The following is a 121,315-nucleotide window of genomic DNA, read 5'->3' as shown; positions in this document are numbered from 1 at the left end:
ACAGTGATTTTATTCTGCCTTGAGTGTTTTGTCACTTGAGTGCAAAGCAAGGTCTAAAGTAGCTTCAGAACTTCAGAATAAAGGCAGGGCACAAACATATTTTAATTGGCATCTATTTACTGTTGCTTCATTTTTGGAAAAAATAAAGAGTGTTTAGAGTGTTGCATGTTTTGATTTTTGGAGTGTCTATTGACCCTGATAGACTATGCCTGGCAAGCTGCATCAGGCAAGAGAGACAGAAGAAGTTTACACTGTCAAGCAAAATACTTTAATCGGAGTCATGATGGGAAATAGGAAGAAATGTAGTCCAGGTCATGTTTGTCCCAAAGTTCGCTGACCATTCATGACAGTGAAGGATCGATTACAATATCTGGTTGTTATCTGCTGGTTTGTGCAACAGCTGCGATAGTGTGATTTAGAAGATACTTGTGTTTTAATAGGGTTATAAGAGAATGGAGGAGAACACACTGTGAGACCATAAATAATGTCTGAAACAGGTAATTTATTGGATTTTATATAGGAAACCTGCAGGCTGTGTGTGTCTCTCCACGCTGCTGGTTTCCGAGTCTGAGCGCTAACAAGGTAAAACAGAACAAAGTGGATTGCAGCCATGCAACAACAAACCTGTATGAATACAAGTTGTGGGATTAAATTTTAATATCTATTTCGTTCTCATTACACTTAGATGGTGCATCTTTGATATACAAACGGCCGTGTTACAGGCGCTGCTTCAGATGTTCGTCTTGGCCATTTCCTCGCCAATTTCCAAAGCAGTTGGCACCCATCAACATTCTAACAATGTGCCTTGGCACCGAAAAGCCATTTGCAACTATTTCAGAGCTGGGAAGGAAAAAAAAAAAAACAAGCGTCTGCTGTTTTTAGTTTCATTCTGTTCTCAGACTGAGCATCTGGAGTTTCTTTTTGAGAAGATTCAAAAACAAATAGACTGTAGGGGCTCCAGAGTTTCAGCAGGTCTCTGAGAGAGCCGTCTCGCTCTCTCTTGTTCTTTCCCTGTCGCTCTTTCCCCACCATACCATGCTGTTTATGAAGATTACACTGCATACAATGTACTTTATAATCAGTATTTTCCTGCTTTCTTCATATATTAGTGCAGTGCCAATTCAGATCGTGCCCGTTCGGAGCGCGCCGATTGCTTGGCTGCTTGCAGCGTTCTCGAGGTCGTGTTAAGAAGGTAACCTGCAAATGACGAAATCTGATCTGAGAAAAAACTTGCAAAAACTGTTGCGAGACTCGCTACCCGATGACCTATCCTAAACTTAACTATTCTGGATCAATGCCTAACCTCAACAATCTCACAAGAGTTTCCCCAGTTTGATGGTTCCCCTTTAGACACGACCCGTTCTCAAGGACCGCTCATCGCTCGTTGAGTCCAGGGAAGTGAAGAAGAGTTTGGTTGTAACGTTAGTATACAACTGCAGTCAATGAGCCGCGGCCTGTAAAGGCAACCCGATTGCACTAAATGGCGTATGAATGACACGATAATTTGCAAGGCATTTAGTGTGCAATAAGAACGCTGTTCTTGCTTTTGGCATGTCATTTGTACGCCTTGTAGTCTGTATTGACTGCAATGTAAACGCAGCCGCTCAGAGCTAGTGACGTAGAATAAAAAGTGAGAGACTGCTTATGGTGGGCGGGACGGGAGGTGGATGGGTTCAACAAACGCAGGACTTTCAACCAGGAAAACCAGTGTTGGAAACCGGAGTTTGTTTCGCAAAGTGTTGTTGAGTTATTTTTAAGTTACATTTGTGACGCATTTTCCGAACTTCTGTTACGTTGTTTTTGTACGTATTTTACTTAGTCTGCTTACTTATTGTAAACCCAACCATGATGTTTTTTTCCTAAATCTAAGTGGTGTTGCCTAAACCTAACTGTAGCCATTACCATAGTTACGTAGTATGGCGTAGAAATGACACACAAAAAGAGGCGTACAAGTTTAGTAATATTGAGCGTGTCGTGTGTCCAAATTGCACCAAATTTGACACTGCACGTCATTAGGTCCCTAGCAATACACCTGGCAAGTTTGAAGTAGGTTGGATGAATGGTTCTCAAGATATACGAAGGAAACATGCACAGACAGAGATTCCTACCTTCATAGGTTTATTTTATCAAAAGCATTGCCACACGCATCCTGCAGAAAAAAATACACTCTGTAAAAAAGTCTCTTACTCATGGTAGAAATAGAGAAAAACATATCCCCCATCTACCTGCTTTTTTAACATTTTGCCTTTGAATCATTAAGACATAGCAGGCTTGCAACATCCCCTTTAAACCATCACTTATTAGCAATGCTAATGTGACCCTGAGTGATGTCTAAGTGAAAGGGAATCGCTTGAATAATGCACCTGTGCTCACATCCTCCCACCTAGCTCCACCAAATTTCCACAAAAAGAGCAGTTATGCATAAATGTGCCCCCGTGGGAGTGGTTGCTACCACACAGACGCTGCCTCTGGAACCCGCTCGTCTTGGATCTTTCAGAGGGATAATCAGCGAGGTGATTGCCATGAAAAGTGAGCAAACTTCAGAAAAGAGTTTTTTGTTTTTTTCCTTTTTTAAAAGTCGACAACCTCTGTTTCAACTAAGTTCCACGAGAAAAATCTTTGCACTGGAAATATTTTGCAAAGATTAATAAAAAATACAAGTTCCTGGAAGACAAAGGGAGTAGCTGATTGCCATGCCACACCTTGTCACCTTGCAGTAATGCTCACGTAACATTTCGAAATCGACTTCAACTTCCCATTTTACTCCCCGGTGAGATAACAAGAAAGCAGTTTTCTCCCTCTAATTCTCAACTTTACGATTGCTTGTTTTTTTCATTGTGACTCCCTGCTTATCACCTAAAACCAATCACAGGGTGGCCTGATAAACGGATATAATTAGAAAGTGGAAAAATAACACTCCTGCTCAGAGTGTAAAATGACTTTTTGGGACGACGGCGGCATGTCGTCTGTTTTTGTCTCTTGTCTCTGTAACCAAAGTGGGCCAAAAAAGACACACCTTGGAGCAATAGTGGCGCTGTGTGGAGCCAGATGGTCCCTTTTTGTGCCATATTTAGTTGAAAAATGTGTCTGGTTTTTAGTGCTTTTAATAGGAAATGCACTCAGTTCATTGTTTTGCATGAGGTATATAGATAGGTACTGTAGATAGATACACAATGGTGGTACTGTAAATGTAAATGGTAAACACTGCCGTTTGCCACTCAGGTGTTGCGGACCTTTCGGTAAAGATTGTTTCCACTATCTTGAAAACTGAAACCTGCAACGGCATTCAAATGACAGTAGTGTTAATTCTAGTCAGATGATCCACCATCATTTTCAGTGTGTAAAAAGTAGGGCAAGTAAACCAAGAACTGAGGAGGAGAATGATGGTTCTATTTTTCACTTTAACATAGTTAAATTATGTTAGAAATAGGCTTAGCCTACCACTAGTCTTCAGTTTAATGTTCAGCCTATTCGAACACAATTTAATTTAAAATATAAATATATATCAGCTTACCTTGTTTTTTTACAATGTTTTACTGTTACTGGAGCATTATGGTCAGATTTAATTCTTATTTTACCTTTTTTTTTAAATAAAAACAAGATTTGATCTTCAGATCTTTTTCAAAAAAGGGTTTGTTTCACAATCAACATCAATATGATAGCTATATTATAAGCAGGTTAAGAGGCTATGTCAATCCTGTATGCTCAAAAATAATGCTGTTTAAGAACCTGCAGGGTTGTGCTTTGCGAGCGCATGCCAAAAGAGGTAGGGGGCACCAGCTAAAATCTTGCCTCGAGCACCAAATTGGTCAGGGCTGGCACTGCTTCTTCCACCACTGTTTGTATGCCAATATAAATGCAGGAAAGAGCTCCCTTATGTAAAAATCCCATGTATCCCTGTGACCTTCTGACCATTTCTCCAAACACCTCAACCTTATGAATAAGTCACATCCATAGATTTGAGTATGAAAATAGGGGAGCAGAGGGTGACGGTGGCTGGCTGCCAAGTGAAATAGGCTGTGCAGTGCTTAAGCGTGATGGATTGGTGGCACTAGCTGGGCATAATAGCCCTGTAGTGGACCAGACCCCTGTTCAAAGAATAAGCTTATACATCATGATACTGCAGACATCCAGCTAATACTCAGCCCCCACATGCTACAAAGGTACCGGTTTCTACATCCACAAACTTGATGGATTAAGACAAACAGGTTATTTATGGACCGAGCCAAAGCTTCAGGAGCTTGTTTGTGCCTTGCCCACACATCTGTTTGCTGAAGGGGAAAGAGGCTGGACAGTGAGGTACCGCTGAATCTAACATTACCCTTCGAGCAGCTGGCATGAAACAAATCCAAATCAAACACACAAACTGAAGTTATGTAAAGCAAGTTGATTGAGCTTTTTGTCCTTTTTTAAACTTAAAAATATCTTTTATTTCTCTTTGTAGAGAGTGTGTGGGCTAGATGAAACAAGCTCGCTTGTTTGAGCTTCAAAAGCTAAAGGGAAAAATAAGTATTTTTACTTTTCCACAAAAATGCCCATAACATTAATACGTACTGTACGCTGATGATCACTGTATTGCCCTTTTTGTGTGAGAGACTGTGTTTGTACCTTTTGACCTTTCTGACTGTGTTTTTGCTCTGTGCCAGAAAGTACAAACGCTCAGAATCAGAATAAGGTTTATTGCCAAGTAGGATTTCACTTTCAAGGAATTTGCCTTGTTGTTTGGTGCATACAATACACCTATAATGATGAAATACAAATACTGGCACAGTACTACGAAAGTGAAGAACATAAATATAGAATAGAAATATTACAATAAACATATGAAGATACTATAAAAAAAAATACTAGAACGATTTTTTTCATTCCCCACAGAACATATGTATGAGTACAAAGTATTATTAGTTGATTTACTTGCCTTTAATGCCTTAAAGCTGTTCATTTCTTCTATAACCTGCAACAAACGACAATAAAAACATTACAATAAAAATCGCTAGCAAACATTTATCGCTAGCTTAAGTTAAATGCTGAGTGGTTGTTGACACAGAATATTGAGTTGTAAATTGATTGTTTTTCACGGTTTTTATCTATGTAAGTGTTTGAATGTACTCTTTATTTTTGTATTGCATTTATATAACTCCTTTCCGTGAAAAGCCCAAACTGGAAAACCTGCTTTGTGGGTGTTTATCGGCACCCGATTCGACTGTTATCAGGTCATTGAACGTGTTGTTATCAGTTATCATAAGCCCCATAGATGTGGGTCAGTAGGGGCCTGCTACACCTACTTTGTTGTGAAAGTGAAACTTTAATGCAACACGTTTTAACACGTCATACGGAATGAAACAATACGTTTTGAACACAAACAAAACAGCTTGCTTAGGTTTAGGCATCAAAACCACTTTGTTAAGTTTAGGGAAAAATGTGTTTTGGCTTAAAATAACTACCCATCCATCGCCCCAACCTCCACCCAATATGGCGTTTCACATCGTCTATACTACAGCGCCTGACACACGTTTTTGCTCCTGTCATAATAACTATGATCGCTAGAGGTCGCTATCGTCTTCTTTTATTCCTTTTTCCGGTGATCAACCATGTGAATAGATGATAAAACTTACTAGTGTGTAGTAGGCACCTTCTGACCCACATCTTTGGGGCTTATAACATCTGATGGCGCCCATTTAATAGCCTGATAACAGTCTAACCGGCTGTTATTGGATGAAACTGTTATCTGTCAAGCTAGAAGCCACACACCACACTAGCTCATTAGGTAGGGTAATGAAAAGTCTGCCTTTTTTGTCACATTCCACTGCCTATTGGTATTTCTAATGTATGAAGAGCTTCAAAAAGGTAAACAGTAGTCAATCCAGTAATTTAAAGTTGGGATGGAGTTGAGCTGAGAGAAGAGGGAGTAGCTATACATACAAAACTTTGGAGATGATAATGGTAATACCTTACTAATAATTAATGCAGACCCAGATTCATAATGAAAATTAAGTAAATATGACTTGGGTAGAGTTATTGTTAATTTAAATGCACCATCTGACCTCTATTGCTGCAGCATTACTTTTCTCCACCACGTTTGGTAGGATAGATCCATGGAGTCATGCTGTTTACGTCCAATTCTTCCTTCGTAATATTCATTGGACCAGTCGGTGTTATTTACGTGTTCAATGTGGTAATCATGTGCTCCTTAAAGCTTCATATTTTTGCTAACTGACTGGGGTGGAACTTGGTCTTATGTGGCAGTAGCTAATCAACTTCTAGGTTTGACAAATTGTGTTGCACCTTTGCACTGTTATACTTTCCCGCACATTGCGTCTGTAACGTGAGGGTTCGATACGTGGTGGTTGGATCACTCTTATTGTAGTACTTGTCGTAGCACTTAACTGTTCTCCACACTTGATCAGAATCGTGTCTAGAAGGTAACCCACAATATGGGAAATTATTGCAAGATGGTTAAGGTTAGGCATTGACCTTGAATGGTTAAGGTTAGGCATTGGCCTCGGATGGTTAAGGTTATGCATTGACCTCGAATGGTTAAGGTTATGCATTGACCTCGAATGGTTAAGGTTAGGCATTGATCTCGAATGGTTAAGGTTTGGCATTGACCTCGAATGGTTAAGGTTAGGCATTGGCCTCGGATGGTTAAAGTTAGGCATTGGCCTCAAATGGTTAAGGTTAGGCATTGACCTTGAATGATTAAGGTTAGGCATTGGCCTCGAATGGTGAAGGTTAGGCATTGGCCTTGAATGGTTAAGGTTAGGCATTGGCGTCGGATGGTTAAGTTTAGGCATTGGCCTTGAATGGTTAAGGTGAGGCATTGACCTCGAATGGTTAAGGTCAGGATAGGTCGTCTTGCAAGAGATTGGCGAATGTTAGCATGCTAACACGCTACTCTAAAACGGTGAACATGGTAAACATAACACCTGCTAAACATCAGCATGTTTACATTGTCATTTGAGCATGTTATCCTTGTGGCATTAGCATTTAGCTCAAAGCACCGTTTTGCCTGCCAGCATGGCTGTAGACTCTTAGTAGTGTTGAAGACTGACACTGCCAGGATGAGTCTTATTCGTGGCACTCTTCTTGTTACACTCTGAATGTTTTTGCAGGGAGCAAAAAATCCCAGGACACAGGTGTTTGAGATGCTGCATGCCTTATCACACGTTCCATCGCTCATGCTTTACACTCATGCATTATTTACATCTACCTCTTCAGACATGTAACAATCTGAATACATGTCTCCGTCTGAAGGAACAAGCTGTTTACACAAACAGAGATGTGCTTTATCAAGCACAGGTACATCTCCAAAGCTCGCCCTTTGGCTGATTTGTTAAGCTAATGAGAGTCTACTAATATATCAGCGGAAGCCTGATTAATAAAATTGATGGGTCACGCTTGACATTTCCTCATCGTGACAGCTGTGAGTTGTATGAGATGATGCATTCAGTGGGTGTAATCTTGGATCACAGATCTAGGATCATTTGTGTCATATTTGGAGCACATTACTTTCTTGCGCTTCTCTTGGAAATCGGGATTGCCTCAATAAGCATCCCAGACGCCTCACCATGATATTCTCATTATTGATTGTTTTTGTCAAATTATCCAAGGCTCCAAATCGCATATAACCATAACAGTAAAATGCGGAGCTTACAGGGGGAAAGACTCAACCTCAAGTATTTTCGGAGGTGCATTCTGTTTTCCCCCCAGAGTCCCACATTTGATTAAAAGTGAGACTGCATTACTAATTTGCAGCGCACACCTTTCAATGGCATTACGTTTGAAGCAAGGAGGAAAATCTCCAGTTCACTTTAAATCTCTCCGCTTGGTAAACCTTTTGTTTTCTAATAATTTCCACACCAGAGAAGGTGGGCTGAATACTCTAATCTCATAAGCGGCTTAATTCAGATACTGTGACTTCATTACATTCTCTGCTGTTTGTAAACTATTCTCCTGAAAACTGCAAGTTGCTAAGGTTGACTGGAAGACAGGGCGAATAAAAAAAAAAAAAACTGGAGAGAAAGCCTTTGTTTCGTAGACAAAGCCAGGTGTGCGGGTACACCATACTCCAGAGGCTGAAGGTATATTAAAAGTTTGACCGGAGCACGTAATAAAAAAACCTCTGGCTCCCACTGTGCAATTAAGCGGTGGCTGAAACTATTGATTTGATCTTTTGTTTTGTCCATCCACCCACCTGTTACATTGCTCGCAGGGGAATCATCACCAACCACAAACACAGATGCCCAGAGAGAAAAGCGGTAGTTGTGTACTGCAAAAAATGCCTTTCTTATCTCTCTCTTTTTGTTTTTAAACATACTATTTTGTCCACACCATTTACATCGTGAGGATAGACTAAATATTAGAGGCACATTTCAGTACATTGCATTGCAACAGCACCTCAAACTATGTTTTCCAAAAATGACCATAAAGTTCAATCAACTCTAAAATAATCTGAGCAAAACATTGTAACCTTCATAAAGGTAGGGTATAATGTAGGGCTGTTATATTAGGTTGCATTAGTTTAACCAATAAACTGGGAAATCAGTGTGTATATTCGTATGTATAATATATATATGTATATTAATATATTTAACACAAATCAGCAAGACGACAATCTGCATTTGATTGCTTTAGATTTTTGATGTGGTTCTTATTTAAAACTATACATATTTAAATTGTTATTATGACTGGGTAAATATGACATTATACCTTAACAAATTCAAGCGGAGTCATTTTAATAATTGAGTATTTGATTTCATTTCTATGGATTTGTTTTTCCATGTCGTGTTTCCTCGTTTACCCCTTGTCATTACGGGTAGAAATTGTGTTATAGTTAAACCAACAATTCACAGTAGTGAATATGGGATTTCAATAAGCAGCTGCCAAGGTGCGATACTTAATTCATTGTTAATTTATACAGTTGCTAGTTTCTTTATGAGCTTGTCTGTGTTTTGATTATAACATTCCATATTTTGACATTGTAGATACAGAAATACCCATCATTCTTAAAGTACAAGTACTAATAAAATGGGGTATTGTATCGTTATAAACAGCAGGGTATTGCAATACCTTACTATTAACGATATACCATGCAACACTAGCCAAGTAGTAAGACTAACAAAACAGAACCAGGCCTCTGAGGCCCCTCATGGTTGTTGTTTGAAGTTTGAATTGAGAAGACGAATTAGAAATCCTACTGCTTACAAGATGTATTGTATTAACTTTCACCTGCTGCGATGTGAACGTGTTGTTTTCTCAAAGCCCACCAGCGCAACACCCAAGGCTTTTTATCCACCAAGAATTATATCAGCTAAAGAGACTGCTGTATAACAAACCGCGCGCTCCAATATAAAATATGAAAGTGGAAACAAGTGTCTGCAAAAGCAACCAAACAATCATGAGACAGTCTCGGAGCAGCTGTGCCTGATGAGGACAGATGTCTGCGTCAGGTTGTAAACGGCTTCTTTACTGTTTACAGCGTTGAGCCTGCTGCCTCCTCGCCTGCCCCAGACATGCATTTTGATTAACTCCGAATATGAATTGAGTCCTGCCAGGATCGTTGCGACGACCCCGGCGAAAGACCTCAAAGACCTCATGAAAGAGCAAATTGACAGCACTCCACCAATCACCGCGCTTTAATTTGTCGCGACGGCAAAGGTCATCACTCAGACAAATATAGCCCGTGCCACCGAGGCTCATCTCTGGCCAGGCCTCCCACACACGCCGGTCCCACGGAGCTAGCGAGGCTACTAAAACATGATATAAGGAGATTCCAAGATGCATAATTGAACAGTTTGCACCCAGCTTGATAGCTGGAAATCTGCTTCATTAATCAACTCCCACAGAGTTATGAAGGCATGAGGAGGAGAGGTTTATGCTGGCACAGTCTGAGCAAACATAACGGGATGGCACTGGATGCTCCTGAGCCCACAGACTAAATGCAGTTGAAGCAGTTGGAATATGTTGAAGCTTATAAATAATATATATTCTATGTTTTGGCAATGCAGCAAAAATAATGCACATGACCAAAATGTCTTCTAACTTGATTTATGTCTCTAAAAAGCATGTGATGGTTTCATTCATCGCGTTAATCAATCACGACAACTCCGATCTCCAAACATGTTGTTAATTGCGTGGCAGGTTGGCATTCAAATTGATATTTCAATATGGAGTCGTTCCTGTGATTCTACTCAATGTAATTAAATGTCTCCAGCTCCATTGGGTCAAAAATTAAATGCTAAATCACTCATGTGTAAGTGTGTACAAAACCCGCGCCGGTGTCCAACGAAGCCAATTAAGCCAGGTCATCTGGTGCATTAATGCTTGTCTGCCAGGAAAAAGTCGACTTTTATGGGATGCACTCTTGCTCTATAAGGAGTTTTGATCCCTCTCCTTTAAACATTTGGCTCCCGTTCGCGTCTTGGCACTTATGGATTGATATGAAGTCAGCAAAATGGTTGACCTGGCCGCTAAAGCCAGAGCATATATTTCGGTTGGCTGCTTGTAGCCAGTCACTATTTCAGAGAGGCGTTATGAATAGGGAAGGTGCTCCTGTTTGCCAAGTGTTAATAGAGGTCAGGGAAGAAACAAACAAGCATAAACTGATTTTTAAACAAGAGCAGTGACACTATGAGAGGAAAATAAAACAACTCGGAGCGCTACCCAAGGCTGAATATGTGAGTCACTCGTGGTGGAACGTGGTGAAAGCCAGGAGAAACAGGTTTGAATTTGGCTCATTGTCTTCTTGTCAAGGCTGGAAAAAAGTACCAGTAATTGATCTAACATGCTTTAACCACAGATTTTAAAGTTTCTTAACCCAAGAAATAAGTATACATCCTTGATGTACGTCTGACTTGCATACTTACTTACTTTGAAGAAATTTCATTCATAGTTTTGCATTCTCCAACTGACAATCTCGTATTTTATTCAGCATTTTATTGGTGCAAGCACTAAAAAATAGTTCATCACTTCAATTCCAACGCGGCCAGCCCTATGTTCCCTCAGCTCTATGTTCCCTCAGCCCCATGTTCCCTCAGCATCATCCCTGGCCCAAGTTAAAATCTGTTTGGATAACGGGTTGTCGGACAAATGGGGTTTCGGTTCAATGGGACATTTTCAGACTATTGGGGTTTCAAAATAATGGGCCGTCGGAACAATGGCATTGCACCTGTGGAGTTACTGATCTGAGGGAACACAGGGCTGAGGGAACACAGGGTTGAAGGAACAAAGGGTTTAGAGAACATGGGAATGAGGGAACTATGATTGAGGGAACAAAGTGTTGAAGGAACATAGGGCTGAGGGAACATAGGGGTGTGTGAAATGTGATTGAGGGAGCATAGGGCTGAGGGAACTATGATTGTAGGAACATAGGGGTGAGGGAGCATAGAGTTGAGTGAACATAGGATTCAGGGAACATAGGGTTGAGGGAACGTAGGGTGTGGAAAATATAGGGGTGAGGGAACTATGATTGAGGGAACAAAGGGTTGAGGGGACATAGGGCTGAGGGAACTATGATTGAGGGAACATAGGGATGAGGGAATTATGATTGAGGGAACGTAGGGGCTGAAAGAACTATGATTGATGGAACTTAGGGTTAAGGGAACATAGAGTTGAGAAAACATAGACACGCTCCCACTCCAATAGCCACAGATATTTAACCCAGTGTGCGCCGACATTGTTAGCCGTTAATAGAGTCTCCACTACGAAACTGATACTATGAAACTGTATTCCAACCACGGGTAACACACAGGGTGCTGAGGTTACAGGATCACCCGATGTTGTGAGTTTTGACACCCGGGTCAGTTTTCGTAACCAAACCTGGAACCAACTCAAACTGCACAATGCTCCTCAAATGGTATAAAGGGGCGGTTTAAATCGCTAACAATTGGTAGCCATGGACATGGATGGACTAAAACAGTTTTTTTTATCAACATTTGTCAGTAGCACGGTTGGCTCTCAAACCGCCGCCATGGGAACTTTCCACCAAGAGACCTGAAGTTTAAATGCTAGCTCCACAAGTATGCTAAAAAAAACATTTTTATCCTCTTGTGAGAAATGGAAAAATATGCATAACAGCTTCAGTATCGTTTTAGATTTTATTTCCTCCCACAGAAAGTGAGAAGAGAGTTCCAGGTCTTTTTTAAATTTTTTTTTTTTTTTTATATAAAAGAGGAGTGTCTTTCACAGTACAATAATTCCATGTAGCGAGTAAAACATAAGTGTGGACATCGTGTTATGACTGCAGCAATGTGTTTCTTTGTCATGTGCAGCGCTGAGGTTAACAAGGCCAGGCCTCGGTTCCTGTGAGCCTATACGCCTGTTGCCATGGAAGCCAATCTGTGCCTGTGGAGAAATGTCCCCCGAAATCCGACCATTAGGAGGAGGTAATGATAGGTGGTGCGGCTTCTGAGTTTGTGGAAAAAAAAAATAAAGAAGCACACTCATTTTTGAAAGTGGGCCAGTATTCACCATGAAATCCATAATAATATTATAAAAATGGAAAATAACAGGTGGCGAAGTACAATTGTTGAAGAATACAATGTTTGGCTCTGATGAAATTGATGAATGTACGATTTAGCCACACTTGTCTGTCAATTGCAACTTGCTACAACTATCCTTTTACACTGTGGCCATGGTACTAAAGAAGAGACAGACGTTATTATGTACTTCATGTGAGGGAAAACTATAGTGTAGTTTGGTAGTTAAACAGTCATCTCCGTGTTGTGTCTTCCCCTATTGCACCAACGACCACATACCGCTCCCTCTTCTTTACATAAAGTCTGTTTTCCTGTGGGAACTTTTTTATCTTTCACCCTCCTCTTGAGATTCATAATTTGGATCACAGAACAGGGAGATGTCGAGAGGAAGAAGAGAGAAATAGAGGAAGGAGTGTGGGTGTTTAAAGACAGATAATCCATTTCAAGGATTCCCCATAGGGAGGTTCTGTTGTGTTGTGCTGCTTATTTGTTTTTAGAGGAAAGAAGTTGCTTCACACCTCATGCAGGTTCCCGCTATAGGCTCGTAGTGAAAATGACACTGACGCAGACGGCTTTTGATTCGGGAGAGGATGGAGGGTATAAATTCTACAGGAGAACTGGAGTGTTTTCTAAGTGAATGTCCCCGTGTTGAAATGGCCTCGCTGGCCCCCCGCAGAGTAGGCAATCTATCATTCAGGTCACTCTCATTGACAGCCGTTCTCTTTGGCTCCCATCAAGGAGAAAATGACCACTACTACTCAGACGCTTCTCACACATGTGCACGGATGCATAGAAGTGTGTTGGTGTTCACATGTGTGCTTGAAGACTTGAAAACAATGGTCAAAACTGTTTCAAATGAGATCCTAGATGAGTACGGCTCAGAGTGACTTCATTGCTATGGATTTGTGTAATTCTATCTCATGTCGAGGTTTCAGATTGATCTCTCTCTGCATAAAAAAAACCCTCTTAATCTTATATATACCATCAATATTTCCAACTAAAAATTTTGCACATTTACATAACTCTGCGAAAGAGTCTCGCCTATAACCTGTAATATCTGAGCAAATGCATAATAACCTCAAGAGAAGACGAGGAGGGGTTTCGCATGCAGCGCTCTTGCAAATGCATGAGATCAGCCTTCTCCGGGGGTCATGCTAGTTGCATGCTGCTCGACCAGATGAATCATATTATAGATCATATTATAGATAGCAATTTATGTAGTGTTTAAACCACTTTCTGAAATATGCACTTTCATCTACAGCATTAAAGTTTGATGGTTTTAGTGGATAAGTGGACATACTGGGAGGAAAAAGTGGAATGGATGCCCCTTTGACTGGAATTATTGTAGACTTTCATCACATCAAACCCAATTTTTGATGCTATTTATAGATTATATTTATTCTGCTGTAGTTAATAAATGTATTTATTAGGGCTGTCGCAAATTCGTTTTAACGCCACTAATTTCTATTTTTTGGGTTTAGTTTTAAAGCTTGAGTAAAGATACTGACATCATATGAAACTGTAAAACCTAAGGAATCCATTGGTACCAACCATGTCATACTAGCTTGTCGGAAAGGAGGTTAAATAACGCTCCAAACTTGTGCTACATTTTGGCGAGAAGAAACTAGAATGGCCATTTTCAGAGGGGTCCATTGATGTCTGACATCAAGATATGTGAATGAAAATGGGTTCTATGGGTACCCACGAGTCTCCCCTTTACTGACATGCCCACTTTATGATAATCACATGCAGTTTGGGGCAAGTCATAGTAACGTCAACACACTGACAGCTGTTGTTTTTGCCATGTTATGATTTTAGCATATTTATTATGCTAAATGCAGTACCTGTGAGGGCTTCTGGACAAATTTGTCATTGTTTTGTGTTGTTAATTGATTTCCAATAATAAATCTATATTACATTTGCATAAAGCAGCATATTCATTCACTTCCATGTTGATAAGAGTATTAAATCCTTGATGAATTTCTCTTTAAGGTATATGTTGAACAGATAAGAAATGTGTGATTAATTTGCGATCGATCGATTGACAGCCCTAGTATTCACACTGATCAGTCATCGCTCTATATAGTAGTTTGCATTGTTAGTGGCGGAGTCCGCCATTCCCGCTTTGGATTTAAAGAGCATGCTCATGATCCAGTACGTGCATGAATGTACTGGACCAAATTTTTTATGGACAAGAACCACCGTAACCACAGGTGTCGCCATATCAACCAGAACTTAAAGCCCCCTAAACACTTGGTTTAAAATCTCAAGTATTTCTCTATTAAATATTAAATATTCATGCCTAAATAAGCAACAATCAAATTTAAAGTTTGGGGAATGTTTTTTATTAACATTCAGAAACTCAATTCACTGGGCGCCTTGGTAGCTGCATGTCGTCCCTTCTCTCTCCCCCTTTAATAACTAAAACATCATTTAGACAGAGACAGAGAAAAAAAACACATACAGAAATATGTGAAATAACCAAAACTGTTTTAAAGTTGGCAGAATATTGTGTTCATGTGGAACCAAATTGCTCATAGAAAAAAGGGCTAATTAAGAAATTAGGTTTGAGGGCGTTTAAGAGTTATAATTTTTCTAAAGTGTTGTATTGGTACTGATCTGAATACTTCTTCCTCCATTAGACAACACAGTGTTCATGCTTGTATTTGATTGCTTCTCCTGTGTAAAAAACATTGTGTTTGTTTTATCCATTTCCAATATCACAAGAGAGCGTTTTGACAGTCCAATTACAGGCAATCAATAATCATCGAAAGTGCGCCAATGTGGCAGCGAGCCTCTCTGAACCGATTTATAGAGTGCAATTATGCGGCCATATATTTGTTTGCTCTTTCAGATTTTCTTCATTTTCCGTGTACCACTGGAGGAGCCCTCCGAAACGTGACCGGCGGCAAATGAATCGAGAGCGGAATGATTGCAGAGCTGTCACTTGATTTGGATTTGTAAATTGTCTCCTCACACCTGTCATGTCAGGTTCACTTGCCTGTTCAGAAAACCCAATCAATGGTTTCGCTATACCGTAATTTGTCAACAAAGAATACCGGCTTTGCTTTGACACCAGAGGCCATTCTGATTGTTCAGCTTGACCAAAACCGGCAATTTCATAAACAAATACATAAGTATAAGCTTCTCGGCGTGATGTTTTTATTATGTGAGTGCTACCTACTGTTTATGTTTTCATGAAAATTTATAACGCTTTTTAAAATTCACAATACAATAAAAGAGCGAATAGCCAGAAAAGGTTATGATAGTGATATTTTATTCACAGTAAACTGTGCTGGCCTACATATCTTGTAAGAAAAGAACTGCGTGAACCCTTCAGGGTGTTAAACTCACAATAGCCTCAGAAAAAGTTCCAACAAATCTCAGGGGAAGATTGACACTCCCCGGCGTCTGCCTCAGTGCACCGCCCACATGGCACATTTTGCAGGACAACAAATCAAGTGGCTCACTCGCAAGGACAAGCGCTGTGAAAATGAAAGGGACACATAAAGCCCCGTTCTACCAGATCTGTCAGAATCCACCAACAGAGGGTCTCTTCTTCATAAGCCTCCCTGAGATAAAGTTATTACTTTCTGGAAGGGAATTACAGTAACAACAAAAAAAACACAAAAAAAAAACACAGAGCCCTCGGGCAGTTAGAAGTTGTTTGTCTCACCTGCACATTTGTCTAAATTCCCCCCATTTGTTTCATCTAAATTTGGTCCTGAGGCGATAGCATGCGGTGACGGGCGCCCTGCGGACGGCTTCAGATAAAAAAGGCTGAGGAGGAGTGAGCGGAGAAATAGCACAGGGGTGATTGACTCGGGATTACCGAGTCAACTCAGGTGAAATTCATGTCAGGAGAAGGTAGATAAGCTAATAGGCTGGCGAAGGAGGGAAATCTTTTTGGGCAATTTCTTAAAAAACGAATTAAATAGCATTAATGTGTTAGACTTTCTGGTGCCTGTCCTGTCTACCAGTAGCCCAGTCTTACAATATGAAAAGTTTAAGAAAGAAAAGTCACCCCTTATGAAAGAAGACAAATAATAAAGAAGCATAGTGTTGCAATAAGATTATATAGATGTGTTATTGTCTTTTCATCTCCAGAGTAGGACTGCAACTATCGATCATTTTCAGTAAACCTGCAGTTTGTTTTTGGCATCATTGGGCAATAAATTCCATAATAACCCTTTCAGCATATTGTAATTCAAGTGTTCTGAGAGACTTCTGCACCTCCTCTTGGCTCTGTTTTCAGGCTTTAAAAAAAATCTAGCCCGAGACGGGAGACTTTGGCCAATCACAGGTCATTTCAGAGAGAGAGCGTTGCTATTGGCTGTGCTCCGGCTGGTGACGATGCGTTGAGAGAGATAACTACCGAATGTGGTTGGTGCTAGCAAATTATTTTCAGTTGATTCATCAATTAACCGTCTTACTCTGGAGACCCGTGTTTATTTCCTAACTTGTGACTCATGAGGGGGAATGGCGGACTCCGCCACCAACTCTGAAAACTGTCATTGATAGGTAACTAATCCAGAGACTCGCATTTTTTTCCTAACACGTGACCAAAATCACCAAGTTTTACCGTAAAATATGGAAACATGCCTGCACACTGCTATCTTAATTGGTTTCTGTTCGTGTAGAATAAATAAAGGTATGGAATTACTATATTTATGGGGATTTTTTTAAGCATGTCATGCAGATTATTGTTACCCAGCACCAAAATTGTTTTAGCTGATGAAACAAAAATGGTTGTCCTAGGCTAATGAAATAGTTGAAGTCGTCTATTTCCTCAATTGACTTTCATGTTGCCTTCAGTTCATTATCTGCTAATGCACTTCACCAGCTTAGAGTGGCCGTGATGGATAAAAAAAAAAAGTACATGATCAATAATGTGAGCAAGTTTTGAACAAACTGTTGTAAGAAAAACAAAGCCATTACACCAAAGGTTGGTCATTAGTTACCATCACATCCTTTATATCTTTAAGCTTACAGGCAGAGTGATAATCATTGCAGAAGGAAGCCAAGCCATATCAGCAGTACTTTAATGCAGGAAAAAAGAACTACTTAAAGTGAGATGAATATCCTCCTTGTGATATTCAGTATTTTCTCTCCAGCCTTGTTCCAACTGGAAAGTGGTTGAAAACTTTTTTTCTCCATCCCTTATCTTCCCAGGAGCGATTTTACACTCAGACATTGAGAAAGCCTGTCCGGGGCCCGGAGGCACACGCTACCTGGTAACTAATGAAAATGAAACATTTGTTCTTTAGGGCACCTCACAAGCACACAGCCCAGCCCGCTGTTAGGCTCACACTAAAGACTGCACACCCTTTGATAGATTGGCGGGAGGGGGGTGTGAGAGCTAACTTTAGCCCTTAATGGTTTGAAATATGCTTGCGCTACAGTTTTTTTTCGCTGTGAGGCCAAATGATATCCCCTTTCTTGATGATTTATCAAGCCCATTCAGAGCCTTCCACGTCGGGGATAAATTGGCTCCTGCCTCGTAATGCCCTTGATGGATAATTGTCTCATTTTTCTTGATTATTCTATCTATATGGCTGTTGCTTAAAAATCAAAATGAATATCACAAACATAATGCCTCGGCCATTCTCGCCTCATATATCTTACATTATGTGACGGAGCTAATAATGGTCAGTGATTACGGGCACTCCAGATTCCAAATTAAGTGACGGCTTATAGAGGTTTGCGAGTGCAATTTGACCTTTGACCTCACGGGCTTTGCTCCGATCAAATTTAGCCGCTAGATTTATAGTGACGGCCATGAATGTGATCACCGCTCAAATTCCATTTTTATACGGCTGGTTTAGGACTCAGCAGCGTTAAAACTGCAGTCTCATGTCATGTCTCTGAACTTTCTTGTCATTTATTTTTCCTAAACCGACACCTACCTAAAGGTGCCAACTCAATACTAGGTATATAGAATTATAGTATCAAATAGTACACTCTGTGTCCACTTTATTAGGTACACCTAATGCAATATATAACTGCCATAAAGCCTACTTTCATGATGCCTGTCATCTTTTTGTTAATTTAATTGTATGTTTTAGCACTGAGGTCATAGTCAGTGATGGTGTTGTACAGGACGGCATTATATTCAGATGTGTTTTTAATATTCTGCACCCCTCATGTATGTAAATGAGGAGGACAAAAACACCCCTCAATGTAATATAGTCCAGTACAGGAATATAATACACATACAATGTAATTGAATTTATATATTTCTGTCACCAAAAACTGAACATTATGAGCTTCTTAGAGATTCATGTTGTTGTATTGGATTGCGTTCTGTGATTAGAGTTATAGTATGCAGTTTTGATAAGTTACAGTCCAGGTAAAACACAGTATACATTATTAGGACTGTCTCGAATACCATTTTTTTGGGCTACGACGTTTCGGTGAGAAACATTCGAAGCTTCGTAGCGTGGCGCGGTGAAGCAGACTGACATGTTCTTCTGTCTGTCCATCTCCCCCCGTTTCAGAGCCTGGACAGTGCCGCTGCACTACTGTATACACAAACACCTCTACGCACAACAAACAGTGATATCCGTATGTGTGAATAACTAATAATAATTCATGTTGAATATGAATAATGTGGTATTATGTCTTATTGGGCTATTTGGGGATTTATACATAATTTTTACATACTTATATAAAAAAAACAAAGCCTTCAGATACTGATTTGGAAGTTGATTACCATGGCAAATCTGGGTCAGCCTTATACATTTTTAGAAAACAATGCTGAAAACATGAGAAAATACTGTATAGTACTGAATTGCAGAGTTAGACCGTTAAAAAACATTTTTTCACTGTTTTTGTGTTCAGGATTTTTTTGGACAGGCCTGAAATCATGGCTCGATGACACACTGGTGCCATCCTTAGCGTAACCCTCCCTTAACATTATATTAAAATCTGGGGTGCGCATAAGAGCGTGCTGCATGCTGTGGGATTTCCTGGATTGGACCCACTGGCCAATCACAACCAAGTTATTTAAACTTGTGCTTACGTCACAGGCTCCGTAGCCTACTCCGTTGCTACTGTTGCAGCTGTAAAACTGGTGGATAAATTGTTTTGAGCGTAACAACCCCCACGAAATGACTGGTTTCACTATCAGGATTTGATCAATTCAGTCCAACAACATTTGCAGCTTTTTATAATCATTAAAATTTGGCTAGGTGGTTAATATTCTTAAAACTAATATTGTTAATATTCTGTGGTGACACAAACTCATTTATTTTTGCTTTACCCTGACTTTAAAATCTTTCTACAAAAGCAGACAAACCAAAGCTCTTCATAAAATAAGGTGCCTAAGTTTTTTTTTATTTGTTTACAATAGTAAATATAGTTACCTTATGAGCACTTGATACCGTTGCACTTACATGGTCTCTGCAGGAAATAATATTCATGTTCATCTTGCTTTTCCAAGAGGCCAACCTTTTATTGACCTCTATCAAAACACCGCGGTGACCTCTCACAATGAAAAATATCATTATGCTCCACAATGGGAGGCATCCAGGAACAAAATATCAAAACTAATAATAACATTTATATTAAAAAAAAGTGATGAAAGTGACACGAGTTTACTTTATTTGCAAAGTCATAACGCAATGTATTTCAATTTAGAACACATTAATATCTTATTTCATGCTCTCTCTGTCTGTTCCACTGGGCTGCTTTGTCCTTTCATATATTTGTGTTTTCGTCCCAGGCATACTCTTATTCAAAATAGGCAATTTTATTTTGACAGCTATTTGTATGTAAAGTGTGGAGGGGTGGGGTGGGGTGGGGGCCTTGTCATTGCCATTGCTCCTGTACTTTGCTACTTGCTGAAGCAGCCTTTTTTCTCCTGGAATAGTCTAAGACATCCTCCCAGTGGATTAGCCGTTATTCCTCACAATACTTTCTCAGCAAGGTACAGTTCAGAAATAGAAAAAGAGAAGGGAAAGCAGTTTCTGGCAGCTGACTCACTTTCCGACTACTATTTTTCTCTCTGGCGTTATGTCATTTCAATTTTTTCAATGCTTTGCATTCTATGCGTGTAATTGGAAGCACAAGGAAACTGTCCAACGAGTCAACCAACCACTTAATGAAAAGATAGTAATTGTCAATTCTACAGCTCAACTTGTACTTCCAGTGGAAACCATAACATATATATTCTACATACTACCTTCAATCTTTTTTACATCATGATGGGCACAGTATAAATGTCCACCCTCAGACTCAAGTCATACCCCTTGAGAATTGACTTGGGTTTGATTGAAATAACCTAAAGGTGTCAGTATATTCCAACTACTTATCAGATGCCCAAGAGCTTTGGAAACAATCCGACATTCACGACCACTTCACGCAGTGATTGGCCAGCTATGTGGAGGTGAGAAAGTAAGAAACTTCTCTCTCAAGCTTTCTTTTTTTATACTTCACACGACTATTTCTGTCCCTTTTTGTGTGTACAAACAAGTACAACACCATGAATGCCTTCCAGAAGAGATTGTCAGAAAGAGTTCGAGCATACTTGGACTTTACTTAAAGCAGTTTCCAACTTATTTAAAAAGCATACATTTAAGGTTGCAACCTATCCTACTTTTTGTCCCAATTAATCCATTGAAAATAAGTAGTTAGCACTGTCGCCTCAAGGCAAATCCACTGGCCGGCTCATGGGGCCTTTGTGTGTGGAGTTCTGCCCTGGATATCCAAAGCCATGCAGAGTGGATGAATTGGAAACTGGGCGACCTCTACAGGGGTTGTGGGATTGGTTCTAGCCCCCAGTCTTAAACAGAAGGAACCATAGAAAAATTAATGGATGCATATTTTGGATAGAGATTGGATATATACAACCAGAACTTGACTCTTACTTGTTCTGAATTGTCTTGTTTTGTATCTAGATTTGGGACCGGAAACCAATGACATAAGCCCCTTTTTCCATTCGCATGTGCTGGCTTGGCTTGACTCGGTTTGACTTGGTGCATCAGCCCAGCACGGCAGGGATTTGCATCTCCATTACAACAGGGCTACCGGCTTGAAGGAGTGTGTAACCATGGCTGTGACTAGTAGTCAAAGGAGCGGCTGTAAACCGGTCAATAAACACATTTCATTTCCTATATTCTTCACAATAAAAGTCCCATTATTTTGGTATTTGACCAGACTCCGGAGATGGTCCATCTCGGGTGCGATTTGTCACAACTCAGTGCCCCAAAACTGGTAATGGAAACGCAAATCAGCGCTGCATGTTTTGACTCGGCGCGGCCAAAAGTGCCAATGGAAAAGCCCTAATAGACTTCACTTAGTACAGTATTAGTACATTTACACTTAAACCTGTTGTGAACCTGTAAATACCTGTACCTGTAAATAGATTTTTTTCTCTACAATACTTATTCTTCCAATAAATGACTAGTAATGTATTGATTATTGCAGCTTTAGGACTACAGAATGGCTTAGGCAAAGCTGAATTAGACTCATAAGACATTCAATCTGTTTTCATTCAAAAGCACGACAAAAAAAGCTGTAAGCATTGTTGAAACAAGTATTAAAATACTGTTTGAAATAGGTGAAGAGTTAAATATTGTCTCATTATATTCTCTAATAAAGTAATCCATCATTATATCCTGTCAACTATGTTGGTAAGCAGGCGGACGCCCTCAGCGGATCCTCAACAGATGGCAGCCATCTTAAGGTGCAAACAACCTGCCGCTGAGGAGGGACAAATCCGTGGGAGCGGCACAACAAAAAAGAGAGTGGTGGCCAATATAAACAGGATTAGACAGTCTGTGGAATATTGTTTAGTCGTGACCATGATTTCACCACAGCAATTACATTTTCATTAATATTGCAAAGGAACAAACAGAGGAGCTGTAAGAGCAGATCAGTAGCAAAGTGAACCTCACTAGTCTTCAGTGCCAATCAATTATTCTATCTATCTTCGATTTAAATGTCCCAAATGGATTTAGGCATTTTAGTTTAAAGATAATTTTTACATCTTTCTGTCTCACTGGATTTAATCTTAAATGACAGTTATTACTGATTGCTCAACTTTGAAGGCTTTGGTAAATGTAAAGATGAAGAAAGTTACACATTTTGGGAAATGTACTATTTGTTTTTCTTGCAACTCTCACAGTTGTACGGTAAATATAATATAAAACTAGAATGGCACTCGGAGATTGTTGTTTATGTTGAGATCAGCTGTACGCAGCAGAGCATCGTAAAACACTTCATTGAAACTGGACAGAAACAAAGTAAAACTCACCTAAACCGTCGTCGTTACTCTTTTCCAACAATCACCAAGTGTACTTTGGTAGAACTCAACTGTAATTTCACAGAGTTTAATGTGAAAAAACGCCGAATCTACAGGTGCCCTCCCCTCCCCCATGCTCTCTCTCTGCCCCTCTCTCTGCAGACAGAAGGAAAGAGGCAGGGTTACACAACATGAACGTGTCATCAGTTACACTGCACATGTCTTAAAGCCTGTGGTGTTAATGCACAGGCTGAGCGGAGTTATTAAAAAAAAAATCCCAAAGCTGGATCATGATCCGGATCGACACCAACATCTAATGGATTGTTCATTGTGCCACACCCCACCCCTCCAAAAAAATTCATTAAAATCCATCGCAGACTTTTGGAGTAATCCTGCAAACGGACAAACCAACAAACAAACCAACACCGGTGAAAACATAACCTCCTTCCTGGGCCTTCAGCCTTGGCGGAGGTAACTATTGATTATTGAGCTGTAGCTCTGCTGGTAGCTTCGTGCTCACCATTGTCACACACATACGGTCTGTCAGCGCGGCGTAACTTCAGCAAGCTTCCGACAGACCGTGTGTGTGTGTGTTGTCGGTGGCTTTATAGCTGTGAATGTAGCTGTAGCAGACAGTGTGTCTACAGTTTATTTGTAAGTGAATAAATGCTACGAGGCTACCACTCCTCAGCTCAAGTGAGCTATAGACTGGAGCCAACTTTCTGTATCTGTGACGCCGGCTCAGACTCTCTTAAGGTGGACCAGCTTTTCTCCTTAAAGTGACAAGTTTTTCTCAGCTTTTTAATTAATTATTAACATTTCTTTTAATCAGTTAAGATGCTTAATGTTGGTTAAACGGTTAATTATTAACATCCCTAGTGTTTATAGAATCGATACAGTATCACAAAACATGTCACGATGCTCAGTATTTTCTATATTTCCTTACACCCCCTAACTTTCCCGAACAATTCCTTTTAAGAGTAACATAAAATGCAATGCTCTGAAAACGTTTTGATCTTTGCTTGTGCGTGACTGATAATGACATGACATGATAACACCTCTGCTTTTCATATGTTTCCGACCCTACAATTTGCAAATAATTGAAGGGTTGGTTCAATTCATCACAAACCAGGACAATTCCGATCCTGTAAGGTAATGGAAAGCACAGAAAAGCAAACAACATTCTCTTTATATAGGCTGTGAAATAAAGCTCTGAAACAAAAACCTTCCACCGCACCAGCTTTCGTATCACATTGAGCTGTTAAAATGTTCAGCATTTGTATTTCACCAGACGGTTGACTTTTTGCTCTCTGTCTTACATCTGTAGTTCATCACCATTATAGTGTTTGACTCTTGAACAAATCCCTACAGCGGAAAACCCTTCCGCCGTATTCAGCTCACGTGCTGCAATGTGGTCCTCGCCCAAGAAAAAAAAATCTTTTGAACCTTACAACAGCCATTCAGCGCAGAGCACCACTAAATAATATCCATCCATTAAATTTTCATAGGGCTTTTCTGGGCCCCTATTTTGTTCATTTTCTTGTTTATTTTCGAGGCAGTAAAAGGAGGTGCCCGGACGCTACCCGCATTGATATTTCTTTTTTTCCTCTCTCATGTCATGCCATTCAGTGTGCGGTTTCAATTATTCATGCGGTTCTTATCTATGAATGTATGATGTTTGACTGTGCAGAAAGCACTCAGCGAGTGTTTGTGTGGAACACGGCGAGGCGTCTGAGAAGCACGCTGACAGAGCGGCGTGTTAGGTGTTTAGGAATGGTCACGTTTGTAATCCATGGGCTAGGGGAAGTGAAACTCTCCTGTGTTTTCTAGCAGCTACAGTTTAGCTCATTCTTTTGTAGCTCAAACATTTATTAATGATATTATCTGGAAGAAAAACCAATAAATGTTTGAGGGGATTATTCCAACAGTAAAGCGAGGGGGGACTAATGCGGCAGAATTATCTCCGTTTTCAATCTTAGTCTTTGTGTGCGCAGGCGTTCATGCAAATGCATCATGACTACAGTACGTTCGCTGGGTGTCCTGTAAGGCTGTGCACACTCTGGGGAGATTACAAGTTTCAGAATACGCATGAATATTTTCAGAGTGAATATGGGGTGGGACGGGGTGAGTGCCGAAGGGTGAAAACCAGCGTGCGTGGTGTCAAAGCGGAGACACAGTGTCCACAGTGCATTCAGGGAGATGCAGGCAGGGAGGCAGCCCCCTTTTTTCTCCCAGAAGCACTTCAATGTTTTATTTATCAGGGGTGGCAAAGCAAGCGGTGTGTTTAACTCGACAACAACCGCAAACAGCAGCAGAAATCTCAGCGTGCTTTCTCTCTCGGCCCCCCCGACAAGCCGGGGAACTTTTGTTTTTAGAAATAATGTGTAGGAGAAAAAAAATGTTCGTCCTGTGATTCACTTTCCTCAATAAGCTGCAAATAGCTCAGCTGCTCCGGCGTAACCTCCACTACAGGACAAACAAAAAAGAAGGGAAAATATTTCAAGAAATAACAGTGGTGACATTCAAGGTAATACGTGATTGATTTAGGTTTAATTCCGCAAATATAATTGTCAGCAAGATTGCGAAGATGTTACACGAAGCAATTATATGCTCATGAAGTAATTGCATTTCTTTATGCGTATTTGGATCTAATGAGAATTACAGCGCTGATTGTGATTATTAACCCTATCATCCAGTTTATTAACTTCTCCTTTTGATAGCCACCGAAACAGATAACCCAACTGGCGGTTGGAAAGAAGTCATTTACTTTATAATTAAAGGCAATTAGTGAATCAATTACAGCTCGATCGGACCTGATGGGAAAGAAAACAAAATGGCACGAGCCGCGCGCAGGGCTGTATTTGCAGATAGGCTCCATTATGGTCCCATCAAACATAAAGCCCGATAATTGAACCTGGGGTTAAAGCAAAAAATCAATTTCTAATCATGGATTGTCATATCCCCAGTGTCCGCGCTAGCATAGCGCCTATTTTTCAAAATTTCCCTGCCATGGAGGGCATGATGCCGTCTTAAATTAAACGTGTAAATATCTGTCACTTTCAGGCCTTCGAATGTCATATGACAGTGCTGCCAGGAGAGATATATGGCACCCTATAGATAGGAGCCAATTTTTTCGAAATCCATTACAAACAGGCCCCCAATCACTGAAAAAAAAAAAGGCCCTTGAGTTTTGCTCTGTTGATATATGACCTTTTGTACAAAGTTATTTTTCCCTCCTCCCTCCTCTATCTGTTCAATCAGAGTAATTTTCTGATTAAATGAATTAGATCCCAGTTTCACCCTTGTGGATTATGACATTTTAATCATGCAGTTTTGTGCTTTTACGACCTTGTTTATTCCCATCCTAAAACATTCTCCCTTTTGATATTGGTGTGTTTAAAACTAAGTAAATAGAGTCACTAATCAGTGTAATTTCCCTCAATGGCAGTTTATACAAAGGCATCCTATTTTGTTTTTCTGAAAAGGTTGCAGGGGAGTAGTACGACAAATGGGTAATGGAAAACGCAACCCCTCCTAACCCAAACTCGACACTAAACACAAGTATGGTAGGTGCCTGCCTGCTTGTTTTTTTCAGTTATATCACTCTGTGGTCAGCGCGGTCAGTAATGCCTTTTGTTTGAAACAAGATCACACCTTAAGCCAAGGTTCTCCTTTAACTCTGTAGAAGAGGCAACAACAGATTGAACAATTTGTGCAATAGGAGAGTAAAGAATACTGACGTCTTTCTGTTTATGCACCAGTGGTGGAAGAAGCATTCAGATCCTTTACTTAAGTAGAAGTACCAATACGACAATGTAAAGATACTGTACTACAACCGATGCATCAATGCATACTCTAAAGCAGCATTTTACAACTGTAACTGGTGGAGGTGTTGTAACCAGTGGGCAACTTCTGGGTATGAAAAGTGAAGCCAATGCTGAAGTGCCTTAAACCTGCATTCTTTCTAATAGCCAGCAGGGGGCGACTCCTCTGGTTGCAAAAAGAAGTCTGATTGTATAGAAGTCTATGAGAAAATGACCCTACTTCTCACTTGATTTATTACCTCAGTAAACATTGTAAACATGAGTTTATGGTCTCAATCGCTAGTTTCGAGTCTTCTTCAATACAGCATGATGTTCATTTAGTAAGTTATGGTCCCACTTACAGTCAAATAGACCATAAAGCAGGGGATGCATTAGGGCGTCGCTACCTTGTGATTGACAGGTCGCTACCACGGCGTTATCGTGTCTAGCAGGTAACCCTAAAATTGTGAAATCTGGCAAATCTTGCAAAAACTTTAGCAAGACTCGCTGCCCGACGACCTGTCCTAACCTTAACTAATCAAGGTCAATGCCTAACCTAAAGCCTAACTCAACTCATGGGTCACCTTCTAGACACGACCCTAAATATGTTTTATTAAGCTTTCAGTTGTATTTAGCTCCACTCTCTCGTGTCACTTCTGGTTGCAAAAAAACCAAGATGGCGACGAACTCGAGGCTTCAAAACAGCAGTCCACAAACCAACGGGTGACGTCACGGACGACCTCCACTCCTTATATACAGTCTATGGTTTTAACTTTATGTACTGTTAGGCTGTTTGGTCCATTGGTTCCCAACCTAGAGGTCGGGTCACAAGATAAATCTGAGGGGGTTGTGAGACGATGTGGAGTAGGACAGGAGTCCTACCACATTGTTCCTCCTACAAATTCAAATTGGAATTCATAAGCAATAAAACACACATACGCTCAGGGGTTTTGCTTACTTAGTCTGGTTTGACCAGCTTATGGTGGCTAACTTTAGCAAACTTTAGATCGATATTACTCTGTAACAGACATTACTGAGTCAGTTCGCTGATGCTATGACTCTATTTGTGCTACTGTTGGACTACCTTTTGGCATTTACCATCATCCTGTCACTGTCACTTGTAGCCACAGTGGCTGCTGTTCAGCAAAAAAGTGCATTGACCCGCTTTGAATGAAATGATCTGAGAGGTTAAGAGAAGAAATTTGGTAAAAAAAAAACCTTGTACTGTAGTACTTGAGTAAATATAATTAGTTACTTTCCACCACTGCTATACACAGAGCATGATTTCAAGGCTTTTCTACTGTGGCTTGACAAAATTAAATAGAGAAAAGGATGTTTTTTTTCTACCAGTATTTGTTGTTTGTGCTCAGAGAGTGTCCTTGTAGCTGCTTTGGTCAATAATGAATTTATTCACAATACTAAAACTGAGACATGAAGCGCTGCATCGAGTGATAAAATAATATGTTTTTGAAGGTGCTTGTGAAGTGCACGGGCTTACATCATCAACAGACGGCCTCATGCTAGGCAACAAGCTGCTCAAAGTTGCCTGGGTAGGAGATAATGACTATTTGCTTTTCCAACAGCTTTTGCTGACATGCCAAAAGCTCTTCATAGAGAGTTTGGAGTAACAAATACAGGAGAAAAAGACGTCGGTGGACGCCGGCCACCATATGCTGCAGCGCTGAGTGGTGTTGTTCAGTTCACCTGCCATTTTTTTGTGTTCGCTATTTCAGCCTCTTCCCTCAGCCTGTGATGATTCATGTCGTTAAGCACACAGATAAAAAGACTCGAAAGCTTTTCAAGAGCTTTCCTCTAATTTCTGTACTTTGCAGTGCAGGGTCAGGCGGTGCCGGGTCACGGATAACGAACACCCCTTCCATACTTTCCACTTAGCGCCCGTCTATTCCAGCAGGAGTAATACATTGGATGATTTGGATTGAGGGAATAGTAGCAGTGCAGTCAGGTCAGAGACCTCTTCTTTGGGTTTGCTCGTTATTATTTTTTCACCTTGTTAGCCTTAACACATGGCCGAAGCTCTGTTAGCAAGATCTCACTACGTCCAGATCAATGCCTGTGCAGAAGTGAAACACCAAGTTTTTGGGGGAAGCTATAGCACTTTCGGGCATTTCACCCCATCAGATGTGTGAAATAATTGGCCCAGGGCACGACCACGGTTACGCTGTTTCAGCTCCTCATCCCCGCACGAAATGTAAGAACACTTCAACACAAAGCCAGTGAAACATGATGAGGGTTTGTTTCCACTCTCATTGTTGGATGTTGATGAGTGATTTGGAGGACGTGAGTGAGATTTTAAATCTGGGTTCCAACTGGTTGTAATTGGAAATATTGTGGATGAGATCAATAGTCGTATAAAACATGCAGTTTGGGCGTTTTTGTTGTTGTTTTTGTAAAATCTGTATTTTTTTTTTATGGAACCTTATCATTGAAGGAACCCTTTCCTTAAAGGTACAGTGTGTAACATTGAGGGGGATCTATTGGCAGAAATGGAATATTAATAAGTATGTTTTCTCTTTGTGTTTTTGTGTTTTCGTGTCGGCCACTGTAGTTCTTCTACACGCTTGGCATATGGGATACGTTTCAGTTGATTGCAATCTGCAACCTCACTGCTAGATGCCACCAAATCCTACACACTGCACCTTTAAAATATATATATATATATATATATATTCTACATGTACCCATTCACGACTAAGATGACTAGATGTAAAAGTCGAGATCAGTGAAATTCATGAGTATTCATTTATTTTGGTTATTTTGAAATAGTGCCATTCAAAATATAATTAACATTTGGAATTATTTAATACATTGAAATTAAAAGAACTGAGGGACATTTTTATTACACAATAGTTATAATTTGTGAATTTCTAATGTAGATACCTTGGTCGCATACAAAAAATCATTAGTCATTGATATAATGGGACATTTAAAGGGTATTTTTCAACCTATTTCCCCATGTTTTTGTGTCTAAGTGACTAATGGAGACAACAATTTTTGAAATTGGTCCAGTATTGAGGGAGAACGCTGCAGCCACCAGCCGTTAAATGGGCTGTAATGTAATCACTCAGGGCAATTCCTACCGTCAATGTACGTCCACTAAAAGTGCTTGTGTCTGACAACATTATGGAAAGGACCCGGTCTAAAAAATACTGAAGTTACCCTTTAAAGGGGAACAATGCCCATTTTTAAAATGCATATATGTTCTTCCTATGGTCTAAGGCAGTCCAAAAAATATTAGTAGACATGAACAACTCTCTCCCAAATCCAATAACTAGAGTGATAAAACTCAAACTCAAACTCAAACTGTTTCACAACTGAGAACACTATAATAGAATAAAGCTCTTTTGGGTAGAAGAAAAAAAAACAACACAAAACCAGTCTTCATTCATTGTCTATGGGGCAGCTCCAGACTTTATACCCGATTACATCACAAGTTTGAGACCTACTTCTCTGGTTTCTGGCTTTGAGAGAGAGGAGCTCATGCTCACAAATATTGATTGAACTTTCCTAAGTCATGGGAATAACATATTGGAAGTCTTAATGTAGGTGGTGTTCCCCTTTAAGTTGTTGACTTGCAGTTTTTGAAGTAATCCTAAATGGCTTGCGTTCAATTTGTCATATATCCACTGCACTAATTGCGAATCCCACCATTTTACCACAGCATGTTGGCACAATCTGTCATCTGCAAGCCATGCAACCATTAAAAAAGCAATTATCTACATGTTTTACCATGAGTATAACAGGAAGACAGATCTTTCTGAGGTAAAATACTTAGCGGTGGAGGATGTTTCTTTTAGAGAATGGAGGAGGTTTGAGTCATGTAACAATGCAGTAGATCCTACAGCTCATGTTTATACATACTGTGCAGATGTATGAGGTTAAGCAACTTAATCTAGACCTTGCTGTAAAGCCTCAAACAATATGTTCCCTTCTGTTTGCTGCGTCATCAGTGCAGACAATGGGAACAAAATTATGTTGCTATTTCAGCTGTTCTGTTGCTCATCTATGACAATGAAATACATTATGTGAACTTAACAAGAGATCTACAGAGAATAATGTAAAAGTAGAAGCACATGACCAGAAGAAAAACAGCTTTGTGCTGGTTAAGATGCCAGTTTCCCATTGGTTCCACCACAGGTGATGCAGACACGAGGAGGAACTTTTTGAGTGAGAAATAGAGGAAAAATATCGACAGTGAAATGTCAAATCTCAGACTGACTGGGCTTCAGTGAAGACGTACACTAGACTTTCCCTTCAGCACCATGTCTACCTGCACTTTCTATTTGGGGATGGCTGAGGCACACAATGTGCAGGCAGCTTCATCTTATGTCTTTTCACCTTTGCTGTTTTTTGCCACACAAACTGACTTCGATGAAGTTATTGTTGTAAATGTCAAACTAGAACATCCAACAGTTGCAAACATGAGTAGTCATTATGATTCTCAACAACATTAGCATTTATTTGGAGTAATTTTCTTGCTGCGTAACAAATATATGTATCCAATGTTCACTCTTCTTTTTGCCCTTTTTTGGTCTCCACCACCACCAGGAAAATATGTGGCTCTTTAGCTTTTAAATGCTCCACTATGTTCTCATACACTGTTCGTAGCTATAGCTACGAAAAGCTTGGATTGATCCAACAAACACAGGACTTTCAACCAGGAGACTGGTGTTCCTGTCCCAAAGTGTTGAGTTTTTTTGAAGTTAGGTACGTTTGTGACGTGTTTTTTCGTACTTATGTTACGTCGTTTAAGTATGTATTTTACTTAGTTCACGTAGTTATTTTAAGCCTAACCATGATGTTTTTGTGGTTCAAGTGGTTTTGTTGCCTAAACTTAACTGCGACCATTTCACGGTAACGACGTGGCCTTGAATGACATGCGAAACGCCTAAAATGTTGTGCTATTTATTCGCCTTTCAATGAGACCGGGTTGTGAATATGCAGTACATGAAGAACATTACCAGAACAAAGTGAGGTGTACAAAATGGCAACATTTCTGGGCTTTTAATGATTAATGTTGAGGACCCAACACAGACAGATGGATTGAATAGTTTCCAACCTGCCTAATCCAGTTCTGACAAAATTTGTGTTTCTTTAAGCGTGAGGATGGAGTGGAGCAACTCAACATGCAGTAATGCTTCAAGCAATGGAGTAAACCTTTTCTCTTTTTAATGTCCAATCTGGCCATCCAAACATCATTAGCAAAATTATGAAACATATATGCGCGTTCCTGGATACAAACTCTTGTATGCACACGTGCAAATTCCACCTCATCTGGTATTCAAAGCTTCTCAACTGCCAGAATAACCTGTGACGTCTGCCCCCCAAGCCAGCCACTGTTTGCTCCCTCTTCTTACAACTCATATGCATAGCTCTTCTTTGAGGTCGGCCTCTATCATAACTGGAGGGTAAAGTCTTCCCTTGAGAGACAACACACACTCTCTGAACTACAATGCAGCCTGTGTATAAGAGGTGCTGATGGAGCAGCCTTGAAGAAAGAAAGCAGAATGAACATTTCAGATAACTGCTGCAACTGTCAATCTCCCCGGTGGACAACAGATGGCTGTTAAAGAAATAGTTTGGGTGTTTTGTAGTGGGGGTTGTATGAAGTACTTATCCATAGTCAGTGTATTACCTATATTAGGTGACGATCCCAGTTTGGAGAAACAGACAGGAGTTACTGGATGGAACCAAAGAAATGTACAGTTGTGGACGGGGCTGGCAGCAAAAAAGTATTTTAGCCACCTAAATAAAGACCCCAAAAAAAAATCAATATCAGTTTAGGTGTACGCTATATTTACAATATTTTCGCCTGTTTACCTTGTCGTCAGACAACCATTCCAGATGGGGAACTGAAGTTATTTTATACATCTATGCTCTCTCTAAAGCCACCAGGCTCCATTTAAAAAAAAAAAAAAAAAATCAATTTCACCTCGATCGAGGCAGCGGCAGGCAAGCAACTCCCGTGTTCTGCAAGGTAAAATTGCTGTAGTCTGGTTGCTTAGCATAGATATCAGCTTCAGTTCCCTGTCAGAAACAGACTGTATAGGTGTCTCACGGCAAGGTAAACCTTCGAAAATATTCTGAATATAGCGTACACTTAAACTGAAATCGATTTTTTTTTAGGTGAGTCTTTCTTTTACGTGGCTAAAATATGCTGTCGGCCCCGTCCACAGCAGTCCATTGCTATGTTCCTATGTGGTACCTCCTATCTGCTTCTCCAATCAGAATCAGAATCAGAATCGTATTTATTGCCAGGTGTAAGAGGTATACACTAGGAATTTGCTTTGGTTATGTTGGTGCAAGTCAAAACAGTATAATAACAAAAGAATAGATAAACGTTAGAATAAAATAAGAATAAAAAATTGAAATTCTACTAATATACAATATACAAAATAAGTAATAATAAAAAAATAATAACACCTGAACTATCCCTTTTAATGCAATAGAAATATTCCCCCCTTGTTAGACCAGTCAAAGTTGGCACAAAAAAAAAAATGACGCACAGAATGCATGAAAAGATGATGGGTACACAAGATGTCCAAGCAAAGCAAGTCAGCCTCGTATTTATTCACAAACTGCGACGGAAATTAATGATGTTTGCTAGCATGTCACAAGCATGGCTGAGGAGCAACTAGGTGGTGTCAGGAAATCATTTATGGGAGGTGTCGACTTCATGGATTACTCTCTAACATTCCTGTAATGGCCACTGACTGGGCGGCCTGCAAGGCTCATAAAACACATCAAACCAACCCATCTTTTCCCCCGGTGCTCATCCAAAGGTGCCATAAATTGCGGGTGTAAAGGGCATCAGATGACCCCCACCTTCCTCCCCCTCACTCTTCATATTATCCTTCCTGGATTTGTATCTCCCCGTTGGCTGCATCTCATCAAGGCAACCTCTTGATGATCACCATCTTTTTCCTTCATTTGTTGTTTTTGCTTTTGGACCCTCCTTAATTAACTACCTCATGAATGTGGCACTTCAACATGGCTTAGGATCACGATTTGTGAATGGGGGGGGGGGGCCCGGGGCGGTGGAAGCAGCGATAATTATGATAAGTGATTTGTGCACTCGTGCAACTCCTCGAGTTAGGCCTCTTTTGATGTCCTTCGCTTAGCCGCCTCGCTTGTTAAGTTCTGCTAAGCCTGCATTCTCATGAAGACACCACTTACTGCTCTAATAATGCAACTTTCACTTTAAATGGATTGGCCTTTTTTCTTTACCAGTAATTGGTATTTTACAGTAAATTGGATTGTATTACGGTGGAAAGCCACTTGATCTAAAACTCAAGATGGGGGAATTGAACTTTTTTCGGTTTGTTTCAGTGCAATTGGAGGGGATAAGAGGGAGAGAATGGGGGACAAATGAGAGCGGCAGCATCACCCGCCAGGTGACTATCCTAATGGTTAGACTCCGCCACCTTCCCTGCACTTCTCCTGTTGATTCTTTTTTTTTTTTTTTTCACTCAGTGAAAAAGAGGCTGGCGGGCATGCATTTGATGTGTTAAAGGTAGATGGTTGAGGAGTGCTGACTTTGCATAGTACTCTAAAGATAGAGGATGATGCATGGAGGCAGCGAGGGAGAGGGAGGTTGCGAGGAGACTGCTGAACTCTCCCTCTCTTTTTTTCCTGGAAGCGCGCCAGGCATCGGGGCCTTCAGCAGGCCCTGTTAATGATGCAGTGTTGCCAAGTGGCAGACTTTTAAAGGCTACCTGCCATATATCTCTCTCTCTATCCGAGTGCTCGGCTGGGGGAGGAGGTGCGCCTCAGTCCCCACATGTCAGCGCAGGCACTGACAGGTGCCATGTGGCGACGAGGGCCATCGTCAGTACCCATCTTCCTCAAATTGGCCCCCTCGCTGAGTATCACACAGTCCGGTGGCAAAGTATATATAACACACTGAGATACCGAAGCTTCTCTTCTCTCAATTTTGGCAACGATTTCTTCGTTGCTCAGGCGTTATTGATGTGCTGGAATGCGGCATGCATATTTGTTTGTATGGATGTGCTTGAGGATTGTATCCGTGTTGTGTGCATGTGTGTTTGAAAAGAGCCTGAGGTATGACCGCACTATCTCTTTGCCACCCGTGGGAAGAGCCATCAAGTTTAGAAAAGCAGTCAACTCAGTCGATGTTCTGCTGCTGCTGCTGCTTGCTGGGAGTGACTCACACAGGTTTGGGGTTTTGGAACATTATATTTTAAGCTGGTAGAGGAAGCTGCTGTACTATCTTCAACAACACTGTACAGTATATATGATTTAGAGTGATTATGTGTTCTTTTGTACTGTATGTAAAGTAAATGGGACATTTTCAGCTCATTATTGCACAAAAAAGGCGTATGAATGGCACGTAATTTGCAAGGCATTTAGCGTGCAATAAGAATGCCATTCTTGCTTTTGGTGTGTCATTTAGTACGCCGTGTAGTCTGTACTGACTGCAATGTAAATGCATGCTTGTTAATATGCCACGCTCAGAGCTAGTGTTGTAGAATAAAAAGCGACAAAGGCCACTTATGATTGGAGGGAGGCGAGGTGGATGGGTCCAACAAACACAGGACCATCAACCAGGAGAAAGGTGTTTGATACCGGTGTTTTGTAAGTTATGTTAGTAACGCTCGTCACGTGTTTTGTAGTGACGTTTGTGACGTGTTTTCTGTACTTATGTTACGTTGTTTCTGTACGTATTTTACTTAGTTTACGTGCTCATTTGAAGCCCAACCATTCTGTTTTTCATAAACCTAACTAACTTGTTTTGTTGCCTAAACCTAACTGCAGACGTTACCGTAGTTTTGTTGCGTGGGCATAGAAATGACACGCGAAAAAGTCTAAAATATGTCTTCATGACACGTGGATTGTAGTACGAAAAATTATTTTTTTATGTAACAACATCTCACGAGTCTTGTTGTCGCCGTGAGGTTGCCAGGCAACCACTGTGAATTCCAGGAAGTCACCATGACTGACTGCTTGACAAAGAAATAGCAACAGCACGTATGTCGCTGTAAAACTACAATTTTCACATATCTGTTTGTGTACAGATTAAACGAATGTGATGTATTGTGTTAATAAGCCAGCTTCAGAGCTGCTGGTAAGAGTATTTTTTGGACTTTGGACAGAGCTGAGCTAGCTGTTTCCCCCTGCTTCTAGTGTTTATGCTAAGCTATGCTAATTGCCTCCTGTCCCTCGCAGATATTAGTTTGGTTTAAATGTCAGCCACATAAGCTCTGCTGCTGATATTCTATTAGAAGCTACATCATTTTGGCTAAATGTGGCTATGGCTTAACCGCTAAGAAGTATTTATTTGCCGTGGCGCTCTACGCTCTCCTACTTTAAATTCTCACAGCTTTGTAAAGCAGTTGCGAGGGTTTACACATGCAGCCCCTTCCAAGTTGCATGAATCCTTCACACATAGCCTACTATACGACATGCAAAAATGTGTTATAAGGCATTTATCACGCAATTTACAGCGGCGTGCTCAGTAAGTAAGTGGGGAAAGTGCGTGCACACATTAGAAGTGTTCGTCTGTGTGGGTCCGCCGATAGAGAAGCAGCCGAGAAACGGATCACTTCTTTCTCTTCCTCTCTCGCTCGCTCTTACGCTCTCACTCTCTCTTCAATCTCGGTAATGCAGAGAAGAGCCCTGAGCTCTTTTACGTGCAGACACAAGCAAAAAGCTGCATTAAGGGGGACAGAGGGGAGATTTCATTGGAGAAGTAAGCTGATGAGGGGGGGGGGGAAACTAGAGCGGAAAAAAATAGGGGAGGAATTTCACCTTAAGAAAGTGAGCTCTGTAAAAAATGCAAATGATGTTGGCTCAACTAATATTCCACACATTAGGAACAGTAGCAGGGTGTAATTGAGTACTCAGATGTAAGATATTACCCTCAGCAGTAAGTCCTTAACGTGATTCTCTCTCTATGATTTTTTACTAGATTTGGAGGGCGGCCAGAAACACTATAGCCTGAGCTACCGAAATGCAACATGCTCATAACTGTTATACGAGGATGGCGGCGGAGTGCGGGAGCGCATACGTACAAGTATAGGCGAATCAGTACTTCTGAGTCACTGGCCCTGTCTTGCATTGTTGTAGGACGCGTGGGAGTGATTCACCATTGTGCCTCCATATCTCTGTTGCCAGCTTGGCTGTCCCTTCACTGCTGATCTGTGAGATTTAGAATTGCTCCCAGAGTGCTTTTCTAATCTTTTTCTGTTTCTCTTTTTCCGGGGGGGGAGGAGGGGGAGGGATGTAACCCGCAGACAAAATGTTTCCCTTTGGTACCTTTATATCCATTTACTGGCTGTTTTATTCCTATACTTTTAATGCAGTTTAAGAGTAATACATGGAGACGCCGGTCCAGAGCGTGACCTCTTATACAGTGGATGCTGCAATAATGAAGATCTCTTTTTAATTTCCATTAAACTTCCTGTTCCTTCTTTATAAACTTTATTTAAAGAAATGTAGACCACTGCTGTGTCAGATGTCAATGCGGCAGATTTATTTTAATAAGAGTCTTTAGCAAAGTGCTTGTTAATTTCATTAAAATCGAGCTTGGGGGTTTTCTACGACGAGGTGCTTGACATCTCGCAAGCGTCACAACCCCGGGCCTCGGTCTGCTCCGCTAGGGGTCCGCCAGCTCATAAAAAATACATTTGACAACGGACAGCCCGCTGATGCTGAGACGCTTTCTTCTTTCTCTATTTGCCTCTACCAAACCGACGTCCAATTAGCTTTGAGAAACAAGCTAACCTGTAGCTGCCATTTAGCCCTGAAACCACCAACGGCGCCTTTCGAGATACCAGGACATGACATAATGGATGCAATCAACAATAATTAGGGGGGAAGATGGGCTCTCACTTTGAGGCGTCATTAAGAAGGAAAGGCTGGCGCTGCACTGCCGGTGACCTCTCCCTCTTTAAACACTCCCCGCCATCAGGAAAAACGGACCTCCTGCTGCGTCGTAGTCTTTCATGTAAGACTGGGAGAATCTTAAAAAGGACTTAACAGGAAATATTGAATGATCAACTTGTTATGCGATAGCTGTATGGGCTGCTTTTGAGAGCACTTTTTTGGAGTTATGGATTTAAAAATTGAAGAAACACAAAGAGGCTTAACTTAAAGTAGAAAATCTCATGTGAATTCTCTGTAAACATAAAGCGTACGATATGTTGTGACTTCCCTTGCCTATAAAAGATATATGTATATATGTGTAGTACATCAACATGCAGAAACCTACATCAGGTCACGTGGGAAAAAGTTTTCAGATGGACTTGGGAAAAAAGGATTTTTTTTATGTACCAAAATTTGAAGGTTCAAATTTGAATACCACTGTGAAGTTACAGAAAACCCTCAAAATAATGGTCCCACCACAGCATATTTTCACATACATGTACAGACGAGTGGATAAATTAAAGGAAACGCCAACATAAAGTGTCTCAGTTAGGTGTTGGGCCAATATCAGCCTACAGAAACAGCTTCAGTGCTCACAATTCTTCCAGACAATATTCCCTCATTTGGTGTTTTTGAACACATCGCTTTCAAAATTTCCCCACAAGTGTTCACTTGGGACTGGCGCCAGTGAATGATTCACATCATTTTCATAGTCATCAAACCATTTTACGATCCCTTGTGTCTTATATGGAAGCGTTTTGCATTGTTTTTCCCTTTAATTTGTCATTCATTTGTTTATTGAAATAAGTCCTGAGGCTGTTAAAAAGCACATAAAAGTGCATAATTGTTCTCCAGGTGTTTTCTGTACCAATTAAAACTTTATTTAGATCGCCCATTAGTCATCGGGAGGAGCAGCAGCATTCATTTCTTTCTTTTTTTTAGCTCACGCACTTTGGGTATAAGCAGCGATGATTCTGTTTTCCCTCTTAGTCCTTTCGGGGGCCAACTTAGCGATGAAAAAAAGGGGTCTGAATCAAGCAGACTGGCCACTTCCCCGGACTGACCTTAATAGACACCGGTAGTTTGGAAGAGCAGAACAAAGGGGTAGCCAGGTGAGGAAGGCCAGGCCACATCCACACTCCCACTGAATTTCAAATAGATGGCCTAACCCGTGGGTGAAAAGGAGAGAGCATGTCCGTGACAGAGCGTTGCTTGATGCTCCTCTACCAGGGGTTTGAGGTGGATGGAGATCAAGGGGGGAAAAAAAAGGACCATGGACAGGCTGCATGAGACTAACGCTGCGCAATTATTAATATGTGCTGGTCAATCTGCCATGTTTATATCGTCATAGTATTAATAAGGATGTGAATTTAATTTCACAAATTATCTTTTTTCGATGGGAAATGTAGTCGATCCGACCTCCACCTGCGTCGAGACGGGTGACATTTGGAAAAAACGCGAGCGCGAGTGAGAGACGTGGGGGAACGAGCTGTGATTAGAAGGCCGTGGGTGTATTCTCACGAGCACTGAATATGAAAGGATGTGCGAGACTGCAACTGTTGTGAAAGAGGGGAAAAGTCATTACTTGCTGTCTGAAGTAATTTGTATTAAAAGCAGTTTGCGTCTGAATATCTGCGAAATGCAATTAATGGTAGCGGGTGTGCTATGAAATATGAACTGCGTGGCAGGAAACATTTCCACCGAGATTCGGCTCCCTGAGATTCTGTCTAATTTATGCCGAGGAGAAGTTTTAAAGTCCTGTGTTGTTAATTTGACACATAGTAAAATGCTAAGCAGATAATTTCCTGTTAACTTGAATAACATAAATGTATTAATCAGATCCAGTCAGTAAAAGAAAACGCTTAAGATTGATGGTGTTTTTTAAACTTAACCACTGCATTTATATTATGTAAGAGTAGATGTATTGCTTTGTGTATGCATTGTGTGTGTATGCATATGCATACATGTGTGGATGACAGGGCGGTATATTTGATTTTATTCAGAGACTTATTAACATGCAGGGATCCGTTATAATAAAGAATTAACTGCCATGATTCGTGTGTTTTAATCAACAACTTGCGCAGCTGAAGTTTTAAACCTAATGCAATTACAAAAGGCTTCCAGGCGCCTGCTTAAATTCAGATTAAAAAAAAAAAAGAATATATTGCAAGTATAATGGGAGAGCTTTTTCTTTGCATTCCAGCACATATTTTTTAATTGAATTCAAACTGCGTTTAATATTAACATGTTGCAGGAGGGAGGTGCTTTTAGAAGGCATCAGACTTCTTTTTATTCTGTTTAATTTGCTCTTCTACTGTAAGATTTTGCATGTATAACACAGCTTCTTGTACATGTGGCAAACTGGTAGGGAAACATGACTTTTTTCGATGGTAGGTTTGTCTTTCTGTACATTTGTAAGTCTCATAAGACAACATATTTACTCATAAGTTTCTTATAAGTAGACATTTTTCGGCAACCAGAGTGGTACAATTAACTTTAATGAACTGAAAACACACTGTGAAAGGGTTAAAGTTCTAAGACGAAAACATTGACAACTCCCAGACCGGACAATGTCGTGGTAGCGGCCTGTCAATCACAAGGTAGCCACGCCCTAAAGCATACCCAGCTTTATGGTCTATTTGACTCTAAATGTGACCATAATTTACTAAATGAACATCAAGCTGTATTGAAGAAGACTTGAAACTAGCGATTGAGACCATAAACTCATGTTTACAATGTTTACTGAGGTAATAAATCAAGTGAGAAGAAGGGTCATTTTCTCATAGACTTCTATATGATTGGACTTCTTTTTGCAACCAGAGTCATCGCCCCCTGCTGGCTATTAGAAAGAATACAAGTTTAAGGCACTTCCACATTGGCTTCACTTTTCAGACCCGGAGGTGGCCCACTGGGTAAGACTGAAACCAAAACAGTAAAGCATGTGAACCGTTGTTAATGTAACAAATATTGATTTTAGCAGCTTTAAAATAGCATCTAAATCATTATGGCGAGTTTGTTTCTTCATTTCAGCTGGAATTTAAGCTAAGAAACACAAATAAGTGTGACCCCCTTCCATGTTATGCTCCACAGATTTCAATTTAAGCTAAAATTCATTCCACTGCATGCTTTGTTAGCCATCCAAAAACATACAGCATGTCTCTCCCTGCCATCTGTTTGCTGAGGTAAAACAAGAAATCTGCATATTATTGAACACCAAAGACATCAATGAGATATGAAATGATGAATCACAAAAACTTCAAGGAGATTAATTAGGCAGTGCAACGCTGTTGATTGGTCTATAAAAAATTGGAATGGTGTTTAAGGGAGTGTGCAGACTCTCGAGCAATCAAAACATGTCCTGCCATTTATGTGCTCAAGTTTTAAGGGATAATCAAAGGAGCTGGCGTTGCCAGGGTGCACACAGTGTGCCAAGAAATCATTTAAATGTGCTGAGTTTAACATACACCCGGTGCATTCGAGCATTCCTGCATTGGGTTGGGTCTTGATCAGTGAGCTGTTGCATCTTTTGAACCACACACGACTGGCATCCCCTCGCCATGTTACACAAAGTAACATGAGCTGACGCCGTGCTAGTGACTTGGCCGGACAATAATGAGCGAGAATGGACAATCGGGGACAGATTACCTTGTGTTGCCAAGTCTGAATACAACAGATCAAACATTTGTGTCTCAGTCTGAGATGTGACTCAGAGATCTGGAACCAGGCTACGTCTTGGGATCCAATGGAGATGTCAGCACCGGCTCACTGTCATCATGTCCAGAGTTAATAGGAAGGAGGAGTATTTACTCAGTATCAACAGAGCATCGCTTACTGAGGCTAGATTGCCAACTGGGCAAAGTCGCAAGGTCCCCAGGGGTCTATGAAAGCTCCATGCTTATTGTGTGCCAACTGATCAATTTTGAGTCCTGTTTTGTTATCTTAATGAGGACATATCATGAAAAACTCACTTTCTCAGTGCTTGTGAACATACATTTGGGTATCTGAAGTTCCTACCAACCCACAAACTGTGAAATAAGACAACCAAGTCTGTTTTTTTCCAGGCTGCTTCGATCAGAAAATCAACAACCTGTTCTCATTCCCAGGGTGTAAAATACCGACGCTTTGTCACGCCCCTCGCCATGTGATGCAGACGCACAAGGCATCCTTTAGTGCCAGTAGGAGACGCACCAGGCTTTCAAGTAACGACAATGTAAACCCATCTGCGGCAATATTAAATGCTGAGAGAGAGAAAGTGGTCGGGGAGTATGATGACGTGGGTTAAAGAGACAAAAACACACATAGGGTGTTTGTGTGTTAAGTTTGACTTTCACTTTATACTCCACTGTTCATTCCTGTCCCATGTTCAAAAAGTAAACTTAGTTCAGTTTAGGAAAGAGCATCATGGTTGGGCTTAAAATTACTAAGTGGGTTTGTTGCCTAAACCAGGGGTTTGTCAAACTTTTTACAGGGAAGATCATTTTCCAAGGACCCACACTTAGTCGTACTACAGATAAAGCATAATGCTTATTACCATTTTGTTCTCTTAGATGCTATTGGACTTATTTGTATTCTTAAACTTTTAAACCTAAATAGTTCAGACCTGTGTCATAGTGATAAAAAGAAACACATTTCAAATTGAATCATGTTAACACAACTTTGTTCTGCCCTGATATTCTGGGTGTTTTGTAATCAGATGTCGCTGTAGCTTGGCCGGCTTCACGGCTTCGTTCGCTAGAACCTGAAGACACATGACGCAATTTGGTCTCCCGTCGCTGTTCTCAATAAAACCAAACTCGATATAACTGCCGTCATATTTTCTCAATTTAGCTAATATGGACAGATTGACATGATGCGTCACAATCATGTCAGAGTTTCAAACCTTGGTGGTAGTAATGGAAACAATATGCTTGTTTTATTGGCACAAATGATCCCTATCTGTAAATATGTACTTCTTAATTATACAGCGCAATTATATAATCTATAGTAAATGATGTCACCGACCCCCTGGCAGAGTGCCATGGACCCCTGTGGATCCCTGGACCCAACTTTGAGAATCACTGGCCTAAACTTAAACAAGTGTTTTTGTTTGAATTCACAACTTTAAGCATGCGTTTAACGCGACCATAAAGTGACTCCAAAGGGGTCTGACAAAGCGTCGGAATGTGACGAGTTGGGATGAGAACGTGTTTGATTCAACAAGCCATTCAGATTTGGCTCCCCTTCCTGTGTAAAATGCAGCCAATCGGAGCAGACTGGGCTTTTTCGTGAGGGGGGTCTTAAAGTTACAGGCGCTAAAACAGAGCTTTTCAGACAGAGGTCGAATACAGGTATATTCAGACAGAGAGTACGAGGAAAAACAAAGTGTTTTTTGGACATTAAAACATGTAAACATGCTGTAGTAGAAATGCAAGAATGAGATACAAGATGTGAATGAACCTAAAAAATTAGCATCATATGTCCCCTTTAACTTTATATAGTATGTTGCAAATGTTTCATCTAAATGACCACAAAGTAAATGGGCTATATGGTAGCATTAAAAAATCTATACATAATATTGCGCAGAGATTAGAAGGAGCAGGGGTTAGTAGAGGCCCAGGAGCACATTTTTGCCCCCGGGCCCCCCTAGCAGGTCAATCCAGCCATGTAAATTACACATCAGTGGTGCGATGAGGTCTGAATTCACTGATTGAGATGTCCAAATGTCCAGAGGCTCGATAAATACTTCCCGTTTGGGATTCGGTCTAACAGCCTTTTCAGTCCAGGCATAACATCTGTGAGATACATGCGTGTATACCGGACTGCTACTCATGATTTTTTTTTTCTATTTCCGTCTCTTGCAGGATGAAACACACTGATATGATTATCAAAAAGACACACAAGGTAAGAGATACACCAGAAAATGTTGCATAGATTTTTATTTTTTCACCCGGGCCCTTGTGTCTTAGGTGAATGATAATTTATGTTATGTCAACCATGACAAATTCTGATTAGATCCTACGTTAATAAATCACATGTCTCATATCTGGGGATCTGATTTTCTACTATTTACATCTGAATTACATCTTTATCCCCCGTGGAAGGGGGAAAAATGTCAGACTTTTGCTCACTTTCATCAGCAGTGCGAACAGCCATTAGTCGCTCAGGTCTCTCCTGATCTACTCTCAGGCTGCATCGCTTGCCTCAGACACATATATCCAAATGTGCACGTGGCTTTTGTGTGTTTGTGTGTGTGTGTGGCGGTCGCAGGCTTTTAGCTGGATGAGCCTGCATCCCTTTCCCACAGAAATCAATTAGACCTGCCAATGCCCATCGATCCGCAAGGCGCGGATCGACCCGGCTGGTTGAAGGATTAGAGATGTCGCGGGTGGAGGAGGTTACTGTCTTAGCGTCGGCTCTCTGTGAACCTTGACATAACTGCACATCATCTCCTCCCTACTCCTTAGAATAGGGGGGCTTGTTAGCCTTCGCGGTCTCCAGGAAGCAAGCTGCGCTGTAATTGAATAACAGTGAAGCGGCTACATCAGCGGGGCTCGGGAGATGTGTTCCATCCTCTGTCAATCCACTTAGATGATAAATGGTTCACACACACACAAAAGGGTTTCGGAGAGGGTAAAGCCGAGAAGGTGCGGCGCAGTGTGACCAAAGAGAACAGATGCTCTTGTATGATGAGGATTAGTGTGAAATGACGAAAAATGACAGGATGCAATAGGGGGTGGGAATACCCAGAGGCCCCACGATGCGATATTATCACCATACGATCTTATTGCGATTTTAAACATTTTTGCGATATGCTCGGTATTGCGTTAAGATATTTTGTGATTGATTACCTTTTTTTCATTCACATATGTAGAGGTCAGAGGTCAAGGGACCCCTTTGAAAATGACCATGCCATTTTTTCCTCTCCAAAATTAAGCGTAACTTTGGAGCATCATTTAGCGTTCTACCTGACACTGGATATTCTTGTGTTTCAAATACATGGGCCAGACGTGGCCATCAAACAGGCCTCATTCTTCATATGGGATGAAAATAAAGTAATGTTGGTTCAGCACGTCGATCAAAGGTCCGTAGGTGTAAAGCAGAAAGCCCTCCGCAATAAGGATGTGAGTCTCCTCTTCCTTATTATGGTCAGACTTTGGGACAATCTCAGTATCCAGGTTGTTATTGACGCCGTGACACTTTTCAAACTTCACCGAGTTGTTCAACCATGCGTAGAGCGTATTCATCATGGCATGCCATGTCCAGAGCAGTAAGGACATCGTACTGCTTAAAGCCATCTTCACCAACTTCAATGTGATCTTGGGGCTGGAAAACGTCATCCTGATGTACCACACAACGGTTGGGCAGGTTCTTGATCTGTCTGTTGGTACCAATCGATTGTTAAGAGGTTAATAGTTGATGTAATAAAGATTGATGCTTGACGTATCAAGTATCGATACAATATTGCCACGCAAAATATCGCGATACTATGCCGTATCGATATTTCCCATACATATTAGGGCTGTCAAAGTTACCGTGATAATAACGTGTTAAAGCAGATTTGTTTAAATGCCACTAATTACTTTAACGCATTAATGCAACGTGCAATTTTTTAGATTGTAATGGACACTACTGGCATATGAAACTAGAAAAACCTAAAGAATCCATTGGTACCAACCATGTCGTACTAGCTTGTCGCGTGTGACCCTAAATAACGCTCCAAACTTGCGCTAAATTTTGGCGAGGAAAAAACATTCATGGCCATTTTCAAAAGGGTTCCCTGACCTCTGACCTCAAGATATGTGAATGTAAATGGGTTCTATGGGTACCCACGAGTCTCCCCTTTACAGACATGCCCACTTTATGATAATCACATGCAGTTTGAGGCAAGTTATAGTCAAGTCAGCACACTGACACACTGACAGCTGTTGTTGCCTGTTGGGCTGCAGTTTGCCATGTTATGATCAGAGCATATTTTTAATGCTAAATGCAGTACCTGTGAGGGTTTCTGGACAATATTCATCATTGTTTTGTGTTGATAATTGATTTCCAATAATAAATACATACATACGTTTGCATAAAGCAAGCATATTTTTCCACTCCCATGTTGATAAGAGTATTAAATACTAGACAAATCTCCCTTGAAGGTACATTTTGGACATATAAAAAATGTGTGATTAATTTGCAATTAATCGCAATTAATCACGGACAATCATGCGATGTCTCTGTGAGCAAAAGATGGCTTTCTAATTGCATATCACTTCCTGTATCAAACCATAAAAGGAAGAATGAATTAATAGCTTGTTAAGTGTCAGGTAACGCCGGACCACTCGAGCAAAGCTTCGCCGTTCTACTGAAAGAAAATATAGCTTTAAGTAAAGCAAAAAAACTTATATATCAAATCTATAGTGGGTGCTGTAATTGCAAGGCGGTCAGTGCTCATGACAAAGTATCACTACGACTGAATTAATGACCGTGCGCTCGTGCGTGTCCAAAGTATAATGCTTTAGGTTCACTGACTGATGAGATCTATTACTCTTAAAATGAGGTTTAATGTTCCTTTTGGGGCGGCAGGTGATTTTGACCGTTCGTGGTATCCGCCTGAGTGGCTCTGCAGCAGAGCATTATCACCGTAATGGTACAGATGTGAGCCAGACTCGGATGTGTGTATGCATGCACACGTTATTTGTGCAATGTCTGCGAGCGCGCGCGCTACTGCAAGCATGAGTGCTAACATATCTTGATTGTCAGGGTGTGAGTAGTGTTTATGAGAAATAATAACGCAGAATCCCGGCAGCGTTTAGCTGGGGCATTAATGGAGACAGAGACGTTGAACCAAAATGTATTATTCAGCACTTAAAAGCACCGAGCATCTGCTCAAAGCAGTTTAAAGCCCCTGTCCAATTCCATCGCTGCTTAATATTTCACACACTCGCTGATGGGGAGGGACGTCGCTTTAGGAGCTAATAGAAGCTGCAGACATTGTGCACACATTGATGACCTTGAAGAGAGAAGGTCAAAGAGAGGTAAAGCTGTTGTGTCAGTTTTTTGTTGTAGCCTTGGATACCTTAGTGCTGGAAATATTTTCTTTCCGTGTCAAAATACACTCCTCTGTTATAAATGTTCTTTCATCTCTGCAAGTAGAAAGACAACAGTGTGTCTCGTATTATTTCTACTTCCCCTCTCCTTTTGCAAGCACACACACACACACACACAGGCGCTCCCTTTGTCTCCGTTCCCAATCTCCGAGCCCACACAAACCGCTTTTCATTCGAGTCGACCTACAGTATTTTCTACCGGATGACACGGGTGGCCCCGGCAAACAGATTGCAGCGCCGGGGATATATCAGATATCTCTAGGAATCTGACATTTATGGGTCTTGTTTTTCCTTCCGTGTTTTGCATAGAGCCCATTCAAGCTTTCAGTGTCCTCGCATCACCCCCCTGACGCCTTGTCAGAAAAAGTTTTTTGACTGAGCCGGTGCTAGATTTTTGAGAAAAGCTGGTCAGGAAAAAAAAGGGGACCTCATTCCATTTTGTGGCGCTGACCGATTTTGTGCCCTCAGGGGGGACTGCCGGAGAAGCGTTCATTCCCACTTGTACTTGACTGCACATTGCCTGAGGCAGACACCTACTGTATGTATGTGTGCCTCCACTCTCGGCATCGTCGGACCTGCAAACCGCCCAAATACCAACTAAAAAGTCTGAGTTGAGCTCTCGGGCGTTAGTTGTTCGTGCTTCGTTTGATTTATAATAATGATATCATTAATGAATAATTATGATGTGTAGGTGGGGACATCTCTGCAGAACGACCCGTATTTAATTAAAATGTATTTTTGACAGACAATTTGCCTTTAACAAATATTGCGCCTCCTACAATTTGAAAGAAAATATTGCAATTTCAATAAATTATGATTCATTGTGCAGCGCTGACTTGACTCAGACTTCAGATTAGTGACTCATGGACAATGTGTCTCTTTGAAACAATGGCACTAATGCATTTAATTAAAGTGTTTATTGTTAGGCTACGCATGATCACGACTTGTCTGAAAGTAAAAATAAAACGTGTGGAAAAAACTTGTTTCGTAACACTGTGCCTTTTAAAGGGGACCTATTGTACTTCTTTTCAGGTTCATACTTGTATTTTGTGTTTCTACTAGAACATGTTTACATACTTTAATGTTCAAAATATGCTTTATTTATTATTTCACCCTCTGTCTGAAATGCTCAGTTTGAGGGTGTGCCAAACTAGCCGCAAGGCAGGTATTATGCAGATGTGTTACGTGGTGACATCACCATGTTGCGGAAGAAAAGGCGGGACTTCAATCAAGGCGTTTCAGGCAAACTCCCTTTTGGTGTGGACTTTGGGCTTTGTAACTTTTCAGACCTTTTACATGCACAAAAAAACTATATAACACACTAAAGGAAAAGGAAAAAGCACCAAAGCATAATGTGTCCTCTTTAAAAAAAAAAAAGCATTCTGTATCAGCGATGTCAAACTTTTTAGGACTTCTTCAAATGCACCTGCTCAATTCTAGCACAATAGTCTTTTTGCTGTAAGTTTTTGTGCATTGTTGTTTCAAGTGTCATTGCTGACTGAGAGTCAGATGAGTCAGACAGACGTACAATAGGAATGATGGATCAGAGAAGAAAGGAAAAGGGTTGAAAGGAAAGAGTGATCTTTCTCTCAGATCTTACATAAATAAGTTTATTTTGGACTAGTTAGATATTTTTATTTTAAGACTTTAAGCCTTTTTTTTCTACACATTTTGTTGTTAATATTAGATTATTTCATATAGTTTGTGAAAAGACTGAGTGAAGTTTTGTTGATTAAAAATGACCTGCCTCTGGAGCTGAATTTAAAGGGATAGTTCAGGTGTTTTTGTAGTGAGGTTGTATGAGGTACTTATCCATAGTCAGTGTATTACATACAGTATAGATGACGGTCGGCATAGAGAAACAGACAGGAGCACCGGCACCGCAGCAAAGCGATACAGTGCTGTGGACAGGACAAGCAGAAATATGTATTTTAGTGATCAAAAAGAAAGGCTCACCTAAAGTGTTTAAGTGTACGCTTTATTTAGAATATTTTCCGACGGCAAACTGAACTGAGAGTGAAACGTATCTATACTGTTTTTGTCATCTGAGCCTGTTGGCTTCGGAGAGAGCATAGATAGTTTCACTTTCAGTTCAGTTCCCTGTCGATAAAGAGAAGGAAAGGGCTGTGTGACAGCAAGATAAAGCGGTGAAAATATAAATATAGTGTGCATTTAAACGGATATTGATTTATTTACGTGAGACTTTCTTTTAGGTGGCTAAAATATGTTTTTTCTGCCGTCCCCATCCACAGCATTGTATTGCTTTGCTCCGGCGTCGGTGCTCCTGTCTGCTTCTCCAAGCTGGGGGTACGCCGACCATCATCTACTGTAGGTAATACACCTACTATGGATAAATACCTCGTACAACCCCACTTCAAAACACTCAAACTATCCCTTTAATTCCAGAAAAAAGTCTAAATTAAAAGTTTACCAAATGTTAACGAATGTTAGCTAATGGCTAACAAATGCGTCAAACCTTTCCAATTTAGTGTTTTTTGTTGTTCACAATGTTCTCCAGGAGTTAAATATAACAACTTGTATGGCATTAATAGGTCTACTGAGCTCCTCTACAGACTATTTTAGTGGCACCATTTTTGAAATTGGTTTTTCCAAGTGAGCATTTATTTGTAAAACACTTCTTGGAGACCATAATGATACTGATGCTTTTTGTAATGGTTGCAATTATAATTAGGTCTTACATACTGTTCATATGTTCAACCCCTAAAGCTTAGTGCTTTGACTTAACTACCACCAATGAAAATCGTATTTGGTTTCAAAATACAAACACCCTAAAGCCCCCCACCCAATCATTCCCACAGCATTAACACACCCAAGATATTCCTTTGCTTTTCCAGTAATTAAAAAAAAGTATCTTTCCCATTCCAAACAACCACCATTGTTTATGAATGAAGGTCAGTATAATATTAAATAAAATGTACCAATAAATGACTGAACATAGCTCATTAATGCTCTTCTAGTTCTTTATGCTCAAAAGTCAGAGCTTCCCAGCATACTTACTTTTTGCAGTTTCTATGCAATTTATTCTTTTCAATGTGAAAATCAAGAGAAGATTTCCATAATGTATTCTGAAACTTAAATAGTGAGGACAAATAATGTCCTTGTGTTTTGTCACACTTCTGAGGAAATTTCATGAATGTAATTTCTATAGTTTCCGTGTTTAATACAAACATTTAGGTCTTCGAAATTACTGTAAATGTTTCCTGAGCTTGTATGAGATTGCCAGAACAAAGTAGCTTTTCAGAAATATTGACTTTTACAGTGACGGAAATGTAGCAACACTTTGAGATCCAATTTGAGCATACAATATCCTGATGAATGAGGCCCATTATGTGTGGCAAACTGGCTGGAAATGAAAAAGAAAAAAAGTGATAAAAGCCTGCGGCCTTCAAAATCACTGCAAACCTCAGATTATTTCCAGACGCAGACATAACCCTTGTAGACATTGGGTATTAATGCTGTGTAGATATTAGAGTAGAATGTCCTCATCGACAGTTTTAAGAGATTTCACCATCAACTGCGATCAAATATTGAGGTGCACCATGTGGACTGAGCGCGGGATTAGACTTCTCACCTCTAACCTTGGAGCTCTTTGTCCACTTTGAGTTGTTTCACTCAGATGTGTGGGAAAAAGTCCCCATTTTGCGAGCCATGTTTTCACACAGAAGTCCTAAGTCAACACAGCTAATTCACAAAGTAAAGTCAAACAGTCGCTTAATATTTACAAACCAGCGGTTATGGAGCAATTAGCATTTGGGTCATGTTTCTGGCCGCATGGTGAAGTCCAATATTCAATTTCCTTTAGGTCTGTTTTTCATCTTGTACTAAATCCTGAGGGAGATATCTGACTCTTCAAGCTAGTGGCTTAATGTGTCCGTCAGCCGTTTGGAGTGGAGCAGGTAGTGTACAGTGGGTTTTTTGAGCCTTCGTTGAACCAATCACTTCAGTTTTGGATAATTAAATAATGAGCTGAAACATTGTTTTCATATTGTCATGATTAGCCCAGATGCTAACTGTACAATAATTCAGTTTATGCGTAAGTATTTGTTCCACTCCTGTCTGCAAAACATTCCTCTTTCTATTGGGAGCAGTTTATACTCAGACAGAAAATGGTCCAATAAAAGTGCATGGTGCTACACAGCCAGCAGGCTACAATAGCTTCCAACAGCAGGACTGTCAAAACGGTTTGCAAATTTGCTGGTCAAAGTTCACCAAAGTTGAACTTGATATAAAAAAATTAGCTTTGCTCCCATGAAGAGTGAATTGATTTCCATAAAACAATTAAATGCTGCTGTGACCAGGCCTTTAGTCGAGTCCAATTTTAACTCCAATTTCAGCATGGTGAATATTTATAACCAATTTTATTGAGCTAACCAGCATGATTTTTTTAACAGTAACATTTTCATCCTATTTCATCTTAATCAAGTCTTGCCTTTTGAATTCATAAGTCATATCAAATCGACATATATATATATATATAGCATGAGAAAAAATCCACAATCGAGGCAAAAAGTTTTTTGTTTTTCGTCAATGCCGGCTTGTAGATCAGTCAGATTTTTTTGTCCTCTGCTCCACTTTGATCAGAAAATTCCCAGTTGGAGCGCTGTGCCAGTTGTCACCTTCACCGTGCATTTCATTCCCTCTAATCAACCACACCTGGCGATACACCTGGCACTCCTGTCATTAGCTGAACTCCCTGATTGTGCCGAGCTAGCGGGCCCCCTTGTGTCTGATTCACATCTTTTTGTTCAGCCGGGCACACACGGGATTAGATACCGTTAGAGATTAACTCTACATACAACTTGAATCCAAGCAGTTGCAGATTCTGTTTTTTTTTTGTCAAACTTGTTTTTTCCTTCCTCATTTTCTTTTTATTCAAATGTAAATCCAGATGAGCGGTGTGTTGTGTGGGCGCAGTTAGGGGCAAATTAACCTCAGAGCTAACACACTTACGGATCTCATTAAGACAGCTGCGTGGCGACAAGGAGTCGTTGAGAGGAAATCTGGCGGCTCCTTCCCACCTTCCTTTTCCTATTTGTTTCTTTTCTCTCCCTCTCTCGGATGAGACCTTCTTCGTTTCCATGAGAGCTGGGGAATAAGGCGACTTTACTCGAGAAAAAGGTAGAAGTTACCCGCTAAAGAGGCCTTGGGGAGGAGGAGGGAGAGAATAATAATCGCGAGATGCCGCTGTGTCTTAAGAGGGCTTCCCACTGAGAGAGGAGAAAGAGAAAGGAACGCTCTGTCTTCCTCACACCCCCTTGACATCCAGGAGTGAAGGGAAGCAGGAGAGCGCGCTTGAGGGGGAAGGAGGGCAAAAGGAGGGTGAAGATAGGAGGAAGCCAGCGGCTTTATGAGTGTAAGTGTGAGTGTTTTGGGAGGAGATTTATGTGCCCTGTGCCCTCATCAACAGGTCTCCTTATCCACTGGGGTCCACCGGCTCCGCTGACACAATGAATAATTCCCCACGTCCTCTGGCCCCGGCGCTGACCTGGCAAAGAGGCTATAATTAATGCATAGGCCGAGCTCTCGACCGTCACAGATGAGAAGGAGCAGATGCAGATTTGGATTATTAGATAATATTGTAAGAAGGGGACAAAAACTTCCCATTCACGGCCGCTTCTTCTTTGTCTCAGTTGCAGCACTTCGACAAAAAGCCATTGTTTGGTATGCACACCAGTAAGTGCTTGCATATGCAGACTGCGACGGTTAGTTCAACGTGCCCAATGTCACACAGATATCCAGCAATGTCAAGATTTGTATTTCTCTGTGTTTCCAATTTCATGAGACAGTGATGCGTGACAGCAGTGACAAGAACTCCAAGGTGCCACACTGCCCAGGTATTCACAGAGCAGTGCTGACTTGGCTGTTGAATTTCGCTTCCCCCCCCCCACTTCCTATTTCACTTTTCGCAAAGCTCTCGCAAATGAGATTCCACCTGTCAACCGAGTTTGGGGATGAGAGGGCAAAGAGGGGAGGACTAATATGAAAGCCAACAAATTCATCTTGTGTTTCCATCAGTTTAGTTGTATAATGGGCAGTAGCGCAAGAAGTAGTCAGATCGTTCAAAAACAACAATACCACCGTGTGGAAATACTCCGCTAGAAGTAAAGTGTGTTTAAGTAAAAGTCCAAAAGTATTAGCAACAAAATATTTTTAAAGTACAAAGAGTAAAAGTACTCATTACTCATAATAACTTACTTACTTAATACTTCCATAATGTAGTGATGTAGTAATGACGTGTCTCCTATTATTGGATTATAATTAGTGATGCATTAAAGAGGACCTATTGTGCTTTTTCCTTTCCTTTAGTGTGTTATATAGTTTTTTATGCATGTGAAAAGTTCTGCAAAGTTATAAAACCCAAAGTCCACGCCGAAGGGAGTTACTCTCCCCCACAGAAACACTGCTCCTGAACTACCTGAAACGCCTCACTTGAAGTCCCGCCTTTTCTTCCGTAACATGGTGATGTCACCAAGTAACACATTTGCAGCATACCTGCCTAGCGGCTAGTTTGGCACACCCTCAAACAAAGCCAGTTAGAGCGGAGCTGGAGCGGAGTCTGACGAGTTTGACGAGTTTGGTTCGGTTGACCAATCACAACAGAGTGGGGCCAGCTGACCAATCAGAGCAGACCGGGCTTTTAAGGAGGGGAGGGGAAATTGTTTTTTTGAACATTAAAGCATATAATCATGTTCTAATAGAAACCCAAAATACAAGTATGCACCTGAAAATATTAGCATAATAGGTCTTCTTTAATGTGTACATCACTTTAATGTTTCAGCTGGTAAGGGTGGAGTTTATTTTTATTATTTTATATAATGCTTGGTGGCCTGTGATCACCACGGGACCAATACAGTCAAAATAATACATCATTTATTTGTTAAATATATTTTGTATTAGTAATCTGAATCTGCAAAGTAACTAAAGGTATTAAATAAATATAGTGGAGTAAAAAGCATAATATTTCTCTCTGAATTGTACTGAAGTATGAAGTAGCATAATATGGAGATACTCTAGTAAACCACAAGCACTTCAAAATTATACTTAAGTACAGTACTTGATGTACTTAGTTACTTTCCACCACTGGTAATGGGTGATTAACATTATTAATAACGTGAAAAAAAAAAATCTCTTCAAAAATGATATTAGATCTGGCCGATGGTGTCACGTACTCCAACACTGCTGCTATCAAATCTTTATAGACATTAGTCGGCATTCATTAGTGAAATAAAAAGAACTACTATCCAGTGTAGAACTGTATGACCTTTGACCTTCCACAGTTTAACTACACGGCTAATTCTCTCTCTCTCTGTCGTCTTGACACGATCACCCCGCTTCTCCAACAAGCAGGTGAAAACAATCCTTTTTTCCCTTCTCCTCGCTCCATTTCATTCGTTATTATGTTAATTAGATTTTCCCTCCAAAGTCAGCTTTGAATTGGGTATGTCTGCCGGTGATTAGCTTCATTCCCGTCCTCAGCTGTGAGTTGAATACAGTATCTGGGGCTGCAAAAACGGCCGATACAAGCGAACGTCTGCAATTCCACCGCCGACTTCCTCCCCCCCCACTCCCCCCAGAAGGCTTGCCCTTGCACATGTCCTGAAATAAGAAAATCTTATTGATGTCTGAAATATAGCTGACCCATATCTGCGAAGAGAGATCGGGGTTGTATTTTCCTTCAATATGTTTTCCTTTCAACCCTCATGCATGCAAATGACGGCCCATTTGATAAATCTTTGGAAGGAAGGGAAGAAAAGAAAAAAAGAGCACTCGCTTATCTGTTCATTTAACTGCTGAACTTTAGAGAGTGCAACTGGTTTTGCCCGAGAGAGTCTGGACTATTTGATGATGTTTTTGAAATGTATTCACTTAAATTAAATGCTGTGCTAGTTTTAAAAAGTTTGGAGTGATTTAAAGGAGTTAAAAAGATGGCTTTGTTCCGTGCGTCTGTCCAACCCACCTGTTCTCAAAGTTAAACAGGTGGGCAGTTCAAATCATGTCACACGTAGCGGCAGTTCTCGAAAAATGATTCATCGAACAACAATTTATGCTAATAAAGGGGCCCTCCATGAATTTTACTCATAAAGGTTAGTTTACTCATCATTGTAAGTGCTACTCAGCCCTGTGAAAACAGTTTTATAATGTCTTCTGTGGCTCTGCAGGGGAGCTTTTTTTAAGGCAACAAAAGCAACAGTCATGACAGAGGGCCTGTGTCGAGCTTTAAAGACAAGGGTATTTACCGTAGAAGTGGACGTAGTCACCGTGACGTCACCCATTGGTTTGTGGATTGCCATTTTGAAGCCTCTAGTTTGGCATTTTGGCGGTTGCCATCTTGTTTTTTTGCAACCAGAAGTGACACAAGAGGGTGGAGCTATGTATAACCAAACGCTGAATAAGACATTTTTAGGCGACCAAAAGGGTTATAATTAGCTTTCATGAACTGAAATGAAACACACTGTGAAAGGGTTAAAGTTGTAAGATGAAAACACAGACAACTCCCAGACTGTGGTAGCGACCTAAAGCATCCCCTGCTTTATGGTCTATTTGACTCTAAATAGGATCATAATTTACTAAATGAACATCATGCTGTATTGAAGAACACTTGAAACTAGCGATTGAGACCTTAAACTCATGTTTACAATGTTTACTGAGGTAATAAATCAAGTGAGAAGTAGGCTCGTTTTCTCATAGACTTCTACACAATCAGACTTCTTTTTGCAACCAGAGGAGTCGCCCCCTGCTGGCTGTTAGAAAGAATGCAAGTTTAAGGCACTTCCGCATTGGCTTCACTTTTCAGATCCGGAGGTTGCCCACTGGTAACAAGCATGGAGGGTTGAAAAAGTATACGTTGCATTATGGGAAATGTAAGATCCAGCATTCTTGACCCACAACACAAGGGACCAAACATCAATTTCAACCATTCTTTCACCTTTATTATAGTGTAACCTAACACTAAATCCACTTTTTTTAGTTAATAAATAAAAGTACATCATGTTATTACACTATGAATTGATCCTAGTTCCTTTCTACAGTATATTATTAATTTTAACAAACTTTATTTTCCTTTTTCAAGAGAGAGTCCAGCCCTCAAAACCATCCAAAAATCTGTAAAAAAAAAAAAATGTATGACGTTCCCTGAGACAGCAGCCCCCTGAACTATGAGGCAATGTCTCAAAGTAACGGAAGAAATACTATTAGCAGTAGGAGGTAGAAGGTGTGTTCAAGCTAAAGTCGGGTGTTAAGTCGTCTCTAGTCCAACTTTATGGAGTCTATGTGCAATACTTAAATCTCCCGATTTGAATTTTGTGTGATAGAGGGACATCTAGCGATAAGCTCTTACCCTTAGTTTGTCCTCTTTATGCTGCAGAGTAAAGACAGACAGGTGTATGGCTACGGACGTTGCGTTATTGCTCCACCACTCGCAGGCAGCCCAGATGCTAGAAAGCTGTCGAAACTGGCCCGATCCTGGTTTGGGGTTAATTAAACTTGCAAACCCTGCGGCGGGGACGGGCTTCCAAGGCCAGGACTGAAGAGGACACAAGCTTGAGGTCAGCGGGACCTTGTTAGGTGGAGCACGGGCTTGACATAACAGCGATGGGGAAATGGTTTGTAAAGGTTCAGAGAAGGGGCAGAACGAGTAGGCCACAGCTGCACTCTGGGAAGGTGAAAAAATGAAACGGCTTCGGCGAAGGCGTGGGAGTGCGGTTAATCCAGCCGACGAGCAGGTAGCGTCGCGAGACGGATGATTGCCAGCAAACCCCCCTTTCCTTTCAAGCCGAATGTCGGCGAGAGAAGCATGTTGGATGAGCAGCTGTACAGGAGCTTTCTGCTTCCTGCCAGCTTGTTCAGCAAGGTGACCTTAAACTAGTTTGGCGGTGGTCCCAAGGCCCAAGCTGTGAATCTCGCAGGAGGGTTTAGTGGCAACAGAAATCACTCTGCCACTCTTGCCAGCAATTATGAGAGCCACGTCTGTGAACTCGCCACACTTTTTACTGTCCGCGGCCTCTCAGCGAAAATGAAACAATACACCAGAATGACAGTGAGAAATTACACCTTGGGTTTAATCTTCGTTTTGGCTGGCGGAGGATATCGCCAGCATCTACAGTATGTTTTATGGCATCACGGGCCATTCCGAGGCAGAAATAAATCATCTTCAAACAAGTGACAGGTGTCTGCAGTTCCAAGTCAGTCATGCGGAAATAAATCAGCTAATTTTAACAATCATGTGGCGGTTAAACTTTTTCAAATGGTGTTGTTTGATGCACAATCTCGGCGCATTGAATTAACACGTGTGGGAATTGTGTGATTTTCTCACCTGAAGATCAAGAGGTGCTTCACTCCCAAGATATCTCATTAGCACCCAGTACAGGAATAAGGGTATGAAGTGACATACTGTATAGTGGCAGCCATTATCATAAGCTAATAGGTCTCTTCTGACATTTCCAAGTAACTTCAGGCACGGAGCCATAACTACAGCGAGAATAAGGACTTAAAAGTGAGCCTTTGGGACCTGGAGCCGATCAGTGCGTCTCTATGCATCAAGGACCCCCGTCTCAAGGGTGCTCTATTTTTCGCCAGCAGAAAGGTCTTTGTGTTCCAAGTCTCACTTAACACAGTGCATATCTTACATTTCCCGGAAAGACTCCCTACAGTAACTGCAGTTAGTTAAAGTTGGGTATTCTGAGGTTATATCATTATCACTTTGGGCTATATTGTGTGTCTGTGTGTGGCTTTTTTAGTACCAAAAGCTCTCCCAAAAATGTAAAGATGCAGGGAATCGACAGTAATACAAATTTTGCTGGATTTATACATATGTATGGAGTCCCGGAACTGACAAAAATGTAGTTAAAGGTTACTCTGTACTTAGAAGTGTTGTATAGTTTATACGAGGGAAGAGACAATGACACGCATCTACAAAATGTGAAGGATGCAGCATATAGATCAATAATAGTGCTGTCAATCAATTAAAGTATTCATTTGCGATTAAATATGAATCGCAAATTAATCTTAAAGGGAGATTTGTCAATTATTTAATACTCGTATCAACATGGGAGTGGGAAAATATGCTGCTTTATGCAAATGTATGTATATATTTATTATTGGAAATCAACTAACAACACAAAACCATGAGAAATATTGTCCAGCATCCCTCACAGGTACTGCATTTAGCATAACAAATACGCTCAAATCATAACATGGCAAAGTCAAGCTTGGAGCGTTATTTAGCCTCCTTCGCGACGAGCTATGTATGACATGGTTGGTACCAATTGGTTCCTTAGGTTTTCTAGTTTCATATGATACCAGTATCTTCACTCTAGCTTTAAAACTGAGCCCGGTACAACCTCCAGAAGATCGATTGCGTTAATGCGTTAAAGAAATGAATGGCGTTAAAATTAATGTGTTAACGCGTTACTATCACGTAAACTTTGACAGCCCTAAAAATAATATAATTCATATTTCATTTATATATTTTTGAACCTGTACAGATTTTTTTAGCCACTTGGGGGGAGGAGGAATAAGTGAAAGCAGCATTGACACATCATCACATTTTAAGTTGATATGACAAACAGTTGCATATTTATACATTCAGCAACATGAGCAACAGTGCGTCTTTATATATCAAAAAGGACCCCCGTCTCAAGGGGTGCTCTATTTTTCGCCAACAGAATGGTCTTTGTGGTCCAAGACTCACTTCATTTGGAATCATATTTTGGCCACCTGGCAGACATAAGTCCAACATTCACTCTCTTTTAGCTCTGTTTTGGGTCTCCACCAACTCCTGAGGGAAATATCTGGCTCTTTAGCTTCTAAATGCTCCTTTATGTTCATCAGTTAGTTGCTAACTTTGTCTGTCTGCTGTTTGGTCCTGGGCAGTTGATGTACAGTTGGTTTTAGGGTGAACCAAAACAGTATATTTACCACTTTTCGTCAGTTCTCGGGCTCCATAAAGGGGCAGGCGTGAGGTTGTGTGAGTCATGTAATTACACGGCTTTGACGTGGCTTTACGTGTCAAGAGAGTAAGTTTGAATTGCTGCAGAGGGATTATCCTCTTCCTCTCTGTTTGGCTTGCCATCCTAATGTGACCTTTAGGAGAATTCCCCATTAGCCAGAGGGAGGCACAGAGCGCTTGTTGTGCAAAGGCCACTGTGAAGGAAGTGTGGCGCCTGAAGGGAGCAGAGGTGTGACAAAAACCTCACTACAGATGCCTTAAACAATTGGACTGCTGCTATTGATTCATATAGAGTATGTTCTTTGCTTTTACAAACCTTTTTTGGACTGAATGTACAGGGTTTCAAGCTAGTTTTCTCATTGATTTATGCATGTTACAAGAAATATGTGATATTGTAATTGCAATGTACTAATTATTGTGTTATTGTTACACCCAAAAAGATGTTTTGTTATTATTTTCTCTTTATTTATATATTTGTATCCATAATCTTGTAGAGGCAATAGAGTGGAAGGTCATTTTGCTTTAACACGTCTTCCCCTCAGTCAAAAAAGTCTTCAGCAGAAGTAGAGATAAGCAAAAACAAGCCCATTCTTATAATTCAAGGTAATAGCTTTTTCATCTCATTTACATCAGAAAACAATTTTTTGGAGAGTGTGTGCATGTCTGAGAGAAACGGCTACACAGAAAACAGAGAAAGGCGGTGGGGAAATAATTAAAACTTGAGGGAAATTTAGCTTTTATCTGTGTTTTTTTTTTTCCTTTCTTTCTGTTTTTTGTTGATGTTGTTTGACGCTTAAAAGCCACCTTGTCAAGCTGAAAACAGAAATGAATGCGTGTTGAGTGAGTGTGATTTGTTTGTTTTTATGCCTTCTAACAAATAAAGCAGGTGTTAACAGAAAGAGATAGACGAGGGAGAGTGCATTGGTGGTTTGGGAAAATTAATAGCCTCTCTTGTCATAATAATTATTAGCTGATGAGTCATCTACTTTTTATGAATAGTGCAAACTCCGTTTGATCCACCTGAGAGGCAGTAAATACAGTTATTAATGTAGAGTTTGGTTAATGTTTTATGAGGCAAAATGCACACAACTGTGTATGAATTTGGAATTTGAAAGTTGCTTTACATAGCATGAATTACCACTGTAAACACTGTACATCTTTAGACACGTAAGCGGTGGTTAACAATGACGGTCACTCCACCATTAAGACTGAAATACCTTAACAACTATTAAATAGTTTGCAATGAACTTGAGTAGATATTTATGTTCCCCAGAGGATACATCCTAGAAATGTTGGTGATCCCCTGACTTTTAGGATTTAACTTATCATGTGAAATATCTCAACTGCTCTGCCTGATGGTTTGGCACCAATTTTTTTTTACAGACATTCATGGTTCCCAGATGATATATCCTAATGAGATCCCCTGACTTTTCCTCTAGTGCCACCATTAGGTTCACAATTGTGGTTTTTAGTGAAATGCAACAACTATTGGATAGATTGCCATGAGCTTTGGTAGATATTTATGTTCCCCAGAGGATGAATCCTAGAAAAGTTGGTGATTGCCCAGATTCCCATTCCCAGATGATGTATCCTAATGACTTTGGTGATCCCATGACTTATCCTCTAGTGCCACCATTAGGTTCACATTTGTAGTTTTTAGATAAATGTCTCAGCAACTATTGGATTGATTGCCGCAAAATTGCACAGACATTCATGGTCCCAAGAGGGTGAACTGGTGATTTGGTGACTGATGACTTTGGTGATCCCCTGACCTTTTTTTCTCTAGCGCCACCACAACATTACCATTTGTGGTTTGTTAATGAAATGCAACAACTATTGGATAGATTGCCATGAACTTTGGTACATATATTTATGTTCCCCAGTGGATGAATCCTAGAAATGTCTGAATGCTAAGAAGCTAAAATAAGACGTTGAGCATGCTAAACATTTTTGTATAACTGAGGCTTTACAGAGCCACCGGGATGGTTGTAGATTCAGTCTTGCTCTGTGGTCAACAAAACTTAGAAAACTATAGGACATTATTATCATTATCATCATTATTATTATTATTAGCAATAGTAGTAGTACAATTATTGCATTTTACAGTAACATATATTACATATGCTATCAAAATATCTGCACTGCATCTTCAAAGAGTGCATCAGACCGTTAGTGAGCAGCAGGGACATTATGTGAGCGCACATGTGTGCCTGCACGTACTGTATGTGCTACATTTCCATCCTTTTTTTTTTTAAAACTTGAGTCTCCAATTGTGGCTGAATCACCTTAATCAAGGACTATTGTCAGATGCACAATGGCAGTCGCAGACATTCACACATAAACACATCCTCACAGCTGCTCATTATCATGTAGACTCCATCTAAAACGGAGCCACTTTAGCTATATCAGAACCCAGTTGTTAAGCGCCGGTGCGAACGCGCACCCCTCCCTCGGCTTGTAAGAGGTATACCGGCCTGGAGCAGTGACTGGAATAGGTGTGTGATTGGACAACTTGTTCCAGTCTGGAGAAGAACGGGGGGGGAAACAAGAAAAAGGTGTATTGGATGGAGAAATAGAATCAGAAGAAAAAGTGATACTTTTAATCAGAAAACGTGACATGATTCCGTGATAATAGAACGCTGTAAAACCTGCACAGTAAATACTAGCAAGGAGCTTATAAATGGGATGAAATTTATTTATTTTTTGGCTAAAGCATGATTAGGATTAGTGGTTAATAATAAACCTGGCTGTAGCTACCAGTGAGGACACTGAGGTCATATCCCCTGTATTATTTTTTCTGGGAATTTGGGTTTTTTAAAGACCTGTGGGGAGTTTTATATTCTATGTGACTATTTTATTGGCTATTTGAGACTCAGTATATTGAATTTTGACTACTTCTAGGCGAACAAATCAATAAGTAATTCAACCTGGATTTTATTTAGTCCAGTGAAAACCAATAAAATGAAAAGAAATGTAGGTAAATAGGATAGGTAGGATTAAAGGGGTGCCCCACCAATTTGTCCCATGAAGAACAGTTTGCTCAAGGCACAAGGAGTACTACTCAGCTTGTGAAAACAGTCGAATGAAAGATGCTATCCACTTGCATTTTGGGAAATGTAGGATTTTGGAGTGCTCCTTTTACGGGTTGAGAAAATAATCCTACTTCAATTAAATTATCAGAACATTTCATTGTCACGAGCCCAAAATCAGCATGTTTTTTCATAGATTATGGAAAAGTTGACGTTATACTGTGCGTGTTTTTCATACTATAGGACAGAGACCTTCATATTGTTAAATTGAATTTACAGACAATATAACTGAACATGTTATTCAGTCATTTTGGGACTTATTTCTGTATTTTCTGGGGGAATGTATGAATGTAAAATGGGCCCTGATAATAAATTAATTTTTCTGAATGCATATTTACTTCTTCCATAGAACAGTATTCAATAATTTACAAATTATCATTAATTTAAATTAATAAATTAAAATTATCATGATATTATATATATATATATTTATATTTATTTATATATAGATATTTATATTTATTTATATAATAAATAAAATTACTTTAATATCGTTTTAATATGTTGTTCTTTCACATAACTAAGACTATAGAAATGTGAAAAGTAGGCTACATCAAATTATTTGAAGGGACATACATGAGGGGGTTCCCGGTATATCGTCTATCTTGTAATGGGTCCTTGGCTGAAAAAAAGTTGAGAACATCTGGTCTAAACAAGTTAACTTAACTTAATACTTTATGTAAAATATCAAGAACTGAGGATGTAAATACTTTTAATACTACGAAATCCACCCACATTCTTTAAGTCTTCTCTAGCTGCGACTTCCTTTATACATTGGTCTTTCTCCTAATAGGGATTGCATTTGCATTGATTCGGTCTCAGATGTTATGCTGCACATTCCAGGTGCAACGGAAACCTCTTTGCAGAGCTCTTATCTGGAGCAAGATTACGTACAGTGACTGAAGGTGTGAGACATGCCCTTAATCTATGTTAATATTAAAAGCCTGATAAATGTGAGAAGGGCCTCAAATGGGAGTTGGGATGATTAATACTGTTTTATTTATGGCAGTCATATTCTGTGGTGTCTGAAATATTGTCCTGCATAGATCACAGCAGCTAGAGAATAAAAGCAGGGCAACTAATGCAGTAACTTCAGTAGGTGTGTGTTTTTTTTTTCATCATTTTATCCTCTTTACTGTACATGAACCACTTTAGCTGGAGAAGAGAGGCTATCAACAACATGTGAGCGTATTGTAGCAAGTAAAAGCGCAGTGCTTCAGGCTGCAGCTGACCTCTTTGTGTCTGGGGCGATCACTGAAAGTTTCCTAGAGAGCTCTGCAGAAGTCTCATCATCTGCACACCGCTTCTGTGAAAACATCTGTTTGACAAAAGATCCCTCCCTCTGTTGTCATCCATCTTTCTTCCTTCTGCTTCCCTGTCTCTTTCCATCTTTCCATAGGCATAGACTGTAGCCTCCGCTATAGTTACGGGTATCGGCATGGACGGTTTATGAGACTTGTAAAGAGCCCCTACCCCTCCTACATCCCGTGAGAACAACAGCCATAGGTTCAAAGAGAAAACTTTTTTGGTAATTGTGCTTCTCTTTGTAGTCGTTTTGTGTCTTTTTGTAGTTGTTTTGTGTCTTTTTGTAGTCGTTTTGTGTCTCTTTCTGGTTGTTTTGTGTCTTTTTGTAGTCATTTTGTGTCTCTTTCTGGTTGTTTTGTGTCTTTTTGTAGTCATTTTGTGTCTCTTTCTGGTTGTTTTATGTCTCTCTTTGGTCTTTGTAGTCCTTTTTTCTCATTGTAGTCGTTTTGTGTGTCTTTGTGGTTGTCTGTTTCTCTTTGTAGTAGTTTTGTCTTTTTTTGTTGTTTTGTGTCTCTTTATGGTTGTTTTGTGTCTATGTAATCCTTTTTGTCTCTTTGTAGTCGTTTTGTGTGTCTTTGTGGTTGTTTGTTTCTCTTTGTAGTAGTTTTGTGTCTTTTTTTTGTTGTTTTGTGTCTCTTTATGGTTGTTTTGTGTCTCTTTGTGGTTGTTTTATGTCTCTCTTTGGTTGTTTTGATCTCCTTGTAGTAGTTTTGTGTCACCTTTTGGTTATTTTGTCTCTTTTCGTTTGTTTTATGTCTCTTTTTGGTCATTCTGTGTTTCTTTTTGGCCATTTTGCTTCTCTTCGTAGTCATTTTGTGTCTCTTTTTGGTTGTTTTGTGTCTCTTTGTAGTCCTTTTTGTCTCTTTGTAGTCGTTTGGTGTTTCTTTGTGGTTGTTTTTGTGTCTGTTTCTGGTTGTTTTATGTCTCTTTTTGGTTATTTTGATCTCTTTGTAGTCGTTTTGTGTATGTTTTTGGTCAATTTGTCTCTTGTGGGTTTTTGTGTCTATTTTGGGTTATTTTGTCTCTTTTCGGTTGTTTTGTGTCTCTTTTTGGTTATTTTGTCTCTTTTTTGGTTGTTATATGTCTGTCTTTGGTTGTTTTGCATTTCTTTGTAGTCGTCTTGTCTCTTTTTTTCCTTTTGTGTCTCTTTTTGGTTATTTTGTGTCTCTTTTTGGTTATTTTGTCTCTTTTTGGTAGTTTGTTTTTCTTTTTGGTTGTATTGATTTCTTTATAGTTTTTTTTATTTTTGTAATTCTCTATAGTTGTTATTCCATTCTGTGGTAGTTCTGTGTCTCTGGATTCTGAGGCCACGTGCACAATATTAAATCATCTTATCAAACAGTCTGGTCTTCCAGATCTTTTATTATGTGAATGAGGAAAATTGAGTTTTTTTGAGAATGGTAACACAGGCTGGCTAATAATTTGTTTGGTTAGCAAATATTTTTGTTACTTTCAAACAAACCAATGAATAATACAAAGGGATTTCGCTGCTATTTTATATTTCAGTGAGGATGGCGAACCTTTAGAAGGCAATTTGAAAAAGCTAGTTTAAACAGACCCTGTTTAAAAATATCTGCATTAGTGTGGACATGACCTTAGAACAAGTGTGCGGATTATGTTTTGTGCTGGCGGGAAGTTCTCACCGTCAAGACTGCAACTTGAGAAAAAATAAAACCCAGTGTGGACCTTGTGGCAAAACATATTGTGTTAAGTCCTCAGGTTAATTGTCTAAAAACATCATTGTAAATTATACAGAGGGAGAGAAAACTTGAATGTACAATACATTTCTGTAGCATAATATCAATTGTCTGTCTTATGAGTTTACCCACTTCTACTTCTCCCTCTGTCTATTATAATAAAGTCCAAATTTAGAAAAGGCTTATAACATCTTCCTTCCATTATGTGACACTCGACACTATCAGATGTTATCCAGAAGATGACGTTGAAGTAAAAGTTAATTGGTGTGAAAAAAAAGTGAAGGAAGTTTCAACAACTCATTTGTGAAAAGAGACCTACAACCTCCGCAGTTCATTGTTCTTATCCGTCAGGCTTTCTTACAGGTACATGTGATCTTAATTTTATAAATATAAAACAGTTGGTGAGAACATTACTATTCTCTGTTCAAACATAAGCAGGAGGATAGAATAAATAACTTCACGCAAATAGAGGGAGAAGTGAAGGTCGGTAAACTCATAAGAAAGGAAAAGGAAAAACAAACACAAGAAAGTAAAGATTTAACAACTAACTCTGTTATTAAAGACAACGAGCTAAATATAAAAAATAAAATAGGATTGTAATTCACAGTATTTGTTTGTTTGATTTTGTTTCAGGCATTTTAAATATAGTAGTGTCGCGTCATTATATCATGTCATAAAAGTTTGCAACTTACATACTTTCTCTTTTATTCTTGTTTCACAGCCAATTAAATGTAGTGTGTCGGGATGATTTTCTTTTATATTGCCGTAAGCAACAATAATGCAAGTTGAAAAAAAAACAGGATAATACCATGTCAATCAGGTACCACAATCAGATTCAATTCATCAAGTAAACATGCCGACCCCGGGAATGATGAGAATGTTACCTCATATTTCCCCTGACCCGGGTTCGAGACTGTAAGCGTCACGTCAGAGTCGCGCTCGCATCACGACAACAACACTGAAGCAACCGTCTATACCGGCTCCTACTTGTCCGTGAATTGCAAATCATCGAATCGCAGAAGAGCAGCCAAACTCTCTGTGCCGTGTACAGCTTTCCTGTGATATGTCTGAGTATTCCTGATCTATTTTGCCATCAACACTGACACATAGGATTCATTTGGAATAGGTTACAGCTTTTTGGAGTCCGAGCAAGGCCTACGCTTATTAATTTGACCACTAGATGACAAACTTATTCTAAACAGTGAATGTTCTTTAGTTTGATAAAATAAAGATAATATGATAAAAGTTTAATAAATAAAAGGATTAAAAAAACGATAAAATCCTAAAATATGTAGTAAATTGCAGTGATATATTAAAGTAGTAGTGCTTATTTGCCATCAACCTCACGTTTACGTATGTATTATAAAAAAAATTGACTTCAAACTAGTCAGTTAACATGATAATAACGCGTTAACACAAATTAATTTAAACGCCACTGATTTCTTGAGCGCATTAAAGCAACTTTTTAGATTGTAGCGGGCTCAGTTTAAAAACCTAAACCTAAGGAATCCATTGGTACCAACCACGTCATACTAGTTTGTCAGGAAGGAGGCTAAATAACGCTCCAAACGTGCACTCAATTTTGGCAAGGACAAACTGGCGTGGCCATTTTCAAAGGGGTCCCTTGACCTCTGACCTCAAGATATGTGAATGAAATGGGTTCTATGGGTACCCACGAGTCTCCCCTTTACATGCATGCCCACTTTATGATAATCACATGCAGTTTTGGGGCAACTCATAGTCAAGTCAGCATACTAAATTTCCTTTTAAGGTACATTTTGAACAGATAATAAATGTGAGATTAATCGTGATTAATCACGGACAATCATGCGTTAATCACAGTTAAACATTTCAATCGAGCGACAGCAGGTCGCGGTTACACCCACGAGACGCAGCTGAGACACAGGCCTGCAAGGTGTAGACGCTTGTAGTCTAGACACAGGGACAAACATCAATTTCAGAGATATTTTATTTTTTGTATCTTACCAGACAGTATATTGCTCAACCTTAGTCCTCCAAGTGTAATTTGGAAAACGCCATAAAATAAGAGATACTGACAAAAACTAGACAGACTGGGGCTGGAAAGTTTTTACCATCTCACTCCATGAGTTCATATACAGCATACCTATACACACATAAACCCATACACTCACACACACTCAAAAGAATCACCTGTTTTGTCTTCAGTCGCAGCACCTCACGCTGCCAAACCTGTCTTTTCACTCTGCATTGTTGTGCTGAATACGTCAGTCAGCGGTGCATGTAATAACACTGAGATATTTCACACTAATTTACACCTGAATAGAATATATTTAGGGACTTATGGCAGCTCCAGTCATTATGCAGGCGCCTTAATGCGCATCTTCCACTCCCCTGGCGTGATGAATTTCTACCATAATTTAAATGTTGCCGGCGTTGTTTATCTATTTTAGGGACCCTCTGCCTACAGTCGCTGCACTTTGTGGGAAATGCTAATGTGTATTATTGATTTGTCTCGTTTTTTTTTTCTTTCCACTTTAAGTCATGAATTTTCACAGTGGTCTTCAGCTACTCTCGAAAGCACACCAGAGCACTTAAATGAGATTGTTTAAAGGAGGAGATATTTACCTTGGAGTCGTGCCTGTTGTTCCCCTATAGCAGCTGCGGGGGCTTATTATTATTATTATTATTATACGCGGAATATGTTAAAAGTCTGCTGGACAAATTTTTGGATCCCTCCGCACTTTTGAAGTGGCAGTTTTGGGGAGGGGATACATCTCGGAGATTGGAAGCTGTCAAAGTCGGCGCTGAACGTGATAATGAGACGTTTTGGCAGCGCGAGCCGCTCCCCCTGACTCCTCCAACAAGTGTTCAGCTGTGTCGCATGCACGAACACACAGTTGCAAAGGTAAAAAGGGCAACGGGGATAACTGAGAAGAACTGTTTTAGCAGGCGCTGCAGACACAAATGAAGTGCAATTTGCCACACAAACTCCTTTAACTCAACAAGACACGTTTCTTTTTTGTGTCGGTGAATGGCCCTCCTCTATCACAATGTCGAGAACCACACCAGAAATATGGAGATATTCTCAACATCCTTGTTGATTATTTTAATCGAATCCCCTCACCCCCTTCCTCTCTGGGATTTCACAGCGGCTTATCAGGAGGCAGGCTGGCTGGGAATCCGTCTTGCTTGGTAAGGTGTAGAGTCTCGGGGACACAACACCTTTCTGAAGCGCCACACAAAAAGCCCCCGAGCGCTGCTGAGAGTGGCAGATATCACCGCACCCCGCAGCTCCACAATCACAAATACATACATTTAGTCAAAAATACAAGGGACTTTGCTGTCGGGCAGATAATGACACTGGCAATCCTGTGAAAAACGCATGACTGAAGGGGAAGGGAAATAACCAAGGTTACGGAAATGGAAAAATATTGTCAACAGAAAATATAGCTTTTTTTCTTCCTGGGAAAAAACCCAATGATCTTCAAATATTCCACATAATTTGTAATATACTGCCATGCAAGGCGTGCTATTTATCCAGTTGTATTGACACGATTCAGACATCAACCAACATAAATAACAAACATTGTTTCACTTTGACAACGAGAGTTTCTCTGCGGATTGAGAAATGATCTAAAAGGCGTAATGTATACAGACAGGCAGCTACCGTAGGCTGTCTACGGACGGTTAAAGGGACGGGGGGAGGCTTTTTCGCTGAGATGGTAAAGCAGAGAATGGGACACGGTGAGTAATTGAAAACACCCCAGACAGGATGTGGTTACAAGGGAGATAGATTACACTTTGTTGAAAAGGATGTGAAGGAAACTAATGAGTCAGTATTTCAGTAATTGTCCTCAGCTAAGAATAAGCATCGACCGAGACAAGTCTGAGACAGTGGGCCTCTCTTTAGACGGCATTTAGATCACTGTGTCACCAAAGCCTAATTGCAAGGTGACCATTCTATTTGAGAAACTAGACAATGACGCCGGAGTCGTATGATGGGTAACTCTGTGCAGCTTTTAATGAGCTGCGCTGCTGTAAACACGCTTTCATGCTTCTCACTGGTAATTATCATAAAAGAAAGAACCTTAAGGCATATGTTAATCCTTTTCTCACTATTCTTTTGCTGATATTGTTTGTTGCTCTTGTTACTGTGTGCCAGTTAAATCAAATAAGCTGTAAAAAGTGTCCAAAGAATAGTGTAATTACTCTAACTTTGGCTTAGTGTTGAATTATTCCTTTGAACACAACCTAATCAAATGAAAGTTTTAGTTTTCTCTAAAGTGCAACACACGCCGACATTTCACGTGCCAATTGACTCCCACGGTTGAGACTATAGACATAAACAAACAGTGGAAATTACAGTAACTAGGGTGCGATAGATGGGGAGTGAATGCGACAAAATTGCTGCTTTTCTGGAGAGTTGATGTGCATCAACCCACATGACAAGCCTTTGTGTGGGCTTACACCTGCCCTTAAACCTCCACTAATCAATACTTCTATGTGAACATTGGGTCAAATGACTATGTATAATGTGAAAGGTGTCATTCGAAGTGACAAACCCACAAAGAATTGCACCCGACTTTCCAGTTCCCCTGAGTTATATAAAGATTTTCAGCATCTTTCAGCTCGTTTTGGTTTCACGGCTACAAATTCAGAGTTTTTGTTCAGCATCTCATCCACGGTGAAGCCAATGCAGGAGTTCCTTAAACTTGCATTCTTTCTAATAGCCAGCAGGGGGCGACTCCTCTGGTTGCAAAAAGAAGTCTGATTGTATAGAAGTCTATGAGAAAATGAGCCTTCTTCTCACTTGATTTATTACCTCAGTAAACATTGTAAACATGAGTTTATGGTCTCATTCATTGGTTTCAAGTCTTTTTCAATACAGCATGATGTTCATTTAGTAAATTATGGTCCCATTTAGAGTGAAATAGAGAATAAAGCAGGGTATGCTTTAGGGCGTGGCTTGGCATTATTCGGGCTGGAAGTTGTCTGTGTTTTTGTTTTCGAACTTAAACTCTTTCACAGTGTGTTTTCAGTTCACGAAAGTGAATTATAACATTTTTGGTCGCCTAAAAATGTCTCATTCAGTATTTGGATTGTACTTTTCCATCCTCTCGTGTCACTTCTGGTTGAAAAGAACAAAACGGCGACGGCCAAAATGCCGAACTCGAATCGTCAAAACGGCAGTCCACAAACCAATTGGTGACGTCACAGTGACTACGTCCACTTCTTAAGAGTTGTTCCAAAACAGAGCTAAAAGTAGAGTGAATATTGGACTTACATTCACAAGGTGGCCAGAGTCCAAATACATGTTAATGTTGCCCTGTGTCTGTTGCATGTGTAAATAGTTAGGGGTGGAACGGTTCACACAATTCCCGGTTCGATCCATATCTCGGTTTTGGGGGTCATGGTTTTCGGTTTGGTTTGGTTTGATACATTTATGTTACAGTGAGGAGGTCATGTTCTGATTTCAACATGCTATTCATTTATTTGGCAAAAATAAGTTAACAAATGTTTGCCTAAAACAAAAGTATGGCTTACATAAGGAACATAAACACGTCTTCATTGTCAAATCTTAATTGAAAGAATAGGTCTTCCACAGTAATTGGTGCAAACAAAAAAATGCAGCTCTGTTATTTTCATATAAATATGATGTAATTATAGATTAAGGCCATCAACATAGATTGAAGCATCCTTTTTTATGAAGTAAAATATAAGATTATAAGATTCAGCCTCCTTCCCATCCCCAATCATTTTTGTACAGTTCCTATATCGCCACTCATATGCAATATATAATGTACTTTGACACTATTTCACTGTAGATTTTTTTGATATACACACTTCAATACCAAGGGCCAGACACTTTATGGATTTTCTACCCTTGCAAGTGCAATCTATTACTTAAAGGATTGATTTCTACTCTTTTTGACATTATGTTAATATCTTTTTTGCCTTTTAGTCTTTGTACATTAAGTCATTTTGTTGTCACTGTGAAAAAAACTTTTTTTTTGTCCCTTAACAAAACAAATGATATAAACAGGCCACTACATAGCAGCATACAGAGGAGGCCCGGCAATTTTTATTATTAAGCAAACAAACAATCTAGGACTTATGACCATTCTGACAAATGTATCATGACCATTTTGACACCAGCAGCAGGAAATATTGCAACAGAGTTTAGCCCGCTATACCAGCAGCCTGTTCAATGGAAATCATAAGAAACCGTAATAAAAAAAAGAAGCCTGGCAATTTGCAGGACAAATCAATTGATTTTTACGGTACCGGAGAGATAGATGAAGGGATGTGTGCGCGGAATGTGGATACTGATGAATTGTTGGGGGCCGGGTGGATTGTCACAACACCTGACAAGATCAAGATCTCCAGATTCACCACTTTCGATCCCCCTGCAGGAGAAATTGGTGAGGCGAGGAGAAAAAAAAAAAATCCAATGGTCAAAATGAAGAGATAAATCAGAGGGTGAAACCGCTCTAATAATGGAAGCTGGTTAAACGTCACTGGCTGAGAGCAGTCGCCATTAAACTTATGATATCCTTACATGACAGATGAAATGGTGTGAAATACAGCCGCCGCCTCCTGTCATAACCTTGTTAACAGATTCTATCATGAGTTAGTCTTGCACAAACAGCCGTTTTGAGAAGCTGTTGACCCCTTTCATCTATTTTCTCTCAAACCACTGGTATTATGATGCTTTTTAAAGACGAATGACATGGTTTTGCGCCAAAAGGTCAAGGACGGCTTTGAGATCCAATCATCAGCGTCATATAGACAAAATTACAGCCATGAAAGAGGGCAAGATGTAATGGCTGGCTCGCCATACTGTACACTGTAATCTAGCATGTGTAGCTTGGTGAGTTTCTTGCCACAAGTCTGTATAAACTTCTCGCAAAACACTGGTTAACTGGGGTGAAGCATGTAGGCAATTTTGAAGCATTAGCAAAATTAGCCATTCGAGATGTACGCAAAGGTCAACATTGGTCAGGAAGGGGGGCGGTCAGCGTATGGCATGATTCATGACCATCATTTGTGTTTGAAAAATTAATAGAGGGTGCCTGATAAATCATCACCTGGGCCATCCTTTTTGACAAAATCACTGAACTGCCATAATCTCCCGCGCCCTTTGAATGGAGACACATGCTGACTGCAAGGTCGAGATGAATGAGAGAAACTTAAAACGCTTCTCGTGTGAAAAGAGGACGCAGACAAGGTGGTGTGTGTATCGCTCAATAATGGCATTTAATATCGACTACTTGTTGCAGATCTGAATAGGTCTCTCCTGAGCTGGACCTTGTAGTACAAATGTGTACTCTTGCACGTACTTGACCCAGAAGAAAGAAGAGAACATAGCAAATAAAGCTGCGACTGGTTGGGAAATATAAGCCTTTCATTGCTTGAGACTTCAAGTGGAAAGGAAACAGCAATTTGAGTGCATCCTGGCCTCCTTGATTTGATGTATTCCCTATTGGAGTAGGATATTGGGTTTGGGATTATTCAAAATTCTGTAATGGATTTATAGTTTCATATTTCTAATAATAGTATTGGTATAGCATGATGTTTATATGGAAGATACTCCTTCTTTCAGGAAATACAAGTAGGATTCATGTATGATTTTTAAATTCAACAAACAAGGTTTTAATGATATTAAAGCTGTGCAATTAATTTTTTTAAATATATATTAAAGGTGCTCTATACAATAGTCAGAACATTAATACAGCAGCAAAAAACAATTTGCAATATAAAGATATAGAGGAGTAATGTCTACCTGAGCAGAAAATGAAATCACTCTCCCACTGTGTGTGTTGTAACCTGAGCTTTTCCGTGCTTTGTTTACATCGCCGGGCTGCGCAACATGTGCCTTTAAGTGCATGTTCGTGCATATGAGAATGCCTCACTGGCTAGCTCACTGCCGCAGCTCTGCACTGATCTCATATAGTAGTTACAGCTGATAACGGCGTCCTGACTATAGGGCTGTGAATTGGCAAGAATCTGGCAATTCGATACATATCATGATACAGGGGTTATAATTCAATGTATTGCGATTTATTGCAATACTCGAAGCAAGAAGATATATTGCGATTTTTTAAAATCTAATTTTAGGAAAACTGTCATAGTAAAAAAGGAAAAACACACCATATGCATAAAATCTGAGTAAAAGAAAGTGTACTTTTTCTGCATTGACATTTATCCCAGTCCCTGTTACATCCAACATCAAAACATAGCACAAAATGAACCAGTCTGCCACTAAAAATTGATACAATGTTTTTGAGAATTGATACAGTATCACAAAAAATGATATCAAGATACTCAATTGTATATGTAAATAGGCAATTTTGCTGACTAGGGCTGTCAAAGTTAACGACATAATAACGCACTAACACAAATTTGTTTTAATGGCAATAATTTCTTTAACACATCAACACGACTTGTGATTTTTAATTAACCTCTGAAAAATTCAACGGGTCAACAATTGATGAGGATGAATCGAGCATATTTTTTATGCTAAATGCAGTACATGTGAGGGTTTCTGGACAATATTTGTCATTGTTTTGCATTGTTAATTGATTTCCAATAATAAACATAAATACATTAGCACGAAGCATACATATTTGCCTACTTCCATGTTGATAAGAGTTTTAAATACTTGACAATTCTCCCTTTAAGGTACATTTTGAACAGATAAGAAATATGTGATTAATTTGTGATTAACTATGGACAATCATGCGATTAATTGCGGTTAATATTTCAATCGTTTTGCAGACCTAATGCTAACTAACGAAATGTGTGGTGATGTCTTCAGGTCTTGAGGCAGCAATGAGGTGTTTTTGTAATGTCTTTCAGCAATGATGGCAATTGCTGCTAATGCTAGCTGCAATAACCCTACATTTATTCCAAACAGAAAAAGTAAAAGCTTTATGCTAATTAAGCAGGAATAGGCTGAATTACATTTTGTGTGCGTATGTGTTTTCGAGTCAATGATAATGATTCTGTGTGGTGAAAACAGCAATGACTGTTAGCGTTTTAGCACTACACCACAGTTTGAATGTGCTAAGTTAAGATTTGTTGCAGACAGGTGTGCTACATAGTCACTGACACAACAACAAAAAATAGGAAATGCAAACAGGTTTTTAAAATGACAAAGATGTGCTCAAGGCTTTTCCGTGCCCAATGCTGCAAATCAGGTGGTGAGGGAATGCTTCCTTTGTAACAAAAGGCGAGTTATGTTCCATGCAATAGCAGCCAGAGGGCAATGTCCAGCACCGGAGCTCAATATCTGCTGTGTAACATGTGATTCTCCTATCTCCCCCCCAAAAAGAAGAAAAAAAAAAGTCGACACAGAGGCTCTGCCTTCACAGGAGATTAAACTTCAGTGGTGTTGATGCCAAGCCTGGACTCAATGCAATCTTCTCAATGCCAAAAGACGTTTGATTATGGTTTAAAATATTGAAACAGCTCGGGGATTGCTCGGGTTATCTTGCTCAGCACCCGCAAAGTTGGAAACACCACTGGCGAGATAAGATAAAGAAAGTGCCCCGTGTTTTCTTCAACAATTTAAATGTAGTAAACTGCTTTTTTCCACTACAGTGTACCCCAAAGGACGCGCCAAATAATCATTAATGAGTGCAAAAAATACATATACTCATCAGCTAATGTGCACCTGCAGCCTCTCCAAAAACCATATGAAAATGTTCATATTTATCTCTGTCTCTTTCTCTCTCACTCTTCCTCTGTTTCTAAAATAGGAATATCAGTGATGAGCAGTGCAGCTGGAGACAATAAACTGGTAGAAGAACCAATTACCAGCAGGTGACAAGCTGGTGGTTCGGGGCTTTCAACATGTCATTATCTGCACATCGACATTTCCAAGAGCCCTGACAGGCCATTTCTGAGGCTGCCACGGTAAGCCACCATGATAAACCCGGGAAAGAGAAAAGGGAGGGGGGAACCCAAAGCTCACTTTCACACACATAATCACGCAGGTGCACATACATATATAGACAAAAAAATGTATTTTTCTTCTTCTGACTAATTCTTGAATATACACACATATATACGTAGCTCTCTCTCTCTCTCTTCCGCCTCCCCCAGAGCTGCTTAAAGATGATTCCCTTTCTATGTGAAATGGTAATTGTATTTCTCTAATCTAATCCCATTAGAACCCCGTACCTCCTCTGCAAACTGCCCCGAGGCAATTACACAAAATGTCAATGAATTAAGTAATAGCTTGGTGCCAAGCCAGAGGTGCTCACCGTTGATCACGGCTGTCAGCAGAAAAACGCATCTGTCAACAGCAACGCGCACGCCCTGCAAGGGTACACACACACACATGGTCGGGCGGTGTTGTTCCACGAACCATTTAACCTCTTTGTAGGACACACACTCGCACATTGTTGGCACTCTACAACCCATTTAGCTCCTGTCCAGAACACACAAGCACACACACAAAAGGGAAAGCTTGGTGAAGCCGAGTGTGTTGCTCTTTTGTGGCGGGAATGTTTCCCCCCCCCCCCGTCCCGGAGTCGAGCTGGCTTCGTCTCTGTTACTAGATAAGGCGCCAAAAGAGGGCACAAATATTCTCTGGACTTGTTTAGCTGCAGGCTCGGAATACAAATGCAGGTAATCTGTTTCTAACCACTGTATACAATAAGGGATGACAGCTATTGAGGCTACTTTACACAAGCATTTGCACATAGATCATGCTTTGGTAAGCACTCGGCTGGATAGAGGGGGGCCTTTGTGTAAATGATAGAAGTGATTGTGGAGCACTGAATGGATTCTGGTTGAAAGTGTGCATGCGAAAGTGGATGGGCAAACTGATCAAGCTGAAAAATATGTGGATTTCTGACCACTAGAGGGCAGAAAGTGTTGGCTTTATGTATCAGTTTATTAAGTTCCTGTTTATATCAATCTAAAATAAAAAATATAATATAATTTGTTTGCGTTACATGCGGTACAAACATGTTGAAACGTGCGGAGTACGTCCAGAGTATTGCCCCGTAATGGCAGCTGGAGATTATTGTTTGCATGATCCTGTTTAAATCAATGTCAAATAAAAACCATGATAGCTAGAGCATTCATTGTCTTTGCAGCAGAAATCTAAGGCTTTTGTCTTACGCTTCATCACGTACGTTCGTGATGACATCATTACGTTACGCACGGTACAAAACGTGGTGCCAAAGCGTGGTGGTGCGCCGTAATGGCAGCTGGAGATTGTTTTTTTGTCGAGAAACCATACTAGTTAGAGCATTCATTCTTTTTGCAACGTAAAGCTCAGGCTTCTGTCCTTTTCCGTCATCACGTTTGTACACTTGAGATGATGTCATTACACTATGTTGCGTGCGGAATGTAACGAAACTTATACTTATATTATAACGTAACTATCAAACCGCCTTTGCACTCGATCGGTTCATGATGAGCATAATGAAAAAGATAATTAAGACATAAGACATATTTTGTTCATGTTTCTACATTAGAAATCTTTTGGATGTTTTTTTATTAACATTTTATGACAAAAAATGTTGTGTATATATATATATATATATATATATATATTTTTATTCATGATACAATTTCAATACTTTTGTCAATCATTATAGTTCATTGTTTTATAGAACCTTTTAGCTTAGGTTGTACAGATTTTTAGGGATATAAAGCATTTGAAGATACTCCAAAAATACCAATGTAGTAGGTGGACCATTTCTATTGCAGAGTTCAAAGGGTTTATGCTGTTTCTTTTGCGATTTTCTTTTCCCCCTACAATATGTACGTCTTTTTAAATGATCCCATAATCTCAGCGTAGAGGCTCAGGTGAAATGTGTTCAGGTGTTAATCTGGAAGTATCCGTTCAACTCTGCAGGTGCAGTGAGTGTGTATACATCTCAGAGTGTCTGCTGGGTTCCAGGTATGAAATTGAGTTAGTGGCTCTGTAGTTGTAAACCACTGAGGTGAGGTGAAAAAAGAAAAAACTATCCGTTCTCAGCCAGCAGGACGCCTCTATTTGAGCACAGAAGCTGTCACTATTCATGAAAGTCCGATTTGGGCAAAGAGGAACGGAGAGGGGGGGGAAAAGAAAACAGCAAGCGGTGCAGATTGAAATGACAAACTTAAGAAATTACTTTTTTTTGCCTTTAGGAGGTGAGAAAGGAAGTCGCCAGTTGTTTATCTATGAAATGGTGCCATGCACTCTCTTTTTTAAACCCTTTAGACCTCATGTAGTTCTTTGTTTAACATCTCATTTTCAGGGAGGAAGCAGAAAAGCTGATTGTAATCTCGCAGACTGCCTATTTTACTGTAGTATCAGGGTTAGGAACATTTCATTTTGGTATAGCGTTTTTTGAAATTGAACAACAAATACATGTTATTACTGAATCCCTGCGTGAATCACTCTGCCTGACATTGTCTTTTCATTGATGCTTGAGATGCCGAGTGCTGAGCTGCGAGTATCAAGTGGACGGAGAGTGCTTATAGATGCCGGTTACGTCCGTGCAAGACTACTGCATATGCTGTTTTAAAACAGACATATCAGGATGAGTGACAGCTGTTTGGGCTGCGAACTTTGACCAACTAAGGCAATGGAAGGTGGGGATGCCAAAACAGCTCTTGCCTCCAGCTCTTGGCAAAAAGTTGCATCCTGTAGCCATAAATAGGTAATGTGATCTGGTATAAATCAAATCCCAGCCAGTATAGCCTTGCAACACCTTCTAATTGTTTCATGTGGACAACAACAAAGTCAAGGTTACTCATCAGCTCCAGATTACATCATTGTCATGACGTAGCTACCGTTTTATTACAACCTGTAGGCCAGGGCAACTTGGTATCACTCCCAATTCTTCAAATACCAACAATTGGTTTAGTTCCCCCTCAGCGTCTGATACCGACGCACCCCTTTAGCGTCTATGTGCGATGCACCAGGCTTTCAACTAACTCCAATGTAAACCCATCTGCGTCATTATTAGACGGTCAACTGACAGAGTACAAACAGCGAGAACATCTGCAAAGGACGGTGGGAGATGAGGACGGATAGGTCAAACAAACACAGGACTTTCACCCAGGAGACCGCTGTTCATGTTCCGTGTGAAACCAAGAAACTTACGTACTTAAAGGAACAGTGTGTAACCTTTCGAAGATCTATTAGAAATGGAATATAATATTCATAACTATGTTTTCATTAGTGTATAATCACCTGTAACTAATAATCGTTCTTTTCGTTAGCTTAGAATGAGCCCTTGATATGTACATAGGGAGCGGGTCCTCTTCACGGAGTCCGTTAACATGTTGCTTCGCCATGACGCTACAGTAGCCCAGAACAGACAAACCAAACACTGGCTCTAGAGAGAGCCTTTAGCATTTTTACGTTACCTGTTAGCCACCGTAGTTCTCTGACACGCTTGTGAAACTGTGGTAATGTGAGCTGCAGAATGCGAAACTGTGGTACCGCCAGCCACCGTCTGACTTCCGTTGCTCCTAAAGTAGTGTTATTATGGTATGGATGGCCTCTAAGTGAGGTGAATGGCATTACCACAGTTTTGCAAGTCAAGGGGGTAATCAGTTGGTTGCAATCTGCAACCACATCACTAGATGCCGCCAAATCCTACACACTGCACCTTTAATCCCTAACCAAGTAGTTTGGTTTTAAGTAAACCTACGTTGGAAGTTTATTTTGCAGACACTATGCGTGTAACGAAGCGGAAACTGACACGCAGTCCCTGATACGTCCAAAACGCAAGACGCTAGAGGGATACACGGAGCACCATACTTTGAAGCATATAGGGCCGCTGACCAAGCGTCTGTATTTGACGAGTCGTCGGGAGGGGTGGGAATCAAAATAATGATAAATGCACATCGTACCTCATGAGTGAGCAAAAAAAAGTTTTGCCTCTCAGCTGGGACGACTCGTGTCCAGGATGAGCATTTAATTTGCCTCTCCGGCTCATTTGTTTCATTTCCTGGTCGTCAGCTAATTTTTGGCACCCGCCTCAGCAGAGGATTTTCTGTTTACCGCACGTTGTTCATCACGTCTGCATATGCATTTTTCGCCTCCCGTTTTTTTCTTAATCACAGCAAAAGCGCAACGGAGCACAGATGACACCATTTCCTGCCCAGTGGCACCATCTGGCTGTAAAGGATTCTCTTAATTCTCGTTCTTATCCTCCCCTGCTCACCTCCTGCTCATGCCTCTCTCACCATCCTCTAAGAGGCTTCCTCCCTGGTCATTTCTCTGGCTTAGTAAACATCCTTAGACAGCACTCACAGTGTGCTCCTCCGTCCATCTTCCGCTTTTCTCGCCCTCCCGCTTTCTTCCCCACACTTTCACTGCATGCCTTCTCCCGCAGTGTTCCTCTCCCCTCCCTTCGCTCCTCTCTCCTTCACCCCGTCTCTCTGTTCGTCGCTGACAGCTCCGCTCCTCAGGAGCACTGAGGGGAGCAGAGAAAACAAAGATTTGGTTCAGTGGCTCTGATCTTGATTTTCTGCAGATTGGATGGAAGATTAGGAGGAGCTTTTATTCATACACCACACAATCACTTCCCCCTGCAACTGCAAACCCATGACTGCAGACCACAGGGGTTGCAGCTATCAGCACAAATGTGCCATCTGTGACGAGGCGTCTCTATGTTTTCTACCTAAAACCATGACTAGTCCGGGAGCACAATGTACTGAACATAGGTCCCAGAGAAACTGAAGTGAAATGCAGGGATGGGAAAGAGACTGAAACAAAGGCAAGGCACAATGCGATGCACATTAGCCTAAAGTAAACTATCACAACATTTAAGAAGAAATCAATCAATTCTGGTGTAACATCTCTGTTTGCTGAGTTTAGGTGCCTTAATATTGCGTTCACACCAAACGAGAAGCAAAAACGTCTCCTCAACTGTGGCCGAAATAACCACTATTTCTGCTTTGTACATGTTGTGGAAGCCCATGATAGTTGGCAAATCGCACGCCGTCGTATCTGTGTTCATAACATCACCCAGGCGGCGCTTAGCATTCACTGTAATCTAGCAGGACACATGCCGCCACAGCAGTATGAACCCAAAATAAACAGATTGTGCGGCGATTTAATTGCAATAAACCATTAAATAATAATAATAATGCCGATTTGTAAAAAGTCTGAATTCAGGTTCTGTCAGGTCTGTCAGCACTGAGGATCAAAACTCAACATTAGGGCTGTGTATTGGCAAGAATTTGGCGATAAGATACGTATCATGACAGAGGGGTTACGATTCAATATATTGCGATACTGTAAGCAAGGTGATATATTGCTCTGGGTACTCTCAGATGGCTGCGATGTGTTTTTAATCCATTTTCTTTCAGCAACGTAAGGACGTTAGCGACATCAGATCGGCGATAGGCTTTCATGACACAGCGTCACGTGAATTTCTCGCTTCGACTTGAAATATTTCAACTCGTACGAATACTCAAATGACTAATAATGATAATGTAATCGCGCCGCGCGAAAAGTTTCACTTCACGTTTGGTGTGAATGCCCCCACGATAGATCCCGCTAGAGAATAGAATCTGGCTGTCCATATTGCAAGTTGTAATTAAAGAATTACAATTTTGGAGTCATCCAAGATCTGACTTAAACTGCAGCCAAATGGTTTGCAGGGATCCACAAGCCCTCGTTCTCCTACAGAGAGCTCCACACTGAGAAGATGAACTGGAGGAATGAAGGGAGCTCAGCAGTAATCTGGAGGTTTAAGGGGTAAAAAGGCAGGAGAGGACTTCGCCGTGACGATGACAATAGACATTTAGGTATGAAAAAGTTTTACCAGGTTGGAGGTTTTCTTTGATATACGTGATTTAGCTAACTTTTGCCTAAAGAAAACACCAGCGCTGGTGCTCCGTGCTGCTCTCAGATGACAGGCGGAGCCTCGAGAGGGCTCAGCGAGCGCAAAAACGGCGAACCCCAGCAGGTTTTTCCGGTGAGCCTCATTTCAATTGGGCGCTCTTTGGCGCCTGCCACCTCGCCAGTCATTGATCATATCCCTGCGTGAACCCTGCTTTGGTTGTCACATTTACCGGAAAGACGTAGGGAAGTTTTATTTTATACTTTCACAGGCGGCGAGAAAATCACATCATGACAATTTTTTTTCCCTGAGAGTGAGCGGAAGGAAAAGACAAGGAGAGAAACCAGGCACACACTGATCAGGCAGGGCTCTCAGTCTCTCCTCTTTCATCTCTGCCGTTATTTCTGCTTTGATTTTTAGATTTTTGTTACACCCTATCACATTCTCAAGAGCTGGAGATTCCATAGCCTTGGTGGGCAAGATTATAGCAATAAAACTGTGTCTTGTAACACAGGCAATATAACCACTTGGGTAAGTGAGACTGTAAGTTAAAAAAGCTCTGACAATAGTAGTTTATTTGCAGCTTTATATTAGGTGGGTGGAATGGAAAAAAACATACACAAGTAGTTTTATATATTTTTTTTTTGCATTTTTAGCCATGCTAGCTAGGGCTGTGTATTGGCAGATTCTGGCAATACGATACATATTATGATACAGACGTTACGATTCAATATATTGAGATATATTGCAATACTGTAAGCACGGTGATGTATTGCGATTTAAAATCTAATTTCAGGAAAACTCGCATAACTAACACAGCACCATATGCATAAAAGTTAAAAAGTGTTTTTGAGTACAGTATCACTTAACAGAATATCGCAATACTCAATATTTTAAAAATGGTTCTTACACCCCTAATGCTAGCAGCATTGGTCTTTGGGTAACCTCTCGGTCTGAAAAGTGAAGCCAATGTGAAAGTGCCTTAAACTTGCATTTCTTCTAATAGCCAGCGACTCCTCCGGTTGCAAAAGAAAAGTCTGATTGTATAGAAGTATATGAGAAAATGAGCCTACTTCTCTCTTGATTTATTACCTCAGTAAACATTGTAAACATGAGTTTATGGTCTTAATCACTAGTTTCAAGTCTTCTTCAATACAGCATGATGTTCATTTAATAAATTATGGTCCCATTTAGAGTCAAGTAGACCATAAAGCAGGGTATGCTTTTGGGCGTGGCTACCTTGTGATTGACAGGTCGCTACCACGCCGTTGTCCGGTCTGGGAGTTGTCCGTGTTTTCTTCTTACATCTTTAACCCTTTCACAGTGTGTTTTAAGTTCATGAAAGTTAATTATAACATTTTGGTCATCTAAAAATATCTTACCCAGTGTTCGGTCGTACTTAGCTCCACCCTCTCGTGTCACTTCTGGTTCCAAAAAACCAAGATGGCAACAACCAAAATGCAGATGCTTTCAAAATGGCAGTCCACAAACCAATGGGTGTCATCATGTGGACTACTTCTTATATACAGTCTATGATCCTGTGACATGTTGATCTATACTACACAGGATTTCTTCCCGCCTGAAACACATGAACACGCCTCCCAGCTGCAGAAATATGTAAATATTCCAGCGAGCCGCACTTTGCCGCTACCTTTGTGTGTTTCCGGCTTTGTTTGTCTTCTCCACAACTTTATTCACCATGTGTGCTGCATCTCCTGCAAAAACTCCTTTCAACAGGTGCCTTAACCGTCACCTACAAACCTGTTGTCATAGTGACACAGGCAGCTTAATATTGGCATACGTAATAAAGTGAATAAAGGGGACTGAAAAGCTCCAGCCTTGTCAAGCCAGCAGCTACCTGCTGGGATTTCGGGGAGCGCCCAGCGTGGCGCTTTCCTGAAAAGCCCAAATCTGTTTCTACAGCACTTGAAAAGTTGAACCCCCTCCGATTGTGAGGCGAGGCACAGCGCTGCACGGTAATCTCAGTGTTGTAACAGAGAAAATGGACAGACAGATTCTAATCCAGACGGGAAGCGCTGGAGGCATTTACAGACAGATGAAAAATAAATGGAATGAAGTCGAAGCAACAGTGGTAGCAAAGGCGTGCCGACTGTCTCCCCAGCACCGTGTGAGGAGAAAAATAATGACACGGCTTGCATTTCTTATTTCTTTGTCTAGGCCTTGGCATGTGCTGCCCCCCCCCTGCATCTCCAGCTTTCATCATTTCTAAATAACATCTCACTCTTAATCTTATTTGCGAGGCTCAGGCTTGCCGACTTCAGTTAAGTGACCTTAACGTGACCTTAACAATACAATATATTTGACTTTGAAAATCAAATTACACATAAATATACATTCAGATCAGTGGCAGCTCGGAGGGGGGGGGAGAGAAATGGGTCGTTTACATATTCTGTATTGATTTCCCCAAAAGTGCCCTGGCAGCAAATCAACCTCTGCCGCTCCTCTTTGTCTTTCTGCTCCGTGTCGCCACTTACAGAGACTGTTTTTCACTCTCGCTTTTTATTTCATTATGAATTCAGCATTTTTTTTTTTTTTTTATCCAATTGGGAAAAAGACATTTTAATAGTTCAGAAGTTATTCTGGGAAGTCCCTTCGCTCTCTCCTTCCTGGCAGTAATTGTGTCCAGGCCCTAATAGGTGCCTACATTAGCACGTTTATACATTATTAATGCGCCTTTTTTTGGAACGCACTGTACACATGAACATAACATATGCCTCTAAATTGCACCTGTGTTTGATTAACAGATGGCAAGGACCGGGCTACGGCTAAAACCTTATGCTAGCTGTCGAAGTAATCAACCAATTATAGAGAAAATAAATCAATCGAACACACGTAAGATCATCAAAGAAGTGCCCTGCCCGACCTGCTTGACAATCCGAGTGAGTTTATTTACACTAGCACCTGTGCACACCCATTTGTGCAGCATCCCCTTCCAGGCCTGTTCACTTGGTACGACACGTCTGACCTTGGTGTCCTCGCCGCTTGGCACCGAGATGAGAACCCTGTCTAATCACACTGAGCCATGCCTCAGCTCCTGCAGGATTTGGCTCGCCACCACCCTGACAATTTTTGACTCCGCATGGCCCTTCTGTGGCCCCGACAGCTAAATACCAACACATGCTGCTATCAATGGCGTTAAATGCCAATTACATGCTCTCCCCTAGACTTTACTGGCAATTAATGGCGTTGGAGCAAAGCCGTCCTGTTACTACTTTAATTGATGTATGCACTGTCCTGTAGTTGTTGTTGTTGTTGTTTGTAACCTTGTGGCAGTTAAGTGGAAGTTGAAGTCGGACACTAATACAGTCAGGGGCTGTGCCAAACTTATTTGGATGGGGAGAGAGAATCTTTCGACACTCCAATTTGACTGATGAAATGAAACTCTAAATGTTTTGCAGCTTTATATGTGACAACAGTGTGACAATGTAAAAGGGGCGCTCGTAGTGACGAACCAATTAGCATCCCAATTCTGCAGCTTCCCTTGGCTTTACAGAGATTTATAGTGAGTTACAGCTCATTGTTTAGCTGTGCTGCCCATACATCTGCGATTTTGGTTCACCGCTCTCATAGCGTTGTTTTTTTGGCCCCAGTAGGCAGCTGTTTTCAATGAAATAGCTCTAAAAACCAGGGCTGTGTATTGGAAAGAATCCAGCGATATGATATTTATCATGATACAGGGGTAACGATTCAATATCTTACGATACTGTAAGCAAGATGATGTATTCTGTCATAGTATAAAGAACAGACCTAAATGCACCATGTTAGAATAGGCAAAAATAACACATTTGTACTGTGTGCAAAAAACTTGTTTGGGTTTTTGCCCCAAACTGCATGTGATTATCATAAAGTGGGCGTGTCTGTAAAGGGTAAAGAGTCGTGGGTACCCATAGAACCCATTTTCAATCACATATCTTGAGGTCAGAGGTCAAGGGACCCTTTTGAAGATGGCCATGCCAGTTTTTCCTCACCAAAATTTAGCTTAAAATTGAAGCGTTATTTAACCTCCTTCCCAACATGCTAGTATGACATGTTGTACCAATGGATTCCTTAGGTTTTCTAGTTTCATATGATGCCAATATGTTCACTCTATAGCATTAAAGCTACAACCTCCGAAAGATCAAATAGCATTGGATTTTGAAGAGGTTAATTAAAATTAATGTATAGTGTTTTGGAGAATCGATATCACAATACATAATAATCGCGATACTCATGTGTATGGATATTTTCTTACACTACTGAAACTACTAAAAACCCACTGTACATCACCTGCTCGACACCAAACAGCAGACTGACACAGTTAGCAACTAGCTGGCGAAACACAGTGCAGCATTTAGCAGCTAAAGACAGAGACATATGTAATCCAATCCAAAATCAGAGTTAAAAGAGAGTTAATATTGGACTCTCATCCACCAAAAACACAACTTCAAATGAATGTATTTATTGCAGGTTTAACTGTGGAAGAGCAGATGATGAACTTCCCTCCGCATATGCACTTTTTATGACACCTGGCGCACCTGAAAGTTAATGATTTGATCTATTTATTCATATGGTATAAATAAATCAATAAACTCGAATAAACTGGAAGAATTAAATACAATCTGGCCCAAAAAACAAAAAGATAAAATACCCTCCGCTGCTCTCCCAATAAATGTTTTAAATACCCTTTCTTCTGACCCCACTCTAATCATTTTTTGCGCAGTCCCTAAATGTCTTTTTAATGCAAGTTATCATTTGGAAATGAATAGTGACAATTAGGCCCATTTCCAGTGCAGAACCCATTCAGGTATCCCTATTATTCCAAACTAATAGCGCTGTTGGTATTTAAATGAAATAAAAAAAACATTTCCCTGCTGCAGATTGCACTCAGAACCAGCCTCTCTACTGCACCCAAGAGGGATAAAAATGGAACGGGACGCTTTTTGTTTCACTCCAAAACAAAGCAATCATTCAGAGATTGATCTAATGCTAGAATAACTGCTGGCACTGCAAATGTACGACGGCTTATTTCCCCACTTCATCACTCCGTGGCCGGTAAAGATTGCATCGGACCAACAGCGTCCTCCTAAGGACGTGTTGGTGTAATTGGCTGATTGGACGCCTCGATTGAATTCTACCGTGGATGTTTCCATAGGTTAAGATCAGACTAATGCGAGCGTGAAAGGAAGGCAGTGGAGTACAGCTGACACAGCTAGAGCAGCCGAGCTGATACAGTGGTAGGTAAAAAGGCAGAGAAGACAGCATAATGCCTTGCTGGATGAAAAATGCACAAGGTGAACCAGTGCATTTTATCTATGCTTCACTAGTCAATAGAGTAGAGTGTGATGGTAAATTGAACAAAGCTGAAAAAGGACTGACCAATTCGCCTGGAAATGTTCTCTAAAGCACTCCCAGTTTCATAAATTTATTACAAAATATCTTTCATCCATGCATGATTTAACAGGCGCATTGATTCATCTGCACCTTCTTTTCAACTGTGCAATCTGGGAAGCTAACCAAAGCCATACAGTCTGTCATTCAGTCAGAACTGGCTTGATCCAGACATTCACATAACAATGCCGAACACAGTATGGTGGGTGTGTGGGGGGTGGGGGTTGGGGAGAGAGATAGAGACAGCTTGGAGAGTGCTGATGAAAAATATGGGCCGTAATAAGAAACAATAACAAATGCTGGAAGGTGATGCAGTCTACACCGCGAGCCAACATCCACTATTTGCTCTGGGGCCTGGCTGGTCTTCATGCCAGTTTCTTTGTCTGTCTGTGTTTGGGAGAGAATATCATGTCAAACTTTCTGCCAGAATTTGATGATTTAACGTGTCCTCAGTTCACAGCAAATAATGCGATGAGTTCTGTTTGACTCTCTCTCTCTCCCATACAAAAGAGAAAGGGATAAAAGAACAGCATGTGTTTGGTGCAAATAGATAACTAATGTCATTTTATCTTCAACTGTCCTCACCACAAGAATATGAGTCTACAGCCATGCTAGCAGCTCTATGAGGCTGCACTGTGTAAGATACAGCGGTGCTTTGAGCTGAATGCTAACATAAGCATAACATGTTCACGACGACAATGCCAAAAATGCTGATCGTTTTAGCAGGTATAATGTTTACCATGTTCACCATTTTGGTTTAGCTTGTCAACATGCAGGCGGTTCTCACACACCGTTCGTTGCTACGAAAAGTAATGCACTGTAATAATTAGTATATATCCCGAAAAAATCAATTTGTATGTAATCCACATAATTGTGATCCAGGAAGTATAAAGAGCGACAAAAAGCCGAAGAGGGAGGAGGTCACGGTGGATGACTGGGTCAAAAAACACCGGGCTTTCGCCCAGGAGACCGGTGTTCGTACCCCGTGTGAAACCAGAAATCAACGTTGTTTGTCACGTAACTTCCGCACTTAAGTAACGCCACTTCCGTAGTTATTCTAACCCAAACCACGAGCTTTTTTATAAACCTACCTATGTAATTTTTTTTGCTGAAACCTAACTAAGTTGTGAAGACGGAAGTTTATTTTAAAAAAGACTGTTTGCATGTAACGTGCGGAAATTGACACGTGCGTCACCTGTCGCTGGACATTTTTAGAAGAACGCACGAAAATGATGTTCGTAATATATCATACAAACCGTTGTATGAGGATACGTTGCCCTGTGAGGCAGCACTTAGGTACAGCGGTGCTTTGAGCTAAATTGCTAATGTAAGCATGCTAACATGCTCACAATGACATACTAACATGCTGATGCAGGTATAATGTTCACCATGTTCAGTAACCATCTTGGTTTAACATGTCAGCATGCTAATTAGCATTAACACAACGTATAGCTGAGGCTGATGGAAATGTGATTGGTTTAGCAGTTATTTGGTTATAAGCCAAAGTATTAGACAAGCTGCGGCCCAACCAACTAAGCGACCGACTGACAGACTTGACATTAGCATCCTTAGAGCCATGCCGCTGCAATATTTCCTCATACAACGGTTTGTATGATATCTTTAAGTATCAATAAGTTATTCCTAATTTTTCGTCCTTTCTCCTACGAATGTCCAGCAACAGGTGTCAATTTCCACTAGCTACATGCCTACAGTCTTTTCAAAATAAACTTCCGTCTTCACAGGAAACAACTCGGTTAGGTTTAGGCAACACAATTACTTGTGTAGGGTTAGGAGTCGATTGTTTGTGTTAAAATAACTACGGAAGTGGCATTACCTAAGTGCGGAAGTTATGTGGCAAATAAATCAACGTTTGCGTTAAATAACCACGGGAAGTGGTGTAATTTAAGTACGGAAGTTATGTGGCAAATAAACCAACGTTGACTTCTGGTTTCACTGGGGATGCGAACAGCGGTCACCACGTTTTTTTTTTACCCTCCCCGACTTCCTCCTTATGCCATGTTTGTCGCTCTTTCTTCTTACCTGCTGGAACACGATCACGTGGATTAAATATGAATGATTTTTTGGGATACATACGAATTTCAGTGCATTACTTTTCGTAGTTATAGCTACAAACGGTGTATGAGAACAGCCTGGCCGCTAGCATGGTTACTAATTTCATCACTGTCTTCTCGTAGAGGTAACTAAACAAGGTTGAACCAGCAGCCATATCTAGTCCAGGGTAACTCCCCACCATTGGACTGTAATGTGTACACAGAAGAGCCGTTGTAGAACTGGAAGTAACTTTTTCTGTTTCTGACACCATGTTATTGTCCTCCAGACAAAGTGTTTGTAATAGCTGCAGCGATGTGGAGCTCAGCATTTTACAGAAAGTACTGTATTTTTCCGGCACGACACTGTCTGCAGGAGGTTGTTTGTGAATGTGTGGAATTGCTGCTCCATTATCATCACGCAAGTCCCCCCAAAACAGCGGTGTCATCTGTCTTATTAGCACATGTGTGAGATGGGTCCAGATTCAGAGGAGAATCCACTCAGCAAGAAAATAATAGGGATCGCAGGCTGTCCTCTCGGAGACGTTAAACAAGAGGTGAAAATATGGAAATGTTTTACAGTTACAGTGTGTCGTTCCTAAAAAGTCAAGCCTACAAAAAAGAGAGACAAAAAACTGCATGCTATTAGAGCATCAACCGAATGCCTAATACATGGATTTGACCCACAATGCAAATTTGCCAACTTGAAAACTAACCCATTTACAGCTCGAGGCTCTCAGACATAACTCATATTTGTTCTTGGGACAACAATGACGTGAGGGGAACAAGATAAGGAGAGGGAGTTAAAAGGCGAATCCGGATTGTGCTTTTCCACTTGGTGAGGGTAAATTATGGAAAATCAGCTTACAGTAATCCCGGCACTCGTTGAAGGGGGGATCATCCCAGGCGACTTGACACCATTGTGCACTTTTGAAAATGATGTGCTTGTTAGTGAGGAGGCATGAAACACACCCCGGCTCATATTTTTGCAGCGTCGTAACCATTAGCGGAGCCTATTTCTTGCCTTTTTAGCATCACTTGTGTTCATTATGAACTTTGTATTCACGTGCTAAGGCTTTTGTCATCAGGATAAAAACAAATAACTATTAACAGCAGTGATTGTTTGTGTTAGTTGCCATCCTTCCCAAAATCGTCCCCAAATATCTGAATTCATTAGGTTTTGTTACGATGAATGGACGACCTGTGTAAAAGGTGGCTGCCTCCTGAGCCTCCCCACAGTGCCATCAGTGTTTCTGAGCCCCCCTAAAGTCTGCTGCCAGATGTTGATGCTTGCTTTGCGACGTTGGCGAGTCACAGCGTCAATTAAAGGGCCAACATATGTCTACACCTAGGGCACATTCTCACTAAGCGTCTTTACAGCATTGTATTCCAAATCTGCAACATTAACGGGGAACATTAGCTGTTTGATTCGTTTAGAAAGGTTAGAACAATGATTCTCAAACTGAGATTTGCAGGAAATAACCCAGCTGAGATGCCAGTACAGATGCAGTACAGCCAAACAAACTGGTGTTGTTTCAATAAAGAGTTTAGATAGTAATTGGCTCTTTTTGTGAGTTGAAACTGATTTGCGAAACCAAAAAAAAATGCAGAAAATTACCATTGCAGTTGGCTTTAATTGGTGACAAATACATTGCATTTCCTGTTAGTGCTTCACGATAAAAGACATACTGTGTTGTGAAGCAGCAGCAGCAGCAGCAGTAGGAAATGTTCGGTTTGCATTAGCAGTAACTTAAAGGAACAATGTGAAACGTTTAAGGGGAACTATTAGCACAAATATAATATTAATAAGTACGTTTTCTTTAGTGTATAATCACCTGAAAATAAGAATCATTGTGTTTTTGTTACCTTAAAATGAGCCGTTTATATCAACAAAGCGGGTCCTCTTCACAGAGCCGGCCGCCATGCTCCTAGAGTAGCCCAGAACGGACAAACCAAACACTGGCTCTAGATAGCGCAATTCACGTTTTCGCGTCAGCCACCGTAGTTCTCCTACACGCTTGGCACACGGGGGAAGTTTCAGTTGGTTGCAACCTCACCACTAGATGCCGCCAGATCCTACACACTGCACCTTTAATACTGCTCTGATGTGATGTTGTTAGGGGAGTGAACAAGAAACAGTGAGGCTGATATCAGTGACAATGCATCCCTCATTTCCTGTGACTATGTGAGAAGGCGACTTGAATCCTGTACGGGAATGGCGGATTCCACCACCAATAATGGCCCCTACTAGAGGTAAATATAGAATTTGTCAACATTGTACAGGTATTGCAAAAAAATTGGTGGCCATAATTAAAAAAAATATATGTTTTTTGAAAACATTGAAGTTCAGGCCAACGACAACAAACCATACTGCCTCATATGTGGAAGAATACAGTGTGTTTTGTTGCCATATATCGCATACTAATTCAAGTTGTCAACATATAGATTTACTTTAATCATAATCAAGAAAACAAATGTGTTTAATAGCACAGTGGTAAAAAGACATATGGCATTTACTGATGTAAATATTATGCTATAAATAGCTTAATACGGATCATGTTCAGATGATCCTGTCTGTATTAATTTTCCGTATTTTTAATGATTTGATGGCTGATTAGAAAAGTGTATTTACGTTGAGTGGGGAGCTCTCTGCGCTGGTAACACGGAGAGAAGTCGAACATTGTTCATTAGCACACACCTCCCACATTGGAACGATACGAAGCCGGTTGAAAATCGGCAAAGTTTCCCTTTAAGTGCATGCTTGATTTCTTCTGCACCTGCCTAATGTATGCTCATTCTGCATATTTCTGCAAGCTGGACTCATTTTCCTTATGGGATAAAAGCCGTACAGAATCGGCATTAACACAGAGGCAGCCTTTCCCCCCGGGCTGTTTTATCTACCTGCACAGTTTGTAGATAACGGGTGGCATTTCAAGCCACTACATTCATGTAGAGCAATGCTCTTAAACAACTGCTTCTGTTGTTAATTTGGACTTTGTAACTACATACTACGACTATAATTTTCCACATCTGCTCTCGCTTAAAGACACAAATTCTTCATTTTTATGAGAAACACAGACAATTTTAATTTAAAAAAAGGGAACGGAGATTAACATTTATTTCAGAGGGAAACGTGAGCCATTCAACGCTCGTCCTTTAAAAAAATAAAAAATAAACTAAGCTGTTGGCAATTTTCTTTCCCCTCCAAGAGTTTTAATCAAGAAAATGTCTCCAAGTAATTATGCCAAAAAACAACCGAAGAAAAACAAGGGGAGTTTATGAGTGGGTTAATAAGCCACTCTGCTGAAAAGGGAAGTGTCGTCTGTCCAATTACAAGAGAAGAATGGCTCAGTGAAATCACTTGACACATCCATGCACTTAAAGCAGGAGCTGAAGAAACCAACAAAGTGAAGCAAACTACTTGGAGATCAACAGATCTTGATTTATTTTCCAGTGAATGGTATTAACCTTACTGTCTACAAATTAATTAATAATAAAAAGTCTATCTGCTACATCAGGAGCCACTAACTGATCCTATTACAAAAACAGTAGTAAAAACAGCAATGCTGGATTACGTGCCGAGTTGTTTCCTGTGAATCTCTTGTGCATAGGTTGATCATTTCAATCCAGCATGGCAATGGCGGACTCCGCCACTAACAATGAAAATGCATTTAAAGAGAAGTAGTTATACATTTAATGGCTTTTGCTAAAAAGATTTTTGGCACCATTAGGCAAAAATTCCATAATAACCTTTCAGCATATTGTAATTCAAGTGTTCTGAGAGATAACTAGACTTCTGCACCTCCTCATAACTCTGTTTTCAGGCTTTAAAAAGTCCAGCCCGTGACGGGAGACTTTGGCCAATCCCAGGTCATTTCAGAGAGAGAGAGCGTTCCTATTGGCTGTTTCACAACGGAGGCAACTCACGAACTAAGATCAAACGGTCAAACTAGGCAGCGCTGATCAAATATGAATCAATATTCTGTTACTGTAACGCCTATTTCTCTCATCAGATGTTTTCAGAAACATCTTGTATTGTACGGTTTAGCTGTAAAATGAGATAATTCGCTCCGGCTAGTGGGCAGTGCTTGCTATTTCCTCTACTGATCTCAACATGGCTGCCGAGTCACATTCAACGTTCTCATTTTACAGCTAAACAGTTCACTACAAGATGTTTCTGAAAATATTTGAGGTGAGACATAGGCATTACAGTAACGGAATCTTGATTCATATTTGATCAGCCCTGTCTAGTTTGACCATTTGGTCGGAGTTTGCGTTTGATTGACAGCTGTTCAGAATCGGCAAGGCCCCAACTCGGCTCTGATTGGTTGTTTTCCTCCGGGCTGTGAAATCTTGCAGATTTAATTAGAAGCACCGGGGGACACAAAGGCATATGATTTTTGTCAGATTACCTGTCTCATGGACTACTCTCCATATTTTATAGAGATAACTTTTCTCTCGCCTACTGCTGCTTTAATGAAAATGTTACCATTTGCAGCTTTAAACTATTGCAGAATGTCACTACTGCTGTGTCTACTGCACAAGTCTGTTATCATTTATAATGTTTGTTTCACTCTTATCAATAGCTTCTGTCTGGGCTGTTTGCTGTCGCTTACTGAAAACTACAACCCTGGATTTAAAAAAAAAAAAAAAAAAATCCCCTTTCTCAGCTCAGCTAATTAAAAAGAGAACAGATTCCTGGAATGCTTCTGGGGGATAGGGGAGCAGCGAGCGCGGGCTTTGGCTGGTTGGGAATAGGAACGGGGATTTCCAGCGGGTATGCAGTCTGTTCTCGTGAAGCCCCGAGACGCACGGCTGACATTGAGGTTTTAACCTTCATCAAGATGTTGTGGAGGCAGCGCGAGTGAACAGGTCTTAATGGCTAATGTTAGGAGCTGTGATGTGTTTTGATGATTATGATGATGGTTCGTGTGATGCTGCTGGTAATCACGGTGATGAAAGATGACATATGGCGGTGCTGATGACCTCGACTTGAGAAATTAGTCAAACTGAAAGCAAAGACGCCCACCTTGTCGAAATTAGGATGGAGAGAAACTTTGAAAATACAAAACACAGTCGATTTTTTTGTTTAAAGTAATAGCTCGACATTTTGGGGAAATCCACTAGCTGTTTTGCTGAGAGTTAGATGGGAAGATTGAGACAACTCTCATGTCTGTATGCTAACACATAGCAATGTTTGCCACACAAGCTTAAGTCATAATTCATATTCAAATTAAATATTTTGGCAGTAAGAAAAGACCCAGGCCCCAAACATGACACATCATTACGTTCTTAGCAAGAAAGTTAACAAGTGTATTTCCCAAATTGTCAAACTACTCTTTATGTTGATGATGGTTGTGAATTCAATATACATTTTTATAATCCTTTTGTTGGAGATGACCAAAGACTGTATTTAAGAAATGGACGTAGTCACTGTGACGTCAACCATTGCTTCGTGGACTGCCGTTTTGAAGCCTTGAGTTTGGCATTTTGGCTGTTGCCATCTTGGTTTCGGCCGTCGCCATCTTGTTTTTTTGCAACCAGAAGTGACACGAGAGGGTGGGGCTAAGTACAACCAAACGCTGAATAAGACATTTTTAAGCAAGGTAATAAGTCAAGAGAGAAGTAGGGTAATTTTCTCGTAGACTTCTATACAATCAGACTTCTTTTTGCAACCAGAGGAGTCGCCCCCTGCTGGCTATTAAAGAGAATGCACGTTGAAGGGCACTTCCTCATTGGCTTCGCTTTTCACACCCAGAGGTTGTCCACTGGAGATGACAGACAAAGAGGGGGGGAACATACGTGTGAAATTTTGAAAGAAATATTCAACATTTTTAAAGGCCATTTTCATACAACAGCACATCTACTCTGTTAACCATTAAATACAGTGACAAGAGCACATTTAGATTTTAATTTTAAACTTAGTCATACAGTGTCTCGAGTCTGTAATTAATCATTAAGTCAGTCACCACATGGGAATAACTGGCATTTTGCCTAATGGCCATCAAGGCAGCAAGAGTATTTGACGGTTTAGATTTAGATGCTACTGCGTCATATATGGAGTAACTGGCAAAGATTCAGAGCCGTTTGTTTCCCCCTTGACTGGGACTAGCTCACGGTCACATTTTACAATACAAACAGCAAGCGAAACCCAAAGTACAGGCAAACCGAGGCAGTCGAAATGTTAATACCTCAAAAAGTTACAGGTTGACTTTGATGTATCTTATCAACCAAAGACATTTTTTATCAACATTTGGTACCTGACAGGTAATGTCAGACTGGCTTGTAGGAGGCAGATGGGTGGGCTTCCAGCTTGTCAGATGACCACATCCTCTCCCACTGTATGGCTCAGTGAGGCGTTATGTGTTATCCCCTTCCCCCCTACCGTCCTTCCCGCTGATAATGCTTTCCTTCCTCCTCCTCTCTGCCCTCTCACTTCTTTCCTCTCTGATCTCCTCTCTCCTCTTTATATCCTCCTGCACTTTTTTTTTTCCCCCTCCAGCTCCTATTTCCAGATCTGTGTGTGCCCGGGTCAAACCAGTAAGTTTGGGAAAGTGGGATCTGACAAATAGCTTGTGTGCGGTTGTTGGTGAGGAGGAGGGATTAGCTCCTATAGGCCTGTCAAGCAGCCCCTTTTAGCTCTGCAACGTCCGTCACTTCCACTAGGGGCTGCCACAGCAGGTGAAGTGTGAATCTACTTAAAGAAAGAAAGTCGAGAGGCTTTCCTTGTCCCCTTCCCTTCCCTCATAACTCCTTTCACTCTTTCCATGAATGTTGTTTTCATATAACACTACCGCAAACGTGCAATTTCTCAGCTCACTAACTAACACATTACCTGAAAGTGTAAAACTGTTTGCGTTTACGGTTTTGTTTACAGCACCTGTTCGGCACAATATTATAGCGCCTTCCCTTCTGTTTTCTGAAATGAAGAAGCGTGCGCAAGCAATTAAGTCGCACACGAGAGACAAGATTCCTTTTAATTCCCTTACATTTGTCACATTCAGAACCCTTTTTTTTTTTTTTTTCTTTAAACCCACGCCGCTCGATATTCCGCGTTCGAAAGCGGTGATCTCTGTTCATTTCCACAAGAAAGTCATCTGATCCATATGCTTTGCTTCCCCTCGGATGGGGCCTCTTTACACCTCATGAATTGCTGATGCGTTGCAGGTTTAACAGACCGGCTCAAGTTCTTCCAGTTATAATGCCTTTCAAATGCTGATCCAGGATGCCCTTGCCACAACAGAACCGGCAAAGCCTAGAAAGCCTCAGGACAGAGTGGGCTGCATAAGACACTAACAGAGAGCAGAGAGGAGAGCAAAGCTCTATTGGATAACTGCCCGGCTTTTTCCACAGCACTTGACCCTGGCGCATACACCTCCCCTCCCCTCTCCTGCTCCTCCTCCACCTTCTTCTCCTCCTCAGCACCGGCAAATGAAGTGTCCCCGCTCTCGGCTCTGATCCTGAGAACCTATGACAGCCAAAGCCTTCCCGCTCTCTGAAGTAAGCCCTGGCAACGATAGGCTAGTTTACTATTCCCCACTACAGCCCGAGCTGCAAGGCATGAACACGGGCGAGACAAAGCCTGTGTGACTGCGGTGAATAGAAAGACTGAGGGAAATAAGAGGGAAAGGAAAAAGAGTGCTTGACCTTACCTGTCAGAGTGTAACTTCAAGTGTACTTTAGGCGAGGAACGCCGCGCTCTCATGCTGCGATTCAAGACGGGAAAAGGAGCTTTTTAGTTCATCGTTTTCATGTTTCAAAAACTTCAAGATATCGTCCTAATGAGTCATACTTTAAGAATACTTTATAACATGTTTATTCATGTTAATATATCATTTATTATTGATTTATCGGTCAGTAATAAGCCATTAATAAGAAAGAAATGTGCCATATTGTGAAATATCCTTGTCGTTGATATATATCCTCTAACCTCTTTAATTCATCCTGATAGCTCAAAGTGAGAAACCTTTAATTAATGACTTATTAACTTTTCTGTTATTCTTAATTAAGGTGTTCATTAAATATTTATTAAGACAAATGGGTTTTTCTCACAACCTGGGAACCAAAAGCTTCTTATGAATGGATTAATACTGATCTGCACCTTGTGACATTTATGAATGCTTAATGCTTATTAATGCTTGGTTCTCCACCGTGTTAGCGTGGGTTTACTCCGGGTGCTCAGGATCCCCCCCCCCCAGAGTCGAAAGACATGCAGGTTAGGTTAATTGTTGACTCTAAATTACCCGTAGGTGTGAATGTGACCTTGAATAGGATAAGCGGTTACAGATAATGGATGGAAAGATCAGTAATAATCATTTGGGTCACAATGTTGGCAAAAACCCCTGAGAGTAGGTTGTGTCTAGAAGGTAACCTGCAAACTTGCGAAAACTTCCAAAAACACTTGCGAGACTTGCTGCCCATGACCTTTAACCCTTCGAGTTCAATGTCTAACCTTAACTATGCGAGGTCAATGTCTAAACGTAACTATTCAAGGTCAATGCCTGACCTTAACCAACTTGCGAGAGTTTTGTAATTTGGTATTACCTTCCAGACAGGACCGTGTGACTACTCGTCTAACGCTGTAATTCTTCTCGATAGCATACCAGAAAGAAAACAACACATGATTCATTATTTATTAACATTATTATGTGATAATTATTTGTTTCATTTTAACTCGGTGTTAATCAATGTTAATTAAAACATTTTGTTGACTTTTCTAACAATCCGGCAACCAATAAGTTATTGTATTGGCCCTATAAACCATTAACGTATGATTTATTAATCATTAATAATACCACTATACCGTAGGCTACCATTACCGAAGCCCCCTTATAATTTACACCTTATTATAAAGTGGTACTGAATTCTAAAGTTTAGATTTAAATGCACTCAATAGGCGATCCATCCGCTGGTCTGTTATGGTCCGAGTCAGAGCCCGGAGTTTCTGCCCATTACAGCCCTTTGTAGCCTTTACAAGGCCCCTTACAAACAGATTATCATCAATCCACAGCGGTAAAGCAATCATGTCTCCCTAAAACAGATTGCTCTGTTAAGGTGCTCCATAATTTAATATCCTTCTCGTTCTTCATCTCCCCCTTCTTTCTCTCCCTCTCCTTCCCCTTCCCTCCATCAGCCTGGCAAAGTCATGCTGAGTTCCTTAAAATGTATTAAATTATGATGTGTCATGAAACTAATTCTCTCCCCCGGAGTATGAATCACATGACGGATCCCTCGCCGGCCTTACCTTTGACACACTGTATGCACATAGCGGGGTAATAGATTAAAATTAGCCTCAAGTTCCTTAAATTATTGACCCTGGGCCCGTTTTTCGCCTTCTGTCAGCAATCAGTTTACGGGGAGGTGTGAGCGCTAATGCTAAATGGAGGGAGGTAGGGAGGAGGGGTGGGGGGCGCTTTTACTTCACCTTGCTGTCAAACTGGCCGTTAGTCTTTCCTAAAGACGTCTGTTGAGCATGTGGGGAAATGAATGGATGAGCGGTAGGTGGGACTTAAGTTTTGTCGCCGCCGCACTACATCAACGAAATGGCTTGTTGGTGCACTCTTCATAATGTACCTTTAAAAATTCATGGCTGGAATTTGAATTAATTAAATTTTTAATACCCCACCATTCATTATTAAGCCCTTTTTCCAATTAATATTTCACATTCTAATCTTATTAACAGGATAGAGTTAAGACTTTCTTTGCCACACAACAGATTCTCCTTAACTTGTGTTTACCCACGATAACACCCATTCTGGGGCGGCCGCCGCCTTCCGATCTAATTCAGTTGAATGAATTGAAGAAGATTGGTATGCGTGGTACTCGCATTAAAAAAGTGTGCTCATTTGTTTGCTTTATTAAATCTGCGACGTGCTTCATTTGGAATTTCAAAGCCAGCGTGCGATAGTAAGAAATCACATCGTTGACCTTCAGTGTAGCGTACATCTGTAAACCAGACGATGCATTTGTAGCTTGGGAGTAGCTTCTACAGTGCTGAATGTGATCTATTTGAATCTAAATAGCTCTTTAGCCACAAATACACTGCAGCTAACTGGCCACCAGGCTCGATTTATGTGCTGGTGTTTTATTAATTCCTAACAACCTGCAGCAGAAACAGAAAAGCAGTGTTTTCTTTTCAATTTTCCCCCTACTTGCCTCTCTGTTTAGACCTCGCGCATCCCGCAGGCTGTTTTTATGGATCTCTGAGTGTATTTGCTCGTATTTTTTCCTCATTTCGAGCGACACAATCTCTTTGTTTACGTGGTCGTATCCTCCTAGAAGGGTCAGATCACCTGCGTTTGTATACACAGGTCAGATCCGTGGGGAGTTGTCACCGGCTCTCAGTGTCTCTAATGAACTCCAGCCGTTTGACTGACAGACGGGTTATAGGCCGGGAGTAGACTGCGGCGTGACGTGCCAAGCTGCTGTGTGTGTGTGACTGATTGGATACATGCTTAATGAAGTAGAGCACATACACAAGATACACAGTGTCACAGATCTGTTTGGGGGCATGTTGGGGGGGTTGGTGGAGAGTGTACGTCACACGGTAAATGTTTGTATAGTGGTATTTGCAAGCACAGGAGAGAGAGAGAGAGAGGATGCTACTCTATTTACATCTCTGTCCAGCGTGAGTGGTTAGGATTTCCAGCTCGTACCACAGGGGGTACTTCTGTCATTGCCAGGGTGTACGTGGAAAGATTTTGGAGTAGCTCAGCTAATTTGAGAAAATAGAAATTTCTGTTTGCTAGAAAAATAGATCCACATATGGAGTAGGCTGTAACACTTGAACATTATGTGAGAGCGTGTGAAAACCATAGACTGTATATAGGAAGTAGTCACCTTGACGTCACCCATTGGTTTGTGGACTGCCCTTTTGAAAGCCTCCAGTTCGGCATTTTGGCCATCGCCATCTTGGTTTTTTGCAACCAGAAGTGACACGAGAGTGTGGAGCTAAGTACAACCAAATGCTGAATAAGACATTTTTAGGCGACGAAAATGTTACTCTCACAAACTGAAAACACACTGAAAGAGTTAAGTTCTAAGACCAAAACAAAGACAAATCGCAGACCGGACAACGCCGTGGTAGCAACTCTTCAATCACAAGGTAGCCACACCCTAAAGCATAGCCTGTTTTATCTTCTATTTTACTCTAAATGGGACCATAATTTACAAAATGAACATCATGATGTATTGAAGAAGACTGATGATCGAGACCATAAACTCATGTTTACAATGTTTACTGAGGTAATAAATCAAGTGAGAAGTAGGGTCATTTTCTCATCGACTTCTATACAATCAGACTTCTTTTTGCAACCTTCAAACAGCTCCAAAAACTACATCTTACGACATTACATTTGAACACGTCATCATAACGTTATGATTTACCTTCGCCCAATTTCCCAATCATTTTTACTGAACAGAGCTTGAACGCACCATAATGTAAATCAATGGAACCTCTGTTAATGTTAGTAGCTCCGTTTTATAGTCAAGTAGGACTGTGCTGCCCACTGGCTGCTAACAGGTAACATTACTAACTCTCCTCCTGCTGATTTCAATAATTATTTGTTATTCACAGTGTAGTATTATCGGGGAAAAAAAGAGTGTGCGCCCCTCAGGTTTAGTGGTAGTAGCGCCATTCTTTTGAGCGCTTTTTTTTCTCTCTGCCATGGCTCCAGTCCAAAACAAACTGAAACATGATACAGCGTACATATGGCGTTGAGTCATTGTGCATGCATAACTGTCAGAAACCATCAATACAGAGGAATCGATAGACACGGAGGCATGAGATGCCAAGGAATCGGACAACTAGGAGCCGGTTCTCTACTAGGAACCGATTCTCTATTCCCATCTCCAGCGTTTTCTCTGCCTGCCAAAGTGGCGATGGTTAAACAGTTGAAATAGCTAGGTTAGAAGCCACTGGTCTAAAGTCTCTTTTTACAGCTTTTTATACAGTTACCAGTTTCACGTGGCTTATCTGTAGTTGTAAGGTGTGTTCCATATACCAATATTAGAATCACAGCTATTTGGCCGAAACTGTCGTATAACGACTATTGGGCCCCAGACTGCGGCATTACATCCTTCCAGTATATATGTTTTACAGCGTGAACTCTGTCCTCTCAGTTTAAATGCAATCTAGATGAACGCCGAGGACTGCATCACTCATCTTCTTCATCAAAACAACTCTTTTGGCAGCCGACTCAGGGGAATCCGGGGCAATATAACAGAAAATAGTCAACATCCTCATACTGTCGCTGTCCTTCTTGCAATGCCTTTTTTTTTTTTTTTTTTTCTTGTTTGTTTTTCATTTTTCTTCTTTAATGACGAATACTCGAACCTCAGGTGTGTAGTACCTCGATCTGTGTGGCTTTGTTGTCTTGTCAGTGTCATGACTTTGAAGTCATATTTTACGTCGCACAACGCTCATTTCCTTTCTTTTTTTTTTATATTTATTTATTTATTTATATGCCCGTGGCAGTCCAATGTCATTATTTTCCCCCCTGAATGAAAAAAAGAGCGAAATGACGGTGATAAAAAGAAGAAAAAGAGAGAAAGAAATCTCGCCTCTGCCAACTTTTCCACCAATTCTTGACTCGTCTGAAAACTCAGTTGCTCTTTCAATTATTCTAAGCTAGAAAGATCTCTCCAAAGAGGTGACAACACTGACAAAGCTAGTGTAACATCTATCAGCTTGGAAATAATTTGATGTCACTTTTTATTTGTTGCATATCCAGGATAGTGGTGGCAGAATTGATTCGCAGTGACACATTTTTTAGGAGGGGGTAAAACAAAGAGAGGAAATGAGAAAAAGGTTGTGATTTACCATGCAGCAATCCCTTTATTCTGTCCCTCAACTTAATTGGAGTAGCCCAGCTAGCGCCTTACATAGCTCATCAGATTGTTAGCAGTGACAACAGGGACTTCTCCGTGTTGTTTCATTAAGAAATCTAAAGGCGTTTATGTGTTGCTTCTCAAATCAATATCACATCTTTGGTTGAATTCAACAGCCGGTGTGCGCAGCAACTCGCCGTTTTGGGTCCGACTGACAGGAATCCAGAGCATGCGACATCGGCAGCAGATTTGTTAACAGCGAGATCCCAATTTTATTTGATGTAATCCTGTTCCACTTCATCGCGGAGCCAGAGCGGGAGCTTATCTTTGTGTGCTGCGAGCTCAGTTGGCAACCAGAATCTGCGGCGCGATATTATGCGCCGGCCACCGAGTCACACTGCGCTAGAGATCCCTCCTGCCGCTCTCCAAAAAAACAAACTACGGACATAAACGCACATGCACGCTAACCACTGCAGGCGCCAGGTGTGGCCCTCGCACATACAAGCACACACTCTCTTTCCCTTAGTCATAAAGGCACCACTCAGTATTCCCTCGCTCATCATCCTCTGTTTATGGCTGTCCGACTCTGACTTGCCGCTAATGCTTCTACTGCTGTGTTAACAGCAGATAAATGGCACCGCTCATTGTCTAGATTATGTTAGATCTGCAATCAAGAGGTAATGGGCGTTGTCATGGCAACCGCATCCAACAGGCAGGGGAGGACGGGGTGGGGGCGGGGTTGAACGAGCGAGGTTGAAGACTCAAATTATATTTAAAACGTGTTAAGCGCAAATGAATCATATTCTGTATTTTTGTCTCCACTTTCCAATTTAATTTCTGCTCCTTTGTCAGTAATGAGATGAATTTTTTCTTCAAGTAGCCTCAATGGGCTTTTTCTCTTCTTTCTTTCAAACCCCTTTCATTTGATTAGATGCAAAGAGTACAATTTAAAAGATAACTCTTGTTTATTTCCTCTTGTGTTTGGGCAAAAACTACAGAAAATAGACCTAAGTTGTAATAATAAAAAGCTGAATAATATTCCTTAGTGGAATATGAAATAATAAACAGTAACGCAAATTCGTTTTAACGCTACTAATTTCTTTAACACATTCATGCAATCGATCTTCCGGAGGTTGTACCGGGCTCAATTTTAAAGCTAGAGTGAAGATACTGGTAAAGATACCTAAGGAACCCATTGGTACCAACCATGTCATACTAACCTCGTCACGAAGGAGGTTAAATAACGCTCCAAACTGGTGCTAGATTTTGGCGAGCAAAAAACTGGCATGGCCATTTTCAAAGGGGTCCCTTGACCTTTGACCTCAAAATATGTGAATGAGAATGGGTTCTATGGGTACCCACAAGTCTCCCCTTTACAGACATGCCCACTTTATGATAATCACGTTAAATATTTTAATCGATTGACAGCCCTAAGTGAAACAGATCACAGTTGGCGTTTACATTTTACTCATCGGGCATGTACAGGCCTCACACAACCGTGCACACAAATTCTTGTATCTGGGGCAAGCTGTTTTGGCATCAAGAGTTGAGTCTCGTTTCCTTTCATACTTTTTAATTCTTTTGACAAACTTCCACCCCTCTGGATATACTTCACTGACAAACAAAACACATCTGAATACCTCCTTTCAGGAAGAGCTCCTTTTTATTTCTGCACTTGCACTAACCCTCGCAGATTGACTCCAGGACAAAGATCCAGCACACATCGAACTGACAGCATGAAAGGCTCGATAATTTTTGCCCCAGAAGACACTGATACATTTTACCGGATTGCTTTGTCTCACGCGACCTGATGTAATGTGACAGGAAAGTGTGCTATATGAAACAAGAAATGCGTTTGTAATACAAATGAGATGTCTTTCTGTCTCTTTCGGGATGTCTGGTGTGATTTTTTTTTTTTAAAAGAACTGATGAAATAAAGTCAACATGAAACATCTACTTGAGGATTAGTACCTTCTATTCCTCTCTTAGTGATCTACACATCATATTAAAGGAGAGGTCCTCGGTGGTTTCATCTGTCTCATTATCGCATTACATTCACAACTGACCCCTATGACTCCATTTACACCTGGTATTAAAGGAATAGTTTGGGTGATTTGAAGTGCGGTTGTATGAGGTACTTATCTTTAGTAAGTGTATTACCTAGAGTAGATTAGAATTATTGAAGAAGCAGACAAGAGTTACCACACGGAAACAAAGCAATGTAATGTTGTGGACGGGGCCGGCAGCAAAACGTATTTTAAACACCTAAAAGAAAGGCTCACCTAAAAAAATCAATATCAGTTTAAGTGTATACTATATTTAGAATCTTTTCTCCGGTTTACCTTGCCGCGAGACAGCCATTTCTGACAGGTAAGTGAAGCCGTTAATTCCATCTATGCTCTCGCCAAAGCCACCAGACTCCATTGAAAAATAACAGTAATTTACTTTACAGAACACGGGGAGTTGCTGGTCTACCGCTGCCTCAATAATTAGTTAGTTTGTTTGTGTTATTGTCTGACTTGGGTGAATCCAAACTAAAAAAAGTCACATAACATTACAAACAAACCGATGGAGGCAGCAGTTGACCAGCAACTTCCGTGTTCTGCGAGGTAAAGTTACTGTTTTTTTTCAATGGAGTCTGGTGGCTTTGGATAAAGCATAGATAACGGCTTCAGTTCCCCGTTTGAAACTAACTAGTATTAGCTGTCTCACGGCAAGATAAATTGGCGGAAATATTCTTAATATAGCGTCCACTTGATTTTTTGAGATGGTCCTTTCTTTTAGGTGGCTAAAATAGGTTTTGTCGCCGGTCCCGTCCACAGCAGTACATTGCTTGGTGTGCCGACCACCATCTACTGTAGGTAATACACTGACTGTGGATAAGTAAATGGACCATCATTTACTAAATGAACATCATGCTGTATTGAAGAAGACTTGATATGTACTCAACATGGCTGCCGGGGTCACAAACGTTCTCATTTTACAGCTAAACGGTGCAATACAAGATGTTTCTGGAAACTTTTGAGGTGAGAAATAGGCATTACAGTAACAGAATATTGATTCATATTTGATCAGCGCTGCCTAGTTTGACCGTTCGGTCGGAGTTTGGGAGTGATTGACTCGTGGTTCTCATAGACGGCAGCTGGACGGCAGACTCCAGATAAGCTCTGATTGGCTGTTTTCCTCCAGTCTGTGAAATCTCGCAGATGCCGTTAGAAGCACCGGAGGACATAGAGACGTTTTATAAAAATAACCTTTTTCCTTACACCTGGTATTACAGTATGAAGCATTCTCGTTATCTGTATCTTGTATTGTGATCAGAGCTGACAAACTTGTTAACACAAGTTCAATATTATTTTCATTTCCCCTCCTGTTTTCCTGTGGTCAAAACAGCAAATGCTACACAGCAAATAAGGCCCAGTCGACAGCTTTATCTATGTTTTTGTATAATATTAAAAGATGTTCTCCTATTCAAACAATCTACAAAAACAACATCATTTGAAACGCTGCAGCTGCTGTGCTCCATTTCTCGGATAAACACCATTTCCAGACCTTTAAAAACCTTGACATTTACTTTCCACCTGACAAACCTGGCTCTTTAAAAAGAACGGGAGCAACTGCTTATGTCTTTGTCGTACACGGGCTGAGATTTGCGTTGCTGACGTGTCAAACTAAACTCCATTGCAGCACTGAATTTTCACATTATTTTTCTCTACTCGGCAAGCAACAACAACAATGCACTTTTCCCTCTCATACCCCTCCCACACAGCTGCAGTTCTCTTGTTGTCTTCTTCTATCACAGTTGTGACGGAAATATCACCTCGGGTCTACCTTTCAAATGTTGAGAGACTGCTCACAACCTTGTCAGAAGCTCTAAACAGTTTGCCCCCCTGTAAATATTAGACTTTGTGTAAGCGGGGAATCTTGGAGGCAGCCATCACAGAGCCGGAGGGTAAACATGCAAACCTTGATTAACTTGTGTATTGCCTGGTTTTTTGTTTTTTTCCTAGGAAAGCTCTAACTCTGCTGGCTCATACTGTACATTTCTATACATAGCATCTCGTACGCTTTGTTTGTTTTTGTATTTTAAGAAGTGCTCTCACATGAATTTCTGAAAGAGAACAGTTTGTAAAAATGAAAAACGGGGAATTTAAGAATAAATGGCAACATTGATTTCAATGGGTTTCACATGCACTCTAGTGTACCGCAGTCATTCACAGGCACACTGTGATATAATGTTTTTGGGAAAAATAAACTGTATCCAATATCTTAACATTGTGAAACAGCTTTTCTTGTGACATTTAACGCCACGTTGTTATCGTGAAATGGTTGTGGTTAGGTTTAGGCAACAAATCATGGTTGGGCGTAAAATAACTACATAAACTAAGTACATAAATTATGTACATAAACAACGTAACATAAGTACAGAAAACACGACACAAACGTCACTAACATAACTCAGCTACACTTTGGGACAAGAACACCGGTCTTCTGGTTGAAGGTCCTGTGTTTGTTGGATTTAGTATTACATTTCCATTAAGTTTGTTGATTTATGGACAGATGTAAAAAAGACTGATTGAAGAGATTCCTGACTTTTAGTCCCTTAGTATGGGTCCTGCTCCCGCTCCCAAAACACTAAATCCCTAAATTCCCATAATGCAAATTGATACTATTTTGTTAGTCTGCTTGGCAAATGTTTTTCAAACTACGTCCCCGTAGTTCATAACGCAGGCTTTCTGTCATAAACTTGAAGTCTGAAGTCACATCCAAAATAACCCTGATGACATCAACAAAGTTAATATCTCTCAGAATGGAAAGCTTCAACAAGAGCCACAGAAAACGCTTTTTTAAGGCATTTTGTTACAAGTAAACTGAGCTTTGTGTATAAAATTAAGCCTCGACAGAAGCAACACTGTTAATAAGAATTGAGTTCTACAATATGATTTATTTAAATCTACATTTCAAAGCATACAGAACATTTTAATACATATATTAAAACTCATACTGATTAGATTTATAGAATACAGCAAATAAAAATGTTTAATAGGCATGAACGTCTTCTGTCACAGTGGTTGAATCAACATGTCATCTCATCACACAAGGATGCATTGTCAGATCACAACTGAATGTCATGGCAACAAATGGAAAATAGGAGCCTGTTGCCATATACTGTATGTATATATCTGAGTATACGTGTGTTTCTTATAAATATGTCAATTTGAAGGCTATTTCTGTTTTCCGATTAAAATCAAAGAATCACATTGTGACAGTATGCGTGTAATTTAAAGGGTGTGAATTAAAAGAGGCTTTTTTGCATATACATATCTATAACACCCACCTACATACTCACTTACACATATGCATAGACAAGTTGGCATACGGGGATGTGCACATGACGCGCTTTGGGCACTATGCCTTTCTTTGTCTTCGGTGATAACATAGATGGTACAGTATATATCTATATATCTATATATAGATATATATATAGATATATATATATCTATATATAGATGGACGACGTGTCTCCACTTCCTCCCACTGTACAAAAGTGAAGCCAAAATAGCCCGAATATGGGAATTGCCATCTTGAGGTTTTGATGTGATTTGGGGTCGTGTCTAGAAGGTAATCGCAAATTTCGGAAATGTACAAAAACTTACAAGACTCGCTGCTTGACAACCTATTCTAACCTCTAATCATTTGAGGTCAATGCCGAACCTTAGCCGTCTCGCAAGAGCTTCGTAATTTGCATGTTACCTTCTAGATACGACCGTCATTTGGAACCAGAATCCGCGTACTGGTGATCGGTGGGGGGTTCTGGAGCTGTGGTATCAAGGTCCACCCACACACCCGCCCGAGCCAATCACGAGCTGAGCACGGCCAATAACCAACCATAATATCTCTATAACTACATTTATGATCAAATTGACACATGTTCTATTACACAGACTCGTGACGGTTATGGAAAGTCAAAATTACATCTCCTCTCTTGTACAATTCCTGAACCTCAGGCTGCGACTATTTCACTCAGCAGCTGTCAATCAAGACATCTCACCCCCTTTTTATAGCATAAAATGACAGAAACCATCTTTGGGAAAAATGTATTTGATGTGCACTTTGACTATTTATTGATTTTGGCCCATGTCCCGTCCACTAACATTGAGGGTTAGGGATTTATGACCTATACTGCAGCCAGCCACCAGGGGGCGATCAAGATGTTTTGGCTTCACTTTTGGGGAGCTGTCATGTCGTCTAACTTTATATACAGTCTATGCGTGATGACTGTCAAAACTTTGTATTTTTTTTTTACTGTGAGTTTAGTAAGAATGTTGCTCTCACACGTATCGTTTGACCAAAGCATCAATGCCCCAAGAATACCACCTTCCTTCAGCCAAAAAGACATAACAGGAGACACTTGTGTGACAGATTGTTGTCGATTGTGCCCGGTTTAACCCCGGTGCCCTGTCTGCCGACCTCTCTGCCCCAGCTGCAAGCTTGTTAGGACTTTCATTTTCCGCCCGTGTCCCTTGAAGCATCTGTGCACACACACACTGAAAACACAATATATGACTCCAGGTGTAGCTATAACTGGTACACAAACTAACACTTTCTCACTTTCCACCCAGCTCATCAAATGTGTCATGAACAGAGAGTTCATAATTATCGTCTGTTTTTCAAATACCAGCCCAACTATTCCTTTGGAAATATGGTTTCATAATGGAGGCCCAACCTCTTTATCCCCATGGAAGGGAATAATACCTATCTTCATTAATTATGGCTTAATGAAATATAAAATTGCCCCAGGTGCTGTTTGACTGACAGGCATTCTTACCACATAGGAAAGCCCCTTTAAACGTATATAGGCCTCGCAGTACAATGTTACACTCTAATTGGCAATTTACCACCCGCTCAATAGTCAGGATTGCTTTCTCAGTGTCTGCGGAGGTATTAGTAATAGTGTTTTTCAACATCCAGATTAATTTCTTAAAAGCCCGCCTTTAAAAAAAAGTGTCTGGCTTGCAAATAAAGGGATGTGATTTAAGGGGGGAAAGTGCTTGTCTTGGAAGTATTGTGAAAGGGCTTCGAGGAAGTGAGATAGGGAGAGGCCGGGAGCATTAAACTCAAGTGAAATAAATTTGCTTAGCAGGTACTTCTGTTGGAGTCGCCTCCACTGAAAGAGGAGATCAGTCTTGCCGGGTTCTGCGTTGCCATTTCATCTAAATCCCCTCTCTCCATTTTTTTTCATGAGCTTGGGAATCTGTCATTCACAGGCCATTCATTTTTAACACTCTTGCCATTAATAGACACTATAAATAGTCCAATGTATACGGTTTAGACATCCAGCCAATTCTGACTCCTCCACTGCCAATACTTAATGTGGAATAAAGCTGAAATGATTAGTCCATTAATTGATTAGAAGAGAAACAGAAAATTCATTACCAACAATTTTGATAATCTATTAATATTCATATTAAAAGTTCTATTTTAAATAAAAATGCCTCAAAAAATATTGACTAATATGGTTTTAGACTGGTTGGACCAACATCCTGGTTCAACTTTGACCTACTGTGGTAGCGCGCAGGTTTCTTGTGCAATGAGGGACTATTACCAACATTACAAGTATGCTACAGTAATTTGCCATTTACCTCCATACAAATTGGTTTATTTATTAAAGCAGTTTTCTTTTGTGCAATTAATTTCGTACATAATCCAAATTTTTTTTTCAAATTGTTGTTTTTGTCATGAGTACTTTCACACAGAACGTGAATGTTACTCGGCGAAAACAAGGTTGATTTTCTGAGCTTTTCGCATCGTGAATAAAGGCATCAACCAATCACGTTGTGCGGAACAGGTTATGTTGCGCCTCTATTTATGAAACAACAACACGGAGGCTCCGCAGTCCAAACCAGGACGGCAAAGTTCATTCCTTCTTTTAACCTTGACAAAAGCAGCGCAGACCAGATTCACACCTTCAGTTCTTACATTTCACAATAAATGCCCCTAGACATATAATATTCGCAGGCAAGTATTTTGCAGTCTTGTATTGTTTATTCGTCACGCCCCCGATGTGTAAAGGCCTTTTAATGTGCAACCTTTCTGATTGCTCATGCTCCGTTACTCATCACTGGAGTTTGTTCACACCTCCGCAGCTACTTTGTGAATACAATATGTATCATAACTGCTAGACACGACGGCCAAAACTACAAAGAAATATGACCCAAGTTGTATAAACTGGTATTTTCTTTTAAAGGTGGACTGTTTGTTCAGATTTCAAGTGAGATAATATTATACGACTTTTTTCATACATGCAGTCGTACTCCCCAAGACCCGTAAACAGACTTTGATGTGTAAAATAGGTTCCCCTTTAATATTGTTAAACATTGACTACAATTATATGTCAGCCATGCATATCATAACATGTTGCATAATTAGGACTTAAAATCCATGATTATGTCTTTATTTATTATTATTTATTAATACATTTCAGTGACCTCTGTTTGGTAAATTGAGTACATGTAAATGCTACTGCATTATATTCAGTGATTCACTAGAGCTGCTGTTGAGGGTTGTTGATAGAAGAGTGCAGAAGAGGATACATTCATTTGGCAATGGATGATATTAAAAAGGAATGCTGTACAAATTGAGCGAAAGAGTCATTCTGTCCTGATTGTGCTTTGAAGATGGGTCCCACAAATTAGCAATGTCGACACATAAAGTTATGGCTTCTAAACTAATTATTGATGGCAAAATCTGACATGTTATCTGCTGTATTACTTCAAAGTATAAAGATGCCCTTCACTTCACCGAAACTCACAAAAATCACAAAGCCCCGCTGTGAAAATCCAGTCCAGTCAGCCACCTCCCCATCCCTCGCTGGTTGTTTGTTTCACGGTGGAAAAACTTTTTAAAGCATGCAGTAATTAAAAGGAGTGTGTGTGTGATGGGGAGCGGGGGGGCGGTGTCGAAGTACACACTGCAATACCCCCACTAAATCCTCTGTAATGGTGAGGTGAGTCAGTTGCCTTAATTAGTTTAGTCTTTCTTCTTCCTCTCTCTCGTGGAGTCATTAATGTCGACATGAACATTTTTCTCTTATTTGAATGGGTAAATAATGAAAGCGGAGTGACGGTTGGGGGGTGAGCTAGTCACAACTTTTTAAAGCAGCAGGAAGGCAGCAATTAACGGGATCTGACAACCCAGAGGGGACACACAAACACACACTCAGGCAACACACACTCAAATAGTACATACTTGCATACAGCCCTATTGTTTGCAAACGTCAGACCAGCATATTCCTTGAGTATCTGAAGTAATGAATATGCATTTTGCTCCTGATTCACCTTTGTCGGACGTGTGCATTAAATAATAGAAAGTCACATTTTGATGCTCCTCAGTGTGTCATCGAGACCTTAGTCTGGACTTTTTTGTCAAGGTGACAAAAAACCTCACGGCAAAACGGAGTCCATCCCTTCAGAGACATAGATGGACTATTGTTCAGTTTAGCGAATGAAAGCTGTAATTGTTTGGACGCCGCTCTCCTCCGTAAATTTCGCAGTGGTAATTAATTGCAGCGAGTAAAAAAAAAACACTCATCAGGGAGATGAACCATTAGAGAGTTAGGTAAACAAACCCTTATCTATTACGGGTGAGTGGCTGATAAGGATTGATGAGAAAAGTTTGATTTTCACCAACAACAAAAAAAAGAACAAAGGAAAAAATGTAATTGGTAAAACTTTCCTCACCCTCGATACAAATGAGACGCATCTGCCCGAGGGGTCGAAATCTGAATGAGTCATCATAATCAAGATTTAATTACATTAATAAAGTTGTTTTTTTCTCTTTCTTTGGTTGGTGGCTGGTTGCTCTCTGTATTTTTATTACTATACCTGCGTATTGATTTGTCCACTGGGTTGAGCATACATATTAATACACTAGAACTTTAAATAAACCAGTTAAGTGCACTTTACTGATACAAAATTAAAGGTGCAATCCTTAAAAATGTGATTGTCTTCAAACCTTGTTTTTAATACTATTTATCATCTGCATTTTTTCAGTAATAGCTATTCACAATAACTACACTTTGTAATTACTTCTTTTTATAATCATTTTCATTGTTAATGGCGGGGTCCGCCACTCCCGGGTTGGATTCATATTGCCTTTAACGATGGTTGTGTTACCTTATTCCGGAATCACCTGAATGTGTGTTAGACGTCTTGAAAGTTGAGAGCAGCTTCTTCTTGTAAACACCTGAACACATCATTTGTCTCTGTTGTTTCACTTAAACTCATGTATTTTTTGAGGTACGGCCACGCCGACTCCCTTCGGATCAATTTCTATCTGTCCGCACCCTCTGCCACCTTTCCATCAAGTACACGCTGCTCGCATGTCTGTATTCCAATGCAGCCGAGACATCGTAGGCATCAGCTCAAGGATTGGTACGTGATGTCACTGTCATATGGAAATGCTTCTGTCGGCTACACACACACACCTCCGTATATGGCGGTGGTGTCACTTACTGATCCTTTGCAGTTTTATTTCAGACCGCAGCAGAAACCTCCGCTGCCGTTGGCCAGTTCCCAGTGCTATTTAACGAAATAACTATGTCAACGAATTGTTGAGCAACACTTCATTGGCGACGTGGCGAAAATTTAGCTGGCCATTCTTGGCCGTTTTGTAGCTTTGTTGTAGCGCCCCTTCTGACCAACGCTGTTATGTCACGGCTTACTCGTCTACCTCCTCCCACATTCATTATTAATTAGGGACTCACCATCATGTAACTAAGAACTGTGGGTGAGACTATTGCTTAACACATGCAAATGTGAAACCGCTGTAGTGAAATTAAATTGTTCTGCTCTGCAGCCCAGCCATGATGAGCAATTAGTACAGGCTGTGTAATTTCTATCACCTCTTTTCTTTCTTTTGTCTTGTATGCATTCAAATACAAGTAATAAAGTGTAGTAATACTTAACTTGTACTACGATGTTCAGCCAGAAGCTCCTTTTTAACAACAAAGCAATCATTTTTTCAACATGAGTCATCACTTGCCGTTCTCCTCCCACTCCCTTGAGCCAGTTATATGTCAAGGTGTTAAATTAATTCATGCTCATTAGTCTCGACATAATATATGTTGGTTGAAAATGAAATATTCAAGCGTCTCAAAGTGACGCACCTCAGCAAAGTGTGTCACCGGCAAAGAAAGAGGGCAGAAAGAAAGTTGAGTGAGTGAGCGATGGGTGGCAGAGCCAGAGGGAGGACAAAACAGAACGGCGAGGGAGGAAAAATGGAGGAGTAGATGGAGAATGCCTGATTGGAAAATGGATCGGTGACAAAACGCCACAGCTTGGAGCTAAGATTAGGATTCCATCTGTCTTGAATGAAATATTCAAATATACGCTGGCAAGAGGACGCATATTACTAAAAGGATGGATGTGGAGAATATGTGAAACAATGACAGGCTCTTTACATCCAGAAGGGTCAGCGCTCACCCAGACGGTTATTTAGCTTGGAGTGGGAGAGCTCGTATGTTCCCGAGGCATATGTTCCTGTTGCATTCGTGAAGAGACTGATGGGAACAAATTAATATGTTGAATGCGGTGTTTCTACAAACAGAATGACACAGTGATAATGCTAATATACATAGATCGCCAAGTGTTAGTCTTGTGCTTCGTATCTGGCAATTACAGGGCGTTCCGACTAAAAACAGCCATGTGTTAAAAAGAAGTGCCGTGTTGTTTCAGGTACTGGTGAGACTGAAATCCAATTGTAGTTAAGGCAAATAAGGGTTAAGGTATAGTTAGGGTTCAGCACTAAAACACTTTGTTAAGCTCAGTGAAAGATGGTAGTTAACACCTCGTTTCCACATAGCTCTGTGTAATTATGCGAGGGAACCGGAAGTTCATACATTCCTATGGGAACCTCCGTTCTCTCCGATGTGTTTCCATTTTATGCTAAATTAGCATTTTATGCACATAAAATTAGTATTTTCTGCTAACATCCTGTGGAATTGGTGATTATTAACTGATTTATGAATGTAATACAGCTCTATTTTACACAATTTCTTTCCAAGTGAAAAGTTTGACGGCATATTTAGCTGGTTTTATGACATATTTTGTTAAAAGTTGTGTGAACCACTATGCATGCACCCTATGGGCCTTTCTCAAACCACCCCCCTACACCCTCTCCCTACCCACTTCTGTGCATTCGCATGAAGGGTTCGCCATATTAAGTGCCATCCCAAGCCAATTAGCAAGGAGTGGAAGTGGGTTATATAACCCTCCAACAGCGAGTCGGCATCGGTGCCGACTTACTGGCCATGTGCAACGGCGTTTTGTGTTCGTCCCGGAACACACTCCATACAAAGCATCTAGGGTGAGGTTGTAGATGGCAACCAACTGAAACCTATTTTGCCAAGCGTGTAGGAGAACTATGGTGGCCAACGTGAAAACGTGAATGGCCCTATCTAGAGCCACTGTTTGGTTTGTCCGTTCTGGGCTACTATGGAAACATGTCGTCCGGCTCAGTGAAGAGGACCCACTCCGTATGTAGATATAAACTGCTCATTCTAAGGTAATGAAAACACAATGATTCTTATTTTCAGGTGATTATACACTAAAGAAAACATGCTTATTGATATTATATTGCATTTATGTCAATAGATCCCCCTGAATGCTACACACTGGCCCTTTAAAAGTAAAAAGTTTAGTCCTACAATTACTTAATGATTTAGGAATTGAACCCCCTTGTCTGTGCTTCTATGCAGCACATCCCCAGTCTTCTCAGTATTTCACTTGAATTTAATGATGAAATGATTTGAGCTTTCTCCAAATGCTGAGTAGCTAGATGAGCCCTCAGAATTTGCAGCCGGAAATCTATTAAAGCTCTCATTAATAATTTCCACCGCAGCCTTCATAATTCTTGACATGAAGGAGGAGGAGGAGGAGGAGGGAAAAGCCAACTAGAATCCCTGCAACAAAAAAAAAATCTACAACCCCCAAATTACTAAAGTGCTGATTCACACAAGTGTGATATTATCGTACGACCTCTGTTTGGCAAAATATGGTGGGAAATTTGACAGCAGAATTAAGAACACAGGCGACCTTTACAATTATTACAAAACACAGGAGGACCCAGAGTAATAAAAGGCCTGTATGAATGGGACTTTTTGACTGGCAAATTGAAGGGCACCCCTTACAAGAGATTTCTCAGTCTCAGCATTAGAGCCATTGTACAAGACATCGCTGCCAGCACCTGGGAAACTGTTAGGTAGCTGACCTCTGACATCCCCGTGGAGTACGACAGTCAATTTTCCTATAAGAGGAGCAGAAAGGTGGGGTTAGTTGGGTGAGGATGTGAGAGACTGCCGGTTAATTACTGCTCAATACGAAAAAAAAATGTATGAAAAGACTCAAGATAACACTGTTATATTCACCCCGGTTGTATTTGTACATGCTCCCTCTGCTCCGTCCTACTCATCAAGCGTTAAAGGTGGACTGTGGATATAGTGATTTGCATGCTTTAAAGTAATTGAAGAGTGACCTTCAAAGAGAAGGCAAAGAGTGCAAAACAAACAAGACAATCAAAATGTCAGGACTGTTACAGGAGATGGGATGTCATTAGGAAATGCACCATAGCAGATCCACCTTAATTCCAAAGAATGGGAATCTATCAAAGGAAGCGGTGAGCTTCATTACAAAGCAATCAGATGAGATGCGTTTCCATCCGAAAAGATGACACTATGAGGAAATGCTTTGGTGATATTTTAAATGTCATAACGTTATTATTTTCTTAGATAAGGCGTTCGCACGGGGGTTGGCGATTGGGGACTATGAAGATTATCTTTTGAAGAGAAAAAAAAAGTTTAATTTATTTTGTGTTTTTTTATGTGCCCTGGCAGGAATAGACTATTCTGATTGGCTGGAAGATGTTCAACTGGGATTCTTACAAAACAATATTTGATCATTTATCTAAACTAACACACAGACAGATAATAAAAGTCTTTAAAAAAGTGGATTTACAGGTTTACAAAGTACTGATCTGGATTAGCAATAGAATAAGAGTAGAATGGACATTCCCATTCAAATCAACAAAGCAGGATGGTCAGAGCGGCGGCCATTTTTATGTGTACCGTGACATACGTTGCGACCGTTTTAGCGGGCTAAATTCCATATAAACTGAACCGACTTCAGCCTATGTCAGCAGACTAACAACAGTAATGACTAAAACAAGCAGTGGAGTAGTGATGTTACGATATGTGACTCAAAACAACAAATGTCAACCTCATGGTGGCACTAGAGGGAAAGTGCAGGAAAGTGAAAGCCCAAATAATGTTTCACGTTTTGAAAACATGATAATCTGCATGGTCCGTTCAAGTCTTAAAACGTGCACCTCATCAGGTGTCCATGTTTTCCTTTAACAAACAGATCCAATAAGGAAGTAGACAATTTTTCGATGGACAACCTCTGAGTCTGAAAAGTGAAGCCAATGCGGAAGTGCCTTAAACTTGCATTCTTTCTAATAGCCAGCAGGGGGCGACTCCTCTGGTTGCAAAAAAGAAGTCCGATTGTATAAAAGTCTATGAGGAAATGAGCCTACTTCTCACTTGATTTATTACCTCAGTAAACATTGTAAACATGAGTTTATGGTCTCAGTCTGTAGTTTCAAGTCTTCTGCAATACAGCATGATGTTCATTTAGTAAATTATGGTCCCATTTAGAGTCAAATAGACCATAAAGCAGGGGATGATTTAGAGTGTGGCTACCTTTTGATTGACAGGTCGCTACCACGGCATTGTCCGTGTTTTCGTCTTACAACTTTAACACTTTCAGAATATGTTTTTTGTTCATGAAAGTTATTTATAACCTTAACAATATCTTATTCAGCATTCGGTTGTACTTAGCTCCACCCTCTCGTGTCACTTCTGGTTGCAAAAAAACAAGATGACATCGGCCAAAATGCCGAACTCGAGGCTTCAAAACAGCAGTCCACCAATGGGTGATGTCCACTTCTTATATACAGTCTATGGCTTATTTTGTCTGATGGCTGTGTAACAGTGTGCCACATTATGCAAAGTTCATGTTAACAACGTGTGTTAGTTTAGAAACTAATCGGTAGAAGCAATTAATTCGCACTTTTGAAGGGCACATTTAAATTGGTGCATTCTGGCCAAGTGGTCTGAAAAGTTTGAACCCTTTGTTGTTGTTTTTGTTAGTTTGGAAATGAGCTTTATTTCCCTCCCACTTGGTGAATGCAATTAAATGGATCTGCAGCAATGGATCACACATAGTTGGATTATGTCAAGGTGAACAATTATCATTTTGAGATGAATAAATTAGAAGAATGTAATTAACAGCCCATATTGAGTAGACGCCAGCCCAAACTCTGGTATTTCAGAGTTGGAGATTTAATCATGGCTCGGGGTGCTTTGAGAGACCATCGCTTTCATTGGTTGTGACAACTGCGGGGCATGCGGGGAGGAGGGTGGAGCTTGTGGCGAAGCAGAGCGACAATGGGAGCCCTGGAACCGAGTCTCGGTGTCAACCCGCCGGCTCCTGAAATAGCCCAGACAGCAATCACTCACATTTGTCCTGACCAAGGTGAGATAAAGCCGCGGCGGAGCCAGCTCTGGGGAGAATGTACGACAGGAAAGGGGACTTCCATTACAACTTGTATCACCTGTGAGATAGAGGATACAGATAACACAGCTACATTTTCTTTCTTAATTGTTTTGCTTTCCTCGTACTTTCATGTTGGCATTTGAAAATAGCTTTTTTCCCCCCACGTGTTTGGTCTTCTTTCTGCCACACAGCTCACTCTGGATATTCGCACCGGTAATGCTTCTTAACCAAACCGAAAGTCTTTCTAAAAAGAACAACAAAAAGAAGAAGACAACAACAAGAAAACAAACTCAGTTCTCCTCATTAATGTTTCTTTAAAGTGGATGTTTTCTATCTCTGATGGGATCCCTTTGTTCGCGCTCCCGACGCTCTTCAGAACACGACTCTTTAATGTGAAAAGAAGCTGATATCAGTGTCATGAAACAAACACGCTGATGCCTCATTTGATCAAACCATTTGTAGGCTGAATCTGACTATCTAATTAAGGTAGCTTCTCGGTTCAAAAGAAAGAATGCGTGTCATTATTCGGCAGCTTCGGAGTTCTTTATCCTCGCATCCTCGAACGGAGAATTTCATACAATACTTAAAATGAGGGATATTGTTCTGTCAAATGTTACTTGATTGCCTTTATTACTTCACACTGTATTTTCTGGAGCACACTGAGCCAGCGAACTGTAAGTACTTGGCGTTAACAATGCTTTAAATGAAGCAAGTGAGATTCTTTTCACCGAGTTAATTTGAATATTCACAAATGCACAAAAAACTGCTGACAAGATGCTCTACTATCACTTGAAGTTGGCCAAGTGTAAAAACACCTCCAATCTGCACAGTCAGATTTATATTTGACCAGGCATGCAGATATGTATTTGCAGCACTTGAGTACGGATGGAGAGGGAAGTTAAAGGTTTGAGTTATGTTTAGAGGGGTATTTTGTCCTTGGAGAAAATGCGATGTACAGTACAAAGAATGAGGAAACAAGACAGGAAATGAGAAAAAGGGGCCTAAAAGTATCTCAACAGTCCCCCCAGGCCCAATGGAGCACTCTCCACTGCCCATGATCATAAATCCAGATCTGGGCTCCGCAGTATATGGTAGCTCTGTGCCTACAGCTTCCACATGATTCCTCCCCCACCCACCCCCCCTTCCTTTCCATTTTCTTTTCCTACCTGCACTGTACCTGTTGGAGGAAGCGAAATACGTCCCGCATATCAGCGAGGGAGAAGGGAAGGGAGCGGCTATGGAGGCCAAGTCACCGCCAAGTCAAAGGATGTTGATCACTTGTGTCTTATCGCAGGCAGAGCCAGGCCACCCCTTGTGAATTAAAGGAGAAATAGTATCTCGCTCCCTCATTTTTCACCACCCAGAGATGTTCGGTTGCTCCCTTTCTTCCGGCTCCTGTGCCAGAGAGATAATCCGGGGCCCATTCCGAGCAGCAGAATCCATCTTTCTCGGGGTGTTGGACCGCTAGTCCTTGGCTCCTCCGAGGTCATCGGTGCCCAAACTAAACTGAAGTGCTCCCAAACAGAACCCCTCCTTTTTTTTTTTCCCCCCCCGTTAATAATTTCTACTTTGTTTTTATGCCAAAAGTTGAGGACTCCTACAACAAGGACCACACTGCATCTTTTAATTAAAGGCCCTAAATGATAGGGTGTCTGGTCTTGCATGTGTGCCTCTTCAGCTTTTTTTTTGCAAAAGAACATGTTCTTCTTTCACATTTCACAAATTTCACACCTACACGCAGAGGCACTTTGGTAATTACTATACTCTGGAGCTCATTTGTAGACCACATTATTTCATTTTATTTAAGGACAAAAGCATCTTCGGTGCAACTACATGGCCTGTTTCTTGCCACTTGACGAAGTGTCTGACGCTGTGTTCTCCTTTTTTTGAAAAATGGTTAAATATGCGCAATATCACGGTGTCATTATCATAAAGTGGGCATGTCTGTAAAGGGGAGACTCGTTGGTACCCATAGAACCCATTTTTTATTCACATATCTTGAAGTCAGAGGTCAAGAGACCCCTTTGAAAATGGCCATGCCAGTTTTTCCTGGCCAAAATTTACCGTTAAATTTGGAGCATTATTTCGCCGTGACGTATGACCTGATTGGTACCAATGGATTCCGTAGGTTTTCTAGTTTCATATGATACCAATATCTTCACTCTAACTTTAAAACTGAGCCCGCATTATGCGTTAAAGAAATTAGTGTTGTTAAAACGAGTTTGCGTTATCGCGTTTGCTTTGACAGCACTAATTTTAATACAGCTGTCCCGACCCTTGGAAATTATCTTGCGACCCCCTTGGGTACCCCGACCCCCAGGTTGACAACCACTGGTCACCGCCTCACTTCCGATTTTGCTCGTGTCATAATTGCTACGGTCTTTAGAGGTCGCTGTCGTCTTTATTTATTCCTTTTTTCAGTGATCGATCATGTGAATGGATGATAAAACCTACTAGTGGGTGTAGCAGGGCCCTACTGACCCATATCTGTGAGGCTCATAACCACTGATAACGCCCATTTAATGACTTGACAACAGCGTAATCGGCTTAAATTCATCTACAACAACAACTTTTTTCCCTCTGAAAATCCCTGCCTTAGAAATCTATAATGTTGTCGTGATTGTAGCACGTATATTTGATTAATTACTACCTGATATACAGGATGTCACGGCCATGAAGATGAAATGTGATTTCCCTTTAAAAGGATCAATAAAGTACCATCCAGCCCAATCTCTAATTGAATCAGAGATTCCTATCAGCCGGGAGAGGCCCTAACTGTCAGTTCAGGTTGAAATAGGGTAAAATACACATATTACGTACTCTAATTTCCTGTCATTTGAGGTAGAAATCGGCTGACGTGGTCTGCGTTTTGTCGGAGGAGAATAAGTGCTGTACTTCAAAGGCTCTCATAACCAGTTGCAGTAGATCGAGGGAAGAAAAAAGCCCCTTCACTTCCTCTGAAATTACCATACCACTTTGGGAACGCCTAGACTAAAGGCACCTCAGCAGTGATGTGAGCTGACCTGTGCTAACTATGAATATGGTAACCGATGTGCTATCGGAGCAGAGCAAGTTCTTATCCCTCAGTGTGAAACCCGTTCTGGATTCATTCCTTCAATCATTTCACGTGTTATATATATATGGATAATTAAGAGACTACATGTTGCACTTCACACATACAGTATATAGCGTTTTTCTGCGCACAGCCTTTCACAGTTGACCTGTTGCTTCCAGTTGCAGAACACCGATTGGTCCGGATTTGTGTTTGTCTGTTGTTGTTGTAGTGCCTGGAGGTTTGTTTGTGAATGATATATAGCAAACTGCAGGATTGACTGGATATTGCTGTGTGACTGTGCTAAGCCTCGTCCTTGCCTTCTCCTCTGACAGCAAATAAAAAAGTCAGACATCCCAGAAATCCTGGATATCAGCACCGACGGAGCAGATGAAAACAGCCAGGATTGTGTGGGCGAGGAGGGGGGAAAGAGAAGTAAATAAATAGCTCTGGAGGAGAGAAAAAAAAGACATTTTCTTCTAAGATTTTCTGCGTCTCAGAGAGGCGACACACTTTCTTTGTGAGGGGAATATTGGTGTGACTTGACAGGAGTTTAAAAGATTTATGAAACGCACACCGAGCTGGTTGTGTGTTCCTGTACGTGTACACTCCGGTGATGAAATCTCTCTTTTCTCCTCACTCTGTATTCAAACTAAGACGCAAGTGAGGAAACTTGCGACTGTAGCTGCTCAAACATGCAGGTACACAATGTGAGGCAGATTACTCCCAACTTGTGTGTCTTCGCCACTTGCCTATGCTTGGCTTCAGCCGAGTGCTTCCAGGCCACTAATTGGACAGCAGACCATGCATGCTGAATGGCATATGTTTCTGCCTCTAATGACCCTTCTGTAGTAGCTCGGCGACAGGACAGGAGGGGAAGAGGCACCGCCATCTGACATGTAAATATGCCAGAATCCCTCCTCATCGCAACTCTTTGATCCAGCATTTTGTAGTCCAAATGCTGCCACAACACCTCTGGATGCAGAAAATTGAAAGTTCAGTGTGGAAATGTCAGGATTTTTTGATCCGTTGTACAATACAGACGTATCTCACAGGGCATAATCAATGGCACTTGATGAAAAAGGACTCCAGCACGCGTCTCCACTCAAGAATTCGGCCCCTAAATTAAGAACATTGTGAGAGTTTCAGTGAAGGCCCTCCCTGCTGCGATGTAAATGTTAAGTGCGGATACATTACCGAAGGTCAAGAGAGCGCCACGGCGCAACAGTCCGAAAGAAAAAAAGACAGAAAGAGGGAGAGAATAAAGATCTTCAGGATGTGAAGGGTTTCCGTCTCGCAGCTTTCAGGCTGGCTCAAGGATGAGGACGGGCGCTTCTTTAATTGGTGCTCCAGACGTTTGAAGATTTCTCCATTAGAACGGTAAAAGACACTTCATGAGATTAGCTCGGCCTAAAAGGACAGTGAATGACTGGGGGAATGATAATAAAGGGTGCTGCTGATAAAGAGAGGACTTTCTAAAGTTACCATCAGTAGGTGTGAGTCTGCTTTTATATGGTGTAGACTTTCAGCACTCCAGAACATTTCAACTGTGAAACTCAACTTTAGGTAATGAACAGTAGCTGCATCTCATAAAGCATGTCACACTAACAAAAGTACATCGTGCATAAACAGCACCATCAATCCAACTATCTGTCCTATCTGCAGCAGTGGAATGCAACTAAATACATTCATATAAATACTACTTAAAAACTATTTAAAGGTCCCATATCGTGCTCATTTTCAGTTCATCTGAAACGCTCCGTTTTAGTGCGTTGCAACGGAATTGCGTTGCTAGGCAACAGATTCCATGTTTACTTCCTGTCAACTGATGTTATTTACATACACTGCAACCGGAAATAAAATGGGACGCATTTAGAATGTTTACGTTTAAAAACCATGTAACGGTCTAAATATTGTATATTTATGACATCACAAATGGACAGAAATCCTTACGGCTTGTTTCAAACACACAATTTCTGAATACGGGCTGTGTTTATTTTTCTGTATATTGAGCGTTTTGATAGTTTAACAGTATTTATATCA

At 40.7% G+C, this 121,315-nt stretch overlaps 1 long non-coding RNA gene across 1 annotated transcript; it reads left to right on the top strand.

Moving 5' to 3' along the window:
• The first annotated feature begins 23,556 nt into the window (after positions 1-23,556).
• LOC119482217 lies at positions 23,557-102,777 on the top strand. The gene is made up of 4 exons (XR_005205370.1): positions 23,557-23,871; positions 43,265-43,304; positions 74,301-74,457; positions 102,303-102,777. It is a non-coding gene; the product is annotated as an uncharacterized LOC119482217 (long non-coding RNA).
• The last annotated feature ends 18,538 nt before the right edge of the window (positions 102,778-121,315 follow it).

This window comes from Sebastes umbrosus, chromosome 22 (assembly GCF_015220745.1).
Source record: "Sebastes umbrosus isolate fSebUmb1 chromosome 22, fSebUmb1.pri, whole genome shotgun sequence".
NCBI classification, from domain to species: Eukaryota; Metazoa; Chordata; class Actinopteri; order Perciformes; family Sebastidae; genus Sebastes; species Sebastes umbrosus.
This window is presented reverse-complemented; position numbering and strand designations above follow the sequence as displayed.